Here is a 144,179-nt window from a genome sequence, read left to right as displayed (position 1 = left end):
TAATGTTAACACTCCTGTCCCGGACCATTCCTTAATGTTAACAAATTCTGTCGTCCCCACCATACCAATACTCGTGTCTTATTTGCGCAGGTCTGCGCCGTAAAAATGCGTAATGTACAAAAAAATTCGTTTTTAGGTTAGGATTTAATCGCATAGGTGTAGGTGGGAGGATTTGAATTTCCCACCACTAAGCTTTTTTTTTTGATTGGTCGCGCGAAAAAACGTAGTAGGAGACAGGATTCTCAACAGTAGGGAGAGAATCTTGTCAAATTTAGAGAGAGTATAACACTACGGAGAGTTACATTAGGGAGATTCTACTGTAGTTTACCCAGTCTTGTCTCAAGTCCGGGTAATTATCGTAACGGCCAGAGCTAGATTATTCAGTCCTGGCCTAGGCTCAGATAATGGCTGGGATGGCCAGGATTAAGTACCCATTCTTGACCCAAGCTCGGGTAATCATTGTAACGGCCAAGGATAGATCACCCAGTCCTGACCTAGACTCGGGTAATGATTAGAATGGCCAGGACTGAATACCCAATCTTGAGCCAAGCATGGGTCAATATAGGTGTGCCAAAGCTACGTTCCCCAACGTTGGACCAAGTAGGGCCCCGTCGTTCAATTCTGGCAGCTTCTGCATGGGCCGTGGTGCATTGGTCGACATACTCTCTGTATAAATATTTTATTGTTGTGTACTTTGTTTAATTTTCAGCCAGTAAACAAACTATTAAAAGAAATTAAAAATTTTTACGGTCAAATACATTGTCCAATTATAACCTCATGGTACTTTAATTAAATAAAAAAAAAATCATTCAATCAAAATTTTATTCAACCAAAATTATACTTTAGAAAGAATAGAAAAGAGAGGAGGGAGGGACAAAAAACGGAATATCCTGTTCAGAAGAAGTGAAAAATACAATACAATATAAATTTGACAATTAAATAAATTTGATATAATGAATTTGTTTATAAACAATTTAGATAAAAAAAGTAATTTGAACATAAATATCGTATATAAACGTAAAAATCAAATTTGTTGTATTATTAACTATTTTGATAATAAAAACTTTTAGTAACAAATTTTGGGCATTTCGGATAGTATATGAATCATAGAAGTTATTAAAATAATAATAATTTTTGCATTTGGTTATGCTAACAAGGTCCCACTCAGGAAAAACTGATGTTGGGTAACTAATTTTTGCACTGGGATATCCCAACAAGTTCTCGATTGGGTCCCAATGTGGCAAAACCAATAAGAGTTATTTATTTTTGTATTGGGCTATCCCAACAAGTTCCGACCGGATTCCTACTGGGGTAGACCTACAGGACATGCCATATCAATTCCCAATTGGGACTCAATGTATGTATTGGGACCATTTCTATTCGGGATGAAAAAGAAAACATTAGCTACAAAAAAAAAAAAAAAAAAAAATACCGACTTAAAAATTCGAAGGAAGAATACATTTCAACTGTTCACTTTTAAAGTGAGTATTTTATGCGTACATATTAGTCTTTCTTCTTAAAACGTTTTAATAGAAGTCAATCACTTTGTTACTTGAAATCTCAATTATTTATTGCTAATTCTTATTTCTAAAGATCCCTATAGTTGAAAATATAAAGAAGTACTGATTGAAAAAAAAAAAAAAAAACTATCGTAAAAACTGTGAAATTTTATGCAACAATGTTTTCTTGGATACAACAGTAATTTACGTTTATTAATAATTTATCTTATGTTATTTGTAGTGATACATGTCAGAAAAGTTACAGCATTCATTCTTAACTAAATTAATGTTTTACCGATAAAAATATTTCTTGAATTTTAAAGTAAATTCTTTGCAGTTAATAACAAGTTAGAATTAGTCATATAGATATATAATGTAAATATGAGTTTGTGATGAAATAAATTTCTTCATATTCACTCGGTGTTCCGGAGTTTTTGAAAAGTTTACTCCACAAACGGAATAAATACTGAGTTTTTTTTTTTTCAGCGGAATGATTTCTGAGTAATGTGAATTTCATTTCAATCCTCATTCACTCTATTCCAGAGATTTACCGTTAAAATAAACTTTCCTTTAGAGTGAACTTCACTCCAAGGGGATTAAGTAAATAAAAAATTACCCTCTCCGAGTTTAATCCGCGTTCAATTTGCAATTTTTTTTCAATTTCAATTTTTGAATCATAAATTCATAAAGATTTTAATCACAATGTAGTTTATTTTATTTCATTTTAATTGTTGTTTTTTTTTATATCCATAAGTCAATTAATTGTCAATAATAATAATTTTGTAGATATTAGTAGTCATTCGACAAACCACATTTTTAATTGAAAATCCTTTTTTTTTTTTTTAATTATTTTTTAAATACTTGAAATTTATTGTCACGACTTTGATAAACCTTCAATTATCAAAAAATCTTCAACACTTTAAATAAGAAAAAAAAAACTGTATTTTACAAATTTTTCGAATTTAAGTCCTACTCAGTATCTTAATTAATCACATTTAACATATATTTTTAAATAGTCATATTGTATCTTCAATAAAGTTTATGCTTTAATTTTCTTAATTTTTTGAAAAATTATTATTTAAGAATAATTAATAAATGGTATTAAATTTGAATGACAATTAGTTTTGAAAATAAAAAAAATTTTTAACAGTTTAGCGATATTTTTTTTGAAAAAATATTTGGGGGGAAAGCTAATAGATCATAAACAATTCAAGAATTGTATATACATTATACAAAGATGTGCTTGAAACTATTATGTAAGAAATCGCTGCAATAGATACGAGCAGCAACAATGCGTTTAAATATATATATGGTATATTTCAAAGCAGAAATTATTTCAGTGAAATCTTCTACTTAGAACTTAAGACCTCCCACGCTTACATCATTATCATCACCATCACAAAATACCAGATAATTTAATGTATGATCAACACAATGATAAATGTTTTTATACAACCGTGAATGTTGATCTATAGAGTTTACAGTCAGTTGAGGTCTTACATTACAATTAGTAAGCCGGGAGACATTGAAAAAGTCTCATGACTCGAAGAATTGAGAAAGTGGGGAGACAAGGATCGGGAGTGTTAATTGATTACCGAGTTGTCAAGCCGAACAAACATATGACAGTAATAGTCTCGTGATTCTATCACGATTTTTTTCTCGCGCTGAAATCGATAATTGATTGGCATTTAAATAAATATAAATTGACAAATCACGTGGTACCTCGTGTTAACACTCAATCTCTCTTTTGTTGAGTTTATTTAATTTTTCTTTTAGTGATAGCACTTTCGTATCATTTATTTTTATCGTTTTTCTTCTTTCTTTAATCATTATCATTATTATTTTTCAAATATTATGATTTCACAAAAAATTATTTCAAAATCTGATAAAAAATGTCACATTTTTATATTATTTAAAAAATCTTTTTATATACTCTCATTACTATTACGTATATATGTACATATTGATCTTTTGTCTTATCATGTTCAATTTTATATATATATATATATATATATATATATATATATATATATATATATATATATATATATGTACAGAAAAAACGATTGACTCGACCTAAGATAATTTTTGCTTTCATTTTTTTATTCTTGGGCTGAGTAGTTGGGTTTTTTTAATCCGAGAACATTTTCTTCGACTAATATTAGAAAAATATTGTATTAAGAATAATTAAATTTTAATTCAAGTTAAATAATCTTGATTTAAGATTATTTATTTTATATCAGATTTATTTTGTTTCTCACCAAGTAAAAAAAAACTATCAAAACAAGATGCTTTTCTGTCTTAGTTAGTGAGTATAGTAAATTGTCACAATACATCAGGAGACACGGTAGTATCTCGCGCCAAGTACATGTTCAAATCAAACACATGTATATGTGCAAAGTGTCATGGCGCGAGCTTACCGTGTCACTATACCGTAGACAGAACGGTATTTAGCTCCATATCAACATCTCAAATCAAGAACATTTTTCGCGTGGCAGAACATTCACTCTCAGTTTGAGAAAACTACATTATCGACTCAAGACAACGGTCTATTGGAATGAGAAAATTTTTATTTTGATTTAAGAACGGTTTTCAGATAATTTTGTCCCAGCTTTTCTCTGAAATAAAAGCTCTAAACGCAAAATAAAGACACAGACCCGATGCTTTACTCTATGAACTAGCGAAGTGCATTTGAATTTTTTGATAACTTCCATTTGTTTACGAGAAAAGCTTGGACAAAGTTCCTATTTAATGTACAAGTGCAACAGAGATAGTACCATTTATCCAGTTGAGTGCGAATAGAGAAACAAATGAAAACGCGTCTTAAATAAATTATATTCTTAATTTAATAAAATAACTTTTCTTGAATCATGCAAATATTTACTTAACTGAAGACATAAAATTCTCCCATTTAATATAAATATCTTTTTAAAAGAAAATAATTCCTTTCTTTATTGAAGAAATAATATTTTGAATTGATGATTTTTTTTCTCAACTTAACAAAAACGTAGTCTTGATTCAAGACAATAAATGACTACTTAAAAATATATATCGACCTATATTTTTGAGTGAATTTAACCTAGTATAAATATTAAATGTTGTCAAGCAGGAAAGTGTATGCGTATATTCAGAACATCACAATACGGCAGTAGAGGGAATAAGGAATAAACTCTCTCGATTAAATGGTTTATGAACAAGTTAAGAACAATAAATTGTTTGCTCATGGTAGAAGTCGAACCCGGACCGATTCGGCATTGGCGAGAGCTTTACCAGTTATGCCACTCGGCCATTTCCTGAACGATCGTTCACTTTACCCATTCTGTCGCCGAGCATGCTCGTGTAGGAAACCATAAATTTGGAGGTTTTCATTAGCTTTCTCTAATTTCCAAGAATCACATGCAGGTGTGCATGAGTTGGGTGGTCTATAGTTTTAAGATGAAAAATCAAAAAAAAGACTACCGCTTCTATGCTTAGATTAGTTAAATGGGAACAGATACATAAATTTTAAAAGTTCGTTAAGTGAAAACTGATGAATTCTGTAGAATAAGAGAAACTTATAATACATGTATCCCATTAGTACCTTTCCTATGTGGGACAGTACGACTTAATTGTCAACACTTAGGTAGGTATATTTGTCCGGTACGACTTTTGGCGTCAGTAAGTTGGCGTTATACATAAAAAGGTTTACGTACAAGAGGTTTTAGTGTGTACTTATTTTGGAAGAGAGGAAAAAAAAATTAAAAATTTTTGAATGTAGCAGCCGTGACACTTGAACTAAGAAAATTTTCGTTTTCATTCAGAATTGCAAAAATATTCTTGCGGCAAGAAAAAATTTCTTGAGCCTAGATTTTTTTTCTGTGTATATATCATAATCAATTTTTAAAACAAATTTCCATATCAATACTCATTTCCTAGCGGCTACAGTTCTAATGATATCATTACTTCTATGTATTTATGTAAAGTTGTTTTTTTTTTTTTTACTTTTAAATATAAACATAAGTTGGTACATATTATTTCGTAGTTTAAAAATGGAAAAAGTAAAATTATTTATTTGCCAACTAATTTTGAATAATTTTATAATGAAAAAAAAAAAAAAAAATTATTAAAATCATATATTTTAAAATTAATAAATTTCAGAAAAATCGCGTTAGTCATAATATTAATTCGGGCTGGCCTCGACCTAGATCCAAATGCCCTGAAGAGACAAAAGATAACGATGCCAAAGTTAGGGCTTGTGCCTTGGACCGTGGAAGCCACGTTAGTTGCAGTTACGGCGAGATATCTTCTTAACTTACCCTGGATATGGACCTTTTTAATTGGAAGCATTGTCGCAGCAGTATCACCAGCTGTCGTCGTTCCATGCCTCTTCAGGCTTCGTAGAAAGGGTTACGGTGTTGCCAAAGTAAAAAAAAAAAACCATTAACATATTACATATATTTTAAGATATAATGTTATAAGAATATTTAAATGAAAATTGATGATGTTCATTTTTTTTTTTTCTTTAGGGAATTCCAACTCTTATAATTGCAATTGCCGGTATTGATGATGCTGCATCAGTTGCAATTTTTGGTATTATTAGAAGTGTAATGTTTTCTCACGATGCTTTATGGTATCAAATTCTTCAAGGACCAATTTCAATAATCGGAGGTCTTGGTTTTGGTATCCTTTGGGGTTATCTTGCCAAATATGTTCCGGAAAAGGGGGATGTATGTCTATATAATAAAAAAAAAAACTCTAAGTAAACTGATAGAAGGATTTCTTAGTATTTAAGAAATCATTTTTTAAACATCATTTTTTCGTATTTAACAAATATTTATTACTATTTAAAAAATGATTTTTAAGAAATAATTTCTTAAATACTAAGAACTCTCTTTTAAATGCTAAAAAATCCTTCTATTAGTGTAATTATTATTTTAATAAAATTATTATATATTTTAGCCGTTTATGGTTCCTTTGAGAGTTCTCATGTTATTGTGTGGTGGGCTTATCGCAGTTTTTGGAAGTGAAGCAATAGAGCTAGGAGGAGCCGGTCCACTCGCTGTAGTTGCAGCTGCATTTGTTAGCTGTTACTTTTGGCAAGACGATGGATGGGATGTCGAAGATGTGAGTATTCATATTTAAAAGCACGCTCAGTATAGATTACTTCTATAGTGTTGAAAAGAAATGTCGTGTTTTTTTGGAACTTAATTATTAAGTTTAAATGTGTTCTATCGACATGATAAACGGCAAAAAAAGAATTAAAAAAAAGAACAGCGCGTTATATCTTATTCGTTTTCTATATAAAGAGCCATCGCTTGGTCGTACAGGAAATAGTCGGGTTTTTCGGTTCGTAAAGGGTGGCGTAATTTTGAAAGTGAAAGAATCCAAAAGCTCTGATAGAAATGGAAAATTTTCAATCGTAAAGCACACTCTGAGGCTTCGCATCATGAGTCGTGCAATATTTTTTGCCAACGCGTCGACGGTTTGAGTTGAGTTACTCTCGTGAAAAAGGAGAGGGGAATGTTGGAAAAAATTGAGGCCGAGTAAGAAAAAAAAGAAGCAAAAAGACGGTTTATAACGATCTGCCGACGCTCAAGAGTTGACTGGAGTTCTACTTGAAGCTTTACTTGGCACTGTTAGACACGATTCGAGTGCTAGAGACTCTAATTTTATCTATTCTATCAGTATATTATTTCCTTAGCGGATTGAGTTCAAACGACATTTATTTTTATTTCTTTCTTTGGTTAATATTAATTCGGTAAAAATATCGAAGAACTCAGGAATTATTCTGAAGAAAAAGACCGACCTCAGTCACAGTATATTAGTTATATTCTATATAACACCTAAAATTATATTGTATCCGAGTGAAAATATTTCAAACTGAAAAAAAAAAAATTAATTTTTTTTTCGGCCAAAAAAGGCCGAAATCCGGCCGAAACTCGTTAGGCCTAAAATGGCCGAAAAAATGCCGACAATGAAGCTTAAAAATGGCTGCTGTTAGAGACGAGGACTCATACTATTGTTATCATTATACTTATTATTATTATTTAATATTCTATGCAATCAAATAGAATAATAATAATAATAATAATTTATTATTATTATTCTATTTGATTGCATAGAATAAAAATATTTGTATGCATCAAATAGTTATTCAATTGTCCGGGAAAAGTGCATTATATATGATCATATATTAAATTTTCCAATATATACACATAGCTATGTATAGAAATTTCAACTGAATTAAAAAAAAAGACTCACTCGATTTCTGTATTTCTTTTTTTTTTTTTGTTCAATCATTTTGGTTATGCGGGAATCATAAGATATGTGATTAATTCAATTTCTCATCTAGTAGAAATTTTTTATTTCGAGAAAATTATCAACTAACCGCACACGCTTTAGTGGGGTTCGAACCCGGGACTTAACGAACGAAAGACCGACGCATTAACGACTAGGCTACGCTACTTTTTTTAAAAATAAAGTTTATTTTCATTTAGTTATTACATGTTAATTATAAGTAGAAATATAACTTAAAAAATACTTATATAAACTATGAGGTTTTTGTGGCTGTTGAGCACTGGCGTGCACTCACATGCGCAGATGGTAAGCCAGAACCTGTTTTGATTCACTAATATGATTGGAATTAGTATGATAAATTATTATTTTGACAGAGATTAAAGAGAACGGGAAAAAATAGACTTTAGAAAAACCCGTCTGAAGCTGTTGAATAATAAATAACTTAAAACTATTTACAATATTTACAAGCGATAGTATCACTATAATGTGAATTGTGTATGTAACTTGATTAGCCTTTAGCCTTGGTTTCAGCTCTTTTATATGCGTAGAGTTGTCTGATAACCACCAGTATTTGTTTGAGAGTCTGCTTGGATCTATGGCGTCTGTCGTGGAGATTGCCATGGAGTACACCATGTTGTTACGCCACTTAATGTCCTTGGTAGTTATATTGATTTTTTTCATCAGCTTGGTGTCTACTCCAGTGGTAAAGTACTGATATGTTGTTGTGATCTTGAATAAGTCCTTTGTAGTCGATGTGCATAAATAATTGTGGGATGAGGTAACCATTTTCGAGACGTTCTTCAATGTCGTTAAGATCTATTGCCGTTAGATTATTGATTAGAGTGTTGTTGATGAGCGGGAGCTTGCTAAAGTAGTCACGGGATAATTTGATGAAGAAGCAGTCAATGCGTAGGATGATTGCCATGTTGTATAGTTTTTTGTTGCTAATGAATTGCCTGAAATCTGCGGACGCTGATCTGTATTGACCTAGACAAGCTTTCAGACACTTCCTTTCGAAGCATCTGAGCTTTTCCATCATAGCTGCCCCTGTGTTCTAGCAGACTGGAGCAGCATAGGATAGCATTGGTTTAATTAAGGACGTTCCCATCGAGCAGTCGTGCTCAACTTTAAAGACGATTCTCCCTATCTTAAGTACTATTAATATAATGAAAACTAGTTAAGGTACAGTGCACTTTTTCGCTTGCTCTCACATGCTCAGAAGTCCAAAAATATTCATATTGCGTCGATTCTCCGATCTGGCAGCGTAGTTTTCTTTTCTCTGTTTATACGGAAATTACGTCCATCAGGGATAAAAGAAGCCTACGAACGTCGGTAAGTAGTGATGCGGAATGACCGTTATTTTGAGTTTTGGTCACAAGACGGTCCGCTGACGGTTTTGTGACCGACGGACCTAAATGACGAGCCTGTTCTATTGCGAAATGACCGTCACAAATTTTCCGGTCAGAGTCCGTCCGGTGGTGACCCTATAGACAAATTAAATGTCATCGGAGAATTCTACCAGTCAATAAATGCTCCAAGATACCTCAACGAAGGCACTAGACACAAAGAGCTTGTTGACAAAGAAGCTGAGAATATCAAAACCCTACTGAACAGTAGAAGAGCTGCTGGCACCACCCTTACTACCTTTTCGAGTAACAATAGTGCCCTGAACCCAACAGCAGTAACTGAAGAAGAGCCCATATTTTAATTACTCCCAACTGTACAATATACTCAGGAAGCTTCCGAATAAAACCTCAAGCGGTCTAGACTAAAAACCATCCATTATCCTGAAGCACCTACCACCAAGACTTATCAGAGACCTAGTCATAATACTCAATAACAATCAATTCTACCTACTTTCCTGAAGCTTGGAAATATGCCAAGGTTCTGCCAATTCTAAAAAAGGACAAAGATCCTGGTAAGCCTACTAGCTATAGACCTATCAGCTTGACCTCAAATCTGGGCAAAGTGTTTGGAATACTTGTAAACAACCATATAGTCAAAGTCTGCCGTGACAAAAAAATAATGCATGATCATCAGTTTGGCTTCAGGGCAAAACACAGTACAACTCATGCCATCCATAAGATCCTGGATCTACTGGTAAATCACTTAAGTGAAAACCTCAGAGTAGCAGCGGCCTTAATAGACCTTGAAAAGGCCTTTGATTCAGTCTGGATCAACGGTCTAATATTTAGGCTAAAAAAAATCGGCTTTCCTCTCTGGCTAGTCCTCCTGACTGTCGACATGATTCTAGGAAGAACCTTCCGTATATGGGACGGCGTCAACTGCTCCAAAAATACGTACAAAATCCTCGAAGGCCTTTAACAGGGTAGGTCGAACTCACCAATACTCTTCAATATCTTCACTATGACAATTCTGAATCTATTTGGACTAAATCCGGATCCTAAATTATTTGCTGTGGCGTATGCAGACGACTTAATAATTGAAATTGCTGGTAAAAACCCACCAACCTTACAAAGCAACCTAAAAAACCTGGTAGACAAAATAAATGCTTTCTACAGAACGTGGAATCTACGAATGAACCCGGATAAATGCGAAACGATAGTCTTCAGATGCGTATCCAATCATTTGAGTAAGAAAGCAATGGTAGACCTAAAGGGCGAAGAAGTAATTATTTCACACAAAATGACCGTCAAATACCTTAGCGTCCATATAGACCATCTGCTGAGACTGAGAGGCCATCCTGACATCCAACTGGCCAAGGCAAAAGCGGCATTCAAGGCGAACGGCAGAATTTTTCACAACAAAAATCTAATGAAGAGAGCAAAAATCATCTACTACCTTCATCTAGTCAGGCCAATCCTAACATATGCTGCCCCAATCTGGTGGAACACCAGTGCGGCAATCATGGGAAATTTCCGTGTTTTCGAAAGGAAGTGTATCAGAACATGCATCAGGGCCTACAGATCAGCAGAATCAAATTTTAACAAGTTCATCTGCAACAAAGACATTTATAATATTGCCATGATTCCCAGAATAGACAATCACATCATAAGACTCATCAGGGACTATTTCAGTAAGTTACCTCAAATAAACAACACCGCAATCAATAATCTAACCCGCTTTAGTGAAGAGGATTTAAACAAATATAATGAAACAGGACTTCTCCCTCCTCAAACATTCCTACCGCTTGATCATAAAGGCTTAATCCGGGATGGAAATAATGTGCCAGTTATATATCACTGGAAGCGTCATAAAGCACGAAAAAAAATTGAGTTCTCCGCTGATGATATTAAGAAAAGATGGTTTGATTTTAATTACTCAAGGGCACTTTCCTTGGCCGACAGCCTGGACGCTCATGGTCTGAGCGACAAGTATTAGTGGTTAACCGAGGAGTCAAGGCACCACAAGGAGCTGAGAAGACGTCTACGCCGTGCCACTGTCTAATCGGTAGTGCATTCCCGGGTCGAAAAATTTGATCTGATTTTAGTTTAACTGGACTGTATTTGAACTTCTTGGTCTGTTATTGAACTTCTATAAAAATTTTAATCTACCTGGACCGAAAAATTTGTTTTGATTTTAGTCTAATTAGACTATTTGATCTGTTTTGGATCTTTTACAAAAATTTTAAACTGTTATCGGCCTATTGTTTTAAAAAACAACTGCGTTACGGGCAAATCAAACTAGATTAATTCTTGAACTTTAAAAAATTTTAGTTCTGAATATTTTCAAGGACAAAAGTAGATCATGGACTTATAAAATTTTTATGTATGAGCAATATTTATAAAAAAAATATTAAGTTACAGAATTGATTGCTTTGTTTACTATTTACTTAGTATCTTTTGTTTAAAAATGACGGCAATTAATGAAAGTTTGACAGCTTAATTTTTAGTTGCCTTGACTGAATATTTATAGCACTGAATAAAAGTGATAAAATAACTCTTAAAAATGTCAAAAAATTTTTCTTATTTACTGAATAAAATAGAAAATATTTTGGCATTAGAAAACATCAAAATTCTCGTGACATCCCATTACAGAAGCGCATAAGCGTTTCAAATATTAAGAAAATTAAAATAAATTTATAAATCTAGATTATTAGTATTATTATTATTTATATTTTTAAAAATCCTGTTTTTGATCTAAATGAGATTAAAAACAGACTAACAACTATAGTAAATAAAGTCTGCTTTTGTCCTTAAAATCAATATACCACAGACCAATAATTATAATAAAAAAGTCTGTTTTTCGTCTAAACCCGACTTAAAACAGACTAAATATCACACGAAAATAAGTCTGATATTGGCCGAGATAAGGAATAGTACGGGCAAAAACAGATTAAATTCCTATATAAAATAAATACGATTTATAAACTTGAATCAAAGAAAAAATATTTGAATTTATCATTTATTTTAAAACAGATCTAATTTTTTGACCCGAGAAAAAAAAAATAGCGTAGCCTAGTACCTTGCTTAAAAAATCCGATAGATTTTTATAGCTGTATGTATAAGGCCCTATACTTAATTATAGCACTTCTCATAGAACTCATTCATTCTCATAAAATTTCTATGGGAATTTATGAGAATCTATTGGATCCTATGAGATTTTCTAAACAGGGTAGTTAATGCGTTGGTCTTTCGTCCGTTAGGTCCCGGATTCGAATCCCACTAAAGCGTGTGCAGTTAGTTGATAATTTTAGCGTTTTTTCTCGAGATAAAAAAATTTCTACTAGATTAGAAATTAAATTAATCACATATCTGATGATTCCCGCATAACCAAAATGATTGAACAAAAAAAAAAAAGAAGTACAGAAATCGAGTCTTTTTTCTTAATTTAGTTGACATTTCTATACATAGCTATGTATATATTGGAAATTTTAATATACGGCAATATATAATGCACTTTTCCCGGACAGTTGAATAACTATTTGATGAATACAATTATTTCTATTCTATGCAATCAAATAACAACAACAATAATAATAATAATAATAATAATAATAATAATAATAATAATAATAATAATAATAATAATAATAATAATAATAATAATAATAATAATAATAATAATAATAATAATAATAATAACAATGATAACAATAACAATAATAATAATAATATAAATCCTCGTTTCTAACAATAGCCATTTTTAAGCTTCATTGTCGATCACTTTTAGGCCTAACGAGCTTCGGCCGAATTTTGGCCTAGCGAGTTCCGGTGTTTACTACCTGGGTCTTTTACTACGAGCTTCCCACATTCATAAGAAATAATAGTTTAAAATTATAATCTGTTAATAATGAAAAATTTTTCTCATATGAAAAAAAAAAATCGATTTTTCATTTTCGCTCATTAATATATTTTCACTCAGTCACGAACTGTCATATAACTTACATCAATGATACTACGAAAGAAAATTTTATATTGTACCAAAATATAAACTATTCCTATAAACATTATGTCACTATAACTATTAAATAATTAAATGTTTTCACTGTGTCTTATATAAAGTTATAACTTACAGAGTTACTAAAACATTTTATAAATTGAAAACATAATTTTTCTCAAAAATTTAGAATATATTTTTAAGTTCCAATACTTGAAAATTTTTGATATTCTAATTTGAGTTGCATGAAATTTTTTTCAAGTACCATAATTTTATTTAATAAAAATACTATGGCCAAAAACAGGCCGATTCAACTATCGGCCAAATTTCGGCCTCTTCAAGAAGAATACAAATTTTTCGGCCTGCCTTCGGCCGATTTTCGGCGTACTTAATAACATTACAAATTTTTCGACGTGTTTTAGGCCAATTTTCGGCCAAATATTTTCACCTGCAGAACTTGACGATTTATTTATGCCGACTTGTATTGAATGTTGTACGAATAACTAATGTCAGACGAGACCAATAGTTTGTAGAGATGAGCTACTAAAGCTATTTATATGCGTCAAAGTCTTTTTTCTATATTCATCTTAATATAAATATTCCAAACTTAAAATTTTTTTTTTTACAGAATCCAGTAGCAATCGCTTTTGAAATATTTTGGATGATATTTGAACCAATTTTATTTGGTTTAACTGGAACACAAATTAAAATAAATGAATTGAAAGGTGAAACAATTTATTTCAGTATTGCTTGTCTTTTAACTGCAATAATTCTGCGGATTGTAGTAACATTTCTTGTGGGTGTCAAATCAAAACTTAATGCTAAGGAAAAAATATTTATTGCCTTTGCATGTATGGCTAAAGCAACTGTCCAAGCCGCTTTGGGACCAGTTACTTTAGACCAAATTGACAGGAATGACAGTGAACAAGTGCGATATGCAGAGACAACTCTTACTTTGTGTGTTCTTTCGATTCTTTTAACTGCACCAACCGGTGCTATTATTATTTCATTAGCTGGTCCTAAACTTCTAACAAAAACAGCAGCAGCTCCAGTCCCACATGAAGGTTGGAGGTCACGAAAACCTTCTATTAGAGATATCTCTATCATCAATGAGGATCCAGATCTGGAAGAAAACTCGGTAGATAATCATTAAACTTAATGAAAAATTTGTGATCATTTTCATTTATTTATTATATCACTAATCTCCTATGTAGAATATTATTGTGTTTTCTATAAATCAAATTTGTACATACAATAAAATATTGATTAAGTGGAAAAAAAATAATTATTTTATCAACAACAATAAAAAGCATTCTTTGTAACGAAAATCAACATGCGAAGGCTTATGCTGGACTACTATACTGGACCCGGTATACTATCAATACTCTGTCTGGATATACTGTTACCAATATAATTCAACAGTACTACACGCCGTAGCAGATCCAAATAACGGTAATTTACCGGATTTTACCGTAAAATACGGTATTTCTACGCCGATTTTTCCGCAATTTAGGTCATTTACGGTATTCTATAGTGCATCACAGTAAAATACGGCGAGTTTCCGTAATTTGTGGCATTCTTACCGTATGTTTGTTATTGTTTCTACAGTTTTTACAGTGCAATACTTCACTTTACAGTAAAATATATAAGGCTTGCCGCAATTGTACGGTAAATTATCGCACTGAAAAAAAAGTATTTTTCCTCCCGAAATCCAAAGTATTATCGATCCAGTATTCTGTAACCGTGCGTTTTGATTTTACGACTTGAATCTCGAGCGCAAAATCTAACTGATTCTACGGCCATCTGTTAGAACAATTTGTATGTTAATTAACACTCCTTAGTCACTTGGGACCATGTCAAAGGCCACCTAGATGAAATTCTATTTGAACTTAGACGACAGTGAGGTAGTTCCACCCCTCCAAAATTAACATATAAAAGGGCCAGCAAATACTTGGTCGAGGAGTTAGGCCCTGACCATCACCTAGAGTAGACTGATGACGCTTAGCGAGGTCCCTACTCTAACACCAAGACTCATAACAATTTATATGAGTCGGCCTAATGAGAAGTTGATCATATCTAGTCATTGTATATACTTGAGTTCAAGCGATCGTGAGAGTATCCACGCATAGAGCTAGCTAGCGACATATCTTTTGGCTACTTCTTTTATACGTTAAAATTTAAATTGAAAGCTTTCTATTTGTGATAAATTTCTTCGGGAATATTCTGGATTTTGTAATTGATTTGGAAAACCACCAGTGAAGTTACTAAGTGCGTTCTGTGAGGAGGTTCTTCAACCAGCGGCCCAAGGAACCTGGTCAATCCACGGGAGGAAAATTCGCCATCGAGCCCAGGGTGTACGAGGATGAATCGAAGACCCATTCCACCAGTACGTCGTTCATAATTAAATCAGATAAGATTTATAACAAATTTACGTATATTCTTCTTACATTCTCTCTCTTCAACGCAGTCTTTAATTTTGATTGATTATCAATTTTGTTCCCCGCGTCCAATAAGTCGTGTGCGCTTTCAATAAATTTATTCATTGTCGCTGGACGCATATTTATTCTTATGACTAATTAATTTATTAATAAAAAGGGAAATCTCTGTACATATTTGGGGACTTGGTTAAATAAAATTTTTTATATATAAATTAATTGAGATTCTGATAATAAATTTCTTACATCACCAGCATCACAGAATAAGTTATATTTCAATTATTCGGGAAATTAATTAACTGTGGTTCGTGGTTATTGGACATGGAATAGCCAGAACCCACCGTTATAATTCCTATAGTAAGTTAACGTATTCTTACTGCAAGAAACCTGGTATGATTCCCACAGCAATACCGAATTTGCTTGTGAGACTAAAACTTTATACTATTTTACTATAGCAAATGCAGTGGTGTCTCCAGCGCTTACACCCCTTCTTACGACTAGTCCGTGCCTCTAACTCTTACAATCACGGAACAGAAAATTATAACCCCTTCTTATAACTAGTCCGTGTCTGTAACTCTTACAGTCACGGAATAGAAAATTATAGCCCCCTCTTATAAATAGTCCGTGACTCTAACTCTTACAGTTACGGAACGGCAGACTTCAGCACCACCATTTATCTATTTTTAGAGTCTCGGATTTATCCGTGACTGGTGGCTATAGACACTCCAAAACTAAATTAGATTTCATGTTATTTTTCTTATAAAATAATTTAGTTTTTATATTTAGTTAAATAATTATTAGGGCCAAAATATATGTCAGCATCTTTTAAAGAATGTAATAGGGTAAGTGTGGGTATTACTGCGGTTTTTTTGTAGGTGTTACTTCAAAAACAATTTAATGAAGTTTAATCCAAGATATCGATAATTTTTTTTTTTTATACCTAAGTTTTATTTATTATTAACAAAAAAAAAAAATCAACAATGAGATACACTAATATTTTCTTTAAACGATAACCATTTTAAAAACAAGTCTATATGCATGTATTACTGCGGGACCTAAAGTGGCTTGCCCCTATTACTGCGTGTCAATTACTGCGAATGACCCAATTGCTGCGTGTCTATTACTGCGGCTAAATCAATTACGAAAAACTTCGGAATTAGACAAAAAATGAAATAAAACAAGTTTGAAAGATAATTATTAGCTTAATAAAATTCATTAATGTAATAACAGATTTATATTAATTTATAAAAATAAATATGACAAGGAAACACCGCACAGTACAATCTATTGATGACAGCTTCAGACTCATATGGAAACTCCAATTTCATCACCATTAAAAATTCTTGTAGAATCAATTTTTGTAGTCTTTATCAGTAAAAAACTTAGTGGAGTAGTTAATAATACTAGTGAACCATCCTCGTATCTGATACTCTGTTAACATAGCCCGGTTAACCGATAATTTTTAGAAATTCTTTCTGAAACATTTGGATGACGTTTTAAGAAACTTTCAAGCCAAAACCTTCCTGGTTTATTATTAGGGAATGGGGTTTTCCTCTTATCATTGTCACACAGTATTTTTAAGTTTTCAACCAATTTATTTTTTGTTACTGGGAAACCTTGTTTACAACAGTAAAAATCGGTCTATTGGTTGACCCTGCGGGCCAGCCCCAAAACTTCCCGCCTATTTCGAGCTCCTGAAGCTCGAAAAATTGTTGTAGATACATTTTCAAGCTCTTCGAGCTCGAAAATACTTTTGTATGCCTTTTTTTTCGAAAAAAAACGTTTTTTACGATTTTTTCTCAAACGATATCTCTCGAACGTATAAACCGATTGAGACGTTCAAGGTGGCAATCGACGCGTTTTATTGAGTTCTACAACTGATCAGATTTTGAAATTGATTTATCGAGTCGTTTTTGAGAAATTTTCAAAATGCTAAAAAATTTTTTTTTTAATTCTTCCGACAACGATTTCTCTTGAAAGAATTAACCAATTTTGATGTTTGAGGTGGCATGGGATGCGGTTTATGAAGCTTCAGAGCCCAGTTGATTTTGGAATCAATCCATCGAGAACATAAAAAGTTACAAAAAAAAAACATTTTTGAAAAAAGTTTATTTTTGGAATATCTCTGAACAAGCCGTACCAATTAAGTTTAATTTTTTTTCAGCTTCAAGATATTTGCAAGCCGCGTCAAATGACACCTTGATGATTAAAATCGGTTTATCCGTTCAAAAGTTATAGATATTTACATACGTACGTGCATATATACATACATACTTACACTCGGACATCATCGTGAAATTAGTTAGGATAGCTTCCTAGAACCTCAAAACGTCAAGATCTCTTAGAAATTCGATGTTCGAAAATCGGACTGAAACCAATAACTTCCCGAATTTTTGAGAATTTGCAATTTTCTTAGCGGGAAGTTAACAAATCCATTGAACTAGTTCATTTTCTTCTTCATAACTATAATTACAGTTGATGGTCTAGGGGGTTTGTCACTGTATTTGTGAATTTTTCTTGCTCTTATCGTTGATTTCGGTATATTATATTCCCTAGAAACTTCAGCAATTTTAATGTCCCCTAGAACTTCAGCTAAAGTTAATTTTACGTCAGGTTTATTATAATTATATCTTGTTTTTTTGATCTTTAGATTTATTTTTTTATTAACCGTCTGTTTATTATTAACTTTAGGCATTGTTGATTTTTTAAAAAACAAACTTAGGGTGCTTTCCACTTGACGTTCACAACGCTACGCTCACGTGTATTTAGATAGGATTTTGAGCGTTGTGAACGCTTAGTGAAACGCACCCTTACAGACAACTTGATACACCCTTATTAAAAGAAGCGATATAAATGATTAGAAAAAAAAATTTTAATACTTTTTAATGCTTTTGAATACATTAAATACATTTTTATCACCCTTCTTATGGATATTTAACATTGAAAATCGTTTTGAACCGCTTTTTTTTACTAAGGGCACGCACTATTTTTATAGGTTAATATAAAAAAAGTTTACGCCCGCAGTAATGGGCAAAAACGCATACAACTAAAGGCGTTCCTATTACTGCGGATTATTGGGAAAACCACAGCAATGTAAACATGCCCATTTTATTGGTACCAACTACTGCTTCTGTAAATAAATAATATTAATTAATTAAATTCAATTTTTATTGAATTTTTGGTATTAAAAACAGGTTATCTTACTTCTGTGAACAATAAATATATAAATTAAGTTATTTCTTTGAGAAAAAAGGACCCCCTGGTTGAAAATACTGATTGAAAATAATTAAAACGCGGTCACTTCATGCAAACTGTATATCTACACTTATTCAAAAAATTAAAGAAACAAGAAAATTTTATAAAATTTTTAGCGACTTTTGGAAGTCCGTATTTTCGTGAAAAATGATCGTATCGAAAAAATAAGAAAAGCAAATTGAAGCTTAAAATCTCTAGTTTGAAGATCTATCAGCCAAATAATTTTCTGAGCCACGATTTTTGCGAAATCATAAGAAATAGGCTGAGACAAAATTTTTTTTAATTTTTTGTTTTTTAAGTCTACGGGGCCGAGAAAATTTTTTTCGAAAAAACCAATTCATGGCTCATTTAGGAAATTTATTCAGCTACAATTTGCTTTTTTTTTCTCTGTGTGACAATATGCTACTAACACATCAGCAATCACATAAAAAAGGATCTTGTTGTCTTTGATTATCGATATCTCAGCAACTAATGGTCGCACAGTAATTTAAAGGGCAGATTTGAGAAACTTGAATAAATACCCTACAAGCTCTATTTTCGATTTTTTGCAAAAAAGTTTTTTTCATCCATTGTATCAATTTGAAAAACCCATAAAAAATGGTCATTTTTTGGTTTTTTAGTCAACTTTTCGCTACTTTGCAAATATTGACAGTAAGGTTAAAGTTGCCAAGTGATTTTACAGCTTAATGTACCCCCAAAAACCCTAGAAATTTTCAGATTGATCCATTGAACCGTTTGTCCGGGCCGATTGCTCAAAGTTCTTCAGAACAATCGAAGGAACAAGTTTTGTTCCTTAATTTGTGTAATCATTACCAAAATGAAAAAAATAATTTCTTTCGGATTTTCTTCCATTTTTGCGTTAGTTATTCGGTAAATGTAAGGTAAAGAGAAAAAATTTTTTTTTTTCCGAAAAACGAAAAAAAAAACCGAATAAAACGTAAAAAAAAAAAAAAGTAAAAAATTCCTGTTTTATCTCGTTTTTCGAAAAAAAATTTTTTTTTTCTCTTTACTTTACTTGTTCCTTTGATTGTTCTGTAGAACTTTGAGCAATCGCCCCGGACAAACAGTTCGATGGATCAATCTGAAAATTTCTAGGGTATTTGGGGGTACATTAAGCTGTAAAATCACTTGGCAACTTTAACCTTACTGTCAATATTTGCAAAGTAGCGAAAAGTTGACTAAAAAACCAAAAAATGACCATTTTTCATGGGTTTTTCAAATTGATACAATAGATGAAAAAAACTTTTTTTGCAAAAAAAATCGAAAATAGAGCTTGTAGGGTATTTATTCAAGTTTTTCAAACCTGCCCTTTAAATTACTGTGCGACCATTAGTTGCTGAGATATCGATAATCAAAGACAAAAAGATCCTTTCTTATGTGATTGCTGATGTGTTAGTAGCATATTGTCACACAGAGAAAAAAAAAACAAATTGTAGCTGAATAAATTTCCTAAACGGGTCATGAGTTGGTTTTTTTCGAAAAAAATTTTCTCGGCCCCGTAGACTTAAAAAACAAAATATTTAGAAAAATTTTGTCTCGGCCTATTTTTTATGATTTCGCAAAAATCGTGGCTCAGAAAATTATTTGGCTGAAAGATCTTCAAACTAGAGATTTCAAGCTTCAATTTGCTTTTTTTATTTTTTCGATACGATCATTTTTCATGAAAATACGGACTTCCAAAAGTCGCTAAAAATTTTATAAAATTTTCTTGTTCCTTTAATTTTTTGGATAAGTGTATATATACAAACAAAAGAATTAATGGGCATACAAACTTTTTTAATATAGTCATGCATGACCATATACAATACTTGTATAAATCATACAAGGACATGTATGGCCGTACATGGTTTTGTATGGCTATATGCCAATGTATGTCCATGATTAATTAAACATATATGGCCGTACATATGTATGATTATATATGACCATGTATGCCCGCGATGAATTAAACATATATGGCCGAATATGGACCAGGTATGGTCATATATGGCCATACAAGGCTATGTATGACAATACATGACCATGTATGTTCGAAGTTTATTAAACATATATAGTCATGCATAGAAACGTATAACTATTAGGGTGTGTTAAAAAAAAATGATTTTTATCCTTTTTAGGTCTCATAGTCGCAAAAGCTTCTTTGGGAACTAAAAAAAATCCTCCTACAAAAGCAGCTCGATATCTCAAAAATTGAGCTGGCGGTTTATAAGTTCATTTTCCCATTTAAAATACATGTAAAAAAGTTTTTTTTAGTTTTTCGAAGAAAAATCAAAGAAGAAAATTTTTTTTCCGGAAATTAATGGATACAGTCTGGGTAGCATACAGTACTGTCTGAAATTTTTCTTTTACAGAAAGAACTCAGCACTATCCCAGAGAGTTGCCATTACTATATTGTTTTTTCCCGTATATGATATAATTTATCAGAACTTATTTCAATTTAGCGAACAATTGAACCGTTTCAAAAAGATATGAAAGTTATCTAAATTTAATTGTAAAATGTATATTTTTCATAGTGAATAAATTATAATCCAATTTCCTTGCAGATAATGCTACTGCAATGCTTTGCTTGGTCATAGTAATGAAGAATTGCGCAAGCACACAGTCAAACAACACAAATTCAGTGTTAATTTTCGAATAAAACAAGAAATGTGTTACATTCTCGATTTTCTAATCATTTAACATAAAAAATCTGTTAAAATAAAATAACACAAACGGCTTGTGTTGAATTAACAGATTTCTGTGTTAAAAATCAACACGAAAAATTCAATCAAATAATTTTTTAACACAAATACACAAAATTTCTAACTGTGTAAGAGACTCATAGGATAGATTTTCTTGCTGTGGCGGTGCTTCATCGGCAAGCACTTAATTAGCACCTTATTCTTAAATTTCATTAGGAGCAGAAAAGGCGGGCATAGAGTATATGGATGTTTTATTAACATTTACACTCCTGTAAGGATCATAAGATGGATTTCCTTACAGTCCCTGTGGTCCATTTGCAAACACTCACTTAGCACTTTATTCCTACAGTTTGATGGAGGTAAATAAGGTCCATGCAGGTTAAAATTATCCAATGATTTTCACGCTCTTAATCAGGCTCATAGGATGAATTTTCATCTGATGTCTGTAGTTTATTTGCAAGCACTTAATAAGCACCTCATTCCTACAGTCTAAAAGAGGCAGTGAAGATCCTCACAAATTATTAGGATCCTCCATTGACCTCTACGCTCCTCCCGGGAAAAAATGATCAGGCCTGATCATACCTGTCCAAGCCTGTTCATGTCTGAAGCGTTCAATACACTCAGGCCTGATCATGGTTGTTCATGTCTGTTCATGGATGTTCATGTCTGAAGCGTTAAATACACTCAGGACTGATCATACCTGTTCATGTCTGATCATGCCTGTTCACGTCTGAAGCGTTAAATACGCTCTGGCTTGATCATGCCAGATCATTTCTGTTCATGTATGTTCATGGCTGTTCATGTCTGCTCATAGATATAAAATTTTTTTGACCAAAAACCTTTCACATATAAGATTTTTATAAAGGACGTCCACCTACCGTGAGCCTTATCTCGAAGACCAGAAACCAAGGAAAGACCAGGGGAAGCTAGATAGAAGCCAAGGGTATCATCCGGTGAATAAGTGTAAAATTTAGTGTTAACATCGTAGTGCTGTGAGTAAATTAGTTCTCGGCAGGTAAGCCAGAATTAATAAATAAATTAATATCGAGTATAAAATCATCAAAAGTGTTAATAACTCAGCGTCTTCAATAGAATAAATTCTCGGCGGGAGAAGCCAGAATTTATTGTAAAGAAATAAAATAATAATTAATCACGTGTTTGGTCAAATAATTCTCGGCAGCGAGGCCAGAATTTATTAGTCATTAATTGTAAATTAAGGAGTAAAATTTCTCGGCAGGAGGCCAGAAATTATAATAGTTATTTAGTCTTTGTTATATAATAAATTAATCGGTATTTAATAAGATAAAATTTACAAGACTGAAAATCAAGTGCTGTGAAAATCGTGATAAAAGATTGAGATTTTAATAAATTAAATTTTAGTAGAATAAATTAATGTCATTAAATTTATAAATTCTTCAAGAAATTGAAATTGAACGCGAAGAAAGAAAGACACGAAATAGAGAGAGATAGAATGAGACGCGCAAAGTAGAGAGAGATAGCGTCGGTTGCTCGAGTCAGTAAAATCTATTACTTGATGAAAAAATATTAAATACTGGGAAATTTTTGTGAAATAAAGTAAATGATTATAAATGAAGGAAAGATTAGTAGTCACTAAAATTAACTTTTAGAGCCGCAAATTTTAGTTAAGAACGGTTTTCAGATAATTTTGTCCCAGCTTTTCTCTGAAATAAAAGCTCTAAACGAAAAATAAAGACACAGACCCGATGCTTTACTTTACGAACTAGCGAAGTGCACTTGAATTTTTTGATAACTTCCATTTGTTTACGAGAAAATCTTGGACAAAGTTCCTATTTAATGTACAAGTGCAACAGAGATAGTACCGTTTATCCAGTTGAGTGCGAATAGAGAAACAAATGAAAACGCGTCTTAAGAAAAGATTAATTGTGTGTGTGTGTGTGTGTGTGTGTGTGTGTGTGTGTGTGTGTGTGTGTGTGTGTGTGTGTGTGTGTGTGTGTGTGTGTGTGTGTGTGTGTGTGTGTGTGTGTGTGTGTGTGTGTGTGTGTGTGTGTGGAGAGAGAGAGAAATAAAATTTTATAATTCCAGGGGAATTTTTAATCAGTTAAAATAATTGATCCAGGGGATCAGGCCGGTGGCCATTATGAATAATAAAGTCCAGGGGACTCAGTTTTAAATAGATCCAGAGGATCAGGCCGGTGGCCAATTTAGTATTGCAAATCCAGGGGACTAAATAGTTTTCTTTTAAATAAATTATTGCAATAAAAGTCCAGGGGACTAGTTAGGTTGTAAGAGTATAAAGTCCGGTGGACAGTTTTGATTTTAATAAATTATAGTGAAGTAAAAGCCCGGTGGGTAAAATTATTATGTGATAAATAAAATTGATAATTATATTAATTAAAATACTGTGTAATAAATTCAACTCCTCATCCTTCCTCACTCTTATAAAATTCAACGACCCTGAATTTTCTAAAATTAACATCTCCGATTCTGGAAGGCCGAGTCTTATCTTCCCGTAGCGCCATTATTAAGATTAATTAATAAAGGTCCGAAATTTAGCAAAGTTGAAAATTACCCTGTTACAAATTTATTAAGAGAACGTAAGGGCGGCTAAGTGCGAGCTCTCCGTTCTTAATTTTCAGAATGTGAGAGCGGCTAGTAGCATACTCTCTTCTGAATTAATAGAACCCAAAGTTGGTTCAGTTTATAGTAGGACTCAACAGTGGCCACTATGGTTATTTTTATGGAAAAAATATATGATAATTTAACTTAGTTTTCAAAAAAGAGAAATTGAGAAAATTTCATGAATGAAAATAATAGTCTTAACAACAACCCGAAATAATAATTTATTGAATAGAGTGTTTTGATGGTTTGGAATGATTTAAAACTGTTCGTAGAGTTGAATTTGAATTAATGCTAATAAGCTAAAATTGTATAATATAATATGATTTTATAATGAAATAATGAAAATTTGGAAGAAAAATTAATTGATCATAAATTATGTTATTGCGAAATATATATTGAAAATTGTTTATGGAAAATTTTATATTGTAAATTGTAAATTGTATATTGAAAATTGTATTGTATTGTAAATTGAAATTTGATTATTATAAATTGTAATTTTCATTGTAAACGACAATGATTACTGTATTGTAACTTATGTATTTATGTGAATGCTATATTGTAATATTTATTTATTTAAGGGATTAGGTTGGAAATTTGTCATTGACGTTCAGGTGCAGACACCAACGAGTACATTTTGAGGAACTAGCCCTGGATGGTGAAATTGCATCCGATCTTCAAGTCTGGTGACGGGGAATGTAACAGTGCGTTTCGACTTGAAAATCGAGCGCCAAAGTCTAGTTAACCTATGGCCATCTATTTGAATAATTTTACGTTAATTAACACTCATCAGTCACTCTGGGTCATGTCAGAAGGCCCCCTAGATCGAATTCTATTCAGAAAATAGTGGGGTAGTTTCCCACCCTCAGACTTTTCCTTTAACAGGGCCAGCAAACAGTTGCTCGGAGACTTAGGCCCTGGCTACCACTCAGAGTGGACCAGTAGGGTAGTAGTGGACTTTATTTTATACCTTTGAGTTTGTTTGTCCGTTATTAACAGCCGCAGTGATTAATTTATAAATTATTTATTTGAAGAACGTTTTAATTGACCGCATTTCCAGTCAAAGTTCTACACGCGGTCGTTCAGTAAAGTCAAAGTTAAATTTGATTTGTGCCGATAAAATTCGTGAGTGTTATCACACCATTGCTATTCATTTCCTGCGATTTTCTAACACCGAAGATTGGGCCTACAACGTTGCTGTCCCGTTTGCTACTTACGCTTATTGAGGGTCATTTTCCATCTACAACTACAGCGTAAGTGGGATTCCGTCTTCCCCAAATTAAATTTATACTTGGTCTCCTCCCGCGTAAATTAAAATATTAAAACTTATATACTAAATTAAAGTCTAATAAATTCTATTGGGGAAATTTCCATATTGTAAATGGGTATTTGGTTAAATAAATATAATATTTTCTCTTTAATAATGCAAAACCAAATCTCTCACTGAATAAACCACCAGGCATTCCTTTCTTTTTATAACTAACAAGCGCAAATTTTCAGGGAACAAAGCGAGCCCCCCCCCCCAGCTCATAAGATTAAATTAATTAAGTTAACTATTAGTAACCGTAGCCTGGACAAGAGTTAGCCCAGCCGGGTCCACCGGTTATAAAATAAGTAGGGCGCTCACGGTATTTTATAAATAAAATAAAACTAACTTTTATATATTATTCCAGCCTACTTAATTATATATTCCTCTCCTCTCTCACAATAATTTTACAAACGACCTTGATTGATTTACAATAAAATTTAACATCTCCGGTTCTAGGAGGCCGAGTCCATCTTCCAGCGGCACCCTAATAGTCGACCATAATATTTAGGTGCGACCAGGTTAAACCCTCTGTTATATTCTCATAATCACAACATTAGTAAAAAATTTTAAAATATAAAGATACTATTAATATGCAATAAATATTAATCTGTAATCATAATAAATTTAATCTTAAATTAATATAATAAAAAAAGTTATTGTATACACATATTAAATTTGAGAATTAAATGGATCAATCGTTGATGACATTAGTGTACTACAACTAGTACATGTTGTCATCTTATTTGGATGTTGAAGATTTGTAGCTCTTTTACTAGTTGGTTCATCAGTTCTACGGCGACCGAGGAGATGCATTAATGCATAGTAAACTTTGCTTTTAAATACAAAAAGTACAAAAATGATAACACCTCGAAGACAATTAAAAACATCAAATACATAAAAGAGTTCAACACGCCAGCTCAAGTTGGGTGCACAATGATTGATAGCATACGAAATTGTTTCAAAAATCCAAGATATGCCCATTAAAATAAAAAGCCTTATGTTCAGTATTAACCTGGAATGTTAATTATTAATTAATATTTAATTATTTTTTTCTAAACAAATTGAAAGTAAATGAAAATTCTTACTTTGTTTTATCAGCTTGAAATCGTCGGTTTTTTATGTCTGTTGTCAAAAATTTTGAAATATCTGCTTTAACATGATTACAATTTCTTATAGTTAGTATAAAAAATATAATATTGATTGTCAATAGGAAAGAAACTGGTCCAAAAAAGTAAATGATTTCACCGTAGCTGTTTCGATTCTCTGTAATATATTAATTTACAAAGATAAAATAGTCTAAACAATCATTATACAATCAAAATAAACAATTAGTTATCACGTAAAATTACATACGATCGAACCAACATGCCTCAATCCCTATATTAGGACGCAAATGTTTGGCTATAATTTTTGTCTGGTCTATGGTGATTGTAATTAATAAAATACTAAGCGGAAGTCCCCATGCAAAACAAGAATAAAAGAAAAAACGTTTTCTACGTGCTTTTCTTCTATTAGAAATGTAACCAGTTCCACTGCATCCTCTGTCAATAAAATAAATCTTTATTATTGAGAAGCACATACTTAAATATTTTATGTAATTCATGCCGAAGAATACGCCGTTAACTAACTAAATTCAGCCTCATAAAACTTTATATTAAAATGCAAATCTTATTCTGATTGGTCAAAAGATTCGATTAATATATATTAATATATATTAAAATTACACTCATTTTTATATTTAATCACTGAATTTGGATGAAATGGGAAGAGTACATCTCTAAATAATACAAGTCATTAACTAATTAGCTTCCTCTTCTATGACGTCACTTTGAATTTAGCTATCTTATTAACATGACCAAAATCTCTAGACTACACATGCGCATTTAATTATTCAGCACATGTACGTGTACATCAATGCAACGTCAGCTGGATTTTATAATCTTACATTTCTCTATCAATTGATACGACATATAACACCAAAGATGACATTTTTAACTTCCCGCTAAGAAAATTAGCTCGGAGAGCTCGAAAATGTACTTACAATAATATTTTCGAGCTCCTTGAGCTCGAAAACAGCAGAAAGTTTCAGGGCTGGCCCGCAGGGCCAACTGTCGTCCAGACTTTTTTTTATTGGAAGTTTTTTTAAGTGAATAGTATTAAACAAAGTATCCAATTTTAAAAAGTATAAATCTTTCTTGATAACGATTAAGTAAATTGTTTGTATATCTTTAACTATATGACGCTGAATTTAGACCTTTAATATGACGTTGTCCAGCTTGGTTTCATTACATAAACTACTGTATACATCTACACTATCCAAAAGTTACCAAAGAATCCACTCAAATGGGTCAACAACTGTATGGAAACCAATACAAGTCTATTGGATTCTATACGGTTTTTGACCCATTTGAGTGGATTCTATGGGAACTTTTGGATAGGAAAGTGACATCGAATATAATACTGATTTCATACGATGTATAAGGTATTATAACTGAGTAAACATTTTATTAATTACAATTTTTTTTATAACAGTAAAATATTTTACTTGCCCAAACGTCCACCAAATATCAAAACACATAATGCTTAGCCAAGAAAAACTCGCGAGAAATGATGCTATCATAGCATAACCAAGAGGCTTACATATCGATGAATTCAATATGTAATTATTGTCAGTTGTAACTTGTAGCGACATTAAAGTTATCGTAACATGACAAGCATATGCAATGAAAAGACTTGCTACATGGCACATTAAAGTTTTTCCATGAAGATTTTGAAGCAATGGTAGGCATAAATAAATTAAAAATGTTGCTAGCAAAAAAGTGCAACTTATCAATTCTAATGCGGCATTTACTGCGAATCTGTAATATTAACATAAAAAAAAAATAATATTTATAAGATTCTTCATTATTATTTTAAGTATCCACTAAACGAAAAAAATACTATTTACAAGAAAAATATTCTTAATTAAAAGATACACTTGATTAATGATCATTAATAAAATATACATAAGTCCATAAAAGTTATTTCTTGATCTATGTACATAAATAAAAATACGTTTCAAACTTTCTTCTCATAAAAAATTAATTTTATCAAGTATTTTTTCAAATATCATGTTGACAAAAGTAATTATTTGAAATCATTATTGAATTAAAAGATTTTATATATAGTAGTCAATAATTGTATATAGTATTCAAAAATTATTTTTCCCCTCAGTGCACACGTAAAATAAGAACTAAATACATAAAATAAATAAAAATTTTATGTAGTAAAATAGTCATTTTTATGTAATATTTAGGCTAAAATAAGAAACAAAATGACTACAATTATTTTAAAATACATACCGTTTAGGACTAATTTCTTCTTTTTGTTCTAAATAATCATTAAAACATAAGCAAGGATATAATCCATCACTATACTCCTCATGTTCATATATCATTTCCAAACAATATTCATTTTGATCGTAAGTATCTTGATCTGGTACATGAATATATCCACGTGAAGTAAAATACCAATTTTCTTCTGGTTTTATGGGATACATACGACTATTACAAAATTGCTGCCCAACCATGAGGCCATAAACTTAAATTGAAAAAATAAGTATTATAATATCTATATATCATTTACTATAACTTAAATATTTTTATAAATATAATTATCCAAAACTAATAACAGAAATTTTTAATTTCCCGCTAAGAAAATCGATGATTTTCAAAAATTTCAGGAAGTTATTGTTTTCACCACGATTTTCGAAAATCGAATTTTCATCAGATGTCGACGTTTTGAGGTCCTAGGGAGCTAGCGTGCGCGCACGCGCGCGTGTGTGTGTGTGAATGGTCTATAACTTTTTAACTTATCAACTGATTTGGATGGTTAAGATAGCAATGCAAAGAGCTTTTGGGCCATCAACTTTCCCAAAAATTTCAGAAGATTTGATTAAGTAGACTCGAAAATATTTGCGAATTTTGAAAAATAAAAAATTTTTTTTTAGTTTTTTATTGATTTCTTAGAAACGAATGAACACGATCGGCTTCAAAATCTGATCAGCTCTAGAACTTTATGAGCCGCGTCGAATGCGACCTCAACTATCTTAATCAGTTAATTCGTTCGAGAGATATCATTGGAGAAAGAAATAGTAAAAAGCTGTTTTTTTTCGATTACCTTTAAAATGACTCATCCGATCAATTTTAAAATCTAGTCAGCTCTACAATTTAATGAAACGCGTCGATTGCCACCTTAACCATTTCAATCGATTTATGCGTTCGAGAGATATCTTTGGAGAAAAAAAAGGTGAAAACGGGTTTTTCCAATTATCTTTGAAACTGTTGAACCAATCGATTTCAAATTTTGATCAGCTCTAGAATTTAATGAGGCTCGTCGATTGCCGCCTTCAACGTCTAAATCAGTTTATTAGTTCAAAAGATATCGGAGTTTGAAACTTAAGAAAATAACATGAAATGTTATTTTTTCCAGATAAATCAAAATATAATGTGCAAAATGTTTCTGAAATCATACCAACTCTTTCTCTTTATAGTCTTTTTCGATCATCATATAATGTCATCTAACTCGTTTTTAGATTTAATCATATTGTCAGCAAGAAATTAAAGACACTTAGTTTTTAATATTTTTCTCGGATTATTTCATATATTATTGCTCTGACCTAAATTAAAACTTATTCAAATCTTGATTTGATCGCTGACATTGATTTCTACCTCAATACATTTATTTCATAGAACATAGTCGGGAATAAAAATTTAAAAGCCGCTTCTTCATTAATGAATTTCGATTCTTAACTATTCAAATTCTAGCATGAAGCATAACTTGTTAGAGCTTGAAAAGGTCATAAAAAAATCTGGGCATCGGTTGGCCCTGCGGGCCAACTCCGGAACTTCCCGCAGTTTACGAGCTCTTCGAGCTCGAAAATACCTTTGGTTCCTTTTTTTTTATGAGCTTTTCAAGCTCAGAAGGGTTACGTTTTATATTAAAATTGAAAAATTTTTAATCCAAAATAATTAATAAAAAAGCGTTTTTTACATATTCATTCACAATTCTATTTAATAATTAGCTCAGAAATAAGTTTACGTGATACGTTGTATCTGAATCGTGTAAGTATATCGAGGTACGAGCGACCATGATGATTTTTAAGCCGTCACTTCTAATGACACATAAAGATGAACATATTAGTTTTGAGTTATGTTGTTCAGTAATTATGATGTTATTCAATGAAAAAAGCAGATACAGATTATACATTTATTATTCCGTCAACGATATCTCTCGAACAGATTATCTGATCGGGACGTTCTTGACAGCAATCGAATGCTTTTATCGAGTTCTAGAGCTGATTAGATTTTGGAATTGATCGATAGTTTCCGAAATATTCACGAAAAACAAAAAAAATCGTTTTTTTTTTTAATTTTTTCGTCGACGATATCTCTCAAACAAATTATCCGATTGAGACGTTTGAGATGGAAATTGGCGAATTTGATTGAGGTCTAGAGCCGATAAAATTTTGTAAATTATTGCTTCAGTCATTTCGACGATATTCGCAAAAAACCGTTTTCTACTATTTCTTTCGTCGACGATATCTTTCGAACGGATTATCCGATTGAGACGGTCTTGGCGGCAATCAAAAGCTTTTATCAAGTTCTAGAGCTGATTAGATTTTTGAATTGATTGATCTGACAGTTGTCAAAATATCCAAAACAAAAAAAACTTTTTTTTTTCGTATTTCTTAAATATCTCAGAGTTTATTCGACTAAATGATCTAAAATTTTCTGAAAATCTAAGTTCAGAAGGAATCTTTCGAATGTCATAAGAACCATCTAAATCGGTTTATTCATTAAAAAGATATGAGAGGTTTACACACACACACACACACACATCGCTCTGAAAATGTCTGAATAGCATCCTGGCACCTTCAAACGTCAACATATGACGAAAACCCCATTTTTGAAAAACGGGGTGAAACCAATAACTTCCCGAATTTTTTGAAAATCGTTGATTTTCTTAGCGGGAAGTTAAAACTAATCATATATAATGTGAGGTAAGGAGAGAAAAAAAAATTCCGAAAAATGAAAAAAAAAAAAAAAAAAAAAAACCCTGAGTAAACCATAAAAAAAAAGTAAAAAAATCCTTGTTTTATCTCGTTTATTTAGAAAATAACTTTTGTTCTTCTTACCTCACATTTGCTAAATAACCAATGCAAAAATGAAAAAAAATCCGAAAAAAATTAATTTTTTCATTTTGGTAATGATTACACAAATTAAGGAACAAAACTTGTTCCTTTGATTGTTCTGTAAAACTTTGAGCAATCGGCCCGGACAAACGGTTCAATGGATCAATCTGAAAATTTCTAGGGTTTTTGGGGGTACATTAAGCTGTAAAATTACTTGGCAACTTTAACCTTGCTGTCAATATTTGCAAAGTAGCGAAAAATTGACTAAAAAACCAGAAAATGACCATTTTCATGGGTTTTTCAAATTGATATTAAGGATGAAAAAAAAATTTTTTTTTTTAAATCAAAAATGGAGCTTGTAGGGACTTCATTCAAGTTTCTCAAACTGTCCTTTAAATTACTGTGCGACCATTAGTTGCTGAGATATCGATAATCAAAGACAACAAGATCCTTTTTTATGTGACTGCTGATGTCTTAGTAGCATATTGTCACACAGAGAAACAAAAAAAAGCAAATTGTAGCTGAATAAATTTCCTAAAGGAGACATGAATTGGTTTTTTCAAAAAAAAATTTCCCGGCCCCGTAGACTTAAAAAACAAAAGTAAAAGTTTAGAAAAATTTTGTCTCAACCTATTTCTTATGATTCCGCAAAAACCGTGGCTCAGAAAATTATTTGGCTGAAAGATCTTTAAACTAGAGATTTCAAGCTTCAATTTGCTTTTTTTATTTTTTCGAGACGATCATTTTTCATGAGAATACAGCCTTCCAAAAATCACTAAAAAATTTTATAAAATTTTTTTTGTACCTTTAATTTTTTGGATAAGTGTATATATAAATATCATTTAATAGTAATAACAGTATATCTCTATACACCTTGATTGCGAAAAAAGATTCAAAACAATTTTAATCGATTAATATATAAATATACACCTAGCATGGATGAAATCATTTTCACATAAAAAAAAATTAATGATATAGGATAAAAGTAATGATTATAAATAAAATGAGCGATTGAGGTGTTCGCTTTTGGATTTTCCAACTATTTAAGGAACTGCATGCCTAAAGCATATCCAATAGACTGTTTCAAAATTTTAAATAAATGATTTATAGAATCATCGATATATATAATATCATTACCTGTAGAGTTTAGAATATCCGATAAAATTGAATTATGATAAGTATTTTTAATAAATTTTTTGATCTCAGTGTGAAAATTTCTATAATGACCATGATAAGAAGATAGTTTTTGACATTGATGACCGATCCAAGCTTCATCTTCTTGGCAACATTTTCTTAAGCAAATATTTTGCTTACAAAATAAATCATCATTACATGTTCTCACCACGAGCGTATTCGAAGATAATCCAAAATCAAAGCATGCATTATTTTCGTTGGTAAATATGTTTTTCAAGCGATTATTTGATGATATGTTTACCTGTAAAAAGATATATATAATATATATAATATATCCAATGTTCGCGACCTCTTTAGGGTGTTTATCCCTTACAACAGTAAAGCGCAACGCTCAATAGATTCAGAGAAAATAATCTTTAAAAATTCAAGCCCAACTTATATATTAGTGATTTTCCGTGGTGGCCAGCAGTGGAACAGCCTAGTTGGTAACGTGTCTGCGTCAAGCATAGGCACTCAGGGTTTGAATCCCGTCTCCCACCAATCGTTAATTAAGTAATCGGTAATATCAAATAATGAACTTATTTAATTGTAAAAACAAACAAATAAAAAGAGAAAAAAAATTGGTAGGAGACGGGATTCGAAACCTTTTTTTTTTCTTTTTTTTTACTGTTTGGTTATTAAATTTTGATCATTAAATATAAATAAACAGTTCAAAGAAACAAATTATTTAGAAAACTACACAATAGATATATCAATAAATATCTAGAAAACAAAAAGACCGTAAGACAGCGATACACATTTACGGAGAAAAAATAGTAAATTTTACTAAAAAAATATGAGAATAATTACAAAATTTGGATAGTAATCTTGAAACGCTTATAATTTGTATGAAAAATTCACAAACAGATAAGCATATTTTACAAGCCGTTTAGTATATATATAATTTCTCATATACTAGTTATGGAAAATCTCCTATATTGCATATTAATTTTTAGCTATATTTAGTAAATTTTATTATATTAGAATGGAAAAAAATAAAATTGAATTTTTATTAGCTTTTAATTTTTTATTATTATTGCTATCATTTTGATTATTATTGTTATTTATGTCATCTGTATTGGGTTTGGTGTTGATTTTTGTTTTTTAAAAAATCACTTTGGACATAAGTTTCAGAACTTGTAATACATATTTGTATATGCTATCCCTATAAACTTTTAATTTTATCTATACATCCTGGGAAAAAATCGTCATGCACGATCATGCATGATCATGTATGATGAGACAAGAATAGACATGCATGATTCATGCAATATCATGCATGACCAAGCTCAGCCATGAATGATCATTCATGACACACTGAGAAAAAAAATACTTTTATCGAAAATATTTACTTAATGCAAGAACATATATGCTTGATAGTTTTCGAGAATATATAATTTTGTCTCAAAAATTCGTAGAATTGATGAATAGTATATTACACACCTAGGGAAGTAAAATAAGAAATGTCTCAGATCACATGCAATTGTTGGCCGAGGCGAAGCCAAGGTCAACAAACATGTGATCTGAGGCTTTCTTATTTACTTCCCGTGGTGTGTATACTATTTTTCTCGTCGACGGAGGCGGAAAGTGGCAACTTCGTTTTGCACAACGGGACAAAAGTTGACACTTTCCGCCCGGAGGCGAGAAAAATATTTTTTATTTAATTCAAGTGAAGCTATTCTTTTGTTTATTCGTAACATAATGTCGAATTCATATACCCTAGTAGAAATAATTGAGGGCCGCCTAGATTACAAACTAGGCCCTCGCTAGCGATATCGAGGCCAAACTAGAAATCGCGCCACCTACAACTCATGCGTAAATATTGCTTGAACCAATATCCGTGTACGCTAGTATGTGTGTATTTTATTGCAGACAGTAAATAACCTAGTAGAAGAATGAAAGTTTATTTATAAATATTATGAGCGGTTGAAAAAATAATAAAGTGTAAATTAATTGTGTAATGATGTTGTTAATATCTCAGTATATAAGTAAATAATTAATTTTAATAATGGATGCAATTAAAAGAATTGATACAGTAACCTAACTCTGACTTTGGGCAATAAAATCCAATAATGCAGATTGCCATTTAGATGATTTGTTAAAAATATTACAATGTAGTGTACTTCCAGAAAAATACGTGATATTAAATCATTAAATATTAATGATAGTTAATTACTGATATTAATGATGTGAAGAAATAATAATTTTAATGTTACTATAATTAATAAATGTTAAAATATTCAAATTTTTAAATATTAAGAAAATAAATAAATTATACTGTATTGTTTTTTATAATATTCTTTTCATAAAAAAGTTTGAATAAAAAAATGTTAAATAAGAAAGTTTTTTAATTATTCAGAGTATTAATAATTATTAGATTTTAAATTAGTAATTTAATTGTTACAAATAATTTCTATTTCAATTTTTTAAAATAATAATTTATAATAGTTTATTTGTATTTAATCAATATATAATCTATAATTGGGAATCAAGGGATTTATAGTATCACCATTTTTTATTTGATTTCTAGGCAAACTAGCCAGGCGCTAGCCAGCGCCTCGAATTCATTTCTACTAGAGATAATAAAAAAAAATAAATTTGATGCTCTTTTCTCAAGAAATTGATAATTAATAATAATAATATAAATATTTTGAACGGATTTCTTGAACCAAGAAATTTTTTTTTGGACAATGTTATTTTATTTTCTTAGTGTGCACTACACGAATTATGCAACCTCATACATACCATATAAAATCGGATATTATTATGTATGATCATGAATGAGAATGTATGATACGGAGAGAATGGTTATGCACAATTGAGAGTAACGGCATGAGCATACATGACCGTGTATCTCATGTGAAGTCATGCTTCGGCATGCATCACTACCCTAATCGAAAAATCTATGAGGAATTGAATGGAAACCTATAAGAATCATATAAAAAAGCATGGATTTATATAAGAATCCTTAGGAATTAATATAGAAAAGTACAGTTTTATGCAAGAATTCATGTAGGAAACTATGAATTTCCGGATTCCTAAATGGGAAATCCACATAAGAAACTGTGGGAACTTAGATTTCCATTTTGACATGATGCACATTCCCCTGAGAAATTGACGCGAAAATCCACATGAGATTCCATACGATTTTCACATAGCTTTGGCATGGTGTGGATTCCCATAGGAGCCCATGTGGGAATTTATATCGGTATCTATGCTGGATTACTATATAGGAAATCATATGGGAATCTATCTAAAAACGCCTTGTGAAAGCTTGCATAGAAATCTAGGCTGGATTCCCATATGGATTTTTTTTTGTAGCCCGGGACAAAATCAGCATGCATGATCATGCTTGATTTGGGCAAAATCAGGCACGGTCATGCATGAATCATGCACGGTCAAACATGGCTCATAAATTTCATGTTTGATCATGCAAAAAAATACAATCGAAATCCGATCGAGCTTCAATTGGATTTAAACAAAGTTTTTAACCAAGAATAATCAAATATTTTTATGAAAAATTTTCCATAATTAGACATTAATTTTTATTTTGACGTTAGTAGTTAAAGTTATTATTTTTTTTTTATCGATGATTAAAATAAATTTAATTTGTAATTTCTGGTTCAACTAATAATTGAAATTCATCTTTTTCTTTCCAAAAAATAATTAAAATAGAATTAATTACAAATTTTTTTTTTTCGTTGATCTGTACGACTGTCAGGCTGACAGGTCAGTCTAGTGGACAGCGGACAAACATAATTATGTTACGGACTTGGTCAAACATAATTATGCTTGCTCAAGCATGATCATGCCTGAATATTCGCCAGCCATGAGCGTGCGTGATCATGCATGAGAAAGGATAATCATGCCTGACCGAGTATAACCACGTCTGCTCATGGCTGGCAAATATTCAGGCATGAGATTAACGCATGATCAGATCTGATGATTTTTTCCCGGGAAGACATGTATGCAATATCTTGCAAGATTTTCGATGGTCTTGGTCTTGGTCTCGATACTGCAATCTATAGTATCGTCTTGGTCTCGTCTTAATAAGTCGAGACGAGATCAAGACAAGATCAATATAATCTCGATTAAAAACGATTTATAACGATTTTAAATTTTAATCGTCATTAATCGTAAAATAATAAATCGTCATTTGACAATTAGAGACGATTAAATGTGAAAACCCATGACGATTATGACTATTAAAATCGATTAATTATGATTAAATTTTTAATCGTTTTTAATCGTCACAAATCGTATTTTCTAATCATGGGCATTCAACTATATTTTTTATATTTTTTAGAAAACCATTTTTTTCTCTCAGTGTAGGTCTAATTATTTTTTTTACGAGAATTTATATTATAGGAAAATTTGTGTCATATTTTAGATAATTATTTTATAAAGACTTGTGTAGAAATAAGGAATAAAATTATTAAATCTATTAGCTTTAATTCACTGATGGAAGGATTTCTTTGGATTTAATAAGATTTGTTAATATTTAACAAATGGTTTATTGATGAACAGGCTCAAATAAATATTTATTAACAGTCAACAAATTATTTATTAGAGAGTATTTCCTTGCACAAAAAAAATATTTATAATTAATATTTAATAATTCATTTATTTGACGCAATTGGACGTATTTGAAAATATAACCTAATTCTCTCAAAATATAAATTATAAAAATATTTTAAAAAATTTATTTCAAGTGGGAGGATGAAGAATATATTACAATAAAAAAATTATTTTTATTAAATAATTAACAAACAATTATTTTAAATAATTTTTATATTTTATATAAAATGTGGTCGTGTGGCAACGCTTACTACTATCCAGTTGGTCTCTTGCTAATATATACAACTACATATGATTATATGTAGCAATGTAGCCATCTATATGGATAATATTTACCAAAGAATTATTTGTAAACTATTAATAAATATTTACTTATTTGTCTCAAAGAAGCTTCTCACAAGAATTTTAAGAAATCTAGATTATTATTCTCAAATAAATCCTTTTCTATCAATGTTGAAATAAAATATTTTTCGACTAAATATAATTAACCGGCTAGCAGTAAATTGATTTGTATTGAAAAAAAGTAAAAAGTAAAAACTCACACATATAACTTTAAATTGATAAAAATATTGAAACAACTTTCTATAATAATCAAATACGTAATAAAATTGAGTATAGATGAAAACGGGTCGTAAAAAAAAAATTATTGTATAAAAATATACAATGGTCGCTTTACGTTTCTGGATATTTCGTGATTCTAAGGAATACATCGATAAGATATTTCTTTTTTTTCTCAATAAGTTCTTTGTTGAAACTATAAAAATATTTTCAAATGAAGCCAACATAAGAATGCAATGTCAAGTTTTTCCAAGGTCACGAATTTTAAATATAGTATTAGTGTCGTATTCAAAACATACCTGTAGAGTATCGTTATTGAAAATTAAACGATCATTAACAACATTAATGGTATGGTCCATTATAGAATAATTACAAGTAGGATGACCTTTGATAATTGATAAAAAGTCAATCGTGTTGTAAGTAAATTTATTTAGAGTTTCTAGAATGGTAAAATTATTCGAAGTAAAATTTATACATTCTCGAGTTCCAATATCATAACGTTGTTCCGGAGGACAACATTTTCTGATTGTTTTCAATTGAGGAACTGCTTTATTGTTTTTATTATTTTGTTTACAATAATAAATAAACGAAGTATTTATAAGATCATTATTACGCAAAACATCACTACAAGTTATTGATTTTGGTATTGTTGAATTAATGATACTAAATTTAGTTAAGGTATCACTGAAGCATTTTTGTAAGTATTCCATTCCCCAATCTTTGTTAATTGCTTCATAATTCTTAAGAGAATTTTCATAATGTAAAATAGAACACCTGGAATTGTTGTTAATAGAAAATATCTCTTGCGGTGGACAACATTCTCTATTCAAATCAAAACCATTAACATCCACCATATATCGTAAAGTCACCGATATATATAATATCTTGATAGAGAGCATATTTAGTTTATAAACTATCTATATTTCAATCCTTAATTCATTTCGCTTTCTTCATTCTCAATTTTTGTTTATAGTTTTTTTTTTTTTTTTTTTTTTTCTTTTCACTAAATCACATTTACACAAATAAATAAATAAATGTAATTCATTTATATTTTATAAAATTTTCACAAATAAGTTTGCAAAGTACGTTTACTTCCACACGATTGTAGTAATTTAACTGACAAGCGGAATTCGAAAAACATTATGGAAGATGATTCTTACACATATATGTAACGTCTCCAGCTCATCACCACTACTACTATATAATATTAAATGTTACCTTATTCAATACCATCGACAAGATATTTTTAAATATTATTTCCTTTAATTGTTTGATAATTATGCTATTTATAAGTTAAAAAATAATAAATTACAAAAAAATAAGAATAATTCAATTAGTTACTTATTTTAATCGGCTTATTAGCAATATAAATTGAAAAAAAAAAAAAAAAAAAAAAAAAAAAAAAAAAAAAAACATTTCTTAAATTTTTTTTTTTTTTAAATATATAAAATTAATATTAACATTGCAGTTAATTATTATTCGAGACTATATCGTCTCGTACGGAAAGGAAAAACGAGACGACGCAGACGAGAATATAAAAAATTATAATACGAAATACGAGGATATAAGGAAGAGTTACGATTAGAAATAGAACATCTTATATCGAATTTCAATTCTCATTCCTGCTTTATAATGCTTTTACCTTCTATCTTCCATTCTTTATTTAAACTAGGTATCTCGATTTACGCCACCTGACGTTTACTAAATAATTATTAGTTAAAATTTATCGATACATTTTCATTCATACATCGTTTTGAATCTTTTAAATACACGTCATATTATTATTTTCTATTCGCATGATTTTATAAATTTCCAATATTATGACGTCATTTAATATTCTAAAAATGTAAAAATACATGTGAAGACTAATTGTTTATGACAAAAATAGTCGGTCTGGTTGTAAGAAGTTGTTTCAATCTGAGAGAGTTTCCGTGTTAATCTCTTGAAATATCTATGAATCATTTGTTGAAATTTCATTCAAATCGCAGAAAAATTAACTGAACTGTTTCATTGTAATATAAGAGATGTTTAAAAAAAAACGGTTTAAATTTAATTTATAGTTTCTGGAATCTTCAAAATAAAATTGGTTCACAATCGGATTTATTACGTAGTCCAGATATTATAAATATCCTAAATATAACTTACAAAGTGATATAGAGGTCAAAGACGATTCGATAAATATAAAATAATATTTATTATATTTATAATAGAATGGAATATTTATTTTGTCATTAATTTGTACATTGTAAGAAATTTATGGCGTAAACCCGGATCGAACGTAGTGCAGATGATTTTTTATTTATTTAATCCCCTCTTTAACTCAAAGGGGGCTAAAAAAAAAAATTATTATTATTATTATTATTAATATTGAATTTTATATTTCAAGTATAATAGAATAAGAGTCTACGACAATACTGATCCATTAGGGGTCTTGAAATATTTTAGATATCATGGAGGATTGCTAAATCCTGACCAGAGCGGCAATTTCCCATGATAGTACATTTTGTACATTTTATTCTTGAGGAAAAAAAAAAAAAAAAAAAAAAAAATTGTGAAATACAAGGAACAAAAATGATCAATATTTAAATAAATCACTTATTTATGATTTTGCATGAAAATTGTTTTTTATTAAACAAAAATTTATTTCAACATAAAATAAAATATTTTCAGGTTTATTGTAAATATCATTACTTTGTTTATTAATTTCTTTTTTTTTGTACCATTTTACCGTAATTACAATATATTTTAACGTTTTATAAACATCATTACTGAAAATTAATCAGTTTATTATATATACTCATATAATATAAAAGAGACAGCTTTTTATCTGTAACAAAAAAAAAAAAACCATAAATTTATCAACATATAAAAAAACATTAAAATTATACAGTTTAAATACTTTACACAAGAAGTGAAATAAGAATCCTTCAAATCCAGAGGAAAAAGTGGTTTTTTTCAAGGTGATAGTGGTAAATAATTCTTTTCATTCCAATTTATTTTATTGAAATTAATTTCGACTGTTTTTTTCTTTGGAATATATTGCCTAAAAAACGTTAATTTATAAATATTTATTTATAACAAGTTTTTTCATTCCTATTTTCGATAAATATTCATAGATTTATTCTATAATCGATTTACTCGTAAACTTTAAATTTTTAACCACGTCAATCCATGGTCATTTGTTTATTTCATTAATAATTAAAAAATTTGAATTAATGAAATTCGTTTTTACTTCTTGACACTAAACAACGAAGAGTAATAATAATCAAGTATAAATACAATCTTACACTATTATATAATAAAGTCTGTTTTTGCGAAATATCAAAACAAATAAACTGAATTATGTAGAAGTGAGACTTCTTTTATTGTAAGTTGTAAAAAAATTATGGTGTTAAATCTGAATTTTGTTTTTTTTATCATTTCTAAATCAATTATTTAACTCTGTTTATCCTCATTTTTTATTTATTATCTAGAAAGTCGCTTTTGTAAGATTGTAATTAGTATATTGATTTTAGTAAAAAGTCGAATTACCTGTATTCTACAAATGCAGCATCAAACATCATTTTCGCTGCTATAGTACTTTTTTTACAAGCATGTTTATCAGACATATATATTATTTTTTTAATACCAGCTTGTATAATCAATTTAGCACATTCATTACATGGAAAAAGTCCAACATACATAATACAATTTTGCACATCAAATGAATTTTTATTTAAAATGGCATTTGCCTCAGCATGACAAACTAAACACCGTTCAATAAATTAATAGTAAATGAATTCTTAAATTATTATCAGTCTAATTGAAACCTAAATATAATTTACCAAAGGTACTTTTATTTTTTAATTTATCTTCTTTATCTTTTCCCCAAGGAAATTTATCATCATCACAACCCATTGGCATTCCATTATAACCTATAGCAACGATCCGTTTTCGTTGATCAACAATACAAGCACCGACTTGGGTACATGGATCCTTACTCCGTTCTGCCGAAAGGAATACAATAGCCATAAAATAATCATCCCACTCTAAATAATCTACTCTTTTTTCATCCAGGTTTATATCTCCATTTCTAAATAAACAATTACTGTTATTAATTCAAAAAAAGATGCAGTCATAAATGATTAAAAATTAATAATAATAATAAATTTGAATTTTTTTTTTGAAGCCATATAAAATATAAAAATTATAATATGAATTGAATCTTCCTTAGATAAGTAATACTATAAAATATAAATTTACGATTTTCGAGTAAAAAATTAATAATATTTTTTAATTAAATTTCACTTAATATATTCAATTAATTACTTTCAATAAAATATAATTAAACATAACAAACTCTATAGTTAAAACTTACTGAGTTGTTTCCTTATTATCAGCCATTCTATTTGTAAATAAACATGTATTTTTTAATTATCCGCACACCTAAATATGGTTTATTGAACATAAAAATTTGTTATTAATTATAGTAGATTTAAATAAGTAGATTTTAAATATATCATTTAAATTAACACTATAAGCCCCAAATCATCAAAATCGAATAACTGTGTACTGAAAAAGGTGAATAGAACTACGAGAAAAATAAAAATGTGGCATGATATCGGTAAAACAGAGCTTGAATAAAAGTATATTTTTTTTAATAAGTTATTTACTTGATTATTTTGTATTTAACAAAATTACATTTAAATAAAATGTTTCCAAGAGAAATTGGTTATCAGTTTATTTAATTTTAAATTTTTAATGTGTAAAAATGGTATTAATTCTTCGATAATTTTCACGTAACATTTCTTTTTATCAACAATAAGTCATGTAGATAATCTGTGTTTTTCCAATAACAATATAACTCATTCTGTACACAAAATATAGTAGATATAGATATATAGTTTAATTTAATGATTTTCTGTCGGGTACCAAATAACTGATTAAATTATTCAAAAAACCGTAAATATAAAGAGCCCATGAATCACCGTGATTAAAATGAAATGAATCAATAATATTTTTGAATTAACATTAAAAGAAAAACAAAAAAAAATCCAAATTAAAATTTCAAATAGTAATAAGCAATAATTGACACAAATGCAACAATGTGTTGGTGTTCTAAAATAAAAATTAAAAAAAAAGTAAATAACCAAATTAATATGAAAATAATAAGTATTAAACGTGATATATAAAGCAATATTTATTCAATTTAATTATAATTTAAATGCAATATATTTAGTGAATAATCATTTTAAATGTTAATTTATTCATTTATTGTGTAACCTTTATGTGTTTTATAACATTCCTATCTGATCTCCTATCTCAAAAAAAAAAAAAATAAATAAATAAATAATGGGAATGATAGTTTAATTTTTTTTATCATAAAAATTTGAATATAATTAATAAAATCAAGCATTTATTGTCCTAAAATTTTTTTTTTTTTGTATTTCCAATGAATATCTTTCTACGAGAATTATTTTCTGGGATAATTTTTATGATATCTGGGGTATGGACTAACATTAATAAATATTTGTGATTTATAAATTTAGTTTAAAAAAAATAATTAGCAAGAAAATATTATTAATAATATAAAATGACTGAGATGTTTGGCTCTCCTCGTGAGGCCGTAAGAGTTAAAGTAAAGGTAAATTAATATAATCATACAGATAATCATTATCTTTAATATCTCATACATTTTGATAATTAAAAGAATTTTTTTTCAGAAATGTGAGACAAGACATCAACCAGAATACAGAAAATTTAGTGTTGATCCACAAATAACATCAATTGAAGTATTACAAAGTATATTAATTAAAGCGTTTGATATAAAGGGGTGAGAAACTATTTGATACATTTTTTATTATTTTTGTTTTAAAATGTACTTATTTTATAAATATTTTATTATAAAATCAAATTTTATTAGAGAATTTACTGTATCATATCGGGCGATAGATGACTATGGCGCAGAGACTTATTTATTTTTACTTTCCGATTGGGATTTGGATGCTGCATTTATCAGGTAATATTTTTATTATTATTATTTTTTTTTTAATTTAAGTGTATAAAAATGTTTTATATTTACTAACACATGAACTTTTTATATAGTGCTTCAGAGCCTTACTTATATCTTCAAGTAAATTTAAAACCTTTTGGAGAATCTGGTGATTGTAGCTGCGATTGGGAACAAAATAATCAAGAATTAACGATAAAACATCAAGAATCTAGTTTTCCATACAAAACTCCAAAATTTCCAGGTCTAATAATGAATAAAGTAGAAAAAACTTTAAATATGGTTCAACGAGCACTAGGTAATTTAGCAGAAGAATCTTCTCAACAAAATATTCAACCACCACGACCACCATTAACTGACGCCGAATTCCGACGATTTCTTGATCCAATTGGTCAAGTAATACATTCAAAAGAGTTAAGAGCTGTTATTTATTTCGGAGGTATTGAACCAAGTCTAAGAAAAGTTGTATGGAAACATATTTTAAATGTTTATCCTGATGGAATGTCAGGTCGAGAAAGAATGGACTACATGAAACGAAAAGCTCAAGAATATCAATCACTTCGAGAAAGATGGAAGACCCTTATGCAAAAAGGTCAGAATGTCGGTGATTTAAGTTACGTAACAAGCATGGTTCGCAAGGATGTTTTAAGAACTGATAGACATCATAAATTTTACGGTGGATCAGATGATAATCAAAATACTGCAAGTCTATTTAACATTTTAACAACATATGCACTGAATCATCCAAGTGTAAGTTACTGTCAGGGTATGAGTGACCTTGCGTCTCCACTATTAGTAATTATGCGTGATGAAGCACAGGCATATATTTGTCTTTGTGCTTTGATGAGAAGACTTAAAGATAATTTTATGCTTGACGGTATTGCAATGACAACTAAATTTACCCATTTAGCAGAAGGTCTACAACGCTATGATCCTGATTTTTACGCTTATCTTAAATCTCATCAAGCTGATGATTTATTATTTTGTTATCGTTGGTTACTATTAGAAATGAAACGTGAATTTGCATTAGAAGATGCTTTGAGAATGCTTGAAGTTCTTTGGGCTGCTCTTCCTGCTTCACCTCCCAAAGATGAACTTCATCTTGCTGAAGTTCCATTCCCACCACCAACACCACCACCAAGTCCAAAAATCAAACACATTAGAGAAAACGCATACACTAAAGTTTGTGCTATCAGACGACTTAGTTCATCTGCTAGTATAGCCAGCGGAAAAAAAAAAATTCATGGTTTAGATGAACAAAGTGAATCTAGTATAATTGAAAATAGGTAATTACAAAATAAGAATAAAAAATTTATTGATTTATATAAAAATTTGTTAAAATAATTTTTAATCTTATTGTTTATTTTAAGATCAACATCACCAAAAATGATTGAAACTGAGACAGATGACGAAATAACATCAAATAAAAATCGCAAAAATAATACAACAATAGATAGATTGTCTAGTAAAGAAACATTAGATGTGAAATCAAAAATAACGTCTAATTCTTTTGAAATAAAAACCGTAAAATCAATTGAAGAAACAAAAATTAACGAACTAACAGAAAATGAAAAAAAATGTGCCAGAGTTGTAAAAAATCTGAATGAATTTCTTAATTTTACATCTTTAAATCGAAGTAAAGTAGGTCCCAGTGATAAACATGAACTTAAACGAGTATCAAGTGAGAATGGTGTTATTCGAGTTGTACGGGATGATGCTGGTTCACCAGATGATCCAACAGATTTTTATCCAATGACTACTTCAATGACGAGAGAATTGAGATTAGAATTAGAATCATTAGACCGACAAGTTTTTGGTTCATCTAATTCGAATGAAGCTAACAGTAGTAATAGTGCTACGAATAAACAAGATACCGAAGAGCCTGATAGTGAAACTGAATTTGATACTGAAATATCGAGATGTAGTCCAGCAGCTGATGTTTTTGTTTGGGAAAATCCATTGCATTCATTACAAAATAAAAATTCAACTTTTGCAACTACTCCCGATGAACCACCAGAAATGGAATATGATGGTGAAATATTGGAAGATCAAAATGGTGTAAAGTCTGTTACTCCTATCAGACTTTTGAAACGTACTGCTCGGTAATGATTCAATTTTATTCTTTTATTGATAAAAATAAGAAAAAAATTACTAACACATATCTCATGAATGAATTAATACATAATAATAATTTTTGAGGTAATTAAAAAAGTTCATTAAGACTTAGATTTCATTAAATTTTAAGAATAATTAAAACCTAGTATAAGAAGTATTTGAAAAATATGAATTCAAAATTGCATACCTCGAACGCGAAGCGGAGAGGTTGTGCTTTATAACGGACTTGTCAAGGTCACGCGATTTCCTCACATTAAACTGTTTATATTATTTTCATATCACACTTACACATTATAAAAAACACATTAATATAAAGAGGAAGTACTAATAAACAAGCCTGATACTTTTCTTATGTTGTCCGATACGTATTATTATAAAAAAAAAACTTGAATAAAAAAAATTTATCGTGGACGTGAGTTAGTCTGTAGTCCAAAAAAAGTATGTGGCACGGATATCTCGAGAACGACTTGATGAAACGACTTAATTTTTTTTTTCACAATCTTCAGAATATTACAAAGAAGGTTCTTTTCGAAAATCACTATTGTTGTCCTTCTCGTTTTTTTTTTTATAATAAATCATTTCTGTTAAAACCGGCATTTTTACATGTAAACAATCACACTGCAGCCATTTTTATTGGGAATATTTTCTTTTCCTACTCTTACTTTGTTGTTGTTACTGACTGTTATTTTACTATATATTTACCATTGCAATTCCTATGGAAAAAACGCGGGAAATTCAAATGGTTTTTATTTTCATTTTTGCTATTAGCTATTTAATGTCTTTCTCAGTAATTAAATAAGAATTGTTAGTATCGCACTGTCAAAAAATATTTCGTGTTAATGAAACAAATAAAATTTTTTTTTTAACAAAAAAAAAAAAATCGTAGTTCAGTAATTAATAAAAGTAAATCGACTACTCAAAATATTGTACGAGCGTTTGAGGTATGCAATTTTGGATTTTCCAAAATTTTTTTTGTTTATTTATATTATTTTAAAATAAGTTAAAAAATATCTAATTGATCTCAAAATATTATTAAATCCGTAGTCTTGTTAAATTGATTCAATCACCACAGAAAATGTTCAACAGGTGTTGTAGTATTTACTAAAATTTATTTTATATTTATTGCAGGTCGGACTCTATATCTGACAATGAATGTTCTGATAATTATCAAGAAAGTGCTGTGGCCTTAGATAATCAACTAACTGTGACACAAGAGCAATGTGAAGAAGCAACAGAACTGACAGCATTAATACCAGCCGGAACATTGGAAGATCAATTAACCGGTTTATTGCCTCCACCATCCGAATTCGGTGGTGGTAATCCTTTTCTTATGTTTTTATGTATTACAATGCTTTTACAACATCGCGATTTTATTATGCGTAATCAAATGGATTACAACGAAATGGCAATGCACTTTGATAAAATGGTGCGACGCCACAATGTTGCTCGGGTACTTTCACAAGCAAGACAATTATTTGCTGGTTATTTAAGAAGATATTCTACCCCTGGTCGACCTGACTTTGTCAGTGTTTAATAAAATATTCAGTGGCATTGTTTTTTTTTTGTTTTTTTAAATGCGTTAACAATTAAAATAAAACGTATAACATAATTATAAACAAAATATGTATTAGTGCGATATCATGTATCAATAAATTAAAATCTTCCCTTTTAAAATTAATTTTTCAAAATCTCGTTAAATATTTTATGTTGTTAAATTATTGATTTTGCTTAATTAATAAATCGACAATAAATTTTTTTATTAATTTACATAAACAATAATTTATTACCATTTTACAAGTCGCTATTAACTTAGATATATTTAATAATTAATTTAAAAATATTTACTTAATAACTTGCTATGATCAATTTAAATTTGTTCCTATCAAATCCAGTAATTCGACTTTGATAAAGTATTATCATGATAGAAACATTTTTGATTTTCAATAGGATGATGCATCTACTTGCGTTTTCCACCACCTCCAGAAAGAAGGCTTACCATTCTTATAAAGATGTTCACAGTGTCTAAATAAATATTGATGGAACTAAAACAAAAAAAAAATATAAAATTTATATCATAATAATACATTTGGAATATTATCTTATTTGAATATATATCAAAAATATATTAAAATTACTTGTTTATTGGATCGTAGGGGATCACAGAGCTTTGGCGACCATATTGTTCATAACTAACGGGATACGTTTCAGCTCGCTTTATAATTGTTTGTGTATCATAAAGTAAGAATGCAGAAAAAAGAACAAGTCCACCGTAGAGACACATAGCATGAAGCCCAGATCCAACAACTGTAGTCGGTGGTAAAAATATGCTTCCAATAGAACTGACGAATACAACACCTAAACCAATAGCAAGTGGTCCTCCCATATTGAGGAATTTTTCACTTGGTGCACATACGGCTACAGCCGAAAGACCACCAACAATTCCAGCTGTATAGCAAGCTGCTCTTATAAGGATAGGTCCACCTAAAAGTGAAATAGGTGCAAGAACAGCACCTATAACTCCCGAATGAAGGAGCCATGCTACTTGTTTAGCACCAAAGCCTTCCTGGTAAGGAATCTGCTGTGCAACTATTCCTGTTCCAATCATTGCAACAAGAGTAGCACCGAGAGCAAGTAATCCTCCTTGTGTCATCATCCTCATAAATGCTGGTGATCTCAAACATAATGCTGCAGATGCTGCACTAGCAACAATAGAGCCTCCAAAGTACATATATGTTGTATGTATACGATCTTTCACATATTGTGGCCATAATCTAGTAGAAAAATTTTTTTTTATTAATTTTAAGTTGAAAGCTTTACAAAATTATATTTATTCAATTTTTTAAATTGAAAATACAAAATCAAAGTATTAGTTCAACTGTTAATAATTATAAAAACAAAATAGTAAAATAACCTCCTCAGTCCCGAAGCATCATTTCGTTTGTTATTTAAATAATTTGTTATAAGTATACTCATAAACTTTTTAAAAAGCAAAAAAACAAATTTTATATTTTTTCTAATTTATTGTTTCTAAAGACATCTATTTTAAAGATGTAGCAATAATTATTTTTATGATTCAGCAAACAGTTGCTGGTTGCCGAGCCTGGCAAAATTGTCCCCTATATAGGGCGTCAGGATCGAGAAGAATAATAAAATAAAATTAGAAGGTCAAAGGTATTTTTTATGCTGAATAATTTTTTTTTCCAAATGAAAATAAGTTAAAAAGCACAAAGACTTTTTTTAATTTTAATACTGACGACATATATTGTTATTATATCTGTAATTAAGTACTTACGACGCACGGTCAATAGCACCTATTTCAGATGAAAGACCTGCTCCATAATAACATAAAGCTCCTAGTCCTAAAACAGCACTACCAGCAGCAAATCCTTTGCCAATTTTGAATGCTAAAACATAAAAATTAAGTTATAGAAGTATTGAAAATAATTAAAATAAATTGCTTAATATAATATTTACCGGTTTGGCCTGCTGGGGCAACTGCATCTTCAACAATTGTTGTTCTTTTACGAGCTGTTCTTTGAAAAACAGTTCTTCCATCGCTCGCAAACAATCTACCAGCTTGCACACGAGTTACTTTAGGTACCACTGGTGCTTTCAGAAAAGATTTTATTTGAGGTGGTACTGTACTTCGGCAAACTTTTGCCAACAACATTTTTATCGATTTTAATTAAAATTCTAACGAAAATAAGAAAAAAAAGATCAATTCAAGTATTGAAATATAATTCACTTCACAAAATTTCATAAAAATAAATTTAAAACTGATGTAATTCGTGAGAAAAATGTATTAAATAATTAAATTTAATTATTTAAAAAAATACATAAATATAATTGTACTCATAAAAATAAATCATTAAGATTTATGAAAATGAATTATTAATTTTTTGTCGACGATGAAACGTAATAATTATAGATTCAATCGTTAATTAATCATTTGAAAATTTTTTAATTATTTAACTATTTTACAGTTTAGTAGTGATTAATATTTAGATTATGAAAAACAATATACAAATTTTAAAAAATTAACTTACATGACGCAATTTTCTTATTTCTTATGTTTTCTAGACTTTTCGATATTTAATTTGGACAATCGCTCAAACTAGCGTTAGCAACTTGAAGCCAGCTGACTATCTTACCAGAGGCGTAGAATTATCGTACTTATCAAGATAATGACTATTGTTATCCCCTCCGTCTAGCGGTTGGCTGGAGATTTATTTTTAAGTTTTAAATTTATCGACGGGGTCGATTCGCCCGGGAATATTAAAATATTCGACTTCGGGAGCGCGATGTATTTATAAATAATATAAATTAAATTGAACTTAGTTACTGGTTCTTTAAATAAAAAATAATTAGCAAATAATTATTTTTTAAGAAATCTGTATTCTGTTGGCAATGTCAGACAATGACGTTAAGTTGATTGAAAGTTTCACTTCAAGTTGACGGCAAGTCTTTCTGGCAAGTTACATTCAAGCTACTGCCGTATTCTAAAGCCAACTTAATGGAAAATATTATCCAGCCAAGCTTACCAGAAACTTCTCGTTAAGTTAGCCGTAAATGTTTCACTGCAACACTTGTAGAGCAATGTCTGGCTATCAGCGAGGGTACCCTGATAGCCAGTTGAGCTCAACCAACAGTCAAATTGCGTGTAAATTTGACCTCAGATTAAAGCCGCTATTTAACGTACTCGAGACATCAAAAATTGAGTAGCAAAATTTGACTGCAGAAGTAGCTCAAATTGACCTAAATTGTTTAGATTCGATTTTACCGTTTGATACATATTGAAGAAAGGTCAGCTCATGAGATCTAGCAACTATTCAACAAAGTAAATTCAAAACTCAAAAAATAAAAAATATCTCTCTAGTTGAGGTCTTGTTGATGTCACTTGTTGACGTCATTTGTTGCGTCTCAAATTTTGATGTCTCACAGACATCAAATAGCAGTTTTAAATTTACGTCAAATTTGTGTGAAATTTGACGTCAAAGAGAGCTCAAAAGTTGACATTAATATTTAAAATAATTCTTCCATTAAAAATAAAATCAAAAAGCGTTAGTAGTACACATCTCATTGCTACGCAAATGAGTTGTGCAACATAATAAAAGATAGAGAAAATAAAGGAAAAAAAAAAACACAGTTTCACTCTCGGCGTTACACGTTAAAAAATAATTTGAAATTGGAGTATAAAAATAATTTAAAAAGCCGGTCGATAGATGGCGCCCGATATGCTAGATAATAATAATGACAATAAAAAACAAAAATATGGCGGCTATATTTTTTCGTGAATTGTCAGATTTTGATTTATATTAATTATAATGAATCCAAAAAGTTTTGAATAGTAGTTTTCATAAGGGTTCTTCTGTTTAAGAATTCAAGAGTAATAAAAAAAAAAGATCAATCGGTTGTGTAATTTTTTAGTTATTGTGTTTTCTCACCTCCGGGCGAAAAGTGTCAACTTTCGTCCCGCTGTGCAAAACGAATTTGCCGTTTTCCGCCTCCGTCGAGGAGAAATAGTATATTACACACCTCGGAAAGTAAATAAGAAAGCCTCAGATCACATGTTTGTTGCAATATCATGTAGACAATAAAATAACTAACCAGAAAAATTCTACTCACTAATGTCAAATAAAAAAAAGTTTTAACTGAATTTCTTTAAATGCATTAAACATGAATATCGGTACGTTTTCGTATTTACTTTTTTAACAGTTTGTTTCACTAAGAAATATATTAAATTAGAAGCTTTATTTCATTCGAAGTTATAATTCAACCATCATTACTGTCAGATTAATTAAAAATGTTTTTTTGTTTCAAGATAATTTTAAGAAGTTTTAATAAATTAAATAACCGTTTGATAACTACAAAAAAATTATATTTATGTGTTTATTAAATATTAAATTTTTCAACCTGTAAACTTTCAAATAATAATTTATTAAAATTTTTAAATATAATTGAAATAATTTTAGGAAAAGTAATTATTATACTCTAAAAAATAAAATTCAGTTTTAACTTACTTTTAGCATGTTTTTTTAAACTAAAAAAGGAACAAGCAATACGTAATTTTATCTTCCTTTAGCAAGTCAAAATCAAGTCAACTCGATGAGTTACCAAGTGTAGCCAAAATCAAGTTACTTAAGTCAAAAGCAAGTCAAATAATTCAAAAAAGTCAAAATCAAGTTATTTTTTCGACCTGGGGAGTCAACTTTTATTTTTAGTTATACTTTCAATTTTTGAATACCATAAAAAAAATTGTTTTTTTTTTTTGAAACACCCTAATAATGATATACAATTATATATGGATATATGTATAAGATTATAAATAATCATATATGATTATATATACAAAAAATTTCTCGGAATAGTATTATATATAATCATATATAATTATACATAACTATATATGATTACATATCGATATGTATACAAGATTATATGTAATTATATATGATTATATATAAACATTTTTTATCGGGTATATCTTTGGAATTTCGGGCTGGTACCGAATAATATTTAAATAGCATAAATAAACTTGGGAGCCACAATCGGTAGTGTAGCGTAGTAGTTAAAGCGTCGGTCTTTCGTGCGTAGCGTCTCGGGTTCGAATCCCAATTCCATAATCCCACAATCATAATTCGAAATGACAACTCGAGATGCTTACCTCCGCAGGCAATTGTTTATTTTGATAAAATTGGAGTTCTGCAAGACTCAAACAATGTACCAAACATATATCATTGGGGTAGATACCACGCCAGAAAAAAAAATAAATTACTTCCCGGGAAAAAATGATTAGACCTGATCATGCCTTTTCATGTATGATCAGGCCTGAAATTAGACCTGATCATACCTTTCCATGCCTGTTCATGTCTGAAGCGTTAAATACACTGCGGCCTGATCATACCTGTTCATGGCTGTTCATGTCTGAAGCATTAAATACGATCAGGCCTGATCATGCCTGTTCATGTTTGTTCATGGCTGTTCATGTATGTTTATGTCTGCTCATAGATATAAAATTTTGTTGACCAAGAATCTATCACATATAAGATTTTTATTACTTAAAGCTCATACGAAACTTACTTTTCAACTACATCTCTTAGGTCAGTGGGTAGCGTGTTAAACTTTCGAGCACAAGGTCAATGGTTCAAATCCTGCACACGCCCGAATTTTTTATTTTAACAGCAATAATTATATATAATTTAATATAATTATATAGGGCCATTTTTTATATATAATTTTTTTCTCCGGATGGACATGAACATACCTGATCAGACCTGAACACGCCTGATCAGGCATGTCCATTTTTCATGTCTGATCAGGCCTGAAGACTCATGCCTGTTCATGTCTGATCATTTTTTCCCCGGGATCACTAGAAGACATTTCTAAAAAGAAGATAAACTTAATATACTCCACTGTAATACCTGAACGCGACCGAATGGACTTCCATAGAATTAAGGAAAAATATAGATGGCTCACTGAAGAGTCACCCCATCGTAAAACACCTGCTAAAAGGAAAAAAAATAATTGGACTAAGATCTGGTAACGCCATCGAAAAAAATAAAAAAATTACGTACAGAAGTTAAAAAAAAAAAAAAAAAAAAAAAAAGTGCAGTTCACTTGACTAAATTGAGTTTATTTTATTGAATTTTTCTTCTTTTCATAATAAACTTTTTTGTAAAAAAAATAGTATCAAAGACTTTGAACCGGAAGGATGCAGGTTCGAGCTCAGCATCTTGATTAAAAGAAACAATTCAAATCGATTCAAAACAATTTAAAAAAAAAATTTTTTTAATCGTTTTAAATACTTTCGAATCGACTTAATCGACATTGTTTTTTAAGTGTGAATGAAAATGAATCGTTTTGAATCGACGTACACAAAGAGATTGAAAAAGATTAAAAACAATTTAGTTTTTCAAATATTTCCAAATACTTTTGAATCGACAAAAAATAGTTGAATTTCTGGTTCGTCGAGGCAATTTGAAAAGATTCAATCCGATTTAATTTTTAAATTGTTTTGAATTCATTTTAATCGACAAATAGTAAACTAATTTCCGATTCGTAGGCAGATTCAAAACAATTCATAACGGTTTGATATTTCGAATAGTTTCAAATACTTTTGAATCGACATATAATAGTTGAATTTCTGATCCATAAGGAGATTTAGAACAATTGAAAACGATTCAATTTTTAAAATTGTTACGAATACTTTTAAAATTATACTTTTTAATGATTCGCAAAATCAAAATTTTTTTACACCAAGTAAATAATTATCTTGTATCAAAATTTTTTGTCCTCAAGTCTACATATATTTTGATACTTAGTAGAAAAATTTTTAATTGTTTCAAGAATAAAGATGTGTTAGTTTTTTATGATAATATTTCATTTTCTTGTTTAAGAAATTTAAATTTCTCTTTCGGAACTAGCACTATTCGCCCCATGAAAAAAATTCATTAAAAATGATTTCGGATCTAATTAAAAGTATTTTATTTTATTTTCGCAATTTAATATTTTTTTTAATAGGGATCGATCATTCGGGAACACGCACGTAGGTCTTACCCAATTGGGGAACTGTAGGGTCCCTATTGGGCAACCCAATTGGGTCCCAAGTGGCTGCACTTAAAAATTTCTAGTCGGGACTTGCTTTTCTCTAAGCTAGGCAGGCATTAAAACTTTTGGTGCAGATATGGTGAAAAAATGGCTTATGCATAATTAGTTTCTGACTATATTACTTCAGCTCGTCAGAAACGCATTTGTTTTTTGTAAACTTCATTCCAACTAACCAAAATGACAGTTGATCCATCCCTGGTTAATCAAAACAATTCACTCAAAGATGAATGTTTATTTATATTCTAGTTAAATTGAATCGTTTCTTTTAATCAGAGATATGCGCTAATGATCTTAAATTTTGTTTTTTAACTGTTTGCAGATATTAAAACTCGAAGTTTCAATCTACAGATATTATAGAAAAATATAATTTGTGGCATGAGATAAAACACGATTTCAGACTTCGTGCCCTCTAAATCTGAAACAGTGAAAACCACTGAAAAATAGTGTATATACACTATTTCACAGCTATAACCCAGAAAGCATTCAAGTCGGAATGACTGCTTTTCGACGTCTTTTTGAAGACGTCCTCAAGAAGTCTTATAATGACTTCTTAAAGGTGTCATTTTTAAGAACTCTTAATTAAGAGTTCTTGAAGACTCCATAAACAAGAAGTCAGTTTTGTGACGTCTAAATGTCTTTTTTTTTAACTTCATTATGAATTCAAGATTAGGAGCTCCTTAAGATATAGTAAATTCATACTGAAGTCTTATTTGCGAAGTCAGGAAAAAGAACTCTTTGAGAACTCTTTTTAAAGACATCTTACTGAGATCGCTAGGTGTCTCATTCGACATCTTGAGAGCTTCTTAAAGAATTCTTTACGATGGGAGTGAGACGTCCAAATCATAAATAGGAACTCATTCAGAACTCATCAAAACGTGATTTTGCTATCTGGGAAGTATACCGCTTGGTATACTTTTAGCTGTGAAACAGTGAGTAGGATAAATGCATTAATAGATGGACACCCCCCCCCCCCCAATAGATGGACGAATATTATTTTAATAACCGATTAAATAAAATTTAAGAATAAAAATGTAACATAATCAATCGTTTTTTAACTATATATATTTCTGATGCTAGAAAATAATTTTTTTTCAATTTAATATATTTTATTATCATAAAAAAATTTTTTTTATTTGACGTGACGACGTTTTGCTTCAAAAGCGCCACCACTACTAAGCATGTGACAGAAGACCGGTAAGCTATATTTGTTATAACTAATATAAATAAATAATATAATAAAATATGTTTATATGATTGTGTTCGTATTCCATTAACAATTTTATTAATTTTATAATTTGTCAATAAATTCAAAAAAAAAAAACCGTTCATAAAGCACCCTCAGCGCTTTCGCGCTTGAAGTGTGCAATATTTAAGAAAATTTGCCGTCCATCTATGGGAGACAAATTTCTAACCATATAACCCAATAGATGGACATCGAATTTATCTGGCAAATTTTCAATTTTCTTTTTTTTTTTTCCATAACATTTAAATGACATTGTTTGTTAACATAAACTCATTTAGTTTTTTTTTTTTAATATAAATAAAATGTAAGTAAAATAATTAATAATTTATAAATATTTTCCCTTGTTAAGAGAAATGATCAACCTATGCTAAGTGTATATCTATATATTAGTCGATTCAAATTGTTTTAAATCATTTCAAATTGTTTTGAATCATTTCGAATAGTTTCGAATAATTTCAAATAGTTTTTCTCGATCAGGGTTATAAATCATTAATTAATATTACGTAATATATTATCATATATTTTGCATTACCTAGTATGAAAAAGTGAGAAATTTTTAAAGATGATAATAAAAATACCACATATATTTTGAAAATTATTATCTCAAATTTGTTTTTTGATTAATTGTATTAAACACAAGCTGTTATATAAAAAATTTAATAATTCTTTATATACATTATAAGATGAAAATATCAATTGCAAGAAGCGTCCACATCTACTGGTATTGGCTGTCCATCTATTGGAGATTTTGTCTATCTACTGGATATTTAGACTTTTTCTTAAATTTTCTTTTTTTGTAAGCAACCACTACGTTATACAAAGTTTTAATTATTTTTTTCTAGTTAATTAAATATTTTCGCATAAGTATAATTCATTTTATTATAACTTATTTATATTTTATTGCTTTATTTTGATTAGGAAACATGAGAGTTTGCTTAATCGTCCATCGATAGGTGCGTTTACCCTATTAGTCACTGTTTCAGATTTAGAGAGTGTGTTGCTAGTCCTCACCTTCGGCTTACGGAAGTCAATCTCACCCTAGTATAATATTGTATTTTGCAATCTCTTGCTACACAATATACAACAGTAAAAAGTTTACTGAAGCTAGAAATAGTCGTAGAAAAGACGATGATTTTATTAAATTTTTATTCTTCATATTTGAAAAAAATATATGTATATTCCTGTATCGTATTTTCTATAATTAATTCATACATTTACAATTTGAATGTCAATATTATTAAAAACCATTTTTAGGTGAAATTTGTATATGACATGTTATCTTGATGATTTCAACTTAGATTTTATAATTCTAATTTTGTTCTCAATTAACGAAAATTGCCCTTAGCTACAACTTTGAGGTCTTAACAGATATTATTTTTTACGCAGGGTTTTATTCGAATACTCTGATTCAACTATATCAAACAACTCACTAAGAACTATGCGATCCAAATCATAATTTGTTTTTAAACTATTTACACACTCTAGTATCCAGTTGAAAATAAAAAAAAAATCCTCAGATCTCAAAACGTAACCATATTTTATAAACTAAAATTAGAATAGTTAGACGGAACTAATAAATTTATATATTTTTTTAAATTTTCACATCAAGAAGCTCAAAAAATAAAATCATTAAACAAAAATTAATGGTTAATTCATATTTTTTTATGTATAAAAAAATAAAATAAATCTATCACAAAACCCTTATATGATTTTCGAAATAAAGAATGAAATTAAGTTTGCGAGGGGGATCCCATATTAACGCATGCGTGTTTTCGCTTCTTCAAAGAGGATTGGTTACGAGGGTAACAAATGAAAGAGGGCTAAACATTATTTTACAAAGCAGATTGTGGCTGCACAGACATTTATTCTCTAAAATAAAATTGCTAAAATAAAAGTATATTATATTTGATTTTATGTTCTACGATTACTGTTAAGTATTATCAATAAAACGTGATTATATATTTTAAAAACAATTTAAAGAAAAATAGCATTACAATTGTTACTTACATCATTTCGAACAATATTGGTAAGTCAACGACCTCTACTACTACTATCCATACAGAAATTTCTAGTACAGAAATGTACTTCACAATTTTACGCTAAACTTAGTGCATAAAAAGTCAATTGCTAATAAAATGTATAGGTCATGAAAATATCATTACATATACTTTGAACTTACTATTTTTATTTGATTAGATGAAAAAAAATTATTTAATTATTGTTTGTATATAAATATTTCATTATTATTAAATAATATATATCAGATTCATTCAAATGAGGCGAGAACAAGTTGCCCTGATTAAGAAAAATGATTTGCTCCATGTTGAGTGTATATCTATATATTCGTCGATTCAAATTGTTTTAAATCATTTCAAATTGTTTTGCATTATTCCAAATCATTTTTCTTAATCAAGGTAATAAGTTTTATATTGATTTTTGGAATAAGGAGATCGAAAACGAAAAATATTTTTTACATACAAATAGTAATATCTAAATTTACTTTAAATATTTAAAAAGGATAAAAGAAATACATAAATTGATATTTACATATAACAAGCACGAACTTATTTATTGACATTTTTTACTGTACCAAAAGCACCGGAAAATTAATAGGTATATTGTAATATTGAAGTTGTAAGAGAGAAAAACATCTTTAAAACGAAGAGAATGAATGATTCGTGTGCGCTCGCGCTAAAATTATGAAGGGGAATGCATAAATTGCTAGAGAATGAGAACGATAAAGAAAGAGTGAGTAAATGAGAGAGAGAGAGAGAGAAAGAGAGAAAGAGAGAGAGAGAGAGTGGTGAGGGTGTTGGTTACGTTTTCGCGAGTCGATAAACCCACGACGGAGTTCGAGCGACCGTCTGCGCGCGGCTTCAACATGGTACTGGGTGAGTAGGGAATTATTTCTGTCTTTCTTAGACATTTTAATATGAATATTTCAAATACAACGAGATATATTACTTGGTATTAATTACATTTATAATTCTAAAACGTATATAAAAAATATTTTTATATAATGTATTACCTAAATTTCTTTAATAGTCATGTAGTTGAATGAAAATAAAATAGTGACTTTTATTCAACTAATATATATGATCACCGTTAAATTGATTTTAGGCAAGCAAACGTCATGCAAATTAAGGACGCACTTATGCCTCCAGTTATTAACTCTGAGTTAAATAATAAGTATGTAATATTATAACTGTTCATAAAACTTTATTATATTTAATGTACAATAAGTAGCCATTCGTTTTGCAGTCAACTTGAACAAGAAAATCTGGGAGTGGCATCAGGCTCTGAAGAAAATAAAAGTTGTGACGATAATTCTTCAGAAATAACTGAAAATTACCGGGAATCACCAGGATATGAAATTCAGAACTTTCGTGTAGCTCAGGATACTACAACGTGGTCATCAGTTGCAATAGCTCATACAAATGTTAATAATCATCCAAAACGTATAAACAGTATTATCAATAATAATTTATCCATCTCAAGATTGTCATTAAGCAGTTCTACTGAAAGTTTATCAGATTATGACGGTAAGTTGTGTAAATTTGTAATTATTATTGCATTATTAAGAAAAAAAATTTAATTAAAGTATAAACTTTTTTAGCTCATGAATTATCTGCAAGATCCGAATGCTCTGAAAATTCAGAAGACGTTAGTTTGTCAAGACCTTGTCGCGGAATAATAAATCCTAATTATCCTGGATTTCAACACTTGACCCCAGCATTTTTATCTGTGTTCAATGAAGATCGACCTGAAAGTCCAGACTTATCTTCAACATTTAATGAACAAGAATTAGAAAATAAAATACATGAATGCTGTAATAATAACAAAAATGAAATAGACATCATAAAAGAAACGGTTGAAAAAGAAAATAAAGATAATTGCGATAGAGTAAATAATTTTGATACTCAAAAAGATGAACATAAATTTTTCTACAAAAAATCAAAACTTGATATTCAGGTTAGTAATTTAAAAATTTCATTAAATTTAAAATATATTATTAATTAATTAAACTATTTATTTATTAGCAGACCGTAACATCATATTATGAGAATGCCGTTTCATCTTCGGAAAAGTGTTTAAATTACGTTAAGAGTATTGAGCAATCAAAAGAAGTGTGCAAACCAGATGATTCTAATCCTGATTATTGTCATCAGCATAATTCTGTAGAAATTGAAGTTGCTGAATTACAATCTAGTTCAACTGAACGACCCCAATTTGCTGAAATTGAAGATATACTGTCAGATTCAGGAACAGGAAAAACTTGTGAGCAAGATAGTGAAACTGAAGAAATTGTAATTGAACATATTGATCTTATTTCTGAAGCTACAAAATTATCAGAAAATAAACCAATAGCAGAATCCCAAGATAAATTATCAAATCGAAAACTTGATGATAATATAGAAACTGTTTATGATTCAGAGGGTATCTCTGAAAAACAGCAGCCACTGCCATATACCAAACTAGAAGAAATTGATTTGTTATCAAGTATAGGCCGTGATATTGGTGTAAATCTTGAGAAATACATCCAACCTGTTCCCGACATAGTAGCTATGGAAACTATTGATGTTCACACTTCTCGTTCATTTTCAAATTTAGTTAAAGATTCAATGCGAGATGACACAAATAAACTGGTAGATCAAGATTTTGTAGAAACCTCTAGTGCTGATTCAAGAAAAAAAGAAAAAATGGTAAGAAATCAAGCACGAAGACGTCAACAGTCACTTGTAGGACAACGTCGTCCAGAAAAACGCAGAGTTGAACAAGTAGATAAAACTCCTGGTAGCTTCGATGTTTATAACATTGAAACAGCAATGCCCAAGATTGACCTAGATGCTATTGAATCACATCTAATAGCAGCACGTGAAGAAGAACGACGGGTAAGATTAACTGACACCGATTTTATATAAAAATATACATATATATGCCCACATAAATACTTACTTGATGAAATAATAAGAAAATTCTTATTCCATTCTATGACACCCTATAAATGTAGACGTAGACTCATGAACACACATAGGAACATACATTTCATGTCGTTTAAAAATCAATAGAATAAGCTATCACGTTCTGTGTGAGAATCAAGGAGCTTCGGTCCCCTTAATCATGATGATAGTGCCTGTTTGAAGTTTAAGGTGAAGGGTTATTAAAGAAAAAAGTGCTGTAGGGTCAGTTATTTTAATATATTGCGTTTTACGAGCTGCTTATTGACAATCGTTAGTTATTAATAATTAAGTGTGGGTGAGAGGAGATAAACATACAGATAAACATAAAAATGTGATATATGAGAAAGAGAAAGAGACTTTTAATGAGAGTAAAACGATGACACATCCAATACACGATACATAAATTGTAATACTATCGGCATGTTGGATGTGTAAAGAGTTTAAATAAATATGCATCAAAGTCTTTCTAGGCATCGACCTGTAATTAAACCTAAAAATCTTGAGTTTTCTTCTAGTTATGGTAATTATCAACAAGTATAAATAGTTTTATAATGTTTTTGTAAACTCAATTTTTTTTTTACGTCATTCTTTGAAGCAAGTGGTGATATGTCAATCCTTTTATCTATTGCTAAATTCATATTTAATAAGTTATTTATCGGATTAAAAAAATTGTATCTACGTTCCATGATGTTTAAATTGACTAAATAAAAATAAACTAAAAAGCGAAACAAAAACAAAAAAAAAAAAAAAAGATTAATGACAACAAACTGAAAGTAAAGAATTCCAAGTGATTGTTTTAGTTGATCGATCAAGCAAATCTTATGCCGTATACAGGAAAATGTTGAATTTTTAGTAGATTAAATATTATATTGAGTATAATAAAAGTAAAAAATAATTTTTTCGATTATATTAATAATCGATTAATATAAAATCAACAAATTTCTGATAGTACATAAAAACATATTAAAAAAAAACAACATGAAATTATAATTGGCCTAAATATTTAAGTGAAAAGTAGTCATAGTAGGTTTTTATGTACTTCAAGCAATACTTGAAGAAAAATATGAGTACTTTCACTCAACTGATACTGACTTGTCTGGTTCTATTCTCGGCAGTTTATTCTTTGGTTTTTAATCGTGCTGCTCTAAGATGAACGGTAGTAGTCACAAATGGCCTAGACATTATAAAAAAGATTCACGATTTGTTACAGATTTATACACTTTTACGTATGATAATGATTTTACTTCAGTGAGTTAGTTTATTATAAATTAATCTGTGAATAATTTGAAATTAATAATTATTTCTATTGAATCAAATATTAATATTTGATACGAATTCAAAATTAAAAATTCAAAGTTGCCCAACTAAAGCACAATATATATATTTAAGGTCACTTGAGAGAAGTTTTAAAAGATAACTTTCAATTTTAATGATTAGTTAACTTTATAATATTTAAAAGTCATCATTTGAAAACTACCTTTAACTTTAACGATTCGATACCTTTGAGTTAACTTTAAAAAATACCTTTTAATTAAATTTTTCGTTTTCTTAATGATAACTTCTACAACATATATAAATTAAGCGCTTCTGATAAATTACATGTTATTTAAAAGACGTCTTTTGATAGATATCCTATAACTTTGTCTATAAGTAATTATTAAAATAAATATGAAATATGATGAATAAAGTCCAACTTTTCGTTGGCGATCGTGTAGTTGTATGAACTTTTGTGATGAATGCATTATTTGGGTATCCGTAATTTAAAATTATTAAAATCGATTATTAATATTTTATTTGAGCTTTATTCGCACATTATTACAGTAAATTGTCACTTTTTTTATGTATGTATATATATCGATGATTAGTTCGAGGAAGAGCTGCCCCAAGTTGTTAAAAGTAATGCACAAATTGATGACATTATAACGGAATATAATTCAAAGTCAAATTACAAAGATAAAGAAGATATAATTGCACGTTTTGACCGTGTAATACGGGGGGAAATTGATGATTTAGAGGTACTTTCCTTCATACTCAGGAGGGATTTGACAAAAATATAAAAATAGTGTAAAATTTTTTTGATTTATCATTAAAATTTTTCAGCGTCGTAATGATCGAGAAGAAATCAGAAGAAGGCTTGCTATGGGCTCAGATGCTGATGATGTTCGATTGGAGCATGGACGGAAGCCTAGCCTTCAATCAAGACTTCAAAGTGGTGAGTCATATTGATATTATATGATGATACAATATTTAAAAAATTTCTAATCAATATATTTTTTTATCAAGGTATGAATTTACAAATTTGTTTCATGAATGAAACACCTTCAGATACTGAGTCACCTGGTTCAGAAGACACATCGCCAAGTATAAAACAAGCTTCCAACTTTTACAAACATTGTAGCATTGCTGCTAGACCTCAAGTGCTGAGTCTTCCACCGTTGAGACTTAACACAGATATTTCAAGTGCACCCCTTGATGAAGCTGATTTTTTTGCTCGTCAAGCACGACTTCAAACTGAAGCAAGGATGGCACTTGCTCAAGCAAAAGAAATGGCCCACATGCAAATGGAAGTTGAAAGACAAAGACTCACACAGAGTCCAATTACGGAAATGGTGCGATCAAGTCTTGAAAAGGTTATTATTTATTTTTATAAAATAAAACTGACTTTAGTAAATAACTAGTAAAATATACATGATGACTCGTGTGAATAGGTTGGCGTTCAATTAGGTGAAGATAGACGTCGATTATCTCGAGTTCTTTTAACAGAATTAAATGTTGCTCAACTTCAAGTAGTTGCAAATGATCTTCATTCAAGGATTGCAGTTTTAAACGAGCTATTAGTCGAAGGTTTACTCAGAAGAGACGATCTCCATATGGAACAAGATTCGATGCTTGTAGACGTCGAAGATTTAACTCGATATCTGTAAGTATTGCATGATTATTACATTCCTGTTAGCGAGCACTATAGATATCATATGCTACGCTTACATCACACTCATACATTACCTATTATTATGATACCATTTATACACGCCACGCTGTCTTCTCTATCGCTATTCTCCTCTCCCTCTCCGTCTCTCAGAAATAAGTAGACGACGGATTTGTGAGGTGAGCATCTTTGTTTGCATAGTGGTGCCAAGCAGGAATCTTTTAAGAAACGTCAAACAAACATCAAAGAACAAAAAACTACACATGAGAATAAACGGATCAGTCAACATCGTCACTTACATTCAATGATGATGCCAATAATTAGAAATAAATTGAATAGTCATACCCTCGTTGGATTTGTTAAAAAGTAAGATCTTTATTATTTAAAAATGATAATTACTTTAATTAAATGTTTATTATTTATTAATTAAATAATTTCTGATATTATCTAATATTTGATGCCGCACAATGGACTTTTCATAATGCGGAATATCCAAAGATTTAAGATAAAAAGACAGGAATTTAAAAAAAAAAATAACTTGAGGATTTCCCACATCAATTAAAAATTTTTACAACTTTATCACTCATTAATAATAAGTATTTATTTAATTACTATAATTAATTAAATTCCTATATCTATAGATCGATTTATAAAAATATGAGTGATATAGTTAACTCACGCAATTACTCCAGGTGTTATTCCATTATAAAATTTTTGTCAAATATACCACTTAAGAAATATTAAAATAGAAAAAAATAGATCTTTCTTGTTGTATATAACAATAATAAAGTAATGTTAATCTAAAATATAAAAAATTTTAACTTGAATAAAATTATCCTTTCATAAATAATTCCTAGTCATTTTACGATAAAATTGAATAATTTAAAATAATTATTTGTCAAAAATTTAAGTGATTATTTAAATTACTATATACAGTTTAAATTTAAATAAATGAATAAACTCATGTATTATCTACAAAATAGTTTTAATCACAATAATGATTCATATTATACAACCTAATAACCGTACAACAACTTTTTTTCACATGATTAATTTTTTTTCCTTCTATCCCTTTCCTGTTTTAATTATAAGCCATAATAATTAATTATCATTTGTTGAAACGATTAATTATTCAAAATCTTGGAGAAAGGAAGGAAGGCACAAGGAAGTTTTATTTTCAGAGGATTCGATTTATCATTAATTTTAAAATATCGTACCATTTATATGCAATTTACCATTTACATGTAAAAATATAAAGCACCAGTTTTAAGAAAATACATAAAAAAGTATAATTTCGATTTTTGATATAAAAAATTAATATGGATACATTAATGCTCTTTTCTTCGGCTACTTTAATTGATTCTTATGCAAACGCATTGATTTTATAAATGTTTGAAGGCAACCACATTATTTGTATAATAAAATTTAATTCAATTAAATATCAATAACATTGATATATTAATTAGAAAAAATGTATTAAATCCCTAAAATAGTTATTATCTACTCATACTATACAATAAAACATAGATCCACGATTATTAATGTTTAATATTTAAAAAAATTATTAAAAATCGTGTGATCTATTTCATTATTTAATCTGCGTAATATAGATTACATACAAAAGTAATAATACTATACGATCGATTTATTTTTATCTAGTATAATAACAATTATGAATATTGATGGTAATTCCTGATATTTACATTAAACCAAAATTAAAAAATAAAAATAGCAAAATTTTATTTATAACAAAGTCATTGATTACTTGAAATAATTAATAAACAATTTTCTTTATATCGTTGGCAAGGAGAAATAGTTTAATGTATAGTAGTGCAATTATCTACCGACTCACATCAAATAATAAAATGGCAAATATTTAACGATTCATACATAAAAATATTAAAATATAGTAAGGCTGCCTAAAACTTTCATTGAATTATTGATGTGAGATTCTCTGATTGTTCAGTCAGAAAAAAAAATAACAATAAGGCATGATTAATATATATTATTATTATTATTAAACTATTGGTCCTTTAACGAATGGCCAGAGATCACAAATGACAAAAAGAATTAATAAAAATATTTAAAATATCATTTGCCCATACTCGCATTTGCTGGTAGAGTAGCAGACCTCTGCTGAACAGTTAAATATGGCTTCAAGGTAGATCTTGTTGATTCTCTAGAACCACAATTTTGTAATTTATATGAAAAAAAAAATAATATTTTAAAATGTCAAGCTTTAATTTTATATAAATCCCAGAGCTACAACTGCTAAATGAAAAATAAAAAAAAAAAAGCAAAACGGCTAAACAGCTTGATATATATAATAATTGACAATCATGCAATTTACTGACCTGTTTGATGATTTCACAATAAAAAGTAAAACAATTACATTAGTATATATATATATATATATATATATATATATATATATATATTACTATATATATATATATATATATATATATATATATATATATATATATATATATATATATAGTAATATATATATATATATATATTACGGTGTGTCAAAAAAAATTGATTTTTTTTTCTTTAGGTCTCATCATAGTCCCAAAAGTTTTTTTGGGATCTAAAAAAAATCTTCCTAAAAAATTCGGACGATTTCTCGAGAATTGAGCTGGCGGTTTACAAGTTAATTTTTCCATTTAAAATACATGTGAAAAAATCTTTTTTTAGTTTTTCGAGGGGAAATCAAAGAAAACATTTTTTTTTTTCTAATTTTGACTTCCATATCTTTATAGGAAATCATATTCGCTACAAAAATTTTCGAATAGTCATGCTCGTAACTACAATACAAAAAAGTTACGGGCCTCCAAAGTTTGAAAAAAAATCATTTTTATTTATGTATAATTATTATTTTTACTTTATTGTTATTTAATTGGTGGTATTTTATGTTTTCTAATTTCAATTTGCAGTCTTTCATAAAAAACCTATATTTTTGACTAATACAGATAAAATAAAAAAAGTTAATCGTTACGGTTTTAAATTATTTTATACCTTGAAAGCTCGAATACTCTTTTTTCTTTTACTTTATGAGCATGCTTAAATAATAATTTCTTGCGGAAAAAATTGTGAATTCTGTAAAAGATTATAATTAAAATTCGAGAAAAAAAAAATTCCAATAATTAAACATCAAAAAAAGTACAAACAATAATGATACGTTAAAAAAAAAAATTTTTTTGTTGAACTTTGGAATCTTAAGCAATTACAATTGTAACTTTTTTTGTATTGTAGTTACGAGCATGACTATTACGGACATTTGTGTAGGGAATCAGATATCCTATAGGGCTATGAAAGTTAAAATTGGAAAAAAAAAATTTTTTTTTATGTTTCCTCGAAAAACTAAAAACTAATTTTTTTACGTGTATTTTGAATGGGAAAATGAACTTTTAGACCGCCAGCTCAATTTTCGAGATATCGAGCTGATTTTTTAGGAGGATTTTTTTTAGGTCCTTAAAAAAACTTTTAAGACTATGAGACCTAAAAAAAAACAAATTTATTTTTTTTTTCTCAGAAATAAATTCAAAAGTTTCATTTAGATATAAAAATACGCCTGTGAAAATTAGAGCTCTTAATATTAATAATAACAGGTTCCAATCGCACTTTTCTATTTTCCATATGAATAACTTGGGAAATATTATATTTGCGTCTTCTAATTTTTATAACTAGCTAACGATACGTCATAAGAATAATCTGCAGACATATTTTGGTAGGGAATTAAATGCTTTACAAAAAAAAGTATCTTATCATTTTTTGATAAATCCATCTGTTCAAAAGTTATTTGAGCTTGAAATCGAATTTAAAGTAAATTTTGAGATCTTTTTACTTTTCCGGCGAAACTATCAAACTTATCACAAAATGTCATAGGATCTTTTTTATAAATAATTTTATTTCCTAGAAATTTTTTAAAAAAAATAATGTTCCCATCGATTTTAAGAGCTTGGCGTTAGAATGAAAATAACTAGAAAACAATGCGAAATTTTGAAAAACGTTATGGAAAATAATTGCTGAGAAAAAAATTATCTACAAAAAAGATCCTGTGGCATTTTGTGATAAATCTGATAGTTTTGCTAAAAAAGTAGAAATATCTTAAAATTTACTATAAATTTGATTTCAAGCTCAAATAACATTTGAGCAATTGGAATTATCGAAAAAGGATAAGAGACTTTTTTGTAGAGCATTCATTTCCCTCTAAAACTATGTCAGTATATTATTCTTACGACGTATTGTTAATTAGTTATAAAAATCAGAAGACGCAAAAAAATTATTTTCCATGTTATTCACTCGCTATAAAATTAGTAATTAGTAGAAATACTAATAATTTGAACTCCATATTGCCGAACGGTAACAAAAATTCATTACTGAAAATAATTTATTGTTCTCGCACTTATTGTAGTTATAAATAAATAAATTATGCAAAATATCATAATTTTATTAATTACATTATTAAAAAAAAAAAAAACTATTGAAAAATATGTGTTTCATACCTTCACGATTTATATTGTCGAATATTATTGTAAAGTTTTTTTACAAACTTACTCAGAGTTAATTTTAAAACTCAAGCTACAATTAGCTAACAACTATTTATTATTCAACACAAGATTTAAATGTCTAATGGTATATTATACAAGGCCAATGGTATATTATATCGTATATATCACAGTTTATACTATCGAATATTATTGTTTCTTCAACTAATTTTTTATTATAACAGTTATTAGAAAGTAAGAAAAAAAATTTATTTTATTATTAAAAAAAATAGTCGGTAACCCGAAAAAAACAAAAAATAACCAGATAGAAAATATATAAATTAAAATTTATCATTTATATTTGTATAAATATATTTAATATGCATTCCAATAATAATTGCATAACATATCGTAGTAGTGCAAGTAAAGTTTTGCAACAAATTGTAATTTATCGCCGCCTGTTTTTATATTTCGCTCAAGATAATTTGTTAATTACATACTTATCGTCTTGTACATTTAATAAATATATATACAATATGTGCGAGTCAAATATAATTATCTAACATTTTACATGTTTTAGAAAATTTAACTGCACAATATAATTATTATATATTTTAAACCAAATAAATATAGAATATAAGACATATTTATTATTATGGATGTTGTGAAATTTAAATAAGAATTTTAATAATAAATAAAAAATATCAGGTAAAATTTTTCTCAGACTATAAAATAAAATTAACTAGTGTGTGACATCACGAATTTTTTAAACATGTATTAATTACTTTTTAACTTTAGAAAGGTCGGTAGTTTTTTTTTTTTTTTATAATAAAAAAATAATATATAGATATATAAGACTTGTGCAATAATAAGTTTATAAAAATTTGATACTTTAAACTGACAGATAATTTATTTTAAATAAAATATTTAGTGTCACCTGTATTACTCTATCGCTTGTACAATTTTTTACGTAGACAAAAAATAATCATTAAAAAAAATTGTGATGAATAAAAGTTTTAACGACTATCTGGAGATACTTTTATCAGTTCATAGTTCATTTGATTGATTACAGATTTAACGCAGGTCATTGTTAATTACAATTAAATGAAAAAATTAATTATTATTTACCTGAAAAAGAATTTTAAAACAAATAAAAAAAATGTCATTTAATATGACAAACTATTATTAAGTGGTATCCTATTATATTATTGTAATATTTGAATAAATTTGCAACGCTTCAGCTGGCCATAGCATTCGTTATCTTCAACCTCATAATAAGACTCTTTCGCAATTTATAGTCAAACATGATGACAATGGTAGAACCTCAACTCTAATCATTGTTTGTTTCCTACTTGATCTTGTAACAATATTAGACTGTAATTTTTTAATGTATACTTTCATTACCTGACAATACTGATAATAAAATGAGTAAAAATTTCCATCGTGTTGGAAAAAACACCGGTATTTATTTGGTATTATAAGTTCATTAGGAAATCAACTGATCCAAGTAATCGTCAATTATTATTATCATCATATATTATCTACTGGCACAAAATAAAGAAAGTAGTACCGGCGTAAAAATATATATAAGTGTAAAATCAAAATAATGACTCAATGAACAAATATATTAACGATGGACTTGTGGTTACGTAGGTTGTATGTCATATTGTTGTCAACTAGACAATACTATGACATATATGTATGTCGTAATATTGTCAACCAATAGCGTCCAGGCATGATGGCAAACATCACAATACACTAGCCTGCATTTTAATATTAATCATTCATATTTTGCACACTTCAAGCGCGAAAGCGCTTTATGATCACTCTAAATTTTTTGACTTATTCACTTACACTTTTGACTTCCCGCTAAGAAAATCGATGATTTTCAAAAATTTCGGGAAGTTATTGTTTTCACTCCGATTTGCGAAAATCGAAATTCCAACAAATGTCGACGTTTTGAGGTTCTAGGAAGCTATTCTGATTAAATTCAAGATGATGTCCGAGTGTGTGTATGTATGTATGTATGTACGTATGTATGTAAATATTTTGTAACTTTTGAACGGATGAACCGATTTTGATCGGCAGGGTGTCATTCGATGCGGCATGTTAAATACTATAAGCACTGAAAATTTGAGCTTAATCAGTAGAGTACGTTCAGAGATATTTTATAAATAAAATTATTTCAAAAATGTTTTTTTTTAATAACTTATAATTCGTTCGATGGATTGATTCCAAAATCTAATCAGCTCTAAAACTTTGTAAGTTGCGTTGAATGCCACCTCAACCATCAAAATCGGTTCATTCGTTCAAGAGAAACCGTTAACGAAAGAATTAAAAAAAATTTTTTTTTTTAGTTTTTTTTTAAATTTCTCAAAAACCTCTTGATAAGTCAATTTTAAAATTTGATCAGCGTGAATTCGTTCGAGAAATATCGTTGTAGAAAAAATGGTAAAAAAAATTATTTTTCGAAAAAAAAGGCATACAAAAGTATTTTCGAGCTCGAAAATGTATTCTCAACAATGATTTCGAGCTCAAAGAGCTCGAAATCAGCGGGAAGTTTTGGGGCTGGCCCGCAGGGTATTTATCACTGACAGACCGATTTTTTCTCGTTTCATTTACAATTTACTTATATATTAGCATTCATAAAAAAATAATATTAGATAAAGATTAAAGTGCGATGCGGAACCTCTTAATGTTAATATCAAGAGCTCTAATTTTTACAAGTGTATTTTGATATCTAAACGAAACTTTTAAACCTGTTTCCGAAAAAAAAATTTTTTTTTTTTTAACAGCCTAATATATATATTAGGATGATCCGTTTGAAAGGAACATTTTTTTTGCTCCCCATTGAAAAACTTGTTCTATATGCTAAAACAAAAATTCAGTCCAATTTTGAATTCTCAATATCTATTTTAAAAACTGGAACAACGTCGTCAAAGTTTTTCCATGCTAAAAGCAAGATAATTAAGATTTATCAGTCTAAATCATTGATTCTAAGGTTGTTTGGACTATAAATAACCTGAAACAATTTTTAATGATACAATTACACTAGAACTGTATAGGGAAATCCGTTTCTAAAAATACGATCTCTCTAAACGAAATTGTTAAGAAATTTCAAACATTCTAGCGATGGTGGTCTACTCGGGAAAATAAATTTTTTTTACAACGAATAGTTTTTACCTAGAAATAATATTAAACTATTTATCCATTTAAAAATATCAAAAAATTAATGAGAAGTATTGAGCAATGTGATTATTCATATAGTTAATTGAAAAATTAATAAATTAAAACAATATGTCAATAGTAGGGGCCCTGTCAATAATGGGGGCTTTTACCTTAGAACAAAATTTTCGATAGGGAACAAAAAAAGTTCGTTTCAAACGAAGAACCCTTATATATGGGGCATTCCACGCCAAATCGGACGGTCTTGAAAATTGTTTTTTCCGATTTTCTCAATTTTTAGGTATTTTTTAGTAGCCTTCAAAAGAGGTTTCCTGGTAAATTTTGAGATTTTTTTGATTAATGGTTCAAAAAATATCGAATTTTCAAAAAAACCGCTCTTTCTATGGTTTTTTGATCATAACTTTCGTAATAATGGTCGAAATTCAACAGTTTTTTTTTCAAAATTTTCGTTTTTAGATGACCTTTACAGGAAAAAACACAAAACAAATATTCGAAGGGTTTTCAATCGTGTTTTTAAAACTGTCTATTCTTCGATTTTCTTGAAAATTTTCTATCTTAAACTTCTGTCCATTCTGCAAATTTGAAGCCCGGTCCAGTAGTGGGCCTTGGATAATTACTATTTTTTTTTCGCTATAAATTATTTTCAGTATCGATTTTTGACACTGTACACTTGTTTTTCTTATATATTATAAATTAATTTCGATATTTTTTTGTTTTGAGTAGGGATTTAAAAGCAGTCAGTAAAAGATAATACTATTTATGAGCAGTTATAATAAATGTTTTTATTTATTAAGAAGCAACTATTTTGAAGCAAAAGAAACATTAGATTTGCTATACAATACAGCTGAGACCATTGCAGGAGCTCAAAAATTTCATATAATTATGTGAAAAAACGACGGAGCTATGTTAATTAAACAGTACTCTAGTACATAAAACAATAGTTAATGTAAAATTCTTAAAAGAACACGGAAATAATTAAAAACGCTTTTAATACAGTTTCATCGTTTTTTCACATAATTATATGAAATTTTTGAGCTCCTGTAATGGTCTCAGCTGTATTGTATAGCAAATCTAATGTTTCTTTTGCTTCAAAATAGTTGCTTCTTAATAAATAAAAACATTTATTATAACTGCTCATAAATAGTATTATCTTTTACTGACTGCTTTTAAATCCCTACTCAAAACAAAAAAATATCGAAATTAATTTATAATATATAAGAAAAACAAGTGTACAGTGTCAAAAATCGATACTGAAAATAATTTATAGCGAAAAAAAAATAGTAATTATCCAAGGCCCACTACTGGACCGGGCTTCAAATTTGCAGAATGGACAGAAGTTTAAGATAGAAAATTTTCAAGAAAATCGAAGAATAGACAGTTTTAAAAACACGATTGAAAACCCTTCGAATATTTGTTTTGTATTTTTTCCTGTAAAGGTCATCTAAAAACGAAAATTTTGAAAAAAAAACTGTTGAATTTCGACCATTATTACGAAAGTTATGATCAAAAAACCATAGAAAGAGCGGTTTTTTTGAAAATTCGATATTTTTTGAACCATTAATCAAAAAAATCTCAAAATTTACCAGGAAACCTCTTTTGAAGGCTACTAAAAAATACCTAAAAATTGAGAAAATCGGAAAAAACAATTTTTAAAACCGTCCGATTTGGCGTGGAATGCCCCATATATACATTTGTAAAATTTTAAATCTATCAGCAAGAAAAGTAAGTATTCAATGCATAGAGTATTAAAAATTTTTTTTTTTTAATTTTTAACAAAACAATAAGCGCTAACCTCACTATACCCATTCATGCGGTGCCACAACACAAGAGCTAATAAATTTCCCTGAAGCTGTGTCTGTCGAATTACGCTACCTTGGAGATACACGTTGTCCGGTGCCATCTATATGTGAATTTGCTTTATATCCACACTTTTGTATACGTCTTGACAAACGTGCTACCCAATACTTTTGATCATCTGGACTACCAGCAAGTAAAAGTAACTCTCGTGCACTAGTAGGATCGTAGTGAAGTTTACATGGCGCTATCGCATCTTCTTTTTTATCTAAGTGTTCTTTATGCACTTTTATATGACATCCTAGGCAAGAAAAAAAAAACAAATAAATAAAGTAAGTACTCAGTTCAATTAAACTAAAATTGATGGTTAAATAGATAAAAAAAAAGATAATACAAAAGTTATTACTTCGACATTCTAATGCTGGTGGTGGTCTAAACATATGCCATAATTGTTTCGAACATACTTCACAGGTTGTAGGCATATGATAAGATATTGAAATGAATTCATGACCCTTAATAACTGGTTGCATACCTGGTTTTTCAACTAATTGAGTAAGTTCTGGAACTGGCAATGCATTACCTTCGTCACCAGGACGTCTTGCTTCACCCTCGCCAGCATAAAGTAACTATAAATAAATTTATAATATGCTATGAATGCATAGATTACTTAATAAATAAGTATTGATGCAACAAATAAAATAATAAATATACCTGAAATATCCGAGGAATATCTTTGGCGTCTGCTCTAATAACATCTCCCTGAGTTACAGATCTTACGTGAAAAACTTTACTTAAATCCAGTATTAACACTGGATCAGCATTTATTTTTTCATGTTCACTATTGTAAAAAATAATTTTTTTTGATGAAACAACAACATATTGTTTTTTCCACCCATGTCTCTTAATATTTTGTTTATTCGGCACATTTAACCAGCCTTCAAGTCTCATGGCACCATGTTCCGGTAAAACTGAATCATCACCATCATTTTCAATTGACGATACACTGGCAGTCTCCGAATTCATTGACGATATTTTCATTTGTAGTGTTTCTATTTCTGAATCCTTTGAATCTAATTCCATTTGTAATCGGAGTTTTGCTTGATTTTCTTCAACAAGCTGTGCCTATAATAATATTAAAAAATTTATATAATATTAATAAATAAATAAAAATACAGGGGATAAAAAAATGTGTGGGTACATATGTATATATAAATATATATACTTGTAAATCTTGTAAATCCTTTTGCCATTTAGCTGCCAATTGTCCATATTTTTCTCGTTCTTGCGTAAGTTCTTGTTGTAATCGTCTACAATCTTTTTCTTTTTTCCGAAGGTCTGCTGAAGATGGTTTATTTTTAGTTTTTCCACCAGCAGAAAAATCTTTTCTTACAACAATTTGTGTTAATTTATTGATAGCTTGTTCTTTCAACAATGTCTCTGTTTTTAATTTACTACTAAGCCTATCAATTTCTTCAGCATTTGATTGAAATTTAACGAGTTGTTCCTGAAGTTCTTTTATCCTTTTTGCAGCATCTTCCTTCTCTTTAGCATATTGTTCAATACTCTTTTTCAGTTCAGACTCACCATCTTTTAAACGATTCAACATTTGTTCCTTAACAGTAATTTCATGGTGATGTTTAACTAAACCATCTTTATATTCTAATTCCTTCATCGTTCTTTCTTTTTCTAAATCTGCAACGGTTTCCTCAGCTATTGATCTTGCTAGAGCTTCACTATCACCTCGAGCTAAAGATAGTTGTAATTGATGCACTAGTGAACTACGTTCTTCTTCGAGTTCTTGTTGAAGTCTCGTCTTTTCATCCAATTCTTCTCGAAGTTCTTGAGTCTGCGTTTTGTACAGTGTCTGTATACAATAATTATATCGTAAAACATCATTAACTTAATTAATTAATAACATTTAATACTTACAGAAAAATAAGCTTCAGCTTCTAACTGCTCTTGAAGTTCTTTTGTTTGTAACAAATCAACATTACGTTGAGTTTTAAGATTATTTAGTTCTTCATCAATTTGTCGTTTAGCTTCACGTAATTGGCTTACTTCATTAACCAACTGTTGCTCACGTGCACGTAACCTTCCAGCATCAGATGACTGTTGCGCTAAATCCGACTGAAGTAAATTTCGTTTTTGTTGTTCTTGTTCCACCTGACCCTGAAGTGCTTTAACTTTTTCTACTTCTTGTCTGTGTTCACCCTCTAATTTTTGTAGTCGTTGTTGTATCTGCCGATAATCCACAGACAGCATTGATGTTTGACGTTCCTTTTCTTGAGCAAGTAATTCAGCTCTTTGTCTTCCACTTTTTTCCTCACTTAGCTTGACTTGTAAAGCTGGCAATTAAATAAACAATCATACATTTATAATAATAATTTTTTTGTATTAATAAATTAATATTATTAATAACTACGTACGTAAAAATAAAAGTAATATCAATGAGCAGCAGTTATGATGAAAAGAATTTAAACACGTTATTAATTTTATAATTTTAAAACTATTACATGACTGTTAAAATTTATTATATTTTTGTTCATCGTTACCTTTTATTACGCAATTCATACGTCCTGATGCATGCAATAAAATTTATTTTTATTGTAAAAGCTATTAATTATTTTAATAAATTAAAATTTACCCTTAACAACTTCCATGTTAGCTTCTTCTTTTGATAGCATCCTCGATCTTTCAGTTTCCTGATGAGCTAAAACTTCTTGATTGTACCTAGCTTGAGCAGCTTTAAGCTCTAGAGTTAAACTGGCTGTTTCTTTTTCTAGTGCAGATACTCTCTCATTTAGTTGCCGATTATCTGTCATAACTTTTTCTTCTTTTTCTCGACTTCTTTCCAATTCAACATATAAAGAAGCTAATCTTGTTTCAAGCTCTGCAGTTAAAGTTGATGCTTGGGTTCGAGAACTTCGTTCTTTGGATAATTGACCCTGCAAACTCGCAACTTCTTGTTGTAAAGAATCAGTTTGTGCTTGTAATTGAGCTCTTGCTGCTTGTAATTCATTGGCCATTTGCTTAGCAGTTTGCTTAGCAACAGTAACTTCTGTTGCTTGTTTTCTCATTCTTGTTGCAGATTCTGTTTCTCTTTCTAATTTACTCTGCATTTCTTTTATTTGTTTCTCTAATGTTAAAACTCGTTCGGATGTTTGTTGAGAATTTGATGCATCCCGAGCTCTTTTACTTTGTTCTTCATCAAATTTTTTCTTTAAATCCGCTAACATTCCTTCTGCTTTTCTTCGAGCTTCTGTTTCATGCTCAATACGACGTTGTACTTCTTTATAACTATGTCGAAGAATAGTTAATTCTTTATCAGCTCTACCAGCTTCTTCTCTTAGTTCTGATTCTCTTTGTGTTATTGCTTCTAATTGAGCAGTAAGAGTACGATGACGATTTTCCATTGCATCAACTTGTCTTTTTTCACGTTCTAATAAATTTTCCAACTGTGAAATTTTAACTTCATCTGTTATCCCATTATTCATATGATTTTCAAGGCCGTCTACTGATTCTTTGCCTGAAGAAACAAGAAATTGATAATCACCAGAGTAAGTAAATCCTATAAATGGTAAATGATTGCCAGAAAAAGCTTTTGGTACAGGAAAACTTTCTTCTGGAGTATCTTCTTTATCAACGTCTTCAAAATTACTTGTATCATCGTCACCTGATAATTCAGGTACAACAGGAGGAACACATTCTCTTAAATTATCAAATGTCCATTGATCATTTTTAAAAAATGGATGTTTCTTTATTTCTTCTACACCATTTCTTCCTAAACGATTTGTACGATCAGTTAAAAACCCACAAATAATACTCTTTGCTGATTGAGATATATCTATTTCTTGAGGAAAATGAAGTGAATTACGATGATCCATTATTTTTGAATATGTACCAACAAGTGAATCAGCATAAAAAGGTGGATCACCAACCAACATTTCATAAAGAAATACACCTACAGACCACCAGTCACATTCACGACCATACACACCTTCACCACCCTGAGATTGAAGTACTTCTGGGGATATATAATCAGGTGTTCCAACGGCAGTATCTGATCTTACCAAACCATCCTATAATATTTAATAATTTATTGATATTTAAATTATAATGATATTCATATGCAATGATAATAATATTAATATTACTCTTTTACCTCGTCCATCCTCATACAAGTACCAAAATCAGCTAATTTAAGATGCCCATATTTATCAAGCAACATATTATCTGGTTTAACATCTCTGTGCACAAATCCCATTAAATGTATAGCGTCTAATGCTAGTACAACTTCGGCACAATAAAATTTTGCCCATTTTTCTGGCACATCATAACTAGACATTAAATTAACTAAATCACCACCTGGCATGTAATCCATTACCATATAAAGATATTTATGATCTTGAAAAGCAAAGTGTAATTGTACAATCCATTGAGAGTTGGCGTGTGCCATAATATCTCTTTCTTCCCAAAAAAATGCTGAGTCCGACCGTTTAATCTAACAATTATGTAAATTATAAATAATGAATGTTTATTACTATACAATAATTAGCTATATTCATTGTTTATAATTACCATTTCAAATTTACTAAGTAATTTCATAGCATAAACTTTTTGAGTTGAATTGTGTCTAACTAGTTGCACCTCACCAAATGCTCCACGACCAATGACTTTAATAAGAGTAAAATCATCTGTACGCATACGCATTTTGTTTATTTCACGTGCTACTGAATCATCTGTAACCAATAATAACAATAATAAATAATGAAAATAAAATTCATAAAAAAAACCTTTGTTTCATTTAACTCATGCAGTATAAAAATAACATAGTTATCCAAATGTATAAATGTATCCATGCATATTAGGGTGAGCCAAAAAAACCAACATATCGAATTTATGTCTTAAAAAGAACCTATATACCGAGAAAAAAATTCTCCCATTGGACAAAATTTTTAGCTTAATTTTAGAAGATGTCGGTAGCCATTTGGAATTTCCCATTTAAATAACACGCAAAAAAAATGTTTTTTGAATAAAAACATTATAACATTGGAACCGCGTGAGATAAAAATTTGGCTCTAGAATATTCTTGTAGGGTATTCAATTTCCTAAAAAAAAATCCTCGGAGTCGAATTTTTACACTTGATATTTCGTATACTAACAGGCCATCAAAGTCTAGAGTAAACAGAATCATACAAATTGAAGGCTTTATTATTAAAAATATCAATACTACGAGAAAATTTTTGGACTAAAATTTAATGAAGTAATCAATAAATTTGTTCTACATGTAGTGCAATTAAATCACCAGCAACATCCACATTGTAATAAATAATATTTTATTATCTATTAAAATAAAAAAAATATATAGGTCAAAAACTGGAATACAATGCAAATAAAAAAGTTGAATCTTTATTTGTTTTATGAAGCTAGTATGTCAATTGCGTTTTCTACTTGCTTCATCAAATTTTAGTCCAAGAATTTTCTCGTAGTATTGATATTTTTAATAATAAAGCCTTAAATTTGTATGATTTTGTTTACTCTAGACTTTGATGGCCTGTATAATGTTTTTATTCAAAAAAACATTTTTTTGCGTGTTATTTAAATGGGAAATTTCAAATGGCTATCGACACCTTTTAAAATTGAGCTAAAAATTTTGCCCAATGGGAGAATTTTTTTTCTCGGTATATAGAGGTCCTTTTTAGGACATAAATTCTATAGGTTGGTTTTTTTGGCTCATCCTAATACATATATTACCGACATATAAAGGACTATTATATACACTTTTTTATTAAATATGCGTACATATCATTTTAGCAAATCATAATTATATTTTAATTTCATTATTGCCAAATTTAGTTGATTTGTTACTTGTATTAAAAGCAACTACCTGTTAAAGTTTTATTCTTCTATGCAATAAGTCTCGAAAAAAATTAATTTCTTTACTTTAATAAAATTTATCATAATTTTCAGAAACCCATACTTGAAACTAAATATTTTTAACACAAAAAGTCATGTTTCGTTATTTAAATAATAAAGAAATGTTTTTTAAAAAGAAAGGTAAAAATAAAATAGTTGATGATAAAATATTTTCGAAAACAATTATTCATAAAAATTTCAATTCTATCAGGTGGTAATTTTTGGTGTGAATAACAAACTTATAAAGTTTGAACAGTATCAGTGATAGTAAGATCTAAAAATAATTTTCAATTGGTAAAATAACTACACAATTAAAATACTTAAACACTTACATCTAGTCATATAAGCCTCAATATTTTTCATGCGTTTAACACTTGGATGATCACAATCAGCCACAAGAGCCTGAACTGTGTCCAAAAGACAATCAATATTGGAAATACTCCTTGGATCTTTAATTTTTTCTTCTAAAGTTCTTAGGCGCCTTCGCCGATCCTCGTCACGTATCACTTCCATTTTAAAATACTTATTACTAATTCAATGACTCAAATATTGTCCTGTATCGTTCATTAAACCATGTATAAAATCTCTAAAGAAATTAACTGCAGTGAAATAATGAAAATTTAGCAAGTGCAACAAGGTCCATTGTATCTTAAAAAAAAAAAAACATTTAAAAATATCAACATTAATGATAATAATAACAATAATAATAATAGTAATAATAATAATAATAATAATAATAATAATAATATTTAAATAATTTTAAATGGTATTATCGGTTGAAATAAAAAAAAGCAAATAAACAGATTATATTTAATATATTTATTGACAGATCGTTGAATCTTAATAGTGATTCTAAAAAGCTAAGTGGGTATTAAAGAGGTGCTCCGAGAATTCACCAACAAAAAAAATATATGTTTACTCTTGTTTATTAATTTTAATAATTAATTAATAGATAAATTAAGAAAATAAAATACATACCTATTAAGATCAAAGCTAGATCTAGCACTTTGTTAACTAATTAAAAGCACAATAAAATGCATTATAACTCGGCATTAATTTGCCTTCATATTTACACACAGCTGAGCCGTGTATGCCGTGTATGCGCCATTCGAGAAATGTACCACTGTCATCAAATTCGTACTAAACTATACATTATTTTTCTTTTCTACTACAAGCAACATTAATATTATTTTTAATTTTTGTTTTTTAGTATATTGTTATACTTTAGATATTTTATTAAATTTGTAATTTAAATTTGATAAATATTAAAAAATTATTAAGTATATTTATCAAAGTTTATTATTAATTTAACAAATTTTTCAAAAAATTTAAAACATACGTATAAAATTTTTGATATATTATAGTTGATAAAACTATATCATAATTTTTAACTGACTTATATTCAGCACAATTACTTATTAACGTTTTTTATTTTCATACTAATATTAGATAAAAATAATAACTTTCGTTGTGATAGATATTAATTTTTAATAAAAAAATTTTTTTTTCTTATTTTTTGAAAAATTCATGTAATAATTATAGAAAATGTCAACGACACCGGAAAAAAACCAGGTACGGAAATAAAAAAGTCCCCTCTCTTGATATATACCATACATATAGATATGTATAGTAGGTATAAAGGAGGTAAAGAAGATCATATACCTATATAAGAATAATAAAATAAAACAAGATGGCGCAGATAGAAGTTGATCGAAGTTATGTACGCGGGTCGTTAAAAGAAAAGTTAGTGTTTAATTATTTTATTTATTAAACAAATACAAATATTAATTTTATCATTACTTCAATTACCAACAATAATAATAAATACTCATTGTTTGTATTTAATAGTAATAAAAGTTATGATTTTTAATTAAGTATGTATGAATAAATAAGTAATAGTGATGTTATGAAAATAACAAAAAAAAAATCTGAAATATAATTTGTTTTAATATTTTATCAAAACCTACGCATTTTAAGATAAAAGCAAACATCTTTCTACATAATTATTTCTTAGCTATACGTGTCATTTGTAAGTATTATTATTAGAATTTAGGTTTATGTAAGCTAGACAGTGATTTTAAATATAGTTTAAAATAACATATATATCATAATTAAAGATATATAATTCGAAAATGGGTCTACCGTGTGATTGGCAAATATCAAAACAAAAAATTTCTCAAAGAGGACGTTATCTATTGGAGTCTGGACAATGGTCAGACTGTAAATTTATTGTGGGTCAAGAACCGCAACAACAAATCCTTGAGGGTCATAAATTATTTTTAGCGATGTCTAGTCCTGTATTTGAAGCTATGTTTTACGGTAGTATGGCAGAAAAATCAGATCCAATTCCTATTCGTGATGTACAGCCAGAAGCATTTAAAACATTATTAGAATATATTTATACGGATAAAGTTGACTTAGGATCATTTGAATTAGCTTGTGAACTTTGTTATTGTGCCAAAAAATACATGTTACCGTATTTAGTCGAAGAATGCACAAAATATTTATGGTCTGATTTATCACCAAATAAAGCATGTAGAGCTTATGAATTTGCTAAATTATTTGAAGAACCAGTATTAATGGATAAATGCTTACAAATAATTTGTACGAAAACGAATGAAATTTTAAACGAACCAAGTTGGGATGAAGTTGAACTTAGTACAATTATTACGATATTTGAACAGGACGAGTTACAAATTGATTCGGAAATTGAATTATTTGTTGCCATTGAACGATGGGCTAAAGCTGAATGTAATCGTAAATCATTAAATCCATCTGATGCTAAATCTTCAAGATCAGTTATTGGTAATGTATTATCTAAAATACGATTTTTAACTCTTACTCCACAACAATTTGCTGAAGTTCCTGGAAGATCAAATCTTTTATCACGTGATGAAGCATTTGCAATACTTATGAATGTATCATCCAGCGGAAGTAATATTCCTATGCCTGAAGGATTTTCAACTAATCCATTACATCGAATTAAACCTCGAAGGCTATCAGGACTTCATAGTGGTCGAAGTCAGGTAAATAAACAATAAATTAGTTTTTTAATACTAATAATATTTTCATTTAATAATTATATAGCAAATTTTCTTATAGAAATACAATGGAGTCATAGGTCGACACGTTAGTCCATCAAATTTATCAAACCACTGGCAAATTTATCCGTCTACATCATTTAGTCATTCAACTCTAATTGCTAATCCAGATACTGATCGTACTGACAATGACAGTTCGTGGTTATCGTATCCTGCAAATGTTGAATTCAATGGAAGAAAAGAACTTGGTAGTTCTACTTCAAATGATAATCTTCCTACAGTACTAGTTGAAGGTGGAATCCGAGATGGCCCTAAATATTATTGCTTACGATCAATGGGACAGCAAGCAGAATATTTAAATCCTGGAGTAATGGATTGCTCTGTAACATTTAGTGTTGATAAAAATATTTGTGTTATTGGTGTCCAAGTTCCTACACAAGTTGCTTGTGAAGTAAATGTATATTTTATAATATTTATTATTATAAATAACTATGATGCGTAACTTTTGTGATATTTGATGACTTTCTTTTTTTATTTATTCATTTCTTATTATTAATAGGCTAATCAAATGATGCGTTCTGCTGATGGAACTTATACGGAAATTTTATATGCTCATCTACTTGATTCTGATGGTTCTCGATTAACTTATACACACTTTACAACAAAAGCTACTACTGGTACGTTGGTAGAAATTGGTTTTAACAGACCTGTTTATATTCAAAAAAATAAGGTAAGTAAATCGTTTTCTTAAAATATTTATAAATTGATTAAATTATCTAATTATGTAATAATTAAAAATTTTTCAACGGTTAATATAGATTTATCGTGTTGGAGTTGTCTTTAATAAGCCCGGATGGTATCCAATAGGAGATTGTGTTCAAAGAATGACATGTGATACTGTATTTTTTTCCTTTGGCGTTGGCAACAGTACAGATAGCGTCAGAGATGGTTTAATTCGATCAATTGTTTTTACTTACCATCAATAAATTTTAAGGAAAATGGAAAGTTAAGTATTTTTTTAAATTGTGATATAATAAAAATATGCCTTTTTTTTTTACTCTAATGATGATTTTCAATCAGATCTTTGAGGTCGCTATTATTTAATATAAATAGTTTATAAATTTAAAATTTAATTTTACAAATGACTAAAAAAATTGTAAATTGTAATGTACAAATTATTTAGTCCTAATTATTTTCAATATATGCCTGTAATACGTTAAATAAGAATAATAAATTATTAAATGGTACAAAAACATGAATTTATCCAACAAAGGGTATAGCCAGATAGCATGCCGAATCGGCCTCCACAGAGTTTTTTATCGACACTTCGGGAATCGATTTGGTACCAAACAAAAAAAAATTCAGTCAAAACTTCAGCTCAGAATCTCTAATAGTTTTCGAGTTATTCAAAAAATCCTATTTTTCAATATTGATTTTTTTTTTCAATAGTAAAATAGGAAATTAATTAAAAGCGATTTTATTTTTAAATAATTACAAGCAATAATCATAAAAAAATATTTTTGTTATGACTCCCAAGTAAAAAAGCCAATTTTTTAACAAAAGAAAGAAAACTAAAATATTTTTTTTGAATGCGATTTTGAAAACATGCGATAACCAAATTTTGCCAGAAGACGTCTTTTACGTCCCTCTGTACACAGGAATTTTTTTAATTTTTTCGGTAAGACTTTCTTTCAACAATTTCATACTCTTTGAATAGTAAACAAGTATATAAATAATCGTGTTTTCAATATAAAATAGATATTACACTCCGTCGATGATGCCCAAATTCTGAAATATGCGTAAAAAATACAATAAAATCATATTTCCGCTCATATTTTTCATAGAAAAATTCTAAAACTAATGTAACTAATAGTTTTAGTAAAATTCGATCAGCCAAAAGACAGATTTCATCTGGAAAAAGTGCGTCGAGTATGCATCTATCTAATACTTGCCGAGTCAGTAGTAGCTTAAATGTCGATCCCCGAAGTGTCGATAAAATACCCCGAGGGGACCCATTCGGCAAGCTTATCCGGCTATGCCCTTGATTTAGTCGAAAAAGTTGATAAATTTAAAAATAGTTTGTTGCTTTATTTTTTATTTTTAATATTTATTGATAATAAAATGAGTCGAAAAATTGTCAATTCTGATTTCTAGTGATATCTCAAAACTGAAACTAATATAAAATTTTTGGAAAAGATTATTTTTATAGTAATTTAAATCATGTTTTTAAGTGAAATATAAACATTTTGATTTATCAGAGAATATTCATATTGTTTTTTAACAAATTGATAAATTTTAATTTTTATTAATTAAAAATATAATACATACAATGTTAAATATATATATATATATATATATATATATATATATATATTAGAGCGTGCCATTATAGGGCAAATTTTTTTTTTCGACACAATAACATCTTCTATACTTGCGGGAAGGTAAAATAAGATTCCTATTGAAGTTAGAGCCCTTAATATTAATATATTTTACATATTTTAATGTCAAACTCTTGAAATCGATCAGAACACTATTTTTTTAAGAGCTTGACATTGAAATGGATATAACTAGGAAGTTATGCAAAATTTGAAAAAGCTTTATCAAAGATAATTTGTAGGGAATAAAATTGTCTACAAAAAAGATTCCATGACATTTTGTGATAAGTCTGATAGTATCGCCAGAAAAGTAAATAAATCTCGAAATTTATTATAAATCTGAGTTCAAGCTTCAATAACTTTTGAACAGATGGATTTATCAAAAAATGATAAGAGACTTTCTCTGTAGAGCGTTGAATTCCCTATAAAATTATGTCCAGAGCTTATCTGTATACAATGAGTCATTGCCGAGGTATAAAATTTCAAACTTGAAATTTTTTTTTCCCATGTTATTTAGGTGGGAAATAAAAAATCGCGATGAGACACCTGTTAATATTAAGGGCTCTAATTTTAACAGGCATCTTATTTTACCTTTCTGCAAGTATAGAAGCTGTTAGTGTTGAAAAAAAAATTGCCCTAAAATGGCACGCACTAATATATATTTATATATTAGTGGTCCAGAAACAAAAATTTTTTTTGCTCTAATCTCAAAAATTTTTCTAAGGTATAAAAAAAATTCTCGCGAAAGACCATCGTAATATTTCAACTCTACGAGGCGCGCTATCATTTCTTGTCTTTCCCTATAGATAGCATTTTAAAAATTGTTTTTTCGTTTTCTTCCGTCAAAACTACGAAAAAAATTTTTTTTTCTATTTTGATGTACATCATTTTATAGAACATTTAATTCTCTACAAAAAAAAGCTCTGAAATCGTTTTACCGTAATCCTAACGGGTAAAAAGTTATCAGGCTTTGAATTTCTGCAACGAAAGAAAATTCGATCAGATATGACTTGAGAACTTACTTTGTATTACGATAGATTTGATTATGTAATTTATATTTTTTCAATGTGCAAAAAATAAAATTAGATATACATATGTAAATACTAGCTTGTTCTTAAAAATTATTCATGATTCACCGTTTATAATTAAAAGAAAATGAGTTTATAATACATAAAGATGTAAAATCACCTGGCAACATTATTTTTTTTATCGATATTTACAGAGTAGCGATGAGTTGACTAAAAAACTAGAAAATGGCCATTTTTTGTGGGTTTTTCAAATTGATATTCAGGATAAAAAAAAATTTTTTTTCACAAAAATCGAAAATGGAGCTTGTAGGGTATTCATTCAAGTTTCTCAAACTGCCCTTTAAATTACTATGCGACCATTAGTTGCTGAGATATCGATAATCAAAGACAAAAGGATCCTTTTTCATTTGAAAGCTCATATCTTAGCAGCAAATTGTACAGAGAAACAAAAAAAAAGCAAATTATAGCTGAATAAATTTCCTAAACGAACCATGAATTGGTTTTTTCGAGAAAAATTTTTCCGGCCCCGTAGACCTAAAAAACAAAACTAAGAAATTTAGAAAAATTTTGTCTCGAGCTATTTCTAATGATTCCGCAAAAACCGTGGCTCAAAAAATTATTTTGCTGGAAGATCTTTAAACTAGAGATTTCAAGCTTCAATTTGCTTTTTTTACTTTTCCAATACGATCATTTTTCACGAAAATACAGACTGCCAAAAATCGCTAAAAATTTTATAAAATTTTCTTGTTCCTTTCATTTTTTGGATAAGTGTATTATAAATAGTTTAATAAATAATTTGATCAATTTATAAATAAATCTTGCAGTCACTAATAAATTGCCCCAGAGAGCTAAAAATTATTTCAGATTTATAGAAATTTAATAAATTATCCATAAGTAACGTTAATTACAGCAAATCGTTGCTTTATAACTATCCTCCTTAGAATTTACTTAGTTGCGGGTATTCAAAGCCCGATAACTTTTTACCCGTTGGGATTACGATAAAACTATCTCAGAGCCTTTTGTAGAGAATTAAATTTTCTATAAGCAGGTATGCATCAAAATAGATGAAAAAAAAATTTTTTGTAGTTATAACTGAAGAAAACAAAAAAAAAATTTTTAAGCACTGTTTATATGGAAAAACAAGAAATGATAGCGCGCCTCGTAGAATTGAATATATATATATATATATTATGTACATAAGTATAATGATGCACAATTTTAGGAAAACTGATATTATAGTACGATTTGTTAAAATAGAATTTTAATTTATAAATGTATAAAAAATATTACAAAATTATTGATCTAATAAAAAATTTTAATAAACTCTTCTAATTATATAACTATTTTTCTTAAATACTTAACGTATATTGATTGTGTATATTTTTTCCTCACAATTTATGCACAATAAAATCCCAGGTTTCACTCCATCTCAATTTCATTAAATCTTTAGCTGTTAATGGCGTCATACCATAGCTTAATACAATAAACTTTTGGAAAACAAAAATAATTAACGTCATCCATGTAATAATAATCAGTCTTATGAATAATACTAAAGTATTTGAATGATGGTATGAGCTGTAACATTAAGAAAAAAAAAAAAACATATTTTAAGAAAAGTTTGTTGAAATAAATTTTAAACTTACTTAATCAAGTAATATAGATGGTCTACAACTGCAGCAGTAAGCAATATTTTAAAAACTAAAGCTGGTAAATAATGATGTAAAAATAATGTACGCTCAACGAAAAAAAAAGGAGTAAAATGAAGAATGTATCCAGCAAAAAGAACTTGACCAATAAGAACTACTCGATTCCATTCAGTATCAGATATATCAAAATGACATCTTTTTCGCCGTATTAAATAAATTGTTAAAAGTATAGAATAAATAACAACTGCGACCGTGCCAGAGTACCAAATAGCTACATTTCCTAATAAATGTACTTGTGCCTGGAATAAAAAATGTATTTTCAAATGACAAATTAATAAAATTAAATAATAAAAACTTACGTTACTGTCATGGGCTACCCAATAAGCAATTCCTCTGGCCATTAACGGCCACTCTAAAGGACCACTCGAATACATATGACTATTTTGACTTTCTTGTCCACTAAATACCATTTTTATCTGAAGTTCAATAAATTTTTGCCAAAATGTAAGATGAGTAGCTTTAAGTGGTATCATTTCAGCATTTATTAATTCACGTTCTCTCTGTTTTTGATCTTCACTTTTAGTATATCTATGCTCTTCAACATTCCAAACAGCATCGTCTTGTTCAATTATTTTATCAGCAACAACTTCATGCTGATTAAAACCCCAATCAGGTAATTGTCTTCCGCTAAATTTTAATGCATATTCAGTACCAACATGAATTAAACGCACTTGACTTTGAATGGCATACCAAGTATCACCAGATTGATCACGATTTATTATTTCAACTCTCCATAAATTTTGTGCTGGCATCGAAACATTATAATCAATATAGCATGATACTTCTTGACTCTGTGGTGTCATCGCAGCAGCAACATCATGAGAGTTGAGAGCTCTACTAGTAATACCATGAACTAATTGGACAACTTCACCGTGTTTTAAAGGAATAATAGGTCTTGTTACTACTAAATCATTAAATTCTGGTCGCTTTACAATCCACCAATTATTCACATCCTTAAATGAATAACAAGTAACTTGTTGCTGATGAGAGCTTCCTCGTCCATCAGGATATCGTAATGGATATAAATGATTATGACTATGAAGCCAACATGCACGTCCAAATGTATGACGTAAAGTTATTTGACTTCCATGTGTCACTTCAGTAGGTTGACCTTTAGTAATGCTTGCTAGCCCGCCCTCTAAACTTGCTTGAAATGCACTAGTCATTACTGCATCATGTGGTCCAGCTTTCGTAAGAACAGAAAGATGAATATAAAATACTCCTAAATATACTGAACTAAAAGACAGTATAATTACAAATATTCGTGCAATTAAATGACTCCATAATACTGTATTAGAGAGAGTTTTTTTACTTAAAAGTTTCCAATAATCACGAGTAATAATAAATATTGCAAGTATTAAAGAATATAACCCGACGTATTTAACACAAACAGCACATGTTAAAGAAATAATTCCAAGTGTTAACCAAATCCACCAAGCTAATGTATTTGGTTTATCCATTATCTTATGAAATTTCAATATACACAATAATCCAAATAATGAAAATTCGACAAGTATACTGTCCATTAATATAAACCGTGATTGAGTTAATAATGCATTATCAAAAAGAAGCAGCAATCCAGCAATTAATGCACTCCATGGTTTTAATCCTAATTCAATAGCTAAATGGTAAGCTGTAGGTACCATAAAACTTCCAAACAACGCAGGAACAATTCTTAATGCAAATAAAGGCACTTGTTCTGCATATGGACTTCCAATTCGATCAAATTTAAATTCTCCATTAAATCCAGATAAATATGCTACTGCTGATATCATTTGCTTTCCTAATGGTGGATGAGAATCGAAAAAAAATGTTCTCTTCATATAAAGGCCAACGTATTTACCAAAATGAAGTTCATCAAATCTGCAAAAAATAAAGTAAAATTATAATAAATACTTTTAATTTTTACTGACAACTTATATTCATTGGACTTACACAATACTCCTAGGTTCTTCCAGTCTATAAATTCTAGTTAAAATACCAGCAACTAATAAAATTACAGCAATTACATCAAATTCTAAACTAATAATAATTCTTTTAGATGGGACTAATGTTGGTTGTTCAGTTTCAACTTTTTCCATAAATTCTTTTAATGCTAATTTTTCTTCTTCGTCATTATTCTAGAGTTAAAAAATAGTTAAATATACTTAAAGTATATACAAATCCCTTATTAAAAAAAGTGATTTAAAACGATTTTTAATGTTAAATGTCCATAAGGGCTATTTGAGTGTGTTCAAAAGTATTTAAACTTTTTTTTTCTAATCACTTTAAATCGCTTCTTTTAATAAGGGATCTATACCAATAAGAATATATTTTTTTTACCTCATTAGTTTGATTTTTGCTAACACAACTCTGAATTTTAGATTGTTGATAATCAAAACTAGCGGATTGACGTATCATTTTCTCATTATTTTTTGACTTTCTATTTCGAACTTCCATTGTATTAATAATTAAAGATATATAATTGATATTTTTGTATGCCACGTAAAATTTTAATCTCAACCTACTGAATTTCGAGTGAAAATAATCATAACGGATTGCAGCCTCGTTAGACAGATCAAGAGAACAGTTATTTTATCCGTATACACCATAATGTATAGTATATATTGTATACATACAACACATTTGGACATACTTACATAGGTATATAGGTATATACATGGAGAGGAGACTAGAGTAGAGGAGCCCTAACTTAAATGGTAAATAACCTCAAAAGTCTGTATAAGAGCCTTTCACGGCGAGGTGATTCCAAAGTTGGCCGATAGTGAGCGTGATCTTACAATAGTACGGTTTGAATGAGTTGAGAGGAAGATTGTAGGCGGAGTCTTTTTTGAAAAAGAAGTGGTATCATGTCACTTACTGAACGCTTTAGAGTGGCGCCCTCACAAAAAAAAAAAAAAAAAAAAAAAAAAAAAAAAACTATCATTCAGAAATCTTTAGACTTTCTATATTGAACTCACTCTAGGTGCATAAATTAAATACATTAAAAAAAAAAAAAAATCTCCACATGTAGATTTTTAAAAAATCTTCAAATTTCTTTTTTTTCAACGATTCATGAGACGGATGTTCGTCGCCAAAAATTTTAAAAGAAATTTCGAAAATTTGACAGAAACCACATTTAAATCATCGTAAATAGTCTAAGATTAATGAATGAAAATTTCTTTTTAATAATTTGTAATCCTTAGAGAGCCATCTCAAAATTATTTTTCTACTAAAAAAAAAAATTGTTTGAAATCTACCGCTTAAGATAGTTTGGCATCTACAGCTCTCAAACTTGACCCCTACTTTTTTTATTTTTATTTGAAAAACTGTACTTAAATGTATTTGAGAAAAAAAAAACAGAATTTTTTACCAGGTCGTTTAAGAGATATAATTAATTAAAATCATGTAATTATATACGGGCTCTTATGGTTGTCCTTATTCAATTTTACCGGAAATCAATAATTTGTAAAAAAATTGACAAACTTGACCCACAAAAAAAAAACGTTTTATTAGATAATTTGATATCTAAAGCGAATACTAAAAAAATTTCAGAATGATTTACCACACGGTTTTTTTTTAAATTAATTTTTTAATATGATCATTAGCTATCTGTCTTTGTTTATAGACGGACACTTACTTTCTTTCATGTCTACTAGGAAAAATGGCAGCTTCGTTGTGCGCGCTAGATTTGAAATATTCACTGAGACTAACTTATTAAATATAAATATAATTAATGTCAAGACAATAAATAATGTAAATGAATTATTTACATAAATCCAGTTGACATTTGTTATGTAGTGATTATGTTTACCTATTTAAAAAGTAAATAAACAAAACATGTTAGAGAGATCATGGTACCAACTGTAAAAAATTTATGACAGTTGGTATAACCTCGAACTATTCAAGTCAATGTAATATATGTAAATTTTGTAATTATAATTATTTAACTTCAATTCATATTGATTTTGTCTTAATTATTACTAATATTAATTATAATTATAATTAATGAAAACAGATGTTTCATTTCTTGTAAAAAAAAAAAAAAAAAGTCATTTTTTTGACTTGGGATGCGAGTGCCAAACTACCTTAAAGATCTCGTGTTATGTCCTGGGAGGTTACTAGGATCGGAGCTGACGCCACCTCCTGGACAGTGGGCAGTTCGTTGTCACGCGGAACCAAATTTTGAATTTGAAAACAGTGGATAAATTTATTGTTTACTACGATGATGATGATTATGATTGTTATTTAATGAAATAATTAAACTATGATTAAGGATAGATGTAATTGATAAAATAACTTTTATCTGAAGACTGAATTTTATTATAAAGTATTGATAAAACTTGATCAGTAATAACAGTTGTATTCGTGAAGAGTTCTCGGAGAGAAGTAAAGTGACATCAGACGGCAGAGAGATCTCGGACCTCCACTCTCCAACTTCTCCCCACTACTCTCATGTTCACACTCATGCTTATATGTATAAATACTTATATATCTATGTTCTTTACTAAATATTATACTTATACATTTATACTTTCTACTAATACGAATTTGAGATATAAGCTTATACATTTACGTTCTTTACTTTATCCATTCTATATCTTCTTATTACTTATATTATTTATATTCTATTTTCCCGTACTTGGATACAATCATTCGGTTAAATATTCTAGACTATCAGAGGTGTATTCTATAATTATTCTATATTTAGTTATTCAGTACGATTGACATTATCATTTATCGTGAAGCATCATTATAATTATTCTAATGCTATATTTCAATATTTCTATTAATTCATTTATTATATGAATCACTCTTTATTTAATATAAAAATATATATATTAACAATAATAGTTAAGTTCCTGTGATATGGTTTTCATTTATAAATAAGATTTATTTATTATATATTTCCTTTTCTTGTTTGCTTATAGAGTATGTATTTGTTTATAACCATATTTACTGTTAACTTTAGAACAAGGGCCTATTCATGATTTTTATGCGTGTGTTTTGTTTAGGTTTTAAGTATCAGGTGACAGAAAACGTTCCAAGACCACTCAAACTGTATTTATGTTTCTCTAAATATAAAATAAAGTTTATCCATCTATTTATTTAACTTTCTTATAATAAAAATATATAATTTAATGAGTATGTGCCACGACGATTTGTGATTTAATTTATTTACTTCATATTGTTAAGACGCAATAAGTGTTGTAGGATATTAATATATTATTTCAAATGGAATTTAAATGCGCGCTTCTTATATATCTCAAGTTTACTAATTAATTAACAGGTGGAGGCACCTGAGGCTGTTGAGGACATAACACTCGAGCCAATGAACGAGTGGCAACTTTCAAATTTATGGTAACTTTATTATTACCCTAGATATCCCTAGCTAAACTAATGTTATGTTCTCAATGACCTCAGGTGCCTCTACCTGTTAATTAATTAGTGAACTTGAGATATATAAGAAACGCGCATTTAAATTCCATCTGAAATTATATATTAATATCTTACAACACTTATTGCGTCTTATCAATATTGAGTCAATAATTTAAATGATAAATCGTCGTGGCACATACTCATTAAATTATATATTTTTATTATAAGAAAGTTTAAATAAATAGATAGATAAACCTTTATTTTGTATTCAGAGAAATATAAATACAGATTGAATGGTCTTGGAACATTTCCTGTAGAGGTGGGTAGTTCCGGGAATATTCCGGATTGAACCTGGTACGTTTCCGGAGCGAAAAGGAACTAGTTCCTGGAATCATATCCGTGGAACTATTTAATGTTTTTAATTCTCATTAAGGTTCAGTACTTAGAACGTACCCTGACGGTTTTAAATCAGCCTGGAAACACCCTGGGAGTGGAAACACGGTGGAATCATGGTGGATCCAGGGTGGGTTTGTGCCATTTTATCACCGTGTATACACGGTGGTTACATGGTGTTTCCACGATGGTTACACGGTATACCCACCCTGATTCCACGGTGTATTCACTGAGATTCCACAGTGTATCCACGGTGATTACGCGGTGTACGTGAAATCACGGTGATAAAATGACAAAAAAATCCACCGTGTAACCGTCGTGGATCCACCGTGATTATAAGTATGTTTAGTAAAGAACATAGATATATAAGTATATATATACATATAAGCATGAGTGTGAACATGAGAGTAGTGGGGAGAAGTTAGAGAATGGAGGTCAGAGATCTCTCTGTCGTCTGATGTAACTTCATTTCTTTCCGAGAAGTTTTGACGAACACAACTGTTATTACTGATCAAGTTTTATCAATACTTTATAATAAAACTCAGTCTTCAGTAAAAGTTATTTTATCAATTACATCTATCCTTATCCATAACTTTATTGTTTCATTAGATAATAATCATAACCATCATCATCGTAGTCAACAATTAATTTATTCACTGTTTTAAATTCAAAATTGGTCCCGCGTGACAACGAACTGCCGACTGTCCAGAAGGTGGCGTCAGCTCCGACCCTAGTAACCTCACAGGACATAACAGTTTTTCCCCACCGTTTTACCATTCTATCTTTCTCATATCTCATTTTCGTCACTCGTATTTGCGGGTGGTAAGCGAGTGTTTTGTCGTTTTATATTTTTTTATGTACATGCACAACAATCTACTATTAGTATGATTAATAACAATCGGCAGGCTGTTATAACAGCCAATATAATTTTAAGAGTTTTAGAACTGTGATTGTAAAAATAACGTGATGAATTTTTAAGGGACATCTTGTTGAACGTAAACATTTTTAATTATATTTAACTATCTATTATATCAATATATATGTACAAAAGTCATATGTATGTATATTATAAATATTTGTTTTAAAATGTACAATTATTATATAAAAGTGACTTTAAAAATTTTATTTATTAATACTATTATTGTGAAATACGTAAGCACCACAGCAATTAAGCAAAATGATCCGTACGATAGTTATATAATAGACGAGGGGTTATATGACGCTAATGATAGTGTTATCGTTTTAAATGTAACTACTTTAAAAAGTTCGATATATGAAAGCAAAAAAGCTTGGACTGTAGAATTTTATAATAGTTGGTGTGGTCATTGTCGAAGATTTGCTCCAGTGTGGAAATCTTTGGCTAATGGGATTGTTGGTATGTTTTTTTTTATTTGTTTATGTTTTCATTGTTTTTGATAATTTCCAATCATAATAATGAATTATCAATTAACTTTCGGTTAGTTTAAAATTGATAATTAAATGAAAGAAAAAATGAGTGTAAATGTAGCAGACATCAGACAACTTAAAACTTTAACTATCGATATCTCTGTGAGAAATGTGAATACAAGAAATTTAAAAAGTAGCATTGGCGTGTATTTCAAATATCTTTTCACGTATTTTTGACTTTTTTCATTCACTGCTTTTCTAAAGCTATAATTTTAAAACTAAATTTTCAACAAGTTCTCATAAATTTAAATTGATAAAATTTACTTATTTAAATCATTGTTAGATGCTCTACATGTGCATCTTTTTATTTGTTTAATTTTCAAATTGTATCAGTAGATATTAATTATTTTCTCATCAGACAAATTTTTATATTCGCATAACGAATAAAAAAAATTTATATAAATAGAATTACGGCAGGCACATGTTTGTATTCCTAAATACTACATGTGCATCTCTTTATTTTTTCAGTTTTGAAATTACACTCGTAAATATTAATTATTTTTCCATCAAAAAAACTTTTATATTGGCATACATCTATGAAAATAATTTATATAAATAAAAAAATGAAAGGCACGTATATGTTCTCTCAAATACGATAATATTTAAAGCTATAACATGGACAATAGAGGCATCAGGCACACCAAGGTTGCACCGTTTACGGTAAACAAACGTGCACCTTTGTCGGCTTGAGCGTAGGTTCGAGTCCAGGAGACGAAAGAATGATTTTCACGTGTCCCACTACCCCATTCGATGCAGTGAAGTATATTCTTTTATAAAATATACAAAAATATTAATACTATCGTATTTGAGAGAACATATATGTGCCTTTCATTTTTAGTAGATTTCATAGAAATTTAACTATTGTATTTGTCCTCATAATGAAATTTTCGAAAAATTTTGCTACGTCTCAGCTCGACGAGCTGAGTCAGAAAATACATTTGGTTCAAAAGTTTATATATATATATATATATATATATATATATATATATATATATATATATATATATATATATATATATATATATATATATATATATATATATATATATATAATATAACGCGCCGTTCTCCAACGATAGCGTCCACAATTCTACACTGATTTTAATGAAACTTAGTATACTTATTCTATGGACGATTACAAGGAGAGAAAAATATCGCCAGAATGACTATCCAATGTATCCTCAAATGACGTATCGTCAGAATAACGATTCGTATACCTAATTTAATAATCTATAGTATCGTTAAAATAAAGATACGTATTTGGGTTAGGATAAGTATTCGTTTATTTAATTGCGCCCCTCGAGCGCGAAGCGGAGAGGTAGTGCTCTACTGTCGTCAAATGTCAAAGCAGGATTGTCGTCAATTTAACAATACGACAAATAGCCTTTGTAACGATATGTAGTTTCGTTAATATAGGTATCTGTATCGCCAGCGTGAGGATCCGTATAGCTAAATTGCCTATACGTTTCATCGTTCTCGGTTGCCGTATGCCTAAATACGGCGTATCGTTAAGTAAGTTGACTATACAGCGTACAGCTAGAATAGTGATACGTATACTTAATCTGGCGATATTTTTCTTTCCGTGTACCTTGGATGAGTTCGAAGATAAGCCACATCGGCCAATAAGTTTAGAAATTATGGCTAATTGAAATTTTGTAAATTTTCAAAAAAAAATTGTTGACTGATTCAACCAGATGTAACTTTTAAACGGAAAGAGATAACTTATTCTTGTTTGTTCTATCTAAAAGCTCGCTTGGATTTCCTTCAAATTTCACTATGTAGTTCATTGATTTGACCATTCTTTCTAATAGATAAATGGTTTTAAAAATTTACAAAATATTATAAAAACTAATTTTAAGCAGGTTGTCACTTTGATTATCACCACAGTTTTAAATCGATCACTTCGAAACTTTGTATACGTATTCTGTGGGTGACTACCTTGATCAAGTTGGAAAATGAGCTCAATCGGTCAATTAGTTTAGAAGTTATAGCATTCCAAAACTTTCAAAATGTCAAAAATTCATATTTTTACTTATTTTTTCTTCGATATTTTTTGCAGGTTATAACTTATGTACTTTCTATAAAATTCATCTGAGAGCTCTTCAAATAAGCTTTAATTTTCATGCCTATATATGTGTCTAGGCCAATGAAATTTCTTATCTTACCACTCATTAAATGAAATTTTGCTATTGCATTGGTTCTCCTACTTTCAATAGAATCCATATAATCCTAACTACTGAACTCATTAGTAAATTTATGAAACTGATTGAATTTATATTATTGCTGTGTAACATTCATAAAATCTAAATATCTCAATTTGAGTGTGTAAATTCAATTTTGTTTTATTGACAGTGTTTATGACTGATTTCAAGTATGACACTTAGATCTATCATAATTGAAGTTTCAACTCTAATTATTTTATTTAATTTTGTATTAACTATTAATCCTATAGTATAAAACACAGAATACTTTTTCGTAGATAATTTGATTCTCTTTAACTTCAATTTTTGTTATTCAACTTACCATTCCGATAATTATTTTGATTTTCTGATCTCAATTCTTAAATTCTTTGAATTTAACTTTAAATTTTTTGACAATTTTTTTTTGTTCCATAATCTTGAGAATTTCTGACAATGTCAAAAAAAAATTTATTTTGTTATTAATGTTTATTTGAAAGGTTGAAATAATCAAATAATGAGAAATCTACTTCCATTTCGGCTGCCGAATTGCCTTTTTTTATTTATATAAATTATTTTCATAGATGTATGCCAATATGAAAGTTTTTCTGATGGAAAAATAATTAATATTTACGAGTGTAATTTCAAAAATAAAAAATTGAAGAAATGCACATGTAGTAGTTAGGAATTCAAACATGTGCCTGCCGTATTTTTATTTATATAAATTTTTTTTAAGTGAGGTAAAAAACCCTATACCCGCTCAGTACCATTAGTCGCTCGCTTTAACTGTTTGAGGCGTTTTTTTATAATTTTTATAAAAAAAAAAAATTACAACTAAAAATATTATTATTGATAAATAATTATTTTTGAATCTAAATATATTAAAATATGATGTATCAAATTGTTTTATAATAGATTATAAATTTGAATTAAATTGAGATAAATTTAGACCCATTTTTTAGAAATAAACATTCTTATTTTAGAAGTGTCATCATTTATATCAATATCAAAGAAAAAAAATTCGAATTAATTATGCATAATCAATTTATTTTGAATTAGTACTTACGGAAATATTAGTTATATTAAAAAATGTATCTGTTCGTCTTATTAAAAAAATTGGCTTTTATTGCAATTGGGATATTTTGCCAGATTTCCCAGAAAAATCTACTTAATTATCAATTTTTTGGGAAAAACTTGGTTATATTTTTAATAAATCAGTTAAAAAATATGGATAAGAAATTGATTAGCAAATATCATATTTTTGACATAAACATTGAATCTAAAGTAAATATTTTTATTCTATTTATATAAGCTGAAATTCTTATGAATGTTTATAAAATTCATGAATTGAATTGATGAATCTAAAAAAGTTATTAAAAAACTTTCGAAATTCAAACTCTCTAAACATGAATAAATGAAATAAGTGAATATTCACTAATTCTGAGTGCTAAATTAAACCACTTTTTACAATTAGTGGTTCGGTTTACACTTGGAAATAGTGAATATTCACTTATTTTCACTAATTCATGTTTAGAAAGAACGCATAGGGATTTGGCAACGAATATCTTCTAAACGGTTAGAGAAATCAAATAAACACATCAGATCATTCTTGTAGAGCGTTTAATTTCCTACAAAAACATGTCACGCTCATTTATCAATAATCATTTTTCAATGATGTAGAAAATTATTAAAAAAAATTTTTTTTTTTTTAACAAATTCTTCAAACTTTGATCTCAAATATCTTTTAAATGGTGAAAGTTATCGCTTAAACACACTGATCCTTTTTTGTAGAGCATTTAATTTCCTATAAAACATGTATGATGATTTGCTTAAAACATCAATGAATAATGAGATATGGTCTTTTATATAAAGGGACTAACGAAAAAATAGAAAACTGTGATGAGGAGGATCTTCCTGTTAATATAAGAGCTCAAATTTGGTGAGCATTTTCTAGAGGTGCCTGAGAACTAACCTTTCAATGTAGGAAGTTAAAAAAAAACTATTCGATTTTTTGAATCCCCCTAATGTATACAATGTATTATTATTGAAAATTGTTCATATCTAGTTATTTACACTCACACGATCGCATACGTGGATTAGCGCAGTGGATAGCATCAAATACTTTGAATCGGAAGGATGCTGGTTCGAGCCCAGCAGTCATCGGGATTTTTTCATTAATTATAATCATTTATAATTCCTTTAAGTAACGTTCCTAATATATCAGATTACATTTCGGATTGAATTAAATGATCTTATTTTTTTCGCAATTTAATATTTTTTTAATAGGGATCCCCGGGGAAAAAGGTTTAGATCTGACCACATATAATTATATCCGATCAGATCTGGCCAGATCTCGTCAGAGAGAGACAATTTAAAGATCTGGCCAGATCTACTTTGTCAGATCTTATCAGATATAATTATATGTGGTCAGATCTAAACTTTTTTCCCCGGGTCAGTATAATCTAGATTATACTGATTACTATCTGAATTTTTTCTTACGTCGGGTGTAACTGAGTATAATCCGGGATGGTAGCCAGTACCATCTTGTTCATTCCGTGTAGAAAGATAATCGGTATCGAACCTCCTTAAACAGGTTTTCATCATAAAAGGCATTTGTTGACTAGACTGTTGTTGTAAATTTCAATCTTTGAAATCTCAATGATGCTAAGAATACTAAACATTTCAACGGTTTGTAATGTTTTTTTATATTATTATTTTAATAAATTGTCCATAGTGTTTAATATTCATGCGTTAAAACTTTTTTTTCTCATATTTTTAAGAATATTTATGATTAGAAAAAAAAAAAAAAAAATATGGGCGTCGGTTGGCCCCACGATCCAGTCTCAAAACTTCCCGCTGTGTTCGAGCTCGAGGAGCTCGAAAAAGCTATTTTATGCAATTGTTTTGGAAGAGACCATAAAGAGAAAGGTATTAGCGGGAAAGTAAAAAAGAAATTCTATTCAATTCTACATATAGATTTATATAATTTAAATAAATGGATTTGTTTTTTTAATATAAATTATACAATTTTAGGATTCATGTCCAGATTTAAAAACTTTGAATTTTATTCTTATTGATAACTCATAAACTAAGTAACTATTAAAGAAAAAAATTCCACGTGTAAATTTTATGATTACAATTATTTACATTTTTCAACTTCCCGCTAAGAAAATTATTAATTTTCAAAAACTCGAGAAGTTATTGGTTTCACCCCGATTTTCGAAAATCGAGTTTTCATTAGTCGTCGACGTTTTGTCAACGGTCTATAACTTTTTAACTAATAGACCGATTTAGATGGTTCTTGCGGCAATCGAAAGAAATTGTTGGCCATCAACTATCCTGAAATTTCAGATCATTTGATCGAGTAGACTCGTAAATATTTGTGAGATACAAAAAAAAAAGTTTTTTTTTTGTTTCAGTTTTTTTCAAATTTTTCAGAAATGGCTCGATCGATCAATTCCAAAATCTAATCAGCACAACAATTTAATAAAATGTGTCGATTGCCGCCTCAACCATCTCAATCGGTTAATTCGTTCGTAAGATATCGTGGGAGAAAGAGCTCGAAAATGTATTCACAACAATGTTTTCGAGCTTAAGGAGCTCGAAAACTGCAGGAAGTTTTGAGGCTGGCCCGCAGGGTCAACCGATAGACCAATTTTTTTGTTTAGAATTCACTGAGTTTTATTAGAAATATGCAACTCCAAAAATTTTCGAAGTTCCAGACTGAAATTTTAAAAAATTGTAATGTCCGTGTGTAGGTAACAGTAAACGAATAAAAATTAGTAAATTTCAGCCTATTTCATTATTTTATAAATTCAGAATTGATATCCGCATATTTTTTTTTTTAATTGCGTTTAGATAGTTGATGAAACAAAAAAAAAGGAAAACATCCGTGTGTAGAGATTGGAAATACGCGCCATTTCTTGTTTCTTCATTTCTCGTAACGTTTGATTTCATCGAGGTATCGATTTGAAAAATTTTTTTTTGTCCGATGTTGGCTAACTTCACAATCATAAAAAATAACATACTAAAATTAAAAGTGCATACCTTGAACAATTTTTTTGAGTTAAGGTAAAGGCACCAATTATTGACACTATAAGAGACAAGATTATAATTTAATATTTTTACCATATTAACGATTAATATTATTGATTTTGGATTTATATTATTGATTTTGGATTTTGATTTTAACATTATCCTAATTAATTTTTTAACTAATCAAATTCATCTTCTTTGATAATAATAAATTAGATTGACTAATTAATTTAAAGTGGTGAAATAAATAATCAGGATACACCAATCATTGACAGGTTAAAACTCGACTGATCTAGCTATTGACATTCTGAGGCTCCAATTATTGACACCCATCATGCGCATACGTCATTAATCTGTAGAACTAAATGTAAGAAATAAAGTCTCAAATTAATTTATAATTTATTAATTATAATTCAATTAATTGTACGAATTTTAATCACGAAACTATTCTAAATATTTTTTTATCAAACGAAAATTAAAATCGATTAATCACTTTATTTACAACAATTCAATAGTAAATATATGGCATCGTGGGTTCGCCGAAATTGTCGTTATAGGCTTTGTAACAGACTTATGTTTAAAAAAAGAAACGTTACTGCGCTGTCTACTAACCTGTCAATATGAGATACAACTTCAATTTTACACACTAATTATTGACATCAACTATTTTAAAAATAAAAATACTAAAATTTACTGTAAATATATTATATTGTTAATTTTTCATTACAGCTTAAAACTAAAATTACAACACTTCTTATAATATTTATTATTTTATATAACATTATATGTTAAAACAATCACTTTAAAAACTTCTGTCAATATAATTATTTTTTTTCTTGGTTAGTTTAGCTTGTTTTCACATTCTGTCAAGATGCGCGCCTATGTCTGATGCTCACAGTGTGATTCGTGTGGTTCAACCGTCCCCGAGAGTACTGGTTCAATTGACCCCATATGATTTTATTGAAATAATTAGTTTAAAAAAAAAATATTCAAGAACTATTTTACTAGAAGTAAAGTTTGAAATTTATGACTAATATATGTAAGAAGCTATTACAAACAAATTTTTAAGATTACATTTGAAAATTAAAAAATCATTAAACAATCTGTCAAGAGCTGAAAAACAAAGTTCAGATGCCTAAAAACACAAAAACTTGAATTTTTTAAAAGTAAATCATCATATTGGTTCAAAATTTTGGTCAGACTGAGGTTTAGTGTATTGAAATATAATTCCATGAGGACGACTTATTTTTATATTTTTTTCGATTTTTTAAGCTTACTGGTTCAATTGCCCCGTGGTTCAATTGACCCCACTTTCCCCTACTTAACTTTATAATCTTGATATTTAAAGAGTTCAAACTTTCGCAACATTTTCTCTGTCATCCTATGTGATAGGATTTTCGGTATATCATTTAAAAAATTAAAATTAATTTTTTCTACCTACGCCAAAGATTTAATCTAAAATGTCTAAATAATCTATAATTGACTTTATCTATAATTTTGGCCAAATGTTTGACGTTCAGTTGTTATTTACACACTTTTGAAAATTCATTTTATGATTGTTTTATTAAATAAATCGATGATAAAAAACTATGACTTAAAAATTACATCAATATCGCGTAAAATGCTGACTTGCCACTGATCCAAGATGATTTCAGAGTGACATCCATATTATGTATAACCGTGACTTTGCTACTGACGTAAATGTATGACTTTAAAATTACATTATTATGATGTACAATAATGACTTTATTTCTACGTAATAATGTCATGTAGATCTTATTTCAAGCGTACATAATATATAAGTCATGACTGTGACGTCATACAAGAGTCATGCTTTGCATCAATATGATGTCACAAGTTTTTACATCGTACTAAAGTCATACAGAACGTCAAATTGACGCCCATTTTATATAAGATGCCGTGACATTTCTATGACTTATATATACATTTCTACGTACCATGAACCTCCAGTTTTTCGATCCAATCAAAAATGTAATTTCAGCAGGCCATAAATCATAAATTTTTCGCTGTAACAGGGTAATTTTTCAACCTTGCTAAGTTTTGGCCCCTTTATTAATTGATGTTAATAAGGGCGCCACTGGGAGATAAAACTAGGCCTTCCAGAACCGGAGATGTTAATGTAAGAATTCAGGGTCGTTGAAATATATGTTGAGTGAGGAAATTGAGGGATTAAATGATTCAACACAATATTATATTCAATACGATTATCAAATGTTATTTATCACACAATAATACTGCCCGCTGGGCTTATATTTACTTATAATTAATTTATTGCACAAAATTTTCTTCATACAACTATAAGTCCCCTGGACTTTATTACACTAATTATTTAGTCCCCTGGACTCTATTAATTAAATTATTTAGTCCCCTAGACTTTTCTTAATAAAAATTGGCCACCGGCCTGATCCCCTGGATCAATTATTTACGACAATTTAAAATAAAAAAAGGCAACTTGCCAGATCCCCTGGATCTATTAAATTTAAAAATAAATAATTAAAATTTCCTTTGGAATTATTTTTATCTCACTCACACACACACACACATTAATTTTTCAACTTTCTTGTCCACTGGACTTACACACACACACACATTAATTTTCCAACGTTCTTGTCCTCTGGACGTACTCTCTCTCTCTCTCACACACACACACACACACACACACACACACACACACACACACACACACACACACACACACACACACACACACACACACACACACACACACACACACACACACACACACACACACACACACACACACACACACACACACACACACACACACACACACAATTATTTCGCAATTTCAATTTTATGATTTTTAAATTTTTATTTTAACGACTCTAAAACTTTCCTTTATAATTTTGATAAATTTATTATTCGACACGACACAACTTTATTTTACAAAAATTTTTCCAGTATCAATTTTTAGTAATGAAGTGATGGAATTTACTGACGCCAGCAACCGACGCTGTCTCTCTATACTTCGCGCGTCTATTACTATCTCTCTCTATTTCTTGTATTTCTTTCTTCGGGTTCAGTTGCAATTTCTCTTAATGATTTATAATTTTACTAACATCAATTTATTCAAAATTAAATAAATGAAATCTTAATCTTTTATCACTATCTTCACAGCACTTAGATTTTCAGTCTTGTAAATTTTATCTTATTAAATAATACCGATTAAATTATCATATAACAATAACTTAATAACTATTGTAATTTCTGGTCTCCTGCCGAGAAATTTTTCCTTAAATTATAATTAATAATGAATAAATTCTGGCCTCTCTGCCGAGAACTTTTTCTTAAATTTTAATTAATAATGAAAAAATTCTGGCCTATCTTCCGAGAACTTTTTCTTTTAATTTAATCTGTGAACAATTCAATACAAATAAATATATGCCATTGGGTGTATCGGCAACCTGCCCGATACACAATTAATTTAAATATCTCAACTCTATAAGCTGCTGGAAGGTTCCACTTTAACCTCTCCAGTGCTAGCATATTTACCTGTTATTCAGCGCGCGGCCTCCTGTCCAACTTCAATGATGGTCCGTTCAACTGTGTGTAGATTTACCTCGTGCACTTACTAATAAAACCTAAGTTCGCGACCCCTCGACAATTTCCGTGAATTTTCCCACTCTCGTTAATTTCTAATTGGGGCGGGAGGACGAGCCCCAAAAATTGGCGCTCCCGGGGACCAGTCGATAAACTAGATCATGGGGTTAATCGATTTTTGATAATTAACCAACCGCGGGGAATTCAAAGATAATTTAGATTCAAAATATTAGAATTTATTTAATTTCACCCCGTTCCATCGCGTAAAATTTGAAATTTTTTGTAGAACCTTCGCCTGTTTGTTAAATTTTAGTTTTTTTCTTAACCCGAGGGTCATGGTATGGGAATTATCTTCTAGTTTGATGAACTTTATAGTTTTTTCGATTTCATGCACTATGAAGGTCACTATCGCTGCAGCAGTGGGGGAGGGAGGATTTTTTTTTAGCGTTGAGAGAATGAATAACTAGCTGAAATTTGAATTTTTGGTCCAAAAGTTTTATCTTGTATTTATTATATATCCACAAATATGTCCTTGAAACATTAAAACATTCCATGCAGTAGTTTTCTATAAAAAAAATTCCCAAAAATCATCTTTTTTTTCAGGCAATCACACTAGTGGTCCCCTTCAAATATATTATTGCAAATTTTTTTAACTCATAGTGTGTTTCAACGTAAACACCACTCTAATATTAATCAGTGATAAAAGAAAACAAAGTTTTTAATTCATAATTATTAATTATTATTATTTTTCAGGATGGAAAGATATAATTGAAGTGGCAGCTATAAATTGTGCTAATGACGATAATAATCCAATATGTAGAGAATATAAAGTCATGTACTATCCAACAATACGATATTTTTCTCCAAATACCAAGCCAGATTCGCTTGGTAATGATGTAGACCAAGGTGATACCGAAGAAGCAATGCGTCATAATATTATTAAGCATTTGCAAAAAGATCAAATCAGTGGAATAGGTCTTTCATGGCCGAATCTTGCACCGTATAGGTTAAAGTTTATTTAATATTAGTTATTAAGGCCATTTTCCGAGGGTGCCTCCCACTTTTTTCCAAAAAATGTGGCGCTGCGGCCGGTAGCCGCTCTAAAAAAAGTACTAGACGCGTTTTATTGAGTTCTAGAGCTGATCAAATTTTGAAATTAATTTATCGAGTTGTTCTTGAAAAATTTCAAAAAAACCAAAAAAAAAAAAAATTTTTTTTTTAATTCTTTCGTCAACGGTTCCTCTCGAACGATTGAACCGATTTTGATGGTTGATGTGGCATTCAGCGCTGCTTTAAAGCTGATTAGATTTTGGAATCGATCCATCGAGCACATTAAAAGTAAGCTTAAAAAAAACATTTTTTAAAAAATTTTATTTTTGGGATATTTTCGAACGCACTTGACCGATCAAGCTCAATTCTTTACGGCTTCTAGATATTAACAAGCCGCGTCGAATGACACCTTAACGATTAAAATTGTTTCATCCGTTCAAGAGTTATAGAGCAAGATCACGTCAAGTGGACCCCCCATTTTCCACTTGATCATGAAAATTAAGTCTATGTATTTTTTTCTAATGTAGTCACTATGAAAAATTGAACCCTTAAACGATTTTTCAAAGTTTTCATTTTAACAACAATTTTTTTTTCCAATGAAGATTTTGAGTACTTTTAATTAAAAAATAGATTCCAAAACAACCGTTAAAGATAAATTAATGAAATTTTCAGGATTTATTGTCAAACATCTATATTTTATAAAAATATTGATAGCTTGAAATAATTTATTTATTATCCTATTGTTAATTAACTTATAAGTAAACAAATTGAAATTTCATTGACTTCTCCGTCACCAAATGAAGTTTTTTTTCATGGTTTACATGCGTTATTTATTAAAGTTTAAGATCCCCAAAGAAAATTTAACTGCCCGAGATTGCTTTAAACAATATGAATTTATTTATCACCGCGCGCCGGTCGCTGAGTGCTCTCAATACAGTGCGCTACCGAGCGTTTCAGGCTCTATTGCAGCTTTGGTCAGTCATAATTTAAAGTAACATTTAAAAATATTAAAATTTTATAATTTTTAATTATAAAATAGCAATTGTCATTTTTTTTTAATATTCTATTTTTTAAATTATTAAAACTCCTATAACTTGGAAACTATTGACTTTAGCGACTTAACTCATAAGGCTTTTTTTGAAGGGAATAAAATATCCATTTTACTTTTTTGGTGTGCATTCATTGGTTTACGTTCTGCAAGCCAATAAAGGTCAATTTGATACGAAAAATGACTTCCTCAGCGGACATCAGTGAAACAGCTGGAATTACAGCTAAGATACTGTGAGCACTTTTGAAGAACACCAAATGCCCTACAATTTGCGACCAAAACCGCGTCGATATCATAAAACGCAGCTGAGTATTAGAAAGTTAAAAATAAGTAATTTAATTTACGTGTATTTTAAATGGTAAATCTTGGAAATCAAATGGGAAGTACCTAGGAATGGAATTAAGAGCTCAAACTTGACAGAAATTTTGTTTTTGCATAAAAAACAATATTTTGCTTGATGAGCAACAAAAAAAATACTTTCGTCGGAAACGAAGCACCCCAATGTATATATGGGGCATTCCATGGCAAATCGTCCTACCAATGGATTTTGCATCTCCGATTTGGCTGAAATTGGGTCACTTTTTTGTACATCTTGTGACGTTACATTGCCGAGGAGATGGAGTTGAAGAGCGAGTGAGCGTGAGTCTGTGTGATAGATAGAGATGGAGTCAATATGTGTGTCGAGTTGAGTGTAGGAGATAGTGAGTAGAGAGTATGGGGTATGTGTGCGGTGAAGTCAATGTGTTGAGAGTACGAATACGGATACGGTATGTTGTCTGTGTTGGAGTGTCTGTGTGGTTGAGCGTGGATTTAACGAGGAATGTCTAGTTGTGTCGCGGATAGTGGTCAAAATACCGTGCCTCCCGACCAGTGATGATGACTAGGCCTAGGCTTAGCCCTCGGGGTTGACGTGGTGATCACGGAGGAGCTACTGAGATGTCGCCGCCCCTTCGTGTTGATACTCGGAGTTAGCTGGGGTACGTTTACGTTTATTTGGGGATGGCAGGCCTCGTTTGCGATGCTCGAGGAAGCCAAAGATTCGCTAACTTCGGATATCACGGGGAGTGACCCCGCGGGAAGACCCGTGAGTCCACGGCTTGTATGTGGTGGGGGAAGAATGGATGGAGAAGCGAGAATGTGAGAGTGACTGGGAGTAGTAGTGTAGACATTACTGGAGTAGGAGACGAGAGAAGAGCAGTTGAGAACGGACAATGGTGTCAGAGAATTATTTAAATTAATTATTTATTGATACGATACACATTAGGAAACAAAAGAATACATAACGTATATATGTGAAATAAAGATTTTGTTAATAGTCAAGAATTACTAAGTAAAGTTTACAAATCAAAAAAAAAAAAAAAGGACAAAGAGGAGAGGAAGGAAAATTTACAAAGTTTCATTATCGGAGCACGTGGCGGGCTTTGGCCTCGCAGCGTAATTAACGCTTATCCTTCTATCTTTAATCTTTTGCATTTAACCTCTTTGCTTAGTAATTAACTTAATTTAAAAAAAACAAAAAAAAAACATCAGTAATTCACCAAAACAACATCAACAACAGTGCAATACTTAGGTAAGCAGCAGATACAGCAAGCTAGTTCAATTTTAACTACTACAGAAAGATACGGAGTAAACAGTAATTAAAATGGATGAAATAAACAAAGGCAGAAATGGAAAAACCTTGGATTACGATAAGGATAATCGCAAAAGGAAATCAGAGTCTATATCACCGCCCAAGGCGTCCCCTTTGCAAAAAATAGTATCTGAGAGTAATGGAGTGAACCAGTCACCTAGTAAACAACAAATCGGCAGCAGAAACAAATTCAGAGCAGAAGATCCGGGTCCGTTTGTAATTTTTGTCACGGATGAATGTGAGGGCAAAAATCTAGGCAAATATAGTCCAATGATGTTTGGTAAAAAGATTCGAGATTACCTGCAGTTTCTTGTAGAAATAAAGCCGCAAGGTAAAGAAAGATCCAAGCTAACATTCAAAGATTATGAATCAGCGAACTCATTCATGGAAGATATCAAGGCTAAGGTATGTAATGAGTGGGTTGCTTGGAGACCAATAGAAAGTTATTATAGTGTTGGAGTTATTAAAGGGGTTGAACCTTCATTTGCTGAGGAAGAAATAATAAATGTAATTCAATTTCCAGACAATAAAAACGTAGAAGTTTCCAAGGTACAGAGACTCAAGAGAAGAGTCAATTCTAATGGATCATCTTTTCTCGAAAACATGAGCGTGATTAAAGTATTCTTTCTCAGTAAAAATACACCGGAGAAGGCGAGTATCTACGGAATAATAAAGCAAGTGACTGAATACATACCCAGGCCAATGATATGTTATAACTGCTTGTTATCCAATTTAATATAGTGGAAACCTAAAACATGCAAACCTTCTCAATAAGACAATTTATAGATAAATTGAGAAAAATATAGATAGCCCGAACTGGGAATCGAACCCAGACCATGTCGGTATCGCGCCGAGTGCTCTACCAGTCGAGCTATCCGGCACTATACTATATTCCGTTCAATTTGATCTATAACTTATTGAGCCACACCGTCCATCGTACGGTATTACACCAATTTAATATAGTGGAAACCTAAAACATGCAAACCTTCTCAATAAGACAATTTATAGATAAATTGAGAAAAATATAGATAGCCCGAACTGAGAATCGAACCCAAACCATGTCTATATCGCGCCGAGTGCTCTACCAGTTGAGCTATCCGGCACTATACTATATTCCGTTCAATTTGATCTATAACTTATTGAGCCACACCGTCCATCGTACGGTATTACACCAATTTAATATAGTGGAAACCTAAAACATGCAAACCTTCTCAATTCTCAAGAAGAAGCAGATATAAGACAATTTATAGATAAATTGAGAAAAATATAGAAACAAAATTATGGGTACCAAAAGAAGAACTGTATGAGTAAATTTCAGAAGTGTCAGGAGTGTGGCAGCATAGAGCATACAAAAGAGTCGTGCGAGCAGATATTTGCCCGGTGTATCAATTGTGGAGGAAAACATGAAGCGTTGTCCAAAGACTGTCCCCAATGGATATTTAATCAGGACATAATTAGAATCAGCGTGGAGTGCAAAATAACCAAGAAAGAAGCCAGAGCAAAGTTAATTGCCGCTAATGCAAGGACACCAAATGAACAAGGGTATATAGGGTATGAAATGCTATCTCCAGGTTTAGCAGCCCAGGGCAATTTAGAAGGGTCTTTCTGGAATGAGTACATGCCACAGGAACAGGGTGAGGACTCGCTGGGTAATATCACACTAACCAGGGACCAACATCCTGGCACGGAAGATCAAGATTGTACAATGACTGATCAGAGCACTGGAACAATTGTTGTCAGTGAAGATTATATAAAACATTTGGTGGAAGCTGCTGTTAAAAAGTCATTGGAGAGGTTTGAAAAAAAAGTGATGGAAAAAATAGTGAAAATACCAGAACTAGAGAAGCATTCACATATGATCTATGCGGCGTTTATAGAGGTGGAGGACCTCGATGACGAGGATCCGGGCATAGAATGACTATGAAATCCATGAAAATCTGCCAGTGGAATACCAGGAGCCTCTGGCAGAGATGGCAGTCTATTCCTTCCTTTCTTGAGGAGGAAGGCATAGACATTTTAATATTGGAAGAAACCTGGCTAAAAGACACCCACAAATTACATCTACATGGGTTTAATATTATAAGGAAAGATCGAGTTACAAATACAGTTGGTGGAGGATTAATGTGTATCATCCGCAAAGATATTGAGTACCAACAAGTAGAGAATATTAAGCTAAGTAATAAACTAGAAAACATAATATTTAGAATAGAAACTTCTAGTCAAAATTATCATATAGTAAATTTATATAGACCAGCGGACAGTAGAGCATCCCTGAGTGCAAACCAATGGAAAGACACTATTAATATACTGGAACAACTAGAAAACGTTATAATCTATGGAAACCTAAATGCACAGAGTGAGATGTGGGGAAGTCGTATAACGAGTCAACAAGGCAAGTATTTGGAGGAAGCATTGGAAGAATTAACGCTAATAATTATCAACGACGGAACTGCAACGAGAATATCAAGAGAAATGGACAAAAATAGCGTCCCAGACATCACATTGTCGTCAAGCAACCTGGCACCTAGTATGAAGTGGTATGCCCATGAGGATAATATGGGAAGCGATCATCTAGCCTTAATTACGGAACTTGAGGCCCCAAAATTTTTTAAAACCCCAAAAAAATATAAATTATCTACATACGGTATGGATGACTACAAGTTTAGGAAACTTATTGAGGAAGATATAAGTGAATTCACCAATTATGATATTGAACAATACGATAAATTTATAGAAATAGTACGTCACGGAGTTGAACAGTCCAAAGAACTGGACACCAAAAAAAGACATATTCACACAGATCAAAGATCAGCATCCCCATCAGTTAGATGGTGGAACACAGATTGTAGGGACAAGGTCCAACAGCGGAGGAGAACAGTCAAGCTGTTTTTACGTTCCCCTCAGACAACAACCTACGAGAAAGTATTAATAGCACATAAAGAATTCCGGAAAGTTGCCAGAAAAGCAAAAAGAGAATCATGGAAGAGGTTTTGTTCAACGATAACACCAGCCATGGAGATTAAGAAAGTATGGAATGTAGTTAAAAGCTTCAAGAGACGATTTAGTGTGAGACCTTCAAACCCGGTAAACTCACACAAATACCCAGAAATATGCGAGGTCATAAAGAAGCTAACATTACTAGTTGAGGACAGAGAAGAAGATAGAGAAGATAATGAGTTAAGCCTGGAAGCCACTAGTTTCGATATTATCAGTCGTCACCAAATTGGTCATACATCCTTGTTAGGAAAGGAAATCTCACCGGAGGAAACTAGGGCAGCTATAGAAGCAACTAAGACGAAGAAGTCAACCCCAGGTACAGATGGAATCATCTATGAAATAATCGGGAAACTTCCACATGCTGCAGTCATAGCGCTAAAAAAATTTTACAATCATTTTCTGGACAGTAGAGTTGTACCAGAAAAATGGAAAGAGTACAGATATAGACCAATTTCAATGTCAAACTGTACTATGAAGATAATGGAGAAAATAATTAACAGTAGACTGACGTGGTGGACAGAAAACAATCATCTGCTTCCCAATGAGTTTTATGGTCAACTTTCGTCCCGCTGTGCAAAACGAAGTTGCCGCTTTCCGCCTCCGTCGACGAGAAAAATAGTATACACACCACAGGAAGTAAATAAAAAAGCCTCAGATCACATGTTTGTTGACCTCGGCTCCGTCTCGGCCAACAATTACATGTGATCTGAGATATTTCTTACTTTACTTCCCTAGATGTGAAATATACTATTTAAGTTACATAAAAAAATATATATTTTGATAATTGTAAAAAATATACCTACGTATATGCATTCGTATATTTAGACATTTATATAAGAATATAAAAGACATATATGCATACAGATAAGTACATATCTATGCAGAGATAGATGCGTACATATATGTCGACGTATATACAGCCATATATGTTTACATATATGCAGACATATATGTCTACGTATATGTCTACATTTATGTCTACATATAAGAATGCATATATTTCTACATATAGAAATGCATATATGCACGCATATATATAAGCCTATATAAAATAAATATTTTCAAAAATAATTTTTTAGCGGCATTTGTGAAATGATTTATATATATGTTTTTCATCAGGCATACGTCTGTCATATATTTATATACGTATAGTAGAATATTTAAAAAAAATTTTTCTCAATTTATAATTAAATTTAAAATATATATCCGACTTACATTTCACATATCCTTGATCAAAAATACTCATTGAAAAGGATTAAAAATTATTTCAATTCTTTTCAATCCATACGGAGGTTTTGGAAAGTATTGAATGGAATTGAAATTTTGATCATTTGAATACTTTGTAATTCTTAAAATGGAATTCAGAAGTATTGAAAGGAATTCAATCTTTCATCATTTCAATACCTTCCAATATGGAATTATTTTGGTATTGAGAAGGATTCAGAAAGATTCAAAAATGTCAATTCATTTTAATTCTTTTCAATCCTACATTCGATCCGAAATATCGAATTATTTTGGTATTGGGAAGGATTCAAAAAGATTCAAAAATGTCAATTCACTTGAATCTTTTTCAATTCCATACGTGACCCGAAATGTGAAATTATTTTATTATTGAAAAGTATTCAGAAAGATTGAAAATTTCAATTCATTTGAATCTTTTTCAATCCCGCTTTTAACCCGAAATATGGAACTATTTTGGTATTGAGAAAGATTGAAAAAAATTAAAAAATTTCAATTCATTCGAATTCATTTCAATCCTACACTCGATCCGAAAATCGAACTATTTAGGTATTGAGAAGGATTGAAAAAGATTAAAAAATTTAGATTCATTTGAATTCTTTTCAATTCCACACTTTACCCGAAATGTGATATTATTTTGGTATTGAAAAGTATTCAGAAAGATTAACAATATCAATTCTTTTGAATCTTTTTCAATTGCTCGGAAGTTTAGAAATTCTCATATTATTTTTGGATTCAATAGAATTGAAAAGTATTAACTTTAGGCCCAGATGAATTTCTGGTGGTATAGAAAGTATTCAAAAGTATTCAATTTTCATCTTTTTCAATCCTTTTCAATGAGTATTTTTAATCAGGGATATGTTTACATATATATTTACATATACATCGACATATATATTTGTTTATATGCCAGCATATAAATTTGTATATATGTTGACATATATGTCTGCATATATGTGCACATATACCGAGAAATATATGTCTATATATATGTCTAAATATATGTCTACATATATTTTTACGTATATAGCCACATATATGTCTCCATTTATATAGCATATTTTTATAATATATGTATTATATATTTTAAATTTTATGTAAACATTCATGCTTTCATCTATGTATACATTTATCTAAAAATTTAGTTGACGTATTTTTTTTGCGCACATATATGTTATATATATATGACATATATGTTGCATATAATTTTCACATATATATTTTTCCATGCGGGTATGTAGATGTGTAAGTACTTCCGTATGTAAATATCTGTAACTTTTGAACGGATGAATCGATTTCGATCGTTAAGAGGTCATTCGACGCGCCTTGTTAATATCTATAAGCTGTGAAAATCTGAGCTTAATCAATATGGTGCGTTCGGAAATATTTCAAAAATAAAATTTTTCCAAAAATGTTTTTCTTTAATAATTTTTAAATAAGCTCGATGGATTGATTCCAACATCTAATCAGCTCTAGAACTTTATAAGCCGCTTGGAATGACACCTTACACTGTGAAAAATTTCCAACAAATTTTACTATGGGTGCATTGTAACACCGGACCATAAGAAAACTGGCACAAAATTTACAAGTGTCCCATAGTAAACGGTATGCGCAGACGACACGATTGGGACCTATGCGCGTACATTTACTATGGGACGCTTGTAAATTTTGTATCAGTTTTCTTATGGTCCGGGGTTACAATGCACCCATAGTAAAATTTGTTGGAAATTTTTCACAATGTAACGATCAGAATCGGTTCATCCGTTCAAAAGTTACAGATATTTACATACGGCCGTACATACACATTTACACATCCGGACATAATCATGAAATTAGTCAGAACAGCTTCCTAGAACCTCAAAACGTCAAGATCTGATCGAAATTCGGTTTTCAAAAATCGGACCGGAAACAATAACTTCCCGAATTTTTGAAAATTTTCAATTTTTTTAGCGGGGAAGTTAAAAAACAATTATAACCCATCATTATCTCATTATGAGACTAGCCTGAAAATTCGTGTTTTGGGGAGTAATATTTTTGAAAATTTTTTTTTAAAAATCGAAGGATCCAAAAAATTTTAAAATCGCTATTTTAAGTTTAAAATAATAAAAAAACAATCAAATTCATAATGAATACTTTTTTGCATGAATTTTCTAGAAAATTCAACAAGAAACACGAATTTTGAAAAAAAAAGACCCAAATCGGATAATTTTTCACTAAGTTATGGCCATTTACGAAAAAAATCCCCGAAATCTTAAAAAATTCATATCTCCCGATTGGCAAGATGAAAAAATTGGAAAAAATTCATAGAAACCTTTTTCTAGATGTACAAAAAAGTGACCCAATTTCAGCCAAATCGGAGATGCAAAAACCATTGGTAGGATGATTTGCCATGGAATGCCCCATATATAAAATTAAAAAATAATTTGAATAATTAATTTAATAAATAAAATAAAATTTTATCATTACTATTTTTGAAAGAAATTAATATTTATTAAATTTAATTTTTCCCGCTAGTCTACACGGAAAAAAAAATGGCGCTGCAACAGGACGCAATCCTGTGAGAGCAACAGGACAAAATCTTGTGGGAGCAATAGGACAAAATTCTGTTGCTGCAACAGGATTTTATTCTGTTGCTCCCACAGGACTGCGTCCTGTTGCAGCATTTATTTTTTTCCGTGTATTTAAGCGTCCTGCACGCACCCAAAAAATAGTACAGACCTGATGTTTACATCTGTCAAAATAAAAAGTTTCTAAATGGCAATTCCCTCGCAGATGTGAATCACGGTGGAAACACCTTGGAAGTGTGAACACCGTGGTTACCCGGTGGGTTTGTTCCATTTTACCACCGTGTATGCACAGTGTATCCACTGTGACTACGCAGTGTATCCACCGTGATTCCACGTTGGCTTTACCACCGTGTATACATCGTGTTTCCACTGTGATTATGCGAAGTATCTACCGTGATTCCACGGTGACTTTGTGCGATTTCACCACCGTGGTTCTACGGTGTATACACCGCATAATCACAGTGTTAAAATGGAACAAATCGACGGTATTTCCACCGTGATTCGAATCTGCGAGGGAAATGTAATGTTGAAATTTATTAAAGAAACTACGCTCAACTGGGATTTTATAATTACTGTTAGTAATTTTTTTAATATTCTCCATGTCTTTAAAATTACTTGTACGTTGCCCTTTTTTTGATAAATTTTCAAATTATTTTTTAATTAGTCATATAAAATAAATATGATATTAACAGTTCAAGGTCAATAAAAATATTATTTTCCAATCTCAGATTTTGCTTACAATAACTAATAATTTTAAAAAATAATCCTAATTTTTTAATTCATTTAGAAATTCATATTTTTCGCATCTGATTATTTTAAATAATTTCAATTTTATTTTAAAGTTTTTCAGCTCTAGTACTTTTTTTAGTGCGGCTGTCGGCCGCCGGGCAGTGCCACATATTTTGGAAAAAAGTGGGGGCACCCTCGAAGAATGGCCTTAAAACTAAACCTATGTTCAATGTAAAAAAAACTAATTTATTTATGTAACTTATTTTAGGAGTTCCGAGTTACAAGACATATGGGCAGGAGTTCCGGAAGCGATTCAGTACAAATTTTACTTTTTTGAAGATAATTCATTTATAGGAACAGAAATTATATTAGATTTACATAATATAACAACTATTCAAATACGTCGTGTAACTTCTGACAATCAATGGCTTTGTATGATGTTTAAAGTAACAAATTTTCCAGCATTATTTGGTTTCGATCGAGATTCCACGCAGACTTCTTTAAAGATATCAGTTCCTACTAGAATTGGTGTATTAGACGAAATTAAAAAATTTTTAAAATCCAAGGGATTAGTAATAGATAGTAAACCAGTAAATACTTCACCAATACAAGTAAAAGGTGAAATTTCAAAAGAAAATAAAACATACAATTCATTTAAATTAAATGGAGATCATCTTTATCAATCCGATTTAGAATCTGCATTACGTTATTCTTTAGAACAAGAAATTCCATTAATTAAAACCATTGATAATGTAAAACTCGAATCATTAAAACAATATTTAAGAGTTCTAGCTTTATATTTTCCCTTAAAACATAGCAATTCTGCATATTTACCACGAATACGAGATATTATTGAAAATAAAACATCAATTGATGGCAAAGACTTCAGAGAATTGGTAAAATTAACCGAACAAAAATTATCGCCAGTTTATACGTCAAAACAACAGTGGGTTGGTTGCAGAAGTAGTAGTACTTCTACATTACGTGGGTATCCTTGTGGTGTTTGGATGATGTGGCATACACTTACGGTTAATTATGCTATAGAAAATGGAAAAAGTATGTCTGTTGATAAATCTAAATGGATTTTGACGACAATGCATGGTTATATAAAAAACTTTTTTGGTTGTTCCGATTGCGCTGAACATTTTATAAGTATGGCAGAAGAATTAAAATTATTCGATATCGATAATGCAGATGATGCTGTATTATGGCTTTGGAAAGCACATAATCAAGTAAATTCAAGACTTGCTGGTGACTTTACTGAAGATCCAGAATTTCCAAAAATACAGTATCCTTCAAAAGAAAATTGTCAAAAATGTAGAAATGATGACGATTCATGGAATCAGGTCCAAGTATTGGATTATTTGAAAAAAAAATATTCGTATTCTAGTATTCAGTATAATAATTCAAATATATTACAATTACGTTTTGATAAAAATGAATTTATTCGTGAAAAAAACATGACTGATCAACAAAGAATTGGATGGGACTTTACAATTTTTGATATCAGTATATGTGTGATTATTTATGTTATTTCAGCAACAATGCTTGTGCTTGTTTGTATTAAGTTTGTTGTCAAGCGTTCTTCCAAGAAAAAATTACAGATACCAAATCTACTCGGAAGAGTATGAGTGTGATAAGCAAATTATAATTTTTTTTTTTTTTTACAATTCTTATCCTACTTTATATAAACGAAAAGATTTTTTAATTCAAAAAAAGTTCTTTTTTTTCGAATTTGTTCATTAATATTAATGACTTTATTAAAAAAAATATGATTTTATTTGTAAGATATTATGAATCGATAAAGAAGATATCGATAATTTATACACATTTATTTGTTTTTTTTTTCTGTCATTTACATTGATTTGTTGATTAACTTTTTGTTTTTTAATTTATTAAATATTTTTGCGAATATGTAACTGAACCATTCAACCTTTTTGACCTTTGTAAAGTATTACTATAAAGTAAAATAAATCTTTAAATATTTTAACAACATAAAATGCTAAATAATTGAAATTCGTTTCCTTGAAACTCCGTGGACGTTTTCCTTGATTCCTCCTTAAAAATTATGTAATTAATTGTAAATTACGGTCTTCCACGACCGATAATATTAACTAACTTATAAGGTCAATAGGGCGCATTAAGTCTAAAAATAAGGCAGATTAAATTGTTAGAAAACTATGATTTAAGTGAATGATTAAAAGAGGTCAGGAGTAAACAATTAATTCTCAATCTCTTGATTGCTTGAGAAAGTGATAGAATAGTTTTAAAGCTAGTCTAATAACGTAAGCTCTCTTTACCTAGATTCATCACATTGGTAAAACGATGAGGTGCTGCCTGGTACGCTGCTCGTAGGCATCCCCTCTTATTTGTCGACACTAATACCTTGTAACCCTGTACTTAAACTTCCCTTGCTGATCTTATCCTCATTTTTTTTTTGTGTGCCGCGCTTGCGGGATTTCATAACTTGAGACACACATTCACATCCACACATCCAGATGCCAAATTTTATCATTTTCACTTTTTTACTTTATCCAGTCGATTTACTTGGCAATTTCATTGTAGTTTCAACTGGTGCCTCACTCGTATTATCACAGAGCCTTAAATTTTCGTAAGAACAAGTTTATTCAAGTTTTGTATTTCAATCAATTATGCAAACTATTTTTGTCCCAAGATTAAAAAGAAAAAGTTTATAATAGAGTAAAAAAAAAACGAAGATAATAATAATATAAGCAACAGGCAGGGTCATGATATTTATGTAAAGTTCAGTGAAATATACATAAATTATGAAGTCCTAAAAAATGAGACTTCCTAAGGATGAAGCTTCAGATATTAAAGAAGAAGAAGAGGAAGCGGTGGAAAATAATCAGGATGTAATAGACCCTATAAATGATGAAAATACTAGTGTTCCATTGGATATTGGTTTGTAGACTCATACAATTTATGTATTATCTTAAATTTATTGTTAATTTTTTTTTTAAGATTTGGTATCATCAGCTCTTCCATTGACTCTTTATGAACGTTTCTTACATACAAAGCACATTGTAGTAAATGCAATAGCAGCGCATCATACTTTTATGATTTACGGTCGTGCCAAAGTTATTCGAGAGTGTTTGCTCAAACGAGGCTGGGTTGAAAAATTTTATCGAAGGAATAGTAATGGTGAACGATCGAGACACAAAAATTTGATCGCCCGTGCGTATCGTCGCTCACGAACACGGAATGTTTTTTCTGATCAACAATATGAGCAGCAACAACAACAGGAGAGAATTCAATCACATCCTCAACAACACTTTGGAGTAGATTCAAGTCCTGTAGTTCTACTTTCTGGAATCGGTGATCTTAAGGATGAGAAAAGTCAACAATTGCTAATTTCAAAAATGCTTGCTAATTATACTGTTAATTTTTTGTGGAATTCTGGATCAGATTGGTCCGGATGGCCATCACAAGACAACAAAACAACTATTTTCAATCGATATTCCAGAGCAGGGTTTACTTCTAAGGTAATGAAATTTTATTAATTAATTTTAATTATTAAATCTTTAATATAAATATTTATCAGGTTGGATTGTGTTCAAATGTTCGACAAATGCATTGGTATTATGAACCGGGTGTTGCTAATACTCTTTTTCCACGATGCTATAATATTTGTCAAGCAGATCATTTACATGCTTTTATTGAGGACTTTAGGTAAAAATATGCTTCTTCACATTTAAAAATAAACTATTGTTTAAGTTTTTAATATAGATTCCTACTCTGAAAATTTTCGGAGAATAGTAAAGCTATTGCGATCCGTAATTATGTTAAAAAAGCATTTGGTTATTACAAATCTGCACATTTCATAACTAAAATTTAGTGAGTAACATTATTTTTAATTAGTAGCAATATTGAAAGTAACACTACTCACTAAATTACGCTGAGAAAAAAAATAACTTCTCTAGGAATAAACATTCTTGCGCTGAGAAATTATTTTATTGCAAATTTGCAATAAATTCATCACTTAATGCAAGAAATATTTTTTTGGATGAAGAAAAATTATCTTAGCAAATAGAATACTACTCTGATTAAGAAATCTAATTTGAAATAATTTGAAAAATTTTAATTATTTCATATTGTATCATATCATAAAATTATAATTTGAAGTAATTCAAAATAATTTAAAATTCTCAACTTCGAATTAATTTAAATCATAAAATTATATGATTTGAAATTATTCAAAATGATTCAAATCTTAATTATGTCAAATCTGCCCAAATCTTTAAATCATACTGTTTTCAAGCGTAATTTTAAAATAAATCATTTGTAATCATATCGAATCATGCAAAAGGAAAATATTATTTCAGGATTTATGTAATTGTTTGAAATGATTTGAATCATTGTATATTATATTGAATAAGAAACCAATATCGTATATTTCTGGTTCCTTCGATTATTTAAAATTACTTGGAATCATTTTCAATTGAATTGAAGAAAATAATATCGTATATTTCCTTGTTTAAAAAAATTATTTAACTCCTAAAAACAACTCATTTAAGGTAGTTTGGCACCCACAATTCTCAAACTTGACCCCCACTTTTTTATTTTTATTTGAAAAATTATACTTAAATGCACTTGAGAAAACAAATCAGAATTTTTTACCACGTCGCTTAAGAGATATAATTAATTAAAATCATGTAATTATACACGGGCTCTTATGGTTGTCTTTATTCAATTTTACTGGAAATCAATAATTTGTAAAAAATTGAAAAACTTGACCTACAAAAAAAACTTTTTATTCGATAATTTGACACAAAGTGTACAAGAAAAAAGTTTCGGAATGATTTACCACGCGATTTTTTAAAAATAAATTTTTTAATATTGTGATTAGTTATCTGTCTTTGTTTTTAGACGGACACTTTCTTTCTCCCATGTTTACTAGAGAAAAAATGGCAGCTTCATTGTGCGCACTAAATTTGAAATATTCACTACGTGAACATTCTAATTTGCTTCATGATATCAATAATATTATTGAGTTCTATTTTCACAGTTAAACATATTATTTAATTTTTTCAAATATTTATAATTCCAATAATGATAATAATTATGATAATAATACATATATCATTTAAAATTATTTACATAAATGTAGTTGACATCCTTTATGTTGAGGTTATATTTACCTATTTAAAAAGTAAAAAAAGATGACATGTTAGAGAGATTATGGTACCAACTGTAAAAAATTTATGACAGTTGGTATAACCTCGAACTATTCTAGTTCTAGTCAATGTAATTTATATAAATTTTATAATTATAATTATTTAACTTTAATAAATATTGATTTAATCTTAATTAAGACGCGTTTTCATTTGTTTCTCTATTCGCACTCAACTGGATAAACGGTACTATCTCTGTTGCACTTGTACATTAAATAGGAACTTTGTCCAAGCTTTTCTCGTAAACAAATGAAAGTTATCACAAAATTCAAGTGCACTTCGCTAGTTCATAGAGTAAAGCATCGGGTCTGTGTCTTTATTTTGCGTTTAGAGCTTTTATTTCAGAGAAAAGCTGGGACAAAATTATCTGAAAACCGTTCTTAACACTAATATTGATTATAATGATAAATAATGAAAACAGTTGTTTCATTACTTATAAAAAAAAAAAAAGTTATTTTTTTGACTTGGGAATGTGAGTGCCGAACTACCTTAAGGTAGTTCACTTGCAACATTCGTAGCCAAAAGTATAACGTAATCGTAACTACAAAAAGTTAGAGATACTCAATGTCAGAATATTTTATTTTTGTGAGAAACTGTATCCAATGCATTTTAGTTTTAAATATACAGGTACACACTAATACAATCCCAGATAGCAAAATGACGTTTTGATGTGTTCTGAATGAATTCCTATTTATGATTTCGACGTCTCATCAACATCATAAGGGGGGGGGGGGTACGGGCTAAATCGTGAAAAAAATGCTTTTTTCATGAATTTTTTTTAGGCGTATGGATTGAGCCACTTTATTAAAACCTTTTGAACATTATTAAATTCATATTCAACAACATTAGGTAATTTTTTTAGGTAATAGTATCCGCGAACAAGCCGGTGATGGAGCTTTTCCCAAAACGTCTTTAAAAAAACATGATTTGCGGTGAGCAGTGTATCTCAGCTGGAAATTATCTCAAACAAAAAAACAATTGAAATTTAATCAAAGCATTATTAAAACCTCCCCCCCCAACGTTCCCTGATAATTTTTTTTTTCATTTTTTGTGGTCATTTTAAATGAAAACTATCATTTTTTTATAAAAATTTGCGTCATTTCGAGGGTGGGAAACCCTCTTCATGTAAAAAAAAATTCTAAAACTCAACGTTAGGGGGAGGTTTTTTATACATAGAAAGTATGTACCAAGTTTGAAATGAATCGGTAATGTAGTTTTTAAATAGCAGTGCTCACGGACTTTGAAAAAGTAGTTCGGAGAAAAATGCGTTTAAAATTTTAGATGCTAAAAAACTTAAAAAAAAAAATAAACTTTTTTTTTTTTAACTAACACTGAATCATCGATTCCAGCTCCATAAAGTAGAGTTCCTGCAGCAGCTTCGATGTCTTCAGCCTCTAGTTTCTGAGAAGACCGATTAGTTAATAACTTCGAGAGTTTTGCTCTGATCGACTTCAAATTTGGAGGCAATATTATTAAAATGTGTAGCATAAGAAAATGAAAAAAAAAAATTTGATTTTTAGCCCCCCCCCCCTCCCCCTCCTTAAAGAAGTCTTTAAGAAGTTCTCAAGATGTCGAATGAGCCACCTAGCGAGCTCAGTAAGACGTCTTTAAAAAGAGTTCTCAAAGAGCTCTTTTTTCTGACTTCACAAATAAGACTTCAGTATGAATTTACCATGATGTCTTTAAGGAGCTTATAATTTCGACTTCATAAAGAAGTTTAAAAATGAATACATTTAGACGTCACAAAACTGACGTCTTATTTATGGAGTCTTTAAGAATTCTTAATTAAGAGTTCTTAAAAATGACACCTTTATGTGTATCAGACGTATGTCTGATGAAAAGCATATATATAAATCATTTCACAAATGCCGCTGGGTAATAGATGGCGTGACTTAATTGATATTTTTTTAATTTGACGATAAAAATTTGAAAAAATCATTTTTTCAGAATTTTTGCCTAGTCCATTTGGCTCCAGGTGTCATGCGTAGGGCTAAAAATGCACGAATATATCGAATTTTATAGTAATTAGACGAAAACAAAACAAATTTTTTTTTATAAGATTTTAGGGGTACCCGGTTTGCCTACCCTACCCCCTTTTGCCCCCACTTCTATATTGAATACTTTTAAATTGTATTTGAGAATTGAAGAGTATTCAAAACATACAAGAATGAATCCTGATGAATATATTTGTATTCCACTCTAGAATTAAAAAACATTCAAATGATAAAAAATTTAATCCCCTTCAATACTTTCGAATTCCACTTTGGAATTAAAAGGTATTGAAATGATGAAAGATTGAATTTTCTTCAATACTTTTGAATTCCATTTTAAGAATTACAAAGTATTCAAATGATCGAAATTTCAATTCCATTCAATACTTTTCAAAATCTCCGTATTGAATAAAAAGAATTGAAAAAATTTTCAATCCTTTTCAATGAGTATTTTTAATCAGGGTGGGCTGGCAGCCAGGCTTGGTACGATGTTATCATTCCAGACTTCGGTATTTGTTTAGAAGAGGGGCTAACCCATGTTTCAAATAGCAGAAATTCAATTTTAGCCATATCGCTTTGTAACCAATTTCAATTGCCATTATTTTCCGGCGGATTGAACGTATATTTGTTAAATTATACGTACAAAAAGCGTCTATGGTCAAGTGTTTTTTGCTCATGTTGTATTATGATTAATTTCAAATTATTTTGAAATTTTTATGGTTCCGTGCTATACTGCACTATTTGACATATTTTTCATTTCATTCTATGTATTGACTATTAAGTCAACCATCAAAACTTAAGGTATTTGCCCATGTGCCATAATATATGTGTAGTTTTAGTTCAGCCAAATACTATACTAGTAAAGGGAGGTGGATACCGTCCAAACTACTTGCAACAAAATGTTAGGTGAGCTGTTGTATACCGTAAAAGTATTGAAATAACACAAAATATGTCGATTTTTTCACTATTGCAAGAGTTTAAAAATTTAGACTCTTAGCTAGACTTTTCTATCGCTACCGTCCTTCTTTCGGTATTGTATAAAATTACTTATATGTATTAGAAAATATTTATTTTTGAAAATTAGCATGATTTTATGTTATTTTTATCAATTTTGTACTCTTCAATTGCAAGGTTTGGATAAATATCTAGTGTTAAAGACAAAAACACATACAGAAAATTTAATCCGCCGTGTAGCAGAACATGTGGAAAAAATTTAATTATAGATATTTAAGGTATGAGCACTGGGAACTTTGATAAATGTGGTTATCCCTGATTCTTAGCAAATACCCACACTTCTATATCAAGGCTGGCTACAAGTTTGGTCCAGAGTTTTACATTGTAAAACCAAGCCTGGGCCCGTCGTACTTTCCTGTCTAGGAAGTAGAATACTGCTTTAAGTGAACCTCTTCCACTCTCTTAAAATTACATATTTGCTTTCAATTTACATTAATAAATTTTATTTTTATGTTATTTTTAACTCAATATTATTATATTGCACACCAAGAAAGATTAGTAGAAAAGTTGAAGTCGGGCTAATAGTGAGGATCGCAAACATGCGGATTGGGGTTGTATTGAGCACTCCGCGCATTTTTTAAGGACGTGCTTGCGCGACTCGTGAGTCAAATAAGGGCTAACTGTTTCAAATTAAATTCTGAGGCTATTAAATTTTTGTTATTAAGTTTTACTAACTATAATTATAAATAAATAATTCAAATCATCGATAACGCAATTTTTTTACAACGATTATATCATTAAATTATAGAATATTTTGAAACATTATTTGTTCTTTTGTCTATTCTAATCATATTTTTGTTATTAAGAGTCTATGTCATATTCCGTTCAATTTATCTATATCCATTGAGCCACAAGTCCATCGTAAGGTAGCATTTTTGAATTAATTAAATAATTCTGTTAAGCAGGACAGTATGTGCTCATAGACACACACGCAACACACACACGCGCGCCCGCGCGTGGGACTGTCGTCAGGCGCATTATTTCAAATAATTTTATTTAATAATGTGCAATTTCGTTATTAAAACTAAAAATTTTTTTGATGTCTACTATTTTCTGTATTATTACAAACCGTATTTTTGAGCTCCAAAAGTTCGAGTACAAGAATTAATTAATGGTTGGTTTATTATTTTTAGGCTCACTGCTTGTCTCAGTTTATTAAAATGGTTAGTAGAGAAAATTGATAATGAGGGAGAAAGTATAACGGTATCATCATCTGGCTCAGTACCTTTGAAGGTATTAGATTTTGCAATACGACGTTGTAGTGATTTTATTGCAGTTCAATCACATGAAGATATTGATAAAGAAAGTGAACGAGTTTGGTCACATCAATGGGATCAATTTATTTCTTGGTATTATAAAATTGTACATAATGAATCTATTTTTCATGGTACAGATATAACTTTTCAAGTTAGTTCTATTAATATTACCTTTGTTAAATATTTACTATGTTAATTTAACTCGAAAATGAATTTTTTTTCTTTTAAATGTTTTTTAGAAGTATATCACTGCTGCAAAACATATCTTAAGAAGAATAAGAAAATACTGGCAACAATTAGATATGGATGGAATATTGAGTATATGGATATTAAAGCCAGGAAATCGTAGTCGTGGTCGTGGTATTGTACTGATGAATAAAATTGAAGATATTATAGCTAAAATTAGTCCGGCAAATAAATCAGATACACGCTACGTCGTACAAAAGTACATTGGTAATATCAATTTAAAATTATTATAAGTAAGATAATTGTCTTTAACTATTTTAATAATACATTAAAATTATAGAAAGACCGTTACTAATATACAGTACGAAATTTGACATCCGACAATGGTTTATCGTGACTTGCGCTCAGCCTTTAACATTATGGATGTACAGGTGCGTTTAGAGAACGTCGCGTGTTTAAATAATTCTAAAAATAGTATAATAATAAATGTACGTATATTAAATACTATGTTAAGTACTTGCATAAATATCAAAATTGAACATTTCATAGTTATTAATACAATGCAAATTAAGTTTATTAAATTCCAAGTAATTTGAAGCTTTTACGTAAATAGATATTTTATTATTTTAAAGCGAAAACCTGGGTGAAAATATTCCAAACTGAAAAAAAAATAATTTTAAAATATTTATATAAATTAATTTAAATTTAAATAATAATTTATTTAAATAAATTATTATGATTATTACTCTATTTGATTGCATAGAATAGAAATAATTGTATTCATCAAATAGTTATTTAATTGTCCTGGAAAATGCATTATTTACGGCCATATATTGAAATTTCTAATATATACATAGCTATGTAAATAAATTTCAACTAAATTAAAAAAAAAAAGATTAACTCGATTTTTATATTTTTTTTTCTTTTGTTCAATCATGTCGGTTATGCGGGAATCATCAGTTATGTGATTAATTTAATTTTTAATCTAGTAGAGATTTTTGATTTAGAGAAAAAACGCTATAATTATTAATTAACCGCACACGCTTTAGTGGGACTCGAACTCGGGACCTAGAGAACGAAAGACCGACGCATTAACTACCAGGATACGCTACCGACAATGAGTACTATACTGTGCAATATGAGATTAAAAGAATACATCACATTTAAAACAGCAAAATATAATTAAAAATCTATTATTAGTAATAACAAAAAAATTTGGTATTTTTTTTTCGTGTGCTATAAAATCCGGTATGTCAGTTATTGTGATATATGTAATTTTGGTTATATAGTTATGTATAAAATTGTTTAAAAAGTATATAGGCTCTACCCCCATGAAAAAAGTTTATAAAAAAATTATATGTTAAAATACAAAAAAAAGAATATTTTTCATATAGAAAAAATACATTAAAAATATATAAAGAAATATTAAATACGTATAAAAAATATATTTTAAATAGCTAACTTTTGGCTGATTTTCGTATATATTTCATGTATTTCAAATATATTAAAAATATATTTTAGCATATATAAGAAATACATATCTAAAAATATAAAAAAAATACATAAATTAGTCATGTATTTTAAATAGTAACTTAATTTTTTTGCTAATTTTAATTGTTGCAATCTTAACTGTATAACTTCCGTTTTCTACAGTTTTTATTCTTTACATATATTTACATTACATAGTCTTTACCCTGATTAAAAATACTCATTGAGAGGGATTGAAAATTTTTTCAATCCTTTTTAATCCATACAGTGGTTTTGAAAAGTATTGAATGGAATTGAAATTTCAATCATTTAAATATTTTGTAATTCTTAAAATGGAATTCGAAAGTATTGAAAGGAATTCAATCTTTCATCATTTCAATACCTTTCAATATGGAATTATTTTGGTATTGAGAAGGATTCAGAAAGATTCAAAAATTTCAATTCATTTGAATTCTTTTCAATCCTACACTCGATTCGAAATGTGATAATATTTTGGTATTGAAAAGTATTCAGAATGATTAAAAATATCAATTCTTTTGAATCTTTTTCAATTCCTCGCAAGTTTAGAAATTCTCGTATTATTTTTGGATTGAAAAGTATTAAGTTTATGTCCAGATGAAAATGTTGGGGTATAGAAAGTGTTCGAAAGTATTCAATTCTCATCTTTTTCAATCCCTCTCAATGAGTATTTTTAGTCAGGGTAGGTTACGTTGCAAGCAATTTTAGATCCCTATTTTTCTTGGGTAAATATTTTTTTTTCATATATTTCTAACAAACTACTCTAAACTTTTTCGGACTATGTTTTTCTTGGCCATCTTTTTTTCCTTTTTGTATTCCATATATCTCATTACTAGCTGTCTATTCCCATTTCTTCTTTCATACTTTTTTGCAATCACGAAGTGTTTGTAGTGGGGAAGATTGCAGACAGGTGGCAGTCTGGCGGTTATATGGAACGAATCCCACAGATCAATGCATTATATCTACTTGTGAAAAATAATTCATTTGCACTCTGTGGGATTCGAACCTCAACCTGGCCAGTACTTGCGTTCGAAGACGAGAGTGTTATCCACTCGACCATAAGTACTGGTTTATTTTAAATAGTATAAAAAATGTAATTGCGAAAATATAAAAAAAACTATATAAAATAGTAATTTATCTATCGAGTGCGATCGCGTTTAAGACGCGAGTGTGAAGATCGGTGCCCGAGCTGAAGGCGAGGGTCCCAACACACGAGCGTCTTAGACTCGATTGTACTAATTAAATACAATACTGGCTAATAATTCTTGAGCGGTAGCATAGAATCGGTAAAAAAAAAAATGTTGCAAAATAAAAATGTATATGACTACTTTCATACAAATGTAAAAATATAAAAAATAAAAAGTTGTAAAAAAAAAATTCAATATTTAAAAATATATGTATATTAATAAAATGTAAAATTATAAATATGTATTGTAAAATAAGTGAATAGAAAAAAGTCCCTATAAAAAAAATCTCTAGATTTATAAATCACTAAGAACAAATTGCTATAAAAAGAAAAATGCTACAAACAAACATTTGCATAACTAAACATCTTTATAAAAAAATTATGTAAAAATAAACATCTCTACAAACAAAATATCTAGAAAAAATCGTTGATTTTAAAAATCTCAATAAATTATGACATCTATAATCAAATATCTAAATAAAGTATAATCTCTATAAATGAAAGAATTTCACCACGTGCTCATAATATCGAATAAGTTTATGTTGTCATATATAATTATTATAATAATAAATTAAAAATAATAATAATAATTATGATTATTATTGATTTTAAGACAAAATAATAAATAAATAATTACAAAGATAAATTCAAAATTCAAGAAAAGATAAATAAAAAATCTGAAAACCGCCTGACCCTGTGAGCCATAACTTCCCGTTGTTTTTGAGCTCAAGGAGTTCAAGGAGCTCGAAAACATAAGCGTAAATATACTTTCAAGCTCAAAAATTTTATTACATGCAATTGTTTTTTATTAGCTTTACAAGCTCTAACAAGTTGCGTTCTATGCTAAAGTTTGAAAATTTAAGAATCGAAAATCATTAATGGAAAACGGTTTTTAAATTTTTATTCCCGATTATGTTCAATAAAATAAATGTATTGAGGCAGAAATCATTGTCAGTGATCAAAATCAATATTCAAATGAGTTTTGACTTAGGTCAGAGCAATAATATATGAAGAATCCGAGAAAAATATTAAAAACCGCGTTTTTTCTATTTTTTTTTCCATAATATGATTTAAATTAAAGATCAAGTTAGATGACACTATACGATGATAGAAAGAGCCCTTTAAGTGGAAGTTGGTATAATTTTAGACACATTTTAGTACATTGTATTATGATTTATCCGGAAAAAATAACAGAAGATGTTATTTCTTTAACTTTTCAACGCCGAAAGCTTATAAACTAAAGAACCGATTTTGATGTTTGGGATGGCAATCTGCGCGTTTTATTGAATTCTAAAGCTGATTGAAATTTAGAATCGATCGGTTCAGCCGTTTCGAAAATATTTGGAAAAATCCGTTATTCACCATTTCTTTCTCCCGCGATATCTCTCGAACGCATTAACCGATTGAGATGGCTAAGGCGGCAATCGGCATGTTTTATCAAATCTTAGTGCTGATTAGATTTTGAAGTTGATCGTTCGAGTCGTTTCTGAAAAATCACTAAAAAACTAAAAAAAAAATTTTTGTTTCGCAATTCGCCAATATTTTGGAGTCTACATGATCGAATGATCTGAAATTTTCAGGAAAGTTGATGGCCAACAAGCTCTTTCGATTGCCGCCTCACCCTTGTAAGACAAAAAAATATTGACAATGGGCCGGTTTTGGCACAATACTGGGCTACTTAGGCTCGGCCTCCAAAGATTGGTCCGAGATCCGATTAACGTTCAAGTGACGAGCCTCGGTTTGCCAGTCCTGAGCTAAGATTCAACTAACATTTAATTGACAAGCTTTAGCTCGAAGAGCTAAAAAATTTACAAGTAATAACGTTTTCGAGCTCCCTGAGCTCGAAATCAACGAGGAGTTTTCTGGATGGCTCGCAGGGTCAGGCGGTTTTCAGATTTTTTATTTATCTTTTCTTGAATTTTGAATTTATCTTTGTAATTATTTATTTATTATTTTGTCTTAAGATCAATAATAATCATAATTATTATTATTATTTTTAATTTATTATTATAATAATTATATATGACAACATAAACTTATTCGATATTATGAGCACGTGGTGAAATTCTTTCATTTATAGAGATTATACTTTATTTAGATATTTGATTATAGATGTCATAATTTATTGAGATTTTTAAAATCAACGATTTTTTCTAGATATTTTGTTTGTAGAGATGTTTATTTTTACATAATTTTTTTATAAAGATGTTTAGTTATGCAAATGTTTGTATGTAGCATTTTTCTTTTTATAGCGATTTGTTCTTAGTGATTTATAAATCTAGAGATTTTTTTTATAGGGACTTTTTTCTATTCACTTATTTTACAATACATATTTATAATTTTACATTTTATTAATATACATATATTTTTAAATATTGAATTTTTTTTTTACAACTTTTTATTTTTTATATTTTTACATTTGTATGAAAGTAGTCATATACATTTTTATTTTGCGACTTTTTTTTTACCGATTCTATGCTACCGCTCAAAAATTATTAGCCAGTATTGTACATTAGTTTTTGTGACAGATATTTGAAATTTACTACATTTAGTGCCTACAAATGGCTGGTTATAAATCCGCGTTTATTTATTTGGTAAGATTCTTATGAGTATTTGTTGAAAATTAGAGAAAAAACGGTAAGTGGACGAATTAAAATGATGATAAATTTTGTCACAAGATGGCTCGTTAAGTTACTTCGATATTTTTTGGCCGTTTGCTATCGCACATGTAACCAAAAAATATTTTTTGATTCGATGATGACGTCACTATCAGAACGATTAGGTATCTTTTTTACCAGCTGTATTTTATCTAATATTTTTAACTGCCGGCTATAGGCGCTAAATGTCGTAGATTTCAAGTGTCTGTCACAAAAAATAAATTTTTAAGCTAATCAACGACATAGAAAAAAAGTATAAAAAAATATTTTTTATATAAAGTATTTATTAGACTGGGCCAAAAAAATTGACGATTTTTTTTTTTCGATACTGTTAAAATATTATTCCTGATGACCAAAAAAATTATTGTGCAAGTTTGAGTCCTTAATATTGATGTTAAGAGGTGTATCGTTACGACTATTCGTTTTTTGACAGAAATTTCATTTTTTACTGAAAACTCGTAAATCATCTATCTGAAAAATTTGAGCAACGTCTAGTCTCAAAGTAAATTAAATTTCCTACAAAAAATCTCTCTTAGTAATTTAACGTAAAACGAGACGTTTCCTTGTAATCGTGTCTTAAATATTGATTTGTTTGTTAAATTCTTTGTTTTTATTTTGGATTTTTATAACTACTAGAAATATTCAAATTTTTTCTAGTCAAGATACATATTTTTGAAGAAAATTTAATGCTTTACAAAAAAGGTCTCGTTATATTTTTTGCTAAATTCACTCCTGCGAAAGTTATTCAAGGTTGAAGTTGAGTCAAAACGACTTAAATAACATGAATAACTTTCGAAGGAGTGAATTTAGCAAAAAATGTTAAGAGACCTTTTTTGTAGTGCATTAAATTTCCTTCAAAAATAAGTATCTTGATTAGAAAAAATTTGAATATTTCTAGTAGTTACAAAAATCTAAAATAGAAACAAAGAATTTAAAAAACAAATCAATATTTAAAGCACGGTTACAAGGGAACGGCTTATTTTATGTCAATTTACTAAGTAAGATTTTTTGTAGGGAATTCAATTTTCTTTAAGACTATACATTGCTCAAATTTTTCAGATTTTCATTTGGGAACTCAAAAATAATTTTATTCCAAACAAATTTATATTGAAGTTTTTAACATTAATTTCAACTTCCTTTTTTAAAATTTTTTTCTATAATGGTTATGAAATTAATTAAATTTTATGAAGTTCTCTAGATATTCGAATGAGTGTTTTGTAAAATATCAAATATATCAATCACGATAGCATATTTAATTCATAATTAATTTATTAAGATAAAAGTTTCAATTATTAATATTATAAGACTTATGTTAGATATCATAATTTATTGATTGAACTTAAATTTGATAAAATGCACAGTTTATAATAAATATGAAGCATTACATATAACTTTAATGTAACGATTATTGATATGCCTTATAATTTCTTTAAAATGTTCAAAGAAGTAAAATAAATAATAATTGAATAACAAAGATTCGATAATTGGTACCTTGTCAATATTTGGGTAAAAAAGCTGTTATAAATAAAAAAATCGTTATTATATTGTGTAGGAAAAATATTAAAATAATAAAATTATTGTCATTAATGCATTGATCCTAAATTAATTAAAATTAATGTAGTGATAGATCAATCAAATTCTCGAAAAAATGAATGAATAAATAAAAAAATCCATTGAGGGGATTTTGAAATTTTTTCTCTTTCGCACTCGAGTGGGCGAACGGAACGGTCCTTGTTGTACTCGTATACTAAATAGAGACTTAGTCCAAATTTTTCCCTCAACTAAATGAAAACTTTCAGTACCCTGATTAATAAAAATTATTTGAAATGATTCGAAACAATTTGAAATGATTTAAAACAATTTGAATCGACTAATACATAGATATATGCTTAGCATGGAGTAAATCATTTTTTTAAATCAAGGTTAACTAGAGCAAAGATTGCTGGAATATTAAGTAGTGCATCAAGCCTTGGTATGTATCCTGTGATAAGAATTTTAATTTGGGAGAAAAACGAATAAAATTATTCGCAAGCTCCTCTTAATTATAAAATTTATAAGAGCAATCAACATGACTATTGAAGATTATCACTCTGATAATATTTTTATAAGTTAATATACATTTTAAATGTATTGCAATTGCATTATTATGTTTTCATTACTTTTTACACGTTTTTCAGAGAAAGTTATTTACGATTTTGTTCACAAGAGTTTCGTCTGAATAATCTTCATGAATCAATACACTTAAGTAACCATGCTGTTCAATGCAAATATAAAAATAGTCCAAATCGTGATAAAGCGCTTCCCATTGAAAACATGTGGGATGCAACAACATTTAAACAATTTCTCAAGTAAATTAAAATAATATTACTAATCGAATTTCTTTTAAAAGTAAAATATGTTTGGTATTAATAAAATTTATTTTAGATCTCAAGGTCACAGCGATGCTTGGGATGAATTAATTTATCCAGGAATGAAACAAAGCCTTGTTGGTTCTTTATTAGCTAGTCAGGAAGCAATGGATCGTCGAAAAAATAGTTTTGAATTATATGGTGCAGATTTTATGGTAATGGAAGATTTTTCAGTATGGCTAATTGAAATTAATAGCCATCCAGATATGAGTTACAGTACAAATGTAACAACTCGATTGTGTAAGCAGGTCATGGAAGATACAATTAAAGGTAAATAATATCATAGTGTCTAAAGGTACAGAAAAAAACCTGTGTTCGGAATAGCCTATCGTGTGGCACGTTATCGTGCTGCACGCTTATCCCTTATTCTATCCCACCTATTTCTGTACACTTATTCACATCGAAATAATATATATATATATATATATATATATATATATATATATATATATATATATATATATATATATATATATATATATATATATTAGGATGCTTCAAAAAAACAAAAAAATTTTTTTTTTTTTATGACATCCAAAAATCGAAAGTATAACAAAAAATAAAAATTTTGGTACCAATTTGAGCTCTTAATAATGATATTAAGGTTTACCTTAATCCATTTTTCTATTTTCTATTTGAATAACACAGGAAAAAAATTTTTTTTTTTAGAATTTTCTAGCTTACAAACCAATCAACGGATTTTTATGCACATTAAATGTTTTTGTAGAAAATTGAACGCTCTACAAAAAAAGTCTCTTCTCATTTTTTGATAAATTCATCTGTTCTAAAGTTATTGGAGCTTAAAGTCAAGTTATAGTAAATTTTGAGATTTATTTACTTTTCCGGCGAATCTATCAGTCTCATCAAAAAATGTCATAGGAACTATTTTGTAGACAATTTTATTCCTTACAAATTATTAGGAATAAAGTTTTCCGAAATTCCACATTGTTCACAGGTTATTTGCATTTCAATGTCAAACTCTTAAAAAAATATATTTCTGATTGATTTTAAGAGCTTGACATTGAAATGCAAATAACTTGTGAACAATGTGGAATTTCGGAAAACTTTATTCCTAATAATTTGTAAGAAATAAAATTGTCTACAAAATAGTTCCTATGACATTTTTTGATGAGACTGATAAATTTGCCGGAAAAGTAAAAAAATCTCAAAATTTTCTATAACTTGACTTCAAGCTCCAATAACTTTAGAACAGATGAATTTATCAAAAAATGATAAGAGACTTTTTTTTGTAGAACGTTCAATTTCCTAAAAAAGTACATCCTGAACTTATCTGTACAATGAGCCATTGCCGAGGTATAAAATTCCGAAAATAAATTTTTTTTTATCCTATGTTATTTAAACGGGAAATCAAAAATCACGTAGAGGCACCACTTTATATTAATATTAAGAGCTCAAACTTCACCAGGATGTTTTTTTCCATCATCTTTAACCATATTTTCACGGTAACTAAAGAAAAAAAAAATTGTTTTTTTTTTTGCCCAATTTAATATACATATATATTAGGGTGCTTTTTATTTTTCAAACATTTTTTTTTCTTAGCCTATATGAAAATTTTATTTTAGACGACAAAAAAAAAATTCTGAAAATTTGAGCCCTTAATTTGAATTTTAAGAGGTCTCGATCTATTTTTAAAGTTTTCTCATTTAAAAATCATGGGAACGATATCGTACTTTTTTTTTTTTAAATTCCTACTCAGGCAGTTTTTGAGTAATTGGCTGGTTTTGGGCTCGTTTTGTAAGGCTTGAGGTCCTCTTTAAAATTTCTGTAAGTGACATGGATGCATTTTCAACGATTCAAAAGTTATGAGTCTTCAAGCTTCAAAAATCTTTCACCAAAAAATCATAATTGTTGGCTATTCCTTCATGGAATCGCCATAACGATATTTCTACGGTATTCTCCCAGATAGCAAAATGACGTCTTGATAAGTTCTGAATAAGTTCCTATTTACGATTTGGACGTCTCATCAACATCTTAGAGAAGTCTTTAAGAAGTTCTCAAGATGTCGAATGCGCCACCTAGTGAGCTCAGTAAGACGTCTTTAAAAAAGAGTTCTCGAAGAATTCTTTTTTCTGACTTCACAAATAAGACTTCAGTATGAATTTACCATGACGTCTTTGAGGAGCTCCTAATTTTGACTTCATAAAGAAGTTTAAAAATGAATATATTTAGAAGTCACAAAACTGATGTCCTATTTATAGAGTCTTCAAGAACTCATAATTAAGAGTTCTTAAAAATGGCACCTCTAAGAAGTCATTATAAGACTTCTTGAGGACGCCTTCAAAAAGGCGTCGTGAAGCAGTCATTCCGACTTAAGCATGCACTACTTTAATTATAACACAAATCACTGCAGTTGTTATAGACTTTCGGGAGGATAAAAATGCAAATACCGGTCTGTTTGAGTTGGTTTACAAACAACGAATGTCAAACTGTCAACCTTATCTAGGTACTGCATTATCTATTCAAGGAACACGTATAAATTGCAGCGAGAAAAAATTAACTAGTGTGGATACAAAAATTATTTCAAAATTTCCATCGGTAAGGAAATAAAATTCCACATGAAAGTGGTATCACCTTAATTTAATATTAATAATCAATGTATATACTTACTTTTAGAATTGTATATCAAGAAAAAAACCTACCGATTATAATCATATTGGACCAGTAATTGTTGATCTTATTGAAGAATTAGAGATCCAAATAGATCACGAATTACATTCATATTATAAAGAAAACACTTCGAATGATTCTAGTTATTCAACACCAATTATAACGTCTTCTATTGTTCCATCACCACAAAATTCACTAGCTCTTGCACCTGTTGATGTTGAAGGCAATCCTAGTCCTAAACATTCAAAAACTTTTAAAAATTTTGGAACTAGTTCTCAAAAAATATCGCCATCTCGAGTAAGTTAAAATTTAAAAGTACGAAAATATAATTAAAATTAAAATTATTGTATCAATTAGAATATTCAGAAGATATCTAAAAGTAGTCGAATTAGTTATTCGTCACAGAAGCCATTAATGAAATCAAAAATTGATAACGAAATACTGAAGAAATCTAATACAAAACAAAATATGATACCAAAAGCAACAATCAATCAACGTCAATTAGCTAAAACAGCCGGTAAATTAAGGACAGAAAAAGTTGCGAAAAAATCGAATGAGGATGAAAAGGCTAGTCAAAAATATTTTTGTTAAATCTTTTATTTTTTTTTTTTTCTAAGATTAATCGTTAATTTTTATTTTACATTTTAAAAATTAAAAAAAAAAAAAAACATTTTTTTTTTTCCGTCTTGATCTCTTTTATAATAGAACATAAGAATTTAAGATTGCATAACTGTCGATAAAAGTTTCATAAAGTTAATTTATTTTATAACTTTGTTTTTAGCTTATGGAAAAAACTATGCGTAGTGCTATAAATAAATATAAAAAGTATGACATCATCCCTTTAGAAGTATCGCCACTGCCATCGCTTATAACACCACGAAAATCAGGCAACCGCATAACTAGATCCTTTATTAATAGCAAGATAAAAAATAATTCGAGTGCTAAAAGAAAACAAAAAACATCAGAAATTACAGATATGTACGCTGTGGGTCTCAGTTTAACTAAATGAAATTTAATAAATTTTTTAAATTCTCCATCTGTGTATAAGTATCCATTACTATTAAGAACAATTATAAATAAATTCAATGACTGTATAAAACATCATTTATTTACATCACAAGCAAACATCAAAGAATTTCATTCAGCAGTTACCCATTTATTATATTAGTCCGCAAGTCATTAACACGAATAACATGACACAATTATATATTTACTTCATTAAAACTTTAGAAATAAAAAAAAATAATAAGTTGTACAAAAATGTCCTACATATATATATATATATATATATATATATATATATATATATATATATATAATTTATTCGATAAATTTAATCGACTAATGTAATCTTTACTGACACTTCTCTTGAATTAATACAAATTTCTCAATCAAAAACATATGTATATACATACATATAGAGCAGTTGCAACATTGTAAGTAATAAAAATCAGTCCTTATCGTTCTGATTGTTTAATATATACATAAATTAACATTAATATACAGATTGTGTGAATTTGATGACTTCCCGACAGTCAATAACTTGCAAGAAATGTTAACAAGAATTTGATCGAACAAAAGCAACAAATAAACAGATTATTTGATGTGTATATTATCGATCAAACAGCTTGATTACAACTTGCAAATCACTATCTATGTAAAAAAAAACCCTGAAGGGATATCTAGCAGCACAAAAAAGATGACTCGAAATTAATCTTAAAACTCACGTAACTGGTTTCAAGGTAAAAGAAAGCTTAGGTCTTGAATTGTTTTTTCCCAATATTTTCTTTTGCTCTTCTTTAACTCGCTTTTCTTGTTCTTTTCTCATCTTTTGCCGCTCTTCTTCCATAAGTCGTTGTTCTTCAACCATTGCTAATCTTTCCTCAGCCTGAAATTATCATTAAAAAAAATAATAATGGGTAATCATTTTATAATTAAAAAATTTAATAACCAAATTTACCAATTTCTTTTGAGCCTCTTCAATTTTCCTGTTGTTTTCCTCCATGATCCTTTCGAGTTCCTCACGTTTTTTCCGCTCTTCCTCCTACAACGACAATAGTACAGTTTTACACCATGAAATAATAGTTATGGCCCTTATTGCAGTTATCACACCAATTTTTGCTTATTGTGCTGCTGCTTCAACAGCTTGATAAGATATAATTCCTATAAAATATTTTTCTGCGTAAGAAGAAATTGAGAATAGGGCCCGGAAAAAATGTTGTATAGACAAGGCTGAAAAGTACTAAATGTTCAATAAAAATAATTTCATCATTGTGATTTTAAAAGTTAAGATTTTTTACAATAACACAATATAAAAATGAGTTTTATAAAATCCGGGCCTTAATTTTTTAATCTTCCCCGCAGCGGCTATAGCTACTCTTTAATGAGTAGACGATGTCACGGAGAAAATATTTATTGTGTTGATATGTATGTATGGTTGAGTAAATAACAATAATATAATTATTATTTTTTATGTAATGAAATTATGAATATATATAAATTGGATAATACCTGGATGTAGCTCACACCAGCATGTAGGGGATGACTTCTTCATCAACAATCACTCGGCAGTGAGTATAATACCGGCATCTTCCGCTGGTAGTCAGTTTAGGAAGCCGACCTATATATTTTTCTATTGTTGCTTTGTTGCTATTGGGATTTCTTACTGATTTTTTTTTCTCTTTTTATTAAGAAAATACTACGATTCATAATTTTTTATTTCCGTCCGAATAATTAATTATTAGAGCTCGATGTAAGTTATATATATATATATATATATATATATATATATATATATATATATATGTATATATATATATTAATTATAAATAAAATTGTTTTGCATCTTTAACTTAATATATTTTATTGAGCAGAAACTTTTTAGTGATATTGATTCAAGAAAATTATAAATTTACCAAAGGGGCTTCAACTCATCAATCATTTTCAGATAAAATATTAAAAAAGAGGATTGGAAAATCGCTACATAGATAAAACTACAAGCTAATCATTTTTTTATACACTGAAAAAAAAAAATAATGTTTCCAAGTATCTGCGTGTTTGAATCCTTCCGAGAAAATTATTTGTTTATTCTTAGTAATAATGTACTCCAACCAAAAATATTTTCTTAAAATAAGTATAAAAATTCTTAAATCAAGAAAATATTACTTGGTTGGAGTATATTTTTTCTAGGATTAAACAAATATTTATTCGGGAGGATTCAAACACGCAGATACTTGAAAATAGTAGTTTTTTTTCAGTTTACGCGTTCGATTACTTATTGAGTCATTACAAAGAATTTAATTATTTTTGTGAATTTACATTATTCAAAACAGTTTATAATAATTATAAATTGTAAATTACTATTGATCGCGCTTCATTAAAATTTTTTTCCTTCTCTTTTTCTTTAATTAAATTAAAAAATAAATTTTTAATAATATGGATGCTATACCATATATTCTATCAGTGTTAATAATTAGTTAATTTAACGCTAATATCAGATAAAAATAGGTAGGTATATACAGATAGTACATGAGAAAAATATATTCCCGGTAATCCGTAACAACAAAATACCTACGTACACGATACGAATAACACCCTTTTCGTTGCTTCAAGCAACTTTTTTGCTGTATTACAAATGAATTTGCTACATTGCTACATATCAAGTAGATACAGTTTAAAGATAAAAGTACATTGATTTTTTTGAGCTGAATGTAACTTTACGGTAACTCAGAAAAATCATAAAACTTAAATGCTCGAACGCTGTGGCAAATGTAAAATCGAGTCCTGAATATCAACAAAATCATTGGCGACTATAGTATACATTTCATAAGTGTAAAAAAAAAATAAAATTTTTAAACTTATTAAGGGCTTATTCACTGTTAAATATTGTAATTAACTACATCGTCAACGCAATTGTCGGATTGAGGTAGCGACGTTACTTATGCTCTTACTCAGCGCTCGCGCTAATATCATCCAATGTTTCTCTGGATTGGTCTTACCTCTCTTCGTTTTTCCTCCTCGCGGAGTTTAGCCTGGCGCCATTCCATTTCTTCCATCATTTGACGTTCAATGGCTCTTTTAGCCTCTTCTACTCGTCGATGAACTTCCGCCTCAATCTCCTCCTTACGTTTTTCTAGTTCTTCTTCTACCCTTTTTTGGACAAGCTCTTCAATACGTTTAGCCGCCTCTTCCTCCACTAACTTTTGCTCCGTTTCTCGCTGTCGCCTGGAGTATTAATGTTATTCTATTTGTCTTGCTTACATGTTTTATTTTTTATCTTAAAACTTAATAATGACAACATTTATAATAAATTTTATTATGATGACAAATATTAATACCATAATTATTATAATTATAAAAAAGTTAACGTATATGTGTATATGATTATTTAAATAAAGATTTATATAAAAAATGTTTTTATGCAAAATGACTGTTGCCATGCTATATAAATATATATTGATTGCTTACAAACAAAAAATATTAATTTATTTTGCCCGTGCATTTACTAATGAAAAATAATGAGATACCGCCACCATGGCAAATAATTTCTAATCTAAATCTTACCGGATTGCGCTCGTGGCGAGGGTATTGTGCGTTAATTCTTTCTTTTTCCTAATAACACAAGTATAAAAATGAAAGATAGATATGAATTAAAATTGAAAACACCATCATGATTTACTCTACGTATTTTAAATGAAAACACGATCGAGTACTTGTTCAATAGTGATGGTCTTAGATGTATTTTATTTATTAATACCTTTGTCGTTCCATTTCAGCTAATCGCTCAACTTCATCCATTTTTCTATCTCTATCTTTGAATAAACGTTTTTTATGACTGACAATGTGAACATCATCGGACCCATCAGAGTCACTGCTTGTTGATGAAGAATGTGAACGTTTTCTAAAATAATTAATCAAAAATAAACTTTTGAGATAAATCTGATTATGAAAAAACTATTATATGATTCATCAATACAACAAATTTTTGTAATAAAAGCACAATGATATAATAATTGTGATTATTTGTTTAGTACAGATTAAGAAAAAATAATACAAACGACACTAATCTAATAATATACTGTAAAAAATTTACCTTGTTTTAGAACTACGTTCTTTTGATTTTTCTACATATTTGCTGTTAGAACGTTTTTCACGGGATTTAGAACGTTTTCGCGAATGTTTACTCTTGTGACGCCGCCTACTACTCGGCGATTTACTGCGTGATCTAGATCTACCCATTTTCTATCTTTTTCTTTTACGACTGTACAAAAAAATAAATTAACTGAATTTATTTACCACAAAACTTTCGTTAATTAATACTTACTAATAAATAGGCACGTTAATTAATAAGTTATTTAGAATTATTTAATTAATATAACATGCAGCGTAGTATCTTGTCGACGTTGACACACGCAACTACAATCGCCTTCTTGCTAATAATCATAATAATAATAATATTAATAATACCCGGCAGCAGTGCAGCCAGATCGCGGACGAAAAGTTCCCCTTCCCAAGCACCTGTTATGTCGTGGGAGGTTACTAGGATCGGAGCTGACGCCACCTCCTGGACAGTGGGCAGTTCGTTGTCACGCGGGACCAAATTTTGAATTTGAAAACAGTGGATAAATTTATTGTTTACTACGATGATGATGATTATGATTGTTATTTAATGAAATAATTAAACTATGATTAAGGATAGATGTAATTGATAAAATAACTTTTATCTGAAGACTGAATTTTATTATAAAGTATGGATAAAACTTGATCAGTAATAACAGTTGTATTCGTAAAGAGTTCTCGGAGAGAAGTGAAGTTACATCAGACGGCAGAGGGATCTCGGACCTCCACTCTCCAACTTCTCCCCACTACTCTCATGTTCACACTCATGCTTATATGTATAAATACTTATATATCTATGTTCTTTACTAAATATTATACTTATACGTTTATACTTTCTACTAATACGAATTTGAGATATAAGCTTATGCATTTACGTTCTTTACTTTATCCATTCTATATCTTCTTATTACTTATATTATTTATATTCTATTTTCCCGTACTTGGATAAAATCATTCGGTTAAATATTCTAGACTATCAGAGGTGTGTTCTATAATTATTCTATATTTAGTTATTCGTTACAATTGACATTATCATTTATCGTGAAACATCATTATAATTATTCTAATGCTATATTTCAATATTTCTATTAATTCATTTATTATATGAATCACTCTTTATTTAATATAAAAATATATATATTAACAATAATAGTTAAGTTCCTGTGATATGGTTTTCATTTATAAATAAGATTTATTTATTATATATTTCCTTTTCTTGTTTGCTTATAGAGTATGTATTTTTTTATAACGATATTTACTGTTAACTATAGAACAAGGGCCTATTCATGATTTTTATGCGTGTGTTTTGTTTAGGTTTTAAGTATCAGGTGACAGGAAACGTTCCAAGACCACTCAAACTGTATTTATGTTTCTCTAAATATAAAATAAAGTTTATCCATCTATTTATTTAACTTTTTTATAATAAAAATATATAATTCAATGAGTATGTGCCACGACGATTTGTGATTTAATTTATTTACTTCATATTGTTAAGACGTAATAAGTGTTGTAGGATATTAATATATTATTTCAAATGGAATTTAAATGCGCGTTTCTTATGTATCTTGAGTTTACTAATTAATTAACAGGTGGAGGCACCTGAGGCTGTTGAGGACATAACACACCGTTTAAGCTGTGAGTGATGTTAAAATGTGCGAAAGAAGGGGAACTTTTCGTCCACGATCTGGCTGCACTGCCCGGCAGGTATACGACTCAGCCATAAGCGACCCTACCAAAAATAAAACTCTAGCCAATTGAAGTCAGCCGCACCATATCTACCTAGAAAATTCCTGCTCCAATAAAAAAATCTACCATCTCAAAATCTCGAACAATGAAAATATCTACCATGATATAATCACTACAAAAAAAAAAACACCACCAAGTTGCATTTATGAATAAAACTCTACCGTTAGAAATCTCTACCTTCAACTTTAGAATGTATATTTTACAGACAATAAATTTATTTCTAATCAATTGGGAATTATTTGGGAAGATTTAGGAATATGACTCTATTATTGAGGACTAATTAATTAATGAGCAATTAGGATTTGGGATCTTTAAACTACAACAATTCATAACTTTCTTCCCAAATAGTTTACTATTAGCTACAACGAAAAAGTCGTGTTAATTATATTTTCTGAAATGCGCACTAAACGCTCAAACAATATTAAATAATTACCCATTAATTAGTTAGTGCTGAATAATAAAATTATATTCCTAAATCTTCCCAAATGATTCCCAATTTATTAAATATAAATTTATTGTCTGTAAAATATACATTCTAAAGTTGATGGTAGGGATTTCAAACGGTTAAAGTTGATTTATAAATGCAACTTGGTAGTGTTTTATTTCTGGTAGCGATTATATGTTATGTCCTGGGAGGTTACTAGGATCGGAGCTGACGCCACCTCCTGGACAGCCGGCAGATCGTTGTTACGCGGACCAATTTTGAATTTGAAAACAGTTGATAAATTTATTGTTGACTACGATGATGATGATTATGATTGTTATTTAATGAAATAATTAAACTATGAATAAGGATCGATGTAATTTATAAAATAACTTTTATCTGAAGACTGAGTTTTATTATAAAGTATGGATAAAACTTGATCAGTAATAACAGTTGTGTTCGTCAACAGTTTTCGGAAAGAAATGAAGTTACATCAGGCGGTAGAGAGATCTCCGACCTCCACTCTCCAACTTCTCCCCACTACTCTCATGTTCACACTCATGTTCATACAATATATCTATATCTATATCTATATCTATACTAATCTATATCTATACTAATATATAAATCTATAGGCTCTGTCTGTACATGGTGATTCTATTTCGAATTATGCGTGAAATATCATTTTTATGACCTACTCATACTGTATCTACCTTTTTTAGAATTTTCGTCTGTCTGTCTCTCTGTCGGTTTGTACCTTTATAACTAATCAACCACTTATCTGATTGAGATGAAATTTTTTATACATATACAAGATGCTGTCACTTAAAATATAGGCTACTTTTTAAATCAATTATAAATCAGAATTCGGGTATATAAATTATTTTTCTAAAAGTATAAGAAAAAAACAGTTAAATTACAGCCATCAATTGTTTTTATTCCATTAGCGTCAATTGTTTTTATATAACGCGTATCAATTGTTTTTTATATTTTTTTTTTTTAGATTAGATTTTGTTTCATTTATCAATTGTTTCTGTCAATTGAATCGTCTATCACATTTCATTAAGCAGTCAAAATAAGAGTGTCTAATCTGACTTATTTGTAACTAAGTAAGAATGTAAATCTATTTAATTTATTACTTGAATTTTTTTAATTTATTGTATGATATATAGGATTAAAAAGACAAAATTACGTATCTAACGCAATATGTAAAATAAATGAAGATCATAACCTATAAATAATCATTTATATTATTTATAAACAATTTTTGTGCATTAACTTATATAAAAAATTGGATTCAAAAGATAAAGATAAGTACTTGATTTCACTTAGTTATCTATAGTAATTTTTATTTTTGTATGC

The 144,179-nt window shown here is 29.4% G+C and overlaps 12 protein-coding genes across 28 annotated transcripts in view; 6 read left to right on the top strand and 6 right to left on the bottom strand.

Moving 5' to 3' along the window:
- LOC103571487 (sodium/hydrogen exchanger 9B2) overlaps positions 1–14,393 on the top strand; it is a 20,628-nt gene extending 6,235 nt beyond the window's left edge. For both annotated transcript variants that reach the window (XM_053738257.1, XM_053738256.1), the window contains exons 4-7: positions 5,637–5,901; positions 6,005–6,205; positions 6,438–6,602; positions 13,744–14,393. In XM_053738257.1, coding sequence (XP_053594232.1) covers positions 5,637–5,901; positions 6,005–6,205; positions 6,438–6,602; positions 13,744–14,268 — 1,156 coding nt within the window. In that variant the 3' untranslated portion in view covers positions 14,269–14,393. The remainder of the gene's footprint in view (positions 1–5,636; positions 5,902–6,004; positions 6,206–6,437; positions 6,603–13,743) is intronic.
- Positions 14,394–25,999: 11,606 nt separating this feature from the next.
- On the bottom strand, positions 26,000–39,047 carry LOC103571483 (G-protein coupled receptor Mth2). The gene is made up of 7 exons (XM_008549655.2): positions 38,174–39,047; positions 32,703–33,000; positions 28,735–28,972; positions 27,943–28,251; positions 26,747–26,934; positions 26,479–26,656; positions 26,000–26,405 (listed from the first exon to the last, which is right to left on the bottom strand). The coding sequence occupies exons 1-7, from the start codon at positions 38,771–38,773 to the stop codon at positions 26,063–26,065; spliced, it is 2,154 nt and encodes a 717-aa protein (XP_008547877.1). The 5' UTR covers positions 38,774–39,047; the 3' UTR covers positions 26,000–26,062.
- Positions 39,048–40,529: 1,482 nt separating this feature from the next.
- On the bottom strand, positions 40,530–46,623 carry LOC103571484 (deoxycytidylate deaminase). Of its 3 annotated transcripts, XR_008403516.1 has the most exons (6): positions 46,166–46,623; positions 42,232–42,299; positions 41,699–41,946; positions 41,406–41,619; positions 40,779–40,917; positions 40,530–40,701 (listed from the first exon to the last, which is right to left on the bottom strand). XR_008403516.1 is itself a non-coding variant. In XM_053738222.1 (4 exons), exons 1-4 carry the CDS (start codon positions 42,255–42,257, stop codon positions 40,830–40,832), a joined length of 576 nt encoding a protein of 191 aa, XP_053594197.1. In that variant the 5' UTR covers positions 42,258–42,462; the 3' UTR covers positions 40,774–40,829. The 3 variants fall into 3 exon arrangements, 1 of the variants encoding a protein (XP_053594197.1); XR_008403515.1 differs by lacking the exon at positions 46,166–46,623 and having other exon boundaries at positions 40,531–40,701; positions 42,232–42,462; XM_053738222.1 differs by lacking the exons at positions 40,530–40,701; positions 46,166–46,623 and having other exon boundaries at positions 40,774–40,917; positions 42,232–42,462.
- LOC103571486 (TBC1 domain family member 25) lies at positions 42,634–47,645 on the top strand. The gene is made up of 7 exons (XM_008549658.3): positions 42,634–42,994; positions 43,403–43,497; positions 43,577–43,686; positions 43,777–43,872; positions 43,959–45,149; positions 45,234–45,965; positions 47,107–47,645. The coding sequence occupies exons 2-7, from the start codon at positions 43,447–43,449 to the stop codon at positions 47,510–47,512; spliced, it is 2,586 nt and encodes an 861-aa protein (XP_008547880.1). The 5' UTR covers positions 42,634–42,994; positions 43,403–43,446; the 3' UTR covers positions 47,513–47,645.
- A 73-nt stretch (positions 47,646–47,718) lies between these two features.
- On the bottom strand, positions 47,719–50,149 carry LOC103571482 (growth hormone-inducible transmembrane protein). The gene is made up of 5 exons (XM_008549654.3): positions 50,025–50,149; positions 49,453–49,671; positions 49,271–49,382; positions 48,114–48,749; positions 47,719–48,020 (listed from the first exon to the last, which is right to left on the bottom strand). Exons 2-5 carry the CDS (start codon positions 49,646–49,648, stop codon positions 47,936–47,938), a joined length of 1,029 nt encoding a protein of 342 aa, XP_008547876.1. The 5' UTR covers positions 49,649–49,671; positions 50,025–50,149; the 3' UTR covers positions 47,719–47,935.
- A 7,516-nt stretch (positions 50,150–57,665) lies between these two features.
- LOC103571503 (schwannomin-interacting protein 1 homolog) lies at positions 57,666–64,458 on the top strand. 10 transcript variants are annotated; one of them, XM_053738216.1, is made up of 10 exons: positions 57,666–57,854; positions 58,949–59,017; positions 59,075–59,370; positions 59,445–59,800; positions 59,869–60,720; positions 62,890–63,001; positions 63,073–63,419; positions 63,498–63,709; positions 63,917–64,081; positions 64,214–64,457. In XM_053738216.1, exons 2-10 carry the CDS (start codon positions 58,962–58,964, stop codon positions 64,275–64,277), a joined length of 2,460 nt encoding a protein of 819 aa, XP_053594191.1. In that variant the 5' UTR covers positions 57,666–57,854; positions 58,949–58,961; the 3' UTR covers positions 64,278–64,457. The 10 variants fall into 10 exon arrangements, with proteins under 10 accessions (XP_053594191.1, XP_053594194.1, XP_053594190.1 ...); XM_053738219.1 differs by having other exon boundaries at positions 59,090–59,370; positions 64,214–64,456; XM_053738215.1 differs by lacking the exon at positions 57,666–57,854 and adding an exon at positions 58,613–58,719.
- Positions 64,459–65,430: 972 nt separating this feature from the next.
- On the bottom strand, positions 65,431–80,510 carry LOC103571481 (rho-associated protein kinase 1). 3 transcript variants are annotated; one of them, XM_053738210.1, is made up of 12 exons: positions 80,444–80,510; positions 80,083–80,272; positions 79,437–79,752; positions 77,767–77,927; positions 77,351–77,689; positions 75,833–77,267; positions 75,118–75,533; positions 74,411–75,052; positions 73,900–74,310; positions 73,595–73,814; positions 73,267–73,489; positions 65,431–65,894 (listed from the first exon to the last, which is right to left on the bottom strand). In XM_053738210.1, the coding sequence occupies exons 3-12, from the start codon at positions 79,615–79,617 to the stop codon at positions 65,807–65,809; spliced, it is 4,116 nt and encodes a 1,371-aa protein (XP_053594185.1). In that variant the 5' UTR covers positions 79,618–79,752; positions 80,083–80,272; positions 80,444–80,510; the 3' UTR covers positions 65,431–65,806. The 3 variants fall into 3 exon arrangements, 2 of the variants coding, with proteins under 2 accessions (XP_053594185.1, XP_008547875.1); XM_008549653.3 differs by lacking the exon at positions 80,444–80,510 and having other exon boundaries at positions 80,083–80,411; XR_549050.3 differs by lacking the exon at positions 80,444–80,510 and having other exon boundaries at positions 65,811–65,894; positions 73,187–73,489; positions 80,083–80,411.
- Positions 80,511–80,773: 263 nt separating this feature from the next.
- LOC103571480 (BTB/POZ domain-containing protein 6-A) lies at positions 80,774–84,279 on the top strand. 2 transcript variants are annotated; one of them, XM_008549650.2, is made up of 5 exons: positions 80,774–81,133; positions 81,222–82,130; positions 82,207–82,602; positions 82,705–82,875; positions 82,964–84,279. In XM_008549650.2, exons 2-5 carry the CDS (start codon positions 81,237–81,239, stop codon positions 83,129–83,131), a joined length of 1,629 nt encoding a protein of 542 aa, XP_008547872.1. In that variant the 5' UTR covers positions 80,774–81,133; positions 81,222–81,236; the 3' UTR covers positions 83,132–84,279. The 2 variants fall into 2 exon arrangements, with proteins under 2 accessions (XP_008547872.1, XP_008547873.1); XM_008549651.2 differs by having other exon boundaries at positions 80,775–81,133; positions 82,207–82,596; positions 82,964–84,278.
- Positions 84,280–84,523: 244 nt separating this feature from the next.
- On the bottom strand, positions 84,524–90,021 carry LOC103571479 (protein O-mannosyltransferase 1). Its single transcript, XM_053738221.1, has 5 exons — positions 89,577–90,021; positions 89,190–89,374; positions 87,554–89,117; positions 87,192–87,493; positions 84,524–87,123 (listed from the first exon to the last, which is right to left on the bottom strand). Exons 1-5 carry the CDS (start codon positions 89,691–89,693, stop codon positions 86,937–86,939), a joined length of 2,355 nt encoding a protein of 784 aa, XP_053594196.1. The 5' UTR covers positions 89,694–90,021; the 3' UTR covers positions 84,524–86,936.
- A 3,768-nt stretch (positions 90,022–93,789) lies between these two features.
- LOC103574430 (sulfhydryl oxidase 2) lies at positions 93,790–117,335 on the top strand. Its single transcript, XM_008553875.3, has 3 exons — positions 93,790–94,380; positions 104,999–105,251; positions 115,774–117,335. Exons 1-3 carry the CDS (start codon positions 94,065–94,067, stop codon positions 117,134–117,136), a joined length of 1,932 nt encoding a protein of 643 aa, XP_008552097.2. The 5' UTR covers positions 93,790–94,064; the 3' UTR covers positions 117,137–117,335.
- Positions 117,336–118,065: 730 nt separating this feature from the next.
- LOC103574429 (tubulin glycylase 3A) lies at positions 118,066–136,829 on the top strand. Of its 2 annotated transcripts, XM_014444483.2 has the most exons (12): positions 118,066–118,427; positions 118,488–119,008; positions 119,068–119,195; positions 124,836–125,109; positions 125,198–125,411; positions 125,485–125,575; positions 132,671–132,841; positions 132,918–133,171; positions 135,273–135,457; positions 135,536–135,826; positions 135,887–136,096; positions 136,311–136,828. In XM_014444483.2, exons 1-12 carry the CDS (start codon positions 118,307–118,309, stop codon positions 136,536–136,538), a joined length of 2,688 nt encoding a protein of 895 aa, XP_014299969.1. In that variant the 5' UTR covers positions 118,066–118,306; the 3' UTR covers positions 136,539–136,828. The 2 variants fall into 2 exon arrangements, with proteins under 2 accessions (XP_014299969.1, XP_014299970.1); XM_014444484.2 differs by lacking the exon at positions 125,485–125,575 and having other exon boundaries at positions 125,198–125,403; positions 136,311–136,829.
- A 14-nt stretch (positions 136,830–136,843) lies between these two features.
- LOC103579194 (UPF0430 protein CG31712) lies at positions 136,844–140,971 on the bottom strand. The gene is made up of 7 exons (XM_053738648.1): positions 140,853–140,971; positions 140,622–140,789; positions 140,286–140,429; positions 140,093–140,140; positions 139,528–139,753; positions 137,490–137,573; positions 136,844–137,417 (listed from the first exon to the last, which is right to left on the bottom strand). Exons 2-7 carry the CDS (start codon positions 140,765–140,767, stop codon positions 137,253–137,255), a joined length of 813 nt encoding a protein of 270 aa, XP_053594623.1. The 5' UTR covers positions 140,768–140,789; positions 140,853–140,971; the 3' UTR covers positions 136,844–137,252.
- Between the last annotated feature and the right edge of the window lie 3,208 nt (positions 140,972–144,179).

The sequence above is a fragment of the Microplitis demolitor genome, chromosome 4 (assembly GCF_026212275.2).
Source record: "Microplitis demolitor isolate Queensland-Clemson2020A chromosome 4, iyMicDemo2.1a, whole genome shotgun sequence".
Classification (NCBI taxonomy): domain Eukaryota; kingdom Metazoa; phylum Arthropoda; class Insecta; order Hymenoptera; family Braconidae; genus Microplitis; species Microplitis demolitor.
This window is presented reverse-complemented; position numbering and strand designations above follow the sequence as displayed.

Bases quoted from the DNA above. Each gene is read 5' to 3' on its own strand.
- LOC103571483 (XM_008549655.2), bottom strand. From the start codon at position 38,773: ATGCTCTCTATCAAGATATTATATATATCGGTGACTTTACGATATATG. The intron at 33,001-38,173 runs GTATGTTTTGAA...ATCTTTTTACAG, and splicing joins TCAATAACGATACTCTACAG to GTAAACATATCATCAAATAA. The intron at 28,973-32,702 runs GTAATGATATTA...TTTCAATTTAAG, and splicing joins GGATATTCTAAACTCTACAG to TTTATGGCCTCATGGTTGGG.
- LOC103571484 (XM_053738222.1), bottom strand. From the start codon at position 42,257: ATGGCTGATAATAAGGAAACAACTCA. The intron at 41,947-42,231 runs GTAAGTTTTAAC...TTGTTTATTTAG, and splicing joins GATAATAAGGAAACAACTCA to AAATGGAGATATAAACCTGG. The intron at 40,918-41,405 runs GTAATTCGACTT...AACGTTTTTTAG, and splicing joins GCTGCATTTGTAGAATACAG to GCAATATATTCCAAAGAAAA.
- LOC103571486 (XM_008549658.3), top strand. From the start codon at position 43,447: ATGACTGAGATGTTTGGCTCTCCTCGTGAGGCCGTAAGAGTTAAAGTA. The intron at 43,498-43,576 runs GTAAATTAATAT...ATTTTTTTTCAG, and splicing joins CCGTAAGAGTTAAAGTAAAG to AAATGTGAGACAAGACATCA. The intron at 43,873-43,958 runs GTAATATTTTTA...CTTTTTATATAG, and splicing joins TTGGATGCTGCATTTATCAG to TGCTTCAGAGCCTTACTTAT.
- LOC103571482 (XM_008549654.3), bottom strand. From the start codon at position 49,648: ATGTTGTTGGCAAAAGTTTGCCGAAGTACAGTACCACCTCAAATAAAA. The intron at 49,383-49,452 runs GTAAATATTATA...TTTATGTTTTAG, and splicing joins TGCCCCAGCAGGCCAAACCG to CATTCAAAATTGGCAAAGGA. The intron at 48,750-49,270 runs GTAAGTACTTAA...TTTTTCTACTAG, and splicing joins GGTGCTATTGACCGTGCGTC to ATTATGGCCACAATATGTGA.
- LOC103571503 (XM_053738211.1), top strand. From the start codon at position 58,761: ATGAATATTTCAAATACAACGAGATATATTACTTG. The intron at 59,018-59,074 runs GTATGTAATATT...TACAATAAGTAG, and splicing joins AACTCTGAGTTAAATAATAA to CCATTCGTTTTGCAGTCAAC. The intron at 63,002-63,072 runs GTGAGTCATATT...TTTTTTATCAAG, and splicing joins TCAATCAAGACTTCAAAGTG to GTATGAATTTACAAATTTGT.
- LOC103571481 (XM_053738210.1), bottom strand. From the start codon at position 79,617: ATGGAAGTGATACGTGACGAGGATCGGCGAAGGCGCCTAAGAACTTTA. The intron at 75,053-75,117 runs GTAAGTATTAAA...TATTGTATACAG, and splicing joins AAGCTGAAGCTTATTTTTCT to ACACTGTACAAAACGCAGAC. The intron at 73,815-73,899 runs GTATATTTATTA...ATTTATTTATAG, and splicing joins ATATTCCTCGGATATTTCAG to TTACTTTATGCTGGCGAGGG.
- LOC103571480 (XM_008549650.2), top strand. From the start codon at position 81,237: ATGGGTCTACCGTGTGATTGGCAAATATCAAAACAAAAAATTTCTCAA. The intron at 82,603-82,704 runs GTATATTTTATA...TATTATTAATAG, and splicing joins AAGTTGCTTGTGAAGTAAAT to GCTAATCAAATGATGCGTTC. The intron at 82,876-82,963 runs GTAAGTAAATCG...CGGTTAATATAG, and splicing joins TTTATATTCAAAAAAATAAG to ATTTATCGTGTTGGAGTTGT.
- LOC103571479 (XM_053738221.1), bottom strand. From the start codon at position 89,693: ATGGAAGTTCGAAATAGAAAGTCAAAAAATAATGAGAAAATGATACGT. The intron at 89,375-89,576 runs GTAAAAAAAATA...TTTTAACTCTAG, and splicing joins GCAAAAATCAAACTAATGAG to AATAATGACGAAGAAGAAAA. The intron at 87,124-87,191 runs GTAAGTTTAAAA...TTAATGTTACAG, and splicing joins CATCTATATTACTTGATTAA to CTCATACCATCATTCAAATA.
- LOC103574430 (XM_008553875.3), top strand. From the start codon at position 94,065: ATGTATATTATAAATATTTGTTTTAAAATGTACAATTATTATATAAAA. The intron at 94,381-104,998 runs GTATGTTTTTTT...ATTATTTTTCAG, and splicing joins TTTGGCTAATGGGATTGTTG to GATGGAAAGATATAATTGAA. The intron at 105,252-115,773 runs GTTAAAGTTTAT...AACTTATTTTAG, and splicing joins CCGAATCTTGCACCGTATAG to GAGTTCCGAGTTACAAGACA.
- LOC103574429 (XM_014444483.2), top strand. From the start codon at position 118,307: ATGAGACTTCCTAAGGATGAAGCTTCAGATATTAAAGAAGAAGAAGAG. The intron at 119,196-124,835 runs GTAAAAATATGC...TATTATTTTTAG, and splicing joins GCTTTTATTGAGGACTTTAG to GCTCACTGCTTGTCTCAGTT. The intron at 135,827-135,886 runs GTAAGTTAAAAT...TGTATCAATTAG, and splicing joins AAAAAATATCGCCATCTCGA to AATATTCAGAAGATATCTAA.
- LOC103579194 (XM_053738648.1), bottom strand. From the start codon at position 140,767: ATGGGTAGATCTAGATCACGCAGTAAATCGCCGAGTAGTAGGCGGCGT. The intron at 139,754-140,092 runs GTAAGATTTAGA...TTAATACTCCAG, and splicing joins CTCGCCACGAGCGCAATCCG to GCGACAGCGAGAAACGGAGC. The intron at 137,418-137,489 runs GTAAATTTGGTT...TGATAATTTCAG, and splicing joins AAGAGGCTCAAAAGAAATTG to GCTGAGGAAAGATTAGCAAT.